The sequence below is a fragment of the Mesoplodon bidens genome (genome assembly GCF_964165515.1).
Source record: "Mesoplodon bidens genome assembly, chromosome: 6".
Taxonomy (NCBI): domain Eukaryota; kingdom Metazoa; phylum Chordata; class Mammalia; order Artiodactyla; family Ziphiidae; genus Mesoplodon; species Mesoplodon bidens.
In genome coordinates, this window is record NC_138162.1 from 95,561,399 (window position 1) to 95,701,451 (window position 140,053).

At 49.8% G+C, this 140,053-nt stretch overlaps 2 protein-coding genes across 7 annotated transcripts; both read left to right on the forward strand.

Annotated features, from left to right (window-relative positions):
- Positions 1-53,165: 53,165 nt before the first annotated feature.
- Positions 53,166-101,472, forward strand: FGD3 (FYVE, RhoGEF and PH domain containing 3). Of its 5 annotated transcripts, XM_081236657.1 has the most exons (19): positions 53,166-53,233; positions 54,334-54,446; positions 64,153-64,336; positions 65,435-65,954; positions 74,728-74,817; positions 75,526-75,662; positions 77,476-77,632; positions 78,838-78,976; positions 79,794-79,852; positions 82,838-82,984; positions 83,329-83,421; positions 84,631-84,710; positions 86,096-86,126; positions 87,036-87,143; positions 88,200-88,262; positions 97,407-97,529; positions 97,828-97,968; positions 99,949-100,095; positions 100,364-101,471. In XM_081236657.1, exons 4-19 carry the CDS (start codon positions 65,484-65,486, stop codon positions 100,604-100,606), a joined length of 2,229 nt encoding a protein of 742 aa, XP_081092783.1. In that variant the 5' UTR covers positions 53,166-53,233; positions 54,334-54,446; positions 64,153-64,336; positions 65,435-65,483; the 3' UTR covers positions 100,607-101,471. The 5 variants fall into 5 exon arrangements, with proteins under 5 accessions (XP_081092783.1, XP_081092785.1, XP_081092781.1 ...); XM_081236655.1 differs by lacking the exons at positions 53,166-53,233; positions 54,334-54,446 and adding an exon at positions 64,486-64,712 and having other exon boundaries at positions 64,316-64,336; positions 100,364-101,472; XM_081236656.1 differs by lacking the exons at positions 53,166-53,233; positions 54,334-54,446 and adding an exon at positions 64,486-64,712 and having other exon boundaries at positions 64,316-64,336; positions 78,841-78,976; positions 100,364-101,472.
- Positions 101,473-119,416: 17,944 nt separating this feature from the next.
- Positions 119,417-138,649, forward strand: SUSD3 (sushi domain containing 3). 2 transcript variants are annotated; one of them, XM_081237539.1, is made up of 6 exons: positions 119,441-119,506; positions 119,677-119,751; positions 131,285-131,473; positions 133,055-133,202; positions 134,084-134,236; positions 137,987-138,649. In XM_081237539.1, the coding sequence occupies exons 1-6, from the start codon at positions 119,470-119,472 to the stop codon at positions 138,180-138,182; spliced, it is 798 nt and encodes a 265-aa protein (XP_081093665.1). In that variant the 5' UTR covers positions 119,441-119,469; the 3' UTR covers positions 138,183-138,649. The 2 variants fall into 2 exon arrangements, with proteins under 2 accessions (XP_081093666.1, XP_081093665.1); XM_081237540.1 differs by lacking the exon at positions 119,677-119,751 and having other exon boundaries at positions 119,417-119,506.
- The last annotated feature ends 1,404 nt before the right edge of the window (positions 138,650-140,053 follow it).

Here is a 140,053-nt window from a genome sequence, read left to right on the forward strand (position 1 = left end):
GCTCCGGACGCGCAGGCTCAGCGGCCATGGCTCACAGGCCCATCCGCTCCGCGGCATGTGGGATCCTCCCGGACCGGGGCACGAACCCGTGTCCCCTGCATTGGCAGGCAGACTCTCAACCACTGCGCCACCAGGGAAGCCCTTGACACTATTTTTAATTGCATATACATTTAGGATTGTTATGTATTGATAAAATGACCCTTTTATCATTAGGTAATGTCCCTCTTTTTCCTGATAACTCTGTTTTCTCTGAAGTCTGTTTTATCTGGTATTAATATAGCTGCTCCAGTTTTTGTTTATATGATAAATCTTTTTCCACAATCTTACTTTTAGTCTTCCTAAATCACATATTTTAATATTTATCTTATTTATTTATTTTATTTTTATGGTTGTATCAGCTCTTAATTGTGGCAAGTGGGATCTTCGTTGAGCCATGTGGGATCTTTCACTGGGGCACGTGGGCTCTTCATTGTGGTGTGCGGGCTTCTCTCTAGTTGTGGCATGTGTGTTTTCTCTTCTCTAATTATGGCGTGTGGGCTCCAGAGCACGTGGGCTCTGTAGTTTGCAGCATGTGGGCTCTCTATTTGAGGAGCATGAGCTCAGTAGTTGTGGCACATGGGTTTAGTTGCCCTGCAAGATGTGGGATCTTAGTCCCCCGCCCAGGGATTGAACCCGCATCCCCTGCATGGGAAGGCAGATTCTTTACCACTGGACCACCAGGGAAGTCCCCCCTAAATCACATATTTTTGAAGGGAGTTTCTTGTAGACAGTATATAGTTGGGTCATTTTAAAAAAACATTCTGACAATGTGTCCTTTAATTGGTGTGTTTATACCATTTACATTTTATGTAATTATTGATATGTTTGTATTTAGGTTTAGTTTTATATTATTATATATACATGATATATTATTTGCTTTCTACTTATTATACCTGCTTTTATTTCATCTTTTCCCTCTTTCCTACTTTCTTTTGGGTAATTTGAGCACTCTTTTTTTTTTTTTTTTTTAAGGAAGATGTTGGGGGTAGGAGTTTATTAATTTAATTTATTTATTTTTGCTGTGTTGCATCTTCGTTTCTGTGCGAGGGCTTTCTCTAGTTGTGGCAAGCGGGAGCCACTCTTCATCGCGGTGCGCAGGCCTCTCACTATGGCGGCCTCTTGTTGCAGAGCACAAGCTCCAGACGTGCAGGCTCAGTAGTTGTGGCTCACGGGCCCAGCTGCTCCGTGGCATGTGGGATCTTCCCAGACCAAGGCTCGAACCCGTGTCCCCTGCATTAGCAGGCAGATTCTCAACCACTGCGCCACCAGGGAAGCCCTGAGCACTCTTTAGTGTTACATTTTAACACGAATTGTAATATGCACACTTAACTTCTCAGTCTATTTAGATTCAGAATTTTACCACTTCAAGAGGAGAATAGAAACTTTACCACCACATCAATCCCTTTTACCCTCCACTCTTTATATTATAGTTGTCCTATATTCTACATCTACATATTTTGAAAAATCCCATCAGACAATGTTTTTTTTCTATTATTAAACATGTTTTAAAGAATCCAATAGGAGAAGAATAGCCTATTATTTTCTCCCATTTCTGTTGCTCTTCCTTTAACCCTGATGTTCTCAGGTTCTTTCTGATATCGTATCCCTTCTGTCTGAAAACCTTTCTTTAGTAATCCTTTTAGAGCAGGTGTACTAGATATAAATTATCTTAGTTTTCCTTCATGGGAGAATGTCTTTATTTCATCTCCATTCCTGAAGGGTATTTTCTACTAGTAGTTATAGAATTCTTGGGTAAAAGTTCTTTTCTTTCAGCACTTTAAATATACTACACCAGTTCCATCTGGTCTCCATGATTTCTGATGAGAAATCCTATCATGTGCATCTTTGTTCCTTTGTAGGTAACATATTGTTTTTCTCTGACTGCTTTCAAGATTTTTTCTTTGGCTTTAATGTTTAGCAGATTGATTATGAGTCTAGGCATGGATTTCTTTGGGCTTATCCTTTGAGGTTTGTCAAATGTTTCAGGGGTCCTTGAGATGACCTCCAGTCCTAGAATCTCTCTAGCTGAGCTTCACTGGAAGGACTCAAGCACTCAGTATCTGCTTGTGCTTACCACTAAGACTTGTCACAGAAGTGCAGTGGGGACTGCCCCTGAGTTGCTCCCCTCACTGCCACGTCCTCATCCCAGCTCTGATGTATCCTGCCTTTATTTAAGATTTGGGTATTTTGCTCATCATGGATTTTTCTGCATTACCTCTGAGGAGAAGCTCCTCTTTGTCTCTTCTTAAATTCACAGAAAACTTCTCAGCAACCCAAAGGAAACTTTGCTGGCCAAGGCTGGACACATGCCCAGGCCTAAACTACCATTTCAGCAAGGCTAGACAATCAAACACAACGGAGGCTGGAGGAGATACATAGGTGGATCAGGGGATAAATTCCAGATAAATTCCTTTCTGAGAAGAGCAGGCACCTGAGATGGAGGCTTCTGTTCCAGCAGTCTTCAGATACCAGGTAGGATGTCCAGCATATTTTTAAAGAAATTGAATTTCAAGCAAGCCAAACATTACTAATAAAAATAGGATTATCTTTAATCTACAGCACTTAACATTCTTGTATTTTCCCCAGTTTTCCTGTGTTGCTAAATATATGAAAAATACTTCATGTCCTATGTATGAGGTGTACTGTACATGTTATACATATGCTATGTGTATAGACAATGTGTCCATATGTGTACTTCAATATTCATAGTCCAGATTTAGAGTTGGCACTGTTGAAATGCAGTTTTTTTTGTTTGTTTGTTTTTTGTTTTGCGGTATGCGGGCCCCTCACTGTTGTGGTCCTTCCCGCTGCGGAGCACAGGATCCGGACGTGCAGGCTCAGCGGCCATGGCTCACAGGCCCTGCCGCCCCGTGACATGTGGGATCTTCCCGGACCGGGACACGAACCCATGTCCCCTGCATCAGCAGGCGGGCTCTCAACCACTGCGCCACCAGGGAAGCCCTGAAATGCAGTTTTTTGTCAATAAATTTTTATTTAAGGAATTCACATGTTATGATTTCTTTCACTGTAAATTGCTGTAGTTCCTCCAATGGTTGAATCCTAATCTTCAAGATAGCCCTTTTAAAAAGAATTTTTGCTCAGCCCATAGTTGTCATGTCAGTCAATGCTTCTTTGATCTCCACTTGAATATGGACATACTGCAAAAATTCCCCACCTGCAATCTTTGAATTCAACTTCTTCAAGTAATTTTCTTTAGGGCCACGCTTAGGGTCAGAGTAGATGGATCTGCCTCATTCTGAATTTTAGACACCCTCTTACCATGCATAAATTCAAATTATATTCACTCCTAAGCTATCACACCAGAGTACAGATAGTTGGAGTATAACATTACCTAAGAATAAAAAAGTTTGACTGTTAGGTCTTTAATAGTTTAGTAGCTCTGTCTTGTAGTTCTTCCCCACAAATCTAACACATGGTTCTATGAGTAAAGGAACCACATAGTGACTCTAAGAAGTGTCCAGCTGAGGCAGGCGATAGATGGGCCTCAGTGTGAACAGCTGGAGTTTGTCCCCTATGGACAGATACTCCAAAATAGCGGGAGTGAGAGAGGAGCTGAGCCCTGCCCAGATAGAAGAAAGAGACCACATATTTCTCATTCTCAAGGCCAAGGAGACCTTCCCAACTGCACACGCACAGAAAGGCTCCTTGGAGGTCAAAAATGGAGTGATGTCAACCTACCCATAAGCCTCTTTGCTAGAATCCAATCTTGGCTAAGAGGTGCACATGCACACATGGGAGGACCCTGAGATAAACCAAATACGGACTCAGTACCAGGCAAAACAAGATGTTTGGCCAAAGGAAACGTGGAAGAAATAAATACCCCATGTAAGTGATTCAAACTACACAAGGGCGGGACCCTCTCTCTGAGTCTGTCTGTATGTCTATCCACACATACTCTTTTTCCTCCTAATAAACACTTTACTTGTTTCACTACTTTCTGTTTCTTTGTGGAAATTCATTTTCTGCAAAGCCGTATGGGCCAGGGCCTTGTCACTGGCCACTGTCTAGTGGCTAGGATTCAGCGCTCTCACTGCCTTGGCCTGACTTCAATCTCTGGCCAGGAACCAGAAATCCTGTTTCAAGCCACTGCAGGCTGAGGCCACCCGAGATCACAATGATGTAGGTCTACAGAAGAAGCTCCATCAGGATAGCCCAGAGATTCTTAACTCATGAATATCTGAGTTGATAAACTGAGGTTTAAAACAAAGTTTTCAACTAAAAAAAAAAAAATCAACTCATAAAATTTTTTAGTTTAATTTACAATAAACCTACATATTTTAATTTCTTAAATTTACTTTAGGTTTTGCTTTTCAAATGGGCCACATAAACGTGCTCCTTAGTGTCTTCTAATCACAAACAGATACAGAAAAGCCTGTAGACCTTTGTTTCCCATTGTTGACTAAAAAAGTATTCACAACCTAAAAGTTGAGAGTTATGTTTTACTCGGTGGAAAGTTTTAAGACTTCAAGCCCGGGAAGCATCATCTCATGTAACCCTGAGAGAACTGCTCCAAGGAGACGAGGAGGGAGCCAGGATATACAGGAATTTTGCAATAAAGGGCAGGTAGGGCTTCCCTGGTGGCGCAGTGGTTGAGAGTCTGCCTGCCGATGCAGGGGACACGGGTTCGTGTCCCGGTCTGGGAAGATCCCACGTGCCATGGAGCGGCTGGGCCCGTGAGCCATGGCTGCTGAGCCTGCGCTCCGCAACGGGAGAGGCCACAGCAGTGAGAGGCCCGTGTACTGCAAAAAAAAAAAAAAAAAAGGCAGGTAGTCTGACCATCAAAAGATTATTATTAATGAAAGAAAACCAGACTTCTCAAGTTAAGGAGTTTAGTGCTTTTCTATGTATGGGAAGATGCAAGAGTCTGGGCTCACTGAAACAGTTCCTTTGATATGCACTTCAGCTATCTGGGGCCAGTATCCTATGTTTTCATATGCTGAGTTTCCTCAGGGCTCACCACAGGGAGTGCCTGCAGTCTGATGGCTGCTAGATGGCAGGTGTTCTTTTCCTTCCTGAGTTCCCTCAGGGCTCACCGCTCACCATTGGCAGTGGCTGCAATCGCTGAGGACTGTGTCATTCTTTGTTTACTGATACAGCAGACAATATTCCATTTCTCACGTCATCAATAGACGCAAGTTGCTGTTTCCCTACATCTTTGCCAACATAGAGTATTGGTCTTTTTAAGTTTTGCCAATCTGATGTGAAAATAGTATTTTGTTGTTTTGATTTGCAATTCCCAGGCCATAAGAGGAATGCATCCTGAAACACTGAAAGGTTTAATTCTGAGAGAATCAGGTCACAATTGTGTGTAGAAATAGCTGACTGTCATAAATCTCTTCAGAAGGTACTATATTGGATTCATCCAATATATTGACCTCCATTAGCATAGATCAGTTTGACTTAAATAGAATTAGACAGCAGGGACCTGGTCTAATTACTTACCAACTGCATTTATCAACCAATGGCTAATAAGCACCTTTTACTTGCTGACCTTCCAAGCTGAGCCAACCACAGCCCAGAGCCATTCCCTCGAGTACGTCTGGAATGTCAGAGATGACTCAAAATGACTGTCTGCAGACCTGAGGGCTTGACGACTCCAGGTTGGTATGAGTTATTTCTTAGATTCAGGAACTATCTTGGCATGTTTTCCCCCCTCTCTCCCCACACTCACATGGTATAAACACGTGTCAGTCTTAAATGCTCTCCTAAACTGTTCCATGTGGCACTCATTCCCTCAGCTGCTCCTGGGTAAAAGGGACCAGTCACAAAATTTTGGGAGCAGCTACTTGGTGATTCTCCTTCTTGGAGACATTTGCATAGTAAAGGCCTGACAAACCTTGCAAAACCCAGTTCTCCCAAGCTTTTGCATATGTTGTGGGGTATGGGGCTTATTTATACTTGGCAGAAGGAATCGCTTTGAAAGACACTATTTTGATGTATTAATATTAGGAGTGTTTCAGATTTCTAATGCTGAGGACCTGACCAGGGAGAAAGGTTAGGTAATAAATGCTGCCAGGATCTCAGGCTTATTACTAAGGCTGACCTTGTCACTCAGCTGTAATTAACACTTCAGTTCTGGGCTGATGTCTAGCTAACGTCCTCTGCTCACAGGGCCCATCTCAGGAACTCATCTTGTGGTTAATACTATAACCCTAGAAATCACAAACAGTATTTCTTAGCTGCGTGACCTAGGGAAGTTGTTTAAGCTCTTTAATCCTCAGTTTCTCCAACTCAAATGGGTTGATAATGGAACCCATCTCAAAGAGCAGGGTTGGGCTTCCCTGGTGACCCAGTGGTTGAGAGTCGGCCTGCTGATGCAGGGGACGCGGGTTCGTGCCCCGGTCCGGGAAGATCCCACGTGCCGCGGAACGTCTGGGCCCGTGAGCCATGGCCGCTGAGCCTGCGCGTCCGGAGCCTGTGCTCCGCAACGGGAGAGGCCACAGCAGTGAGAGGCCCGCGTACTGCTAAAAAAAAAAAAAAAAAAAAAAGAGAGAGAGAGCAGGGTTGTGGGGTTCCAATGAGACAGTGCAGGTGAAGAGCTCAGTGCCCCTTCACCATGACCACTCCCATCCTTGGACCACACAACTTTGCTGCAAGAGTTGGAACTTCCCCACTTTGAAGAGAGGATGTTTGCCTTCTCCCTTCCACGAGGCATCACAGCTGAGTGACTGAGGCACAGAGGGGAAGCCAGCTGCCTTGGTACTCTGCGTCCTGGCTGTGTGACCTGGGTGCTATGCTTCGCCTTTCTGAGCCTCTACAACCCTGAGAACAGGTGCCTCCCTGGCTTTGGGGAAGGCGCCCAAGTTTTAGTTTTAAAGCACCAAGTACAGGGCAGATGCAGCTTGAGTGTTATCTAGGTGTGAGCCAGCTTTACCATTTGCCCTTACCTGTTGGGAAAAGCACTAAGCAGAGAGTACTTTGATTCACTGGAGAAGGAGGTGGCCACAGTCTGGCCTGACATCTTTTTGGTCTTTGGAAGTGACTGTGTGCTCCCTAGTCTCCTCAGCTGGGCTTTATGTGGCCTGCATTTCAGAGGGGCTGGACACAGAGGCATGTGGGCGCTCGCAGTAGCCTGGAGTCTGGGGGTGGGGAACAGGAGACCCTGTGCTGAGAACACTGACCAGGACATGGGCCTGGGTCCTGGGAAGTGGCTGGCTGTCCTTGTGCTGGCTCAGGGCCTTGAGCAGGGTTTGTCCCCAAGCATGAACACTGGGCCAGCAGTGTGGAGCAATGCTGGGGCCTGAAGACCCCATTTAGGCTCTGGTAAGGTATAAATGATCATCTTCACGTTACAGATGAGGAAAATGGGACGCTTGACCAAGACTCTGTGTTTGGAAAGTACAGGCAGTGCTGGGTTCGCTGGGCAGGTGCAGCCCCACAAGTGAGGTAACAAACCTAAGGCAGGTGTCCAGGACCCAGCTGGTGGACTTGGAAGCGTATGTGTGTTTCTCAGCAGGACACCCACATCAGAACCATTATCATGTCTGCCTTCACTTACAAAACACAAGGTTAAAGGTGAAGGTATTAAGATCACAGATGGTGACAGCAGAGAATTATCAACTTAAAAAAGTGCACAATGTGCAAAATGAGGACTACATCCCAGGAGACAGCATTTCAGATAGTTCCGAGAAACTGCTCCAAAGAGGTAGGGAGGAAGGTCAGTATGTATGTGATTTTGGTGAATGGAAATCATGGTGCATCAGGGGGGTGATGGGTGCCATGCCAGCCCAGCAAGGCAGCAAGGCTTCCCAGAGACAGGCTCCTGAGTCTTGACTGAGGAGTGATAATCAGCCAGAGGAAGGGTGGAACAACCACTCTGGGGTGGGAACAGAATGTGCAAAGACAGAAGACAGGTGAATGCAGTCTTGAACTGGTTGACAGGTGGGGGTCATTTTGAGGGCCACCTTGACCAGTACTGGCTGCCTTGATAGCTGTGTGAGGGATTGCAGTTCTCTCTTAGGCCTAGGCAGGGATCAATGCGCCATTTCTGCCTTGGACCCTGCAGTTTTCTATGCAGCTTGTGCCAGGATCAGCTAGCAATATCTGCCATGAGAACAGGAGCAAGCAGTGGTGACAAGAACTCTCTCTAAGTGTGATTCTGAGGAGCAGCTGCTCAGGGAACAGTGGGACGTGAGGCAGGAGATGGGTAGGTTATGGATCATGATGGGCTGGCAGAACCCATTGTTTCACAACCACCCGGTCGTATTATTACCTGCTCTGTTAGACGAGTACTGGGGGCCGAGACCCCATCCCCTCTCATTGCTTAGTCAGGGTGGATGCAATCTGTGTAGCCATCAGGCCTCTGTGCTTACTCAGGAGGTCCCTGCACCTGACTGAATGCTATGCTGTCACCGTCTGTGATCTTAATACTTTCACCTTTGACCTTGTGTTTTGTAAGTGGCGGCAGACATGACAATGGAGCACGTGTGGTGTCTCTAGTGGTCCTACCACCGACTGTTCTCCTGCTTCCTTGGGACAGGCTCTTCCTGGTGCCCAGGCCTTGCCCAGCCTCCCCTGTCACCTTCTGCCTGGCATGGCGACAGGTCCTGTTGGCCGGGAAGGCTGGGTATGGCCGTGGGTGGATTGGGGTCAGGTGTACATACCCTGGGGCTCGGGGGCAGGAGGATGGGTGGTGCTGCAGCAGTTCAGGCTCTGAGCGTGACTGAGGTTTAAAAACACCTTGGATGATGGCCATGGGGAATGGAGAGGCCCTGATTTCCTCAGAGGCCCCCCAAGCAGGCAGGAGGGCGGCCCGGGTACCCATGAAGGTCTGTACCCCTGCAGATACCTTGAGCCCAGGAGCGTTCACTCAGCTGGCTCTGAGCTCAGGACCCTCTCTTCCTCTTTCCAACCTTCCTTGGTCCAGCTTGCAGCGCCATCCGTCAGGAATGAGCTACAAAATACAGATTGTGTGAATTTGTATAACTTTGGTGAGTTAAATGCTCTTATATTTTCGTTTAAAACTGGCATTACATACTATAAAGATTAACAGTAAAAGTCATGCTAATAATTTAAATTTTGAGTTTTTCTTTATTATAAATGAAATTATATAGCAAATATGAGACATCATGATAAGTTAAGAGAGAGACCGTGGAAGAAAAGAAGTTTTGTACAGTCCTCTTCTCCTGCTTTTTAAACAATAGGCCCACATTTTCATTTTACACTGGGCCCTACAAATCATAGAGTGCATCCTATGCTTGCCCATGGTACCTAGCAAAGAGGAGGTTCCAGGGAATATTTGCTGAATTAAGTTGAACTTGGAATGAAAGTCTCATCTAGTCACACTTGAGCTAGCCCTGCCCTCGGCCCAGGGAACTGGATGCCTCCCTGACCTGGGCAGGATGCGACTGTCCTGGCCCAGGGTTCTACAAGCACTCATAAGGGGCGGGTTTAAGTGGGCTGCCTCTGGGAAGTCAGTGAGGTACCATTTGCAAGGATGCAGGAAGATGGCTTTTCTCTGGGACTGACTTGGCAGAAGTGAGAGTCCAGGTGGGTGGTGTCACCTCCAAAGCCACCTTGGCAAAGCCAGAAAGCCGGGACTGCAGGCCTAGATCTGGTGTGCCAGCGCGGAGTCAGTGCCCTACAGCTCTGTCAAGAGGGACCAAGCCCAAAAGAACTGCCTTTATTAGCCAGGGAGAACCTTAAAATAAAAAAACAACCAACGAATCAGTTTCTATAACAGTTAGAAGTCTTCAGGGGAAAAAGGAAATCTGTAGGAACATAAAACTGCCCTAAATGGAAAACTTTAGGCTTAAGTGAGAATCATTTGTTCCTGTAAAATATTTTCTACTACATTTTGTGCCGCCCCTGTCTCACCGCGTCATATTTACTTCAGGTTTTCTTTTGAGAACCAAGTCATTCTAAGGCTGCAGTCCCCATGCTCCACTCCCAGTCCACACCCCTCCATCCCCAGAATTTGCTCCATCCCCCACTATCATAAATTTGCTTTCCTGCAGCCCATGCTTTCTTAGTTTTTCAGTGTAAGGGCAAGTGTTCATTTCTAAATTCACACGAATGACTTCATACAGTATATAAAGCCTGGAACCCGCTTTGTTCATCCAACTGTGTGTTTATTAATTCATCCATGTTGATATGTGTAGATTTAGTTCATTCCTTTTTATTGTTGTACTGCATTCCATTGTATTAATATACCACAATGCATTAATTTCCTCTCCAAGTTATGGACATCTGATTTTTGACAATTAAAAAAGCAAGGCTTCAGTAAATATCCCTGCACCAGTGGCCCTGTTAGCAAGTGCCAGCTCTTCCTGCTATTTTACTTCTATTTACAAGAGATAATAATACCACAAACAGTTAAAAAAATTAAAATTAGTCAGAGGTTATTAAAAATATCTTTATGGGGCTTCCCTGGTGGCGCAGTGGTTGAGAGTCCGCCTGCCGATGCAGGGGACATGGGTTCGTGCCCCGGTCCGGGAAGATCCCACATGCTGTGGAGTGGCTGGGCCCGTGAGCCATGGTCGCTGAGCCTACGCGTCTGGAGCATGTGCTCCGCAACAGGAGAGGCCACAACAGTGAGAGGCCCGCGTACCGCAAAAAAAAAAACAAAAAAAACTTTATGTCAGTAAATTTGCAAACCTAGATGAAATAAATATCTAGAAAAATATGATAGCTAAGCTGACTCAATATGAAATATTCCTGAATAACCTTATAGCCACTAAGAAATAAAATCAGTAATTAAAAATCTTCCCACACAGAAAAAAATCCCAGTATGATTTTACCAGAAAGTGCTACCAGACTGGGAAGGAACCCATAATTCTAATATTTCACAAACTTTCCAACATATATACATATACAAAAGGAAGAAACACTCGCAATTCATTTCATGATGCTAACATAAGCTTAATGCTAAACTCTGACAAATCCCACATAATTTGCCTTATGTGGGAAAAGCAAATTACAGGCCAATATTCTCATGAGCAAAGTTGCAACATTTCTGAACAAGCATTAATAAGCCAAATCCAGCCATGCATAAGAAAGATAACACCTCATGATCGAGTTGAGTTCGTCTCCCCAGGTTTACAGAGCCATATCTGTGTGATAAGCGCTTTTCATTCCACACAGGTATATGCCAAGGCGTTCTGGTCTGATCTGTTTGTCATTTGTCTCTGTCTGTGATAATACATCATTACTATGTATAACACATCTTGGAATTTTATAGCCCATGTTCCCCTACTGTATTCATTTCCGGTGGCTGCTGTAACAAATTTCCACCAACTTGGTGAGATAAACAGAAATTTACACTCTCACAGTCTGGAGGCCTGAAGCCCGAGACCAAGGGGTCGGCAGAGCTGTGCTCCCTCCAGAAACTCTAGGGGAGTTTCCTTCCTGCCTCTTCCCACCTTTTGGTGGCTCCAGGAGTCCCATGGTTTGTGGCCGCAGCACTCCCAACTCTGCCTCCGGACTCACACAGCCTTCTCTCTATGTGTCTGTCTACACTTTCTCTTGAAAGGGAAACTGGTCATTGGATTTAGGGCCCATCCTAATCCAGGATGATCCCATCTTGAGATCCTTCACCTAGTTATATCTGCAAAGACCTTATTTCAAATAAGGTCACACTCACAGGGATGTGTCTTTGGACATACATTTCTGAGGGACATGATTCAACCCACTACACCCACTTGTTCACTTTTTCACCACTTGGTCTTCTTTTTCAACTTTGTCTTAGTTTGGGGGCTTTTAGTAGTTTAGATAACATTTTCAATAAATTCTCTAGTTCCAAGAAAAATCCTATATTAGTTTTCTATTGCTGCTGTAATAAATTTCTACACACTTAGTGGCTTAAAACAAGACAAACTTAAATCTCATACAGTTCTTTAGGTCAGAGGTCGGGTTTAGGTCTCATGGGGCTAAAATCAAGCTGTCAGCAGGGCTGCGCTCCCTTCAAAGACTCCAGGTGAGAATCTGTTTCTTTGTTCATTTGGGCTGTTGGCAGAATTCAGTTCCTCGAGGTGGTGGGACTGAGATTTCCATTTCTTTGCTGGCTGTCAGCTGAGGATCCCTCCTAGCTCCTAGAGGATGCTGCTTTCCTTGGCTGGTAACCCCTTCCCATATTAAGAGGCAGCAATGGTGCGTGGAGTCTCTCAAGTCTTTGCAGCTCACCTGCCTCCTCATCGGTTGTCACATCTCTCTGACCCTTTCATTTCAAGCTCTCATTGTAGATCATCATAGTACCCAGCTAAACCCCAAGCTAAATTTGATGTGAGAAGAGAAAAGTCTCCCAGAATTGCAGGAAATTAAGCCTGAGTTTGTACCTGTCAGGTGGGAGCAGCCCTGGCTTGTCAGCACCATCCTGTGAAAGACCCTCAGCAAAGTCATTAGGTCCCAAAGAGAAATCCTAAATGCAAAGCCATTTCTGCACCTGTGTCCTGCCTTAGTGCTGATGCGGACATCAGCTGAGCCACCTTTCATTGCTGAAGCCACCTTTGAAGTGTGGAAATAGAAGCAGCAAAGCTGTTTCCTGCTGTAGAAAGTGCCGTTTTTCACAACTGAGAGAGAACAGAATCTCGAAGGACTTGGTGGCCTCAGAACCCACAGAAACCGCCTCTGCTCTTGTCCCTACCGTCCTCACTCCTCCTTTCTGTCCCTCTGTCTCCCTCACCCTCAGCGTTCTGTGACCAGCATCATTAGACATCTGTATCTGCTGATGAATAGCCAAGCAGTGGGAAGGGAGTGGAGAGAACTGGATCTTTCCCTGCAGTATGAAGATGTCCCTGGGGGAGAGGACGGAGGATCACAGCTGGAGGGAGGAGGAGTTAATGCTACCCTTGGGCTCTGGGTGGGCGGGTCCTGCTCTGCAGCCACCCCTCCCCTCACAGAGATCCATTCCTGCGAGATGGGAATCTGAGCTTGCAGAGGCCACCCCTTGTGTTCATTCATTCATTCATTCGTTTGTTTCACACACACTATGGATCCCTGCTCTATGGCAGGCACCATCTAGTTCTTGGGATGAATTTATAAGACGTCTCTGTGGCCAGGGTGTACTTGCTATGCTGGAAGCAGGGTGATGGCCTCCTTCTCACAGCAGCTTTGCTAGAGCAAGATTACCACATGACCCCCACTCTGTAGATACAAAGCTGGAGGCTCAGAGCTCAGGCACGTGTCTGAGGCCGTGCAGTGGTCAGCGGCAGGACCCCGAGCGGAACACAGGTCATGCACTGTCACTTTCCCACGTGGCCCTCCAGCTCTCAAGGGCCTGTGCTCTAAAGCTGAACTCCTACCCTGTCTCTGGCAGGCAGGCCCCATGAAGTTTTTTAAAGCCCAGAGGCTGTTAGCACCTTCTCATTCAATAAACACACTGTCTGCCACGTGCCACGTTCTAGGGAAGCAATGTGATGGAGTTGGACTCTCATCCAGGCTTTATCACATGATAGCAACTGGATTCTTCTCTCTAAGATGACGCACGTCCTACTGGGACGGGCAGGGGGATTTTGTGCCAGTGGCTTATTGAGGGGGGGCTCTCTGGAGGAAGTAGTACAGGGTGGCATGAGAGAGGGAGTTGTGCCAGGTTAGGGTCTCTGCCAGGGCCAAGCCTCAGTCTGATTCACAGGGTGTGGTAGAATGAATGACATAACACAGATACCCCATCAGTCATTGGCCAAGGTCTAATGAGGGGTGAAGTGTAATGGGCAGTGCAGGCTGAGAGCAGCCAGTGCTCTCAGTAGTGGGAGGCTGGGGCTGAGGGCCACTGGCAGGTGAAGGGAATCTGGGTAGGGCCCCAAGTTAAAGGATCTCAGCTCCAAGTTCTAAGGACCTCCTGGTTTGTATTTTTCTAGCCAGAGAAGTGGCCACCGTTCAATGGTGTATAACAAGTCTAGTAATGTGTAACAAATTATCCCAAAATTTAGTAGTTAAAACAACAGTAAACATTTATCATCCCCCCAGTTTTTATGGGTCAAAAATTCAGAAGCAGCTTGGCAGGGTGGTTCTGGCTCAGTGTCTCTCGTGAGGTGCAGATGTTGGTCAGGGCTGCAGTCTCACTTGAAGGCCTGACTGGGCCTGGGGATCCACTTCCAAGGTGATTCACTCCCTCATGGCCAGCTGTTGGCTGGGGGCTTCAGCTCCTTTCCACTCAGGGCTCTCTTCAGTGTTGCTTGGGAGTCCTTATGACATGGCATTTGGCTCCCCCAGAGTGAATAATCCAGGAGAGAAAGGCAGAAGGTTTTCCTATGACCTAACTTTAGAGGACACATCACCTCACTTCCACCACGTTCCTTTGGTTAAAAGTGAATCCCTAAGCCCAGCCCACACTCAAGGGTAGGGGAGCTAGGCTCCACCTTTTGGAGAGGAGAGAGTCAAAGAACTGTGGATATATATTAAGCCACAACAAGTGGCATTTCTGAGCCAGTTTCCTCCCCAGAGGCCCTGACTCTGCCAAAGCTCCAGGACTGTAATTCTATTCGGTAAGAACTTGGTGAAGGGTTTTTTGAAAGTCCATCAACTGTTTTACCTCTTGCAACTTTTCCAACTTGGTAATAAGGTTGGATGTGTTTCAGCTATTGAGCAGTTCCCAAGACCATTTCTTTTGGGGTTTCAAATACGTAGGGTGACCTAAATCAGTGACATAATGGGAAGATTTAATTGTGAAGATTTAAACAGTGAATAATTGTTTCACCTGAGCAAAGTGACTCAGGGGTCCGCGGGGACGGGGCGGGGGGCAGTGCACAAAGTCACTTTGCTCATCTTTGGTTCACCCTGTGTGTTCATTCACTGTCTTTGAGTCACAAGGCTCTGCTGTCTTTTAACTCATTTCATGAGAGTTGGCCTGAGATGCCTTAACTATAAATGTTGAAGGGAGCTTTGATGCTAAAGGGTCTTGTCAAAACCATGTGTTAGATGTAATTTTAGGAGTAAAACTAGTTCATTGGGAGCTGCCTGCAGGGCCTCAACACCTCTGGCTTGGGGTTGGCAGAGGCTGAGGACTCTGCTCTTGACACTGTGGTGTGGGGTGCGCGTGACAGGATCAGCCCCAGTCGCCTATTGAACTTCCCAGGCCCAGCACTGAGCGGCTCAGTGTGTATCTGGTGAACATATGTGCCCCCTGGGATGGGAGCCTCTCCTCTTGGTAAAATGACAGTCTGTGAGTGAATCTAAGGAGATGAAGGGAAGTATTCATTGAGCACTTACGGTATACCAGATGCTTTAAGAGGCATTGCCCATCAACTCCTCCACAGTGATAGGGACAGGGTCCAGGAGGCATGTGGTCTCCACTTAAGGGGGAGGGCTTAGAGGGAGGGGCTGCTTGGGGGGTATGGACAGGTGGGACAGTGAATGAAGGGGTGGTATGGGGTGCTCACTGCAGCAGGCACTGGGCCTTCCAGGTGCCAATTCGTATGAGTCATCTGCCCAGGCCACAAAACAAGGGGAAGAGCCAGGGTGGGAACCCTGAGGGCCCCCACCCAGCTTGGGATTGGCTTATTACTTTTCTTCTGACCACAGTCACGAAACTGGGGGTGTCAGTTCTGCCTTCACAAAGGTGCATGTCTGCAGGGTCAGGCAGGGGGAGCAGGTCTCCATCCCTCCCTTGGTGTGAAGAAATACACCTACATCCCCAGGGTGCTGCCAATCTCACTGGATCCACGTGGCTTCTTCCCAAGTGCTCAAGGTTAGGGGGATGCCCATTTTACAGACAGGGAAACTGAGGCTTTCCTAAGGCCACTGAGCTCATTGATAAAAGGCTGGGGCTCAGGCTCAGGGGCCTTTTGACAGCTTTGACAGTGAGTGTTGTGGCAGCTCTGTGCACAGAGCTGGGATCCCCTGTGAGAGAGGCAGGCAGGGCCCACAGTCATGGCCGCACAGTCCCCTATCAACACTGACAGCACATGTCTCAGGACACCTCCCTGTGGGTCCAGAACCTGGACTCAGAATGCTTTTTAACACCGCACTCCAGACGGGAGCTCTTTGTGACGACTTCCCTTTCTCCCCTTTCCTTTTGTCCCTCTCTGTCTTGCCCCACCGTCCCTGCCCTCTCCTCTCTCCTCCTCTGCCATCTGGGTCAACCTCAGGAGATGGGCAAAGCCTCACACTGCTCAGCCCCTTTCCTGCTTCCCATCATGGTCAGGATGAATTTTATCCTTCCCTATGTTCAAGTTGGGAACTTTCGGTTGGTCCCCAGCTCTCACTCCAGGCCACTCCCGCCGCCTCTGTGCTGGCCCCCTTGACTCATGCTAACTTTTCCTCTGCTCTGCTGGTTATACCCTCATCCTTCAAGGCTCTCTGCAGTGCATCCCCACCCAGCAGCCAGAAGCCTTTCAACCTGTAAGTCATCTGTCCTCCCTACAGGAGCTTTCCACAGCTCTTAGAAGAGAACCCAGACTCTTCTAGGCTGACAAGGACTCCAGGACGGCCTCAGCCTCCTGCTCAGGTCACAACCATCTCTGTTCCTGCCTCGGGGCCTTTGTGCCTGCTGTCCCCTCAACCTTTCCCATCCTCTGCAGGTCAGAGCCTCCCTCCCTCCCACATCGCCATCACCTTCCCTTATTTTGCTTTCTTCATTGAGCTTTCAGTCTCCAAAACCGTTCTGATAGGAGAATTGCCACTCCAGCTTTCTTTTGACTTCCATTTGCATGGAATACCTTTTTCCATCCCCTCACTTTCAGTCTGTATGTGTCCCTAGGTCTGAAGTGGGTCTCTTGTAGACAGCATATATACGGGTCTTGTTTTTGTATTCATTCAGCCAGCCTATGTCTTTTGGTTGGAGCATTTAATCCATTTACATTTAAGGTAGTTCTCAATATGTATGTTCCTATTACCATTGTCTCAATTGTTTTGGGTTTGTTATTGTAGGTCTTTTCCTTCTCTTGTGTTTCCTGCCTAGAGAAGTTCCTTTAGCATTTGTGGTAAAGCTGGTTTGGTAGTGCTGAATTCTCTTAGCTTTTGCTTGTCTGTAAAGGTTTTAATTTCCCACCAAATCTGAATGAGATGCTTGCTGGGTAAAGCAATCTTGGTTGCAGGTTTTTCTCCTTCATCACTTTAAACATGTCCTGCCACTCCCTTCTGGCTTGCAGAGTTTCTGCTGAAAGATCAGCTGTTAACCTTATGGGGATTCCCTTGTGTGTTATTTGTTGTTTTTCCCTTGCTGCTTTTAATATCTTTTATTTGCATTTTTGATAGTTTGATTAATATGTGTCTTGGCGTGTTTCTCCCTGGATTTGTCCTGTATGGGACTCTCTGTGCTTCCTGGACTTGATTAACTATTTCCTTTCCCATATTAGGGAAGTTTCAGCTATAATCTCTTCAAATATTTTCTCAGTCCCTTTCTCTTTCTCTTCTTCTTCTGGAACCCCTATAATTCGAATGTTGGTGCATCTAATGTTGTCCCAGAGGTCTCTGAAACTGTCTTCAATTCTTTTCACTCTTTTTTCTTTATTCTGCTCTGCAGTAGTTATTTCCACTATTTTATCTTCCAGGTCACTTATCCGTTCTTCTGCCTCAGTTATTATGCTATTGATCCCTTCTAGAGAATTTTTAATTTCATTTATTGTGTTGTTCATCACTGTTTGTTTGCTCTTTAGTTCTTCTAGGTCCTTGTTAACTGTTTCTTGCATTTTCTCTATTCTATTTCCAAGATTTTGAATCATCTTTACTATCATTATTCTGAATTCTTTTTCAGGTAGACTGCCTATTTCCTCTTCATTTGTTAGGTCTGATGGGTTTTTACCTTGCTCCTTCATCTGCTGTGTGTTTTTCTGTCTTCTCATTTTGCTTAACTTACTGTGTTTGGGGTCTCTTTTTCGCAGGCTGCTGGTTCGTAGTTCCCATTGGTTTTGGTGTCTGTCCGCAGTGGCTAAGGTTGGTTCAGTGGATTGTGTAGGCTTCCTGGTGGAGGGGACTAGTGCCTATGTCCAGAACCGTTCTGGTTCATCTGTTTATTCTGTCTCCCTCACAAGAACGTAAGCCCCATGCTCGAGGACAGGAACCTCATCTGTCTGGTTCCTCATTCTTCTGTGGCCCCATTTCCTGGCACAGGCTGGCTGAGATGGGGGATGAGTGTGGGAGTAATGATTTCTGAAAGCCTCCCTGACCTCTTTTGCCAGCCCCCTTCCAGGGTGCTGTGATGACCTCTGACCTTGAAGCTGCATATGCTCATGATGGCCTCTGCTGACCCTGGAACATCATTCTAGAAGCAGGGCCTCTTGCTGTGTGGAGTTTTTGGTGGTGTGTACAGCCTGGAGCTCTGAGCTCACTGGTGCAGTGGCTAGCTTTACATATATCTGCCTGAATGCTTGCAGGGCCCATCACTACTAGGGTATGGGCTCTGGAAAGCAAAACAGCAAGTGACAAGAGACCCCACCCTGCCAAGGGCAGGGGCGCTGATAAGTGTATGACCTGCTCTCGGCCCAGCCCGCACATTTCAGTCCTCCCTGCATTGCACATCCCATGCACCATCCTCCTGGGGGCACCTCCTTTCTCCCCACACTCTCCCTCCTCTCCTGAGAGCTCAGCAAAGTCACACCCCTCACCCTGGCCTGGCACTGGTGATGGTGATGATGATGGTGATGGTGGTGGTGGTGATGGTGGAGGTAAGGGTTGATGGTAATGGTGGTGATGACAAGGGTAGGAGTCCCTCTCAGGACAGGCTTGTGCTCAGCACGCTCCTTTAGTCCCATAATGCCCTGTGCTGGCTGCTGATGTGATCTGTCCACAGGGGTGGGGAGATGAGAGAAGGTAGGACAGGGGAGGGCAGCCCAGGCAGGGGACAGGGCTCTGTGGGGGGGAATGGGGGAGGGTCTGGCAGGAGTTTCCTCCCAAGGCCCTTCTCACCCTCTCCTCCCCTTCTCCAACCTCCTGCCCTCTCCCCCCATGTAAGAGGGCTGAGGAGGAGGGGTGAGTCCCTGTGAAGTTGAGGGGGGCAGAGGCCCAGAGAAACTGAGAAGGGAGAGGAGAGGGGTCAGAGTAGGTCTGCAAAACCCAGCCCCCACCTAAGAACTCTAGAACCTGGCTGGGAGGTGGTGGAGGGGGTTGGATTTGGACCCCAGTGGGCCACCCATCTTGGACTCAGTGACCTGGCACAATCTGTGACTTGTCTGAGAGCCATTCAGCCTCTGGGGGTTGTGAGGGTCCCCAGGTGGGGACATGTGGGAGGTCACATCATCAATGACCCTGCCACCACTGAGGAGAGCATCCCTGGTGGATCACCTCTGGCTCTGGGGCTGGGAAGGCCTCTATGGTCAGGGAACCCTCACACATCCACACTGGCTGTCCAGGTGGACACAGTCAGAATCACTGGGTCTTCTAAGCTAGCGGGGAGCAGCAGTGGCCATACCTGATCATTGAATACTCAGCCTGCTGCTCAGGCCCTGGAATGCCAAAGAGTTTACATTTTGGAGGAGGTGGGAAACAAGTAGACAAGATAAGGCTAGCTTTGAAGAACTTGTGTGGAAATGAAACACAGCCCTGGATGGGAGGAATGGCTAGGGGAGACGAGCGGTCAGAAGGATCTCCCTGCTCAGTGGCAGGGAAAAGCTGGTTGGCTTTGGTACGATTAAGGGCAGTGGAAGTAGACAGTGACAAGGACAATTGGGTGTGACGGGGGCCCTGTGGAGGATCCAGCTCAGCTGCCCACATGGCGGGGTATAGGTTGTAAAGGAAGCAAATAAACAAGATTAGATCAGATGGTGATGAGTGCTGGGAATAAAAGAGGTGATGGGGTGGGGAGTTCTGGATGGGTGGAAACCAGAGTGGCCCAGGAGGCCTCTGTGAGGGGTTGCCTGTAAGTTGATACATGTGACATGCCTCCTTGCAGGGCATTTACACCCTGAGGTAGGAACACATGTGCCTCATCGGGGGGATTACAAGAGGAAAAATATCCCTGCAGCAGAATGGTTTGAGGGGAGCCCCAGGCGAAAAGGTAGGGGAGGTGTCTACGGCCAGCTCACTGGCGTTCTTCTGGGCCACAGTGAAGAGGGAGCATCTTATTCCAAGTGGCATGGGAGCCATGACAGGGTTTTGAGGAAGGGAGGGACCTGTTCTGGTTTTTAGAAACATCCCATTTAAGAAACTTAAGAAACAAAGCAAGCAGAAGGAAGAAAATAATAAAGGTTAGAGCAGAAATATAAGAAATAGAAAATAAAATAGAGAAAATAATTGAAACAAGAAGTTGGTTCTTTTAAATGACCAGCAAAATAGATGAACGCTTAGACTAAGAAAAGAAAGAAAGAAAAATCATATTACTAAAATCAGAAATGAAAGAGGGGATATTACTGCCAATCTTAGAGAAGTAAAAAAGATTATAAAGGCATACTATGAACAATTGTACACCAACACATTGGATAACCTGATAGAGATGAACCAATTCCTAGAAAGACACCAAACTGACTCAAGGAGAAATAGGAAATCTGAATAGACCCCTGACAAGTAGAGAGATTGAATCAGTAATCAAACCCATCCACATAGAAAAACCCTGGACCTAATGGTTTCACTGGTGACTTCTACCAAAAATTTAAAGAATTAACACTAATTCCTCACAAACCCTTCAAAAAATAGAACATAAGGGAACAATTCCCATTTCATTCTGTGAGGCCAGAATTACTCTGATACCAAAACCAGAAAAAACTATATTACAAGAAAACAGAACGACAGACCAACATCTCTTATGAGTATACCAGTCATCCTTCAGTATCCTCAGGGTATTAGTTCTAGGACACACTCCCTCCAGCCCCCCCCCACCCCCGTGGACACCAAAATCTGAGGATGCTTCAGTCCTGTACATAAAATGGTATAATATTTGTATATAACTTACACACATCCTTCTGTACACTTTAAATCATCTCTAGATTACTTATAATACCTTATACTGTGTAAAGGCTATGTAAATAGTTGCTGGTGCAGCAAATTCAAGTTTTTCTTTTTGGAATTTTCTGGAATTTTTTTCAAATATTTCCCATCCTCGTTTGTTTGAATCCACTGATTCAAATCCTAAGATATGGTGGGCCAACTATAGATTCAAAAAATCTTCAGTAAAAAACCTCATAAACAGAATCCAGTGGCACATTTAAATGATTATACACCATGACCAAGTTAGACCTATCATAGGAATGCAGGTTGGTTTAATATACAAAAATCAATCAATGTACAGTCAATCCTCATTATTCATGGATGCCATATTGCATATCCACTTGCTTGTTAAAATTTATTTGTAACTCAAAAATCAACACTTGCTGTGCTTTCGTGGTCATTCACAGAAATGTGCCGAGCAGCTGAAATCTGAGTGGCCAACACACATTTCCCAGCTGAGGTCAAACAAGGGGACACTTTCCCTTCTTGTTTCAGCTCTCATATTGTAAACTCCTTTTCGATGTCTATTTAATGCCACATTTTAAGCATTTTTGTGCTTTTTGTTGGTGATTTTACTGTTTAAAGTGACCCCCAGAATAGTGCTGAAGTGCTGACTGGTGTTTCTAAGTGCAAAAACACTACGATGTGTCTTGGGGAGAAAATATATGTGTTATATGAACTTCATTCGGTCATGAGTTATGTTCTGGTGACTGAGAATTCATGAACTAATCAACAGTATATATTAAATCAGGTGTCTTTAAACAAAAACACATATAAAAAAGACTAAGTATTGATTGATTGATGGAAAAGTGTCATATGAGACTAGTGGGATCCTAACCCTGTATTTCTCTTAGGAACAGCAGTTCCGTATTTGCTAATTCAGTGTTTGAGTTGACTTTGTAGAACATAACCAACTGTAAGTAAGCAGAATTTTATGTCTTAGTTTATTCAGGCTGGTATGCAAAATACCATAGACCGAGTGGCTTATAAAGAACAGATATTTGGAAATTTCTTATAGTTCTGGAGGCTGAGAAGTCCAAGATGAAGGCACCAGCAGATTTGGTGTCTGGTAAGGGCCTATTTCCTGCTTCAGAGACAGCTATCTTTCACTGTAACCTCACCTGGAGGAAGGGATGAGGAAGCTCTCTAGGGTATCTTTTATAAGAGCACTAATCCCAAGAGGACACAGCCCTCATGACCTAATCACCTTCCAAAGGTCTCACCTCCAAGTACCATCACACTGGTTTCAACATATGAATTTCAGTCTATGGCATTATAGTATATGGTATTGATAGAATAAAGGACAGAAACCACATGATCATCTCAATTGTTGCAGAAAAGCATTTGACAAAACCCGACACCTTTTTAGGATAAAAACCACTCAGTAAACTAGGAATAGAGGAAACTTCCTCAACCTCATAAAGGGATCTATGAACAGCCCACCAGGAACATTATACTTCATGGTGACAGACAGATTCTTTCCCCCTTCATCACAGTTAAGCAAGGATGTCCACTCTACTTCTATTCAGCATGAAACAGGAGAGTCTAGCCAGTCTTCCCATCTAAATGAGGCATTTAGATGGGAAAGGAAGAAGTGAAACCATCTCTATTTGCAGATGATGTGGTTTTGTATGTAGAAAATCCTGAGAAGTCTACAACAAATCTTTTATAACCAATAAACACCATGTTTTTTTGGTTTTGTTTTTTTTTTACTGGAATATAAATGCTTTACAATGTTGTGTTAGTTTCTACTGTACAATGAAGTGAATCAGCTATATGTATACTTATATCCCCTCCATCTTCAACCCCCCTCCCACCCAACCCCCCCATCCCACCCATCTAGGTTGTCACAGAGCACTGAGCTGAGCTCCCTGTGCTATACAGCAGGTTCCCACTAGCTATCTATTTTACATACGGTAGTATATTTATGTCAAACCTAATCTCCCAATTCGTCCCACCCTCCCCTTCCACCCCAGTGTCCACATGTCCGTTCTCTACATCTACATCTCTATTCCTGCCTTGCAAATATATTCATCTGTACCATTTTTCTAGATTCCACATATATGCATTAATATACAATATTTGTTTTCCTCTTTCTGGCTTACTTCACTCTGTATGACAGACTCTAGGTCCATCCACATCTCTACAAATGACCCAATTTTGTTCCTTTTTATGACTGAGTAATATTCCATTGTATATATGTACCACATCTTCTTTATCCATTCATCTGTCATTGGACATTTAGGTTGTTTCCAGAATTAGAACTAAAGATTTTCCAATTTGTATGGAAACACAAAAGACCATGAATAGCCAAAACAATCTTGAGAAAGAAAAACGGAGGTGGAGGAATCAGGCTCCATGACTTCAAACTATACTACAAAGCTACAGTAATCAAGACAGTATGGTACTGGCACAGAAATAGAAATATAGATCAGTGGAACAGGATAGAAAGCCCAGAGATAAACCCACACATATGGTCACCTAATTTATGACAAAGGAGGCAAGAACATACAATGGGGAAAGACAGCCTCTTCAATAAGTGGTGCTGCAAAAATTGAACAGCTATATGTAAAAGAATGAAATTAGAACACTCCCTAACACCATACATAAAAATAAATTCAAAATGGATTAGAGACCTAAATATAAGACCAGACACTATAAAACTCTTAGAGGAAAACATAGGAAAAACACTCTTTGACATAAACCACAGCAAGATCTTTTTTGACCCACCTCCTAGAGTAATGAAAATAAAACCAAAAATAAACGAATGGGACCTAATGAAACTTAAAAGCTTCTGCACAGCAAAGGAAACCATAAACAAGATGAAAAGACAACCCTCAGAATGGGAGAAAATATTTGCAAATGAAACAATGGATAAAGGATTAATCTACAAAATATACAAAGAGCTCATGCAGCTCAATATCAAAAAAACAAACAACCCAATTAAAAAATGGGCAGAAGACCTAAACAGACATTTCACCAAAGAAGACATACAGATGGCCAAGAGGCACATGAAAAGATGCTCAATGTCACTAATTATTAGAGAAATGCAAATTAAAACACCATGGTTTTTTAAATAAATTTATTTATTTTATTTATTTATATTTGGCTTCATTGGGTCTTCATTGCTACATGCAGGCTTTCTCTTGTTTCAGTGAGTGGGGGCTACTTTTCGTTGTGGTGTGCGGGCTTCTCATTATGGTGGCTGCTCTTGTTGCGGAGCACGGGTTCTAGGCACACAGGCTTCAGTAGTTGTGGCACGCGGGCTCTAGAGCACAGGCTCAGCAGTTGTGGCGCATGGGCTTAGTTGCTCCGCAGCATGTGGGATCTTCCTGGACCAGGGCTCGAACCCATGTCCCCTGCATTGGCAGGCAGATTCTTAACCACTGAGCAACCAGGGAAGCCCTCACCAAAGGTTTTTATATGTCCTTTTCAGATAACAAGCTTGGTAAGATCCAGTCTTCAGACTGTCCAATGCCCTTACTCTTCCAGACTTTCCAGATATTTCTACAACTTAGAATTTATAGGTGTTCTAAAGGGAAGTTGACTGGGGGTCCCTAGGCCTTTAAGCTTGGGGTTAGGACCTGCAGTGCTAAGGCCTTGGTTCTGTGATCCTACAGGGGATTGTGAGAGCATAGTCCCATTTGGGGCGAACAGTCCCAAACAGGTGGAGTTAAATGCTAGGTCTGGGCACTTCATTAAAACCTGTATTCAGAGAATTTTCACTTTTTGAAAAGGTAACATGACTCACACAGATATGAAGTGAGCACATGCCAAAGATCTGATCTGAGAATCACAAAAACACTCCAGCCCTCTAGCTCAGGCACTGCCCCACCCTCCACTCCCCTGAAATTTCCCAATGGAAGTGGTTCAGCAGCATATGTTTAGGCAGTAAGGGGAGCCCAAGTGAATGTACAGATAAGAGCAAATCCACCTGTCCACGGGGCAAAAATCCATTGCCTTCCACCTGCAAGGTTCATTTGTATTTCTATGGAAAAGGATCGTTTGAATTATTATTACTTATCTCCTACTTTCACAGTTTTCTACAGTCTTTCCACAGATTTTCCTCACACTTGGTCAAAAAGATGAAACAGCATAGATTCTGAAGAAAAATTGTTTGGGGGCAGGGGGGATACTCATTATCCCAGCCCTTTTTGGCCATCTTTGTGAGATTTTCAACATAAACGTGGTATTGAACTGTGGTTTTGCATTTGGATTTTCCCCCTATTCTATGTTAAATCTAAAAACTTTATACAGACTTTGCCATGATTTAGATTATTTATAATGTTGCATCACAATTATGTATACCCTGATCAGCTGGTGCTAAGACATTTTATTCAGATGTGTTCACTATTGAAGAGGTGCTGCAGGGGTAGAGCTTTGCTGCTGTTGATTTTCACTGAGAAATCTCAGGGGTGCAGGGTTGGGGGTGCCTGGGTTGGAGGGCAGGGATGTCCTGCCCTTGGCACACGTTGGCAGGCTAGACCAGTGGCTGGCTGCTGTAGTTACAAATGACCCTAGTTCATCTGTTTCACCAATCTTTCCTGCCTTGGCTATTGTTAAAAACAAACAAACAAACAAACAGCAACAACAAAAACATTTAAAATAGTTCAACAGGTATGAAATGGAGAGGAGGTGTGTATGAATTAGATGATTCTGGAGACCTCTTAAGAGTTCTGAGATCATTCATTCCACAAATTCTTTTTTCTAGACATATTCATGTTTATTTTGCTAAGCATTAATAAACATATCATAGTTTAGTATATACAATGAATGAGTCTGCGGGTGTACCTTGCATCTATCATTGTAGGATTTGGTTTTTGAGACAAGTACAAAGCACTTAAGAATAGATAACATCTGATTCCTCCAAAGGGTTGGGTTAAGGAATTGGATTAATATTGATTTTTTTTTTAAAGAAGATGTTGGGGGTAGGAGTTTATTGATTAATTTATTTATTTTTGCTGTGTTGGGTCTTCGTTTCTGTGCGAGGGCTTTCTCTAGTTGTGGTAAGCAGAGGCCACTCTTCATTGTGGTGCGCGGGCCTCTCACTATCGCGACCTCTCCCGTTGCGGAGAACAGGCTCCAGACGCGCGGGCTCAGTAGTTGTGGCTCACGGGCCTAGTTGCTCCGAGGCATGTGGGATCCTCCCAGACCAGGGCTCGAACCCGTGTCCCCTGCATTAGCAGGCAGATTCTCACCCACTGCGCCACCAGGGAAGCCCCAATATTGATTTTTTTTTTTTTTTTTTTTTTTTTTTTGCGGTACGCGGGCCTCTCACTATTGTGGTCTCTCCCGTTGCAGAGAACAGGCTCTGGACGCGCAGGCCCAGAGGCCATGGCTCACGGGCCCAGCCGCTCTGCGGCATGTGGGATCTTCCCAGACCGGGGCACGAACCCATGTCCCCTGCATCGGCAGGCAGACTCTCAACCACTGAGCCACCAGGGAAGCCCTGATTTTTTATATTAATAGACTTTACAAATTTTTGAGTGGCTGCTCTGAGCCCAGTGCTGTTCCGGACCTACTCTGCCCCAGAGAGCCTGTGGAAGCTTTGTAAACAGGCTCCAGGGTCACTCAGAAAAGCAGCCTAACCTCCTTGGGGGTGGGTTTTGTGCAGTTTCTGAGTTTCTGACAACTGAAAATTGGAGTGTTTTCACTTTGGGTTTACTCCTAGATGTATCTGAATGTGAGCTTAGTAATGGTCGGAGTGATGTGGGGCCACATATGTGCTCCAGGGTGCCTAGGCTGTGCTGTGGTCTATTTAAATTCAGTTCCAAGTTCAACGGGGTTGTGATGGTGGCCTGGGGAGATGTTGTGTTAGGTGCCGTCCAGACAGTCCCAAGGACACCAGCTCCAAGGATAGATGATATCATTGTGGCACCAATAAGAGGCGCTGTACTAAACCTTTGCCTGTGCTGCCTCTTTTAATCCTTCCAGTAACCAAAAGGAGTTGGTTCTTTTATTGTTCTTATGATATAGATGAGGAAATGGAGCTTCAGAGAGGGTAAGTAACTTGTCCAAGGACACACAGCCCCTAAGCGCTCCATCTTCCTGCCTCTCTAGATGAGATGTGGGCACAAAGAACAGTCGAGAGATAATCACTGCTGTTGGGCATCCACCCGGGTGCCCCAGGGCTCAGACAACAAGGAGTCTTATCCAACGTGTGGGTGGTGGGGGCAGGAGGGTGTCCTTGAGGACAGGCCTCTGAGCTGGGTGGGTGTGAAGGGTCGAGGAGACAAGGTGTGGCCCTCGACCTTACTTTAACTAGGACAGCTTTCCTCTTAAAGGCCAAACTAAATGCTCTGTTGCTAGAAAAAAAGAAAATGTGTTTCTGGTCCCAGAGAAGGCTGGAGCCATACTGAGGAGCCTTGAATGCCAGGACTTAAAGAAAAGTTGAAACACTACTACTGAGTTCCCAAGTACATTTCACCCATCTCCCCCTAATATAAACTCTTAATGACCATAGTACAATGATCAAAACAAGCAAATTTACCATAGTATGATATTATCAACTAAATGCCAGAACTTTTCTGAATTTTGTCAGACTGCTCACTGACATTTTTTCTTATTTTGGGATCCCACACTACATTCGTTATTTCTCCTGAGTCTCCCCCAGGTTGTCATGATACCTGGGGCCTTCCTTGCCTTTCTGATCTGGATTAAAGATTAAACCGATCTCTGTTTTTACAGAATGTCCCTCAATTTGAGCTTGTCCTCCATTTTCTCATGGTTGGAGTGAGATTATGCATTTTGGCAAAATATCACAGTCACGATGTTGTGTCCTTCTCAGTGCATCCTATTAGGCTGTGTTCACACAGCCAACCCCAGTCCTCTCCCTGGGATCTGACCTCTGAAGCCCGAGCCTCAGCTCCCAGCCCTCACCCACCCCGGGCGGTGAGCAGACAAGCCTCTTGGGCTGATGAGGTGAGATCCTCCGTGTGGGAATCTCTCCGCTTTGCCCTCTGCACCCCTGTTGCTGTGCCCTCCTCCGTGGCTCCGAAGCTTCCCCCCTCCACCACCCGCAGTCTCTGCCCGCGAAGGGGCTTCTGGTGTGTGGAAACCTTTCCTCCTTCACAGCTCCCTCCCACTGGTGCAGGTACCGTCCCTATCCTTTTGTCTCTGTTTATTCTTTTTTCTTTTGCCCTACCCAGGTACGTGGGGAGTTTCTTGCCTTTTGGGAAGTCTGAGGTCTTCTGTCAGCATTCAGTAGGTGTTCTGTAGGAGTTGTTCCACGTGTAGATGTATTTTTGATGTATTTATGGGGAGGAAGGTGATCTCCATGTCTTACTCCTCCGCCATCTTGAAAGTCCCTTAGTGCATCCTATTAGGGCATCTGTGACTCAGCATATCTCTGGCAGCATATCCCTGGTTACGTTAGCTTGATCACTTGGTTAAGTTGGTTAAATTTCTCTGCTGTAATGTTCCTCCCTTGCCTTCGTAGTTGATGAGTATATTGGGGGAGATGGGGCAAATCCTGTTTCTCTTCACATTTTCCCCATTGCCTTTTGCCTCCACTGGCACATGTTGTCTACAGCATTTGTTCCTAGTGTTTGCCTGATGGGGATTCTCATGTCCCTCTTCCCATCTCCATTTGTTGCTTGAAGTTCTAGAAGGAAGATCTGTCTCTTCTCCTGCATTTGTTTATCGACTTCCTCAGTTTTTAGTAACAGTACAGATCCATGGATATTTATTTTATTCTGGGGGTTAAAATCTGACACCATCATTAATTTTGTTCCTCGAATTATTCCAGCTTTGGCAAGTAGGAGCTCCTCCAGGTCAAGTCCTGAATTCTATTGACAAGCCCCATCTTGTTTGTTTGTTTGAGCTCAAGTGGTCTGCACTGGGCTGAGCTGCACTGGGCTGCAGGGTAAAAGGCTGGCAGCTGGAGGCCAGGTGGGATTGGCTGCCCTCAGGTTCAAGCCCCCAGCCCCCCTGCAGGTACAGATGGAATCTGAAGCTTGGGGACATCAGGGCAGGGTCTAAATGGGCTTCTTTGTCCACTGGTGCTCTTCTTGGCTAAGTGAAGGAAGTGTCCAAAGTCGAGATTTGGAATACACTGTTTTCTCCAAGCAAGAGTTGGTCCGGGTTTTAAACACCATTTTTTTTTTTTTTGCGATACGCGGGCCTCTCACTGTTGTGGCCTCTCCTGCTGCGGAGCACAGGCTCCGGATGCGCAGGCTCAGCGACCACGGCTCACGGGCCCGTGGGATCTTCCCGGACCGGGGCACTAACCCGTGTCCCCTGCATCGGCAGGCGGACTCTCAACCACTGTACCACCAGGGAAGCCCCCTAAACACCATATTCTTAGAGCATTAAACTTCAGTGGCTGAAGTTGCACTATGCCATCGTTTAAGTTCATGGTGAAAACATGTCAGCGGTGGTGGCAGAGGACCCCCAGCCCGGAGCAAACTCTGTGTGCTCTGTGTGTTTCAGCGGCACAGACAGTAATGAGAAGATCAGAGATCGGGGACGCATCACCCAAGAGCTCGGAGCTGAGGCCGGAGCTGGGAAGGGAGCAGGAGGGCCTGGGGCAGTGAAGCTCAGATCTGAACTTCAAAGCTCCTGTGAAGCTGTGCGCGTCGTTCCCACTGAGGCACTGTCTGGAGCAATGCAGAGTGTCCGTCTTTCCCCTGTTATGGATGAGGCCTTAGCAAACATAACAGGCTTCCCTCATCTGGGCTGTGGTGGCCACCACCATCCATCCATCCATCCTCAGGCCTCAGCACCGTGCTCCAGGGACCACTGTCACCAGATGGAATGGAAGGACATCAAGGGGAGGGGGTCCAGGCTACCAGGAGTGGGGGCACTCCTGAAGTCACCTGGGGAAGGGCTTCTTACTTAGAGACCCTGGTGTCCCCAGGCTGATGGGTTGAGCAGCTGGGCCTGGGCCTCCCTGGGAGAGAGGGGCTCACCAGGTCCTGCCCACCGGGGACTGGCCAGCCTTAAGTCATGTGGCCCAGGGCAGGAGTGGAGCCAGGCGCTGGCCTCCGGCAGCCGTGCTAGGAGACTGGCTTCACATCAGGGCTGTTAGGATCAGATGGCACAGGACGTGTCTGTCCTGCTGCTTCTAGGTTTTCTGTGTCAGTTTGGCTCACCGCTTCCTTCCGAGTCTAAAACAGGCCTGGCGCAGTTTGTCTCCTATTTTCTTAGTTACCATCCTTTAGAGAAATCTGGGTTTGTTGTGGTGGAACCGAGAGATTGAGGAGGGTGCTATGGCACGTGGGGTGGGAGCACACATGTGCGTGTGTGTGCATGTGTACATGTGTGTGGGTGTGCATGTGGCTCCTGCTCACCTGCTGTCAGGATAGGACCCAGGTGGGCCAGCCTTGGTGCCCCCGCCGAGGTTGGTGAGACCAGTAACTCAGGAAGGAGGGCTGAACTGTTGAGTCAGGAGGCACTTACCACTATCTCACCCAGAACTGCTTTTCCTGAGGCATTTTACATGCTTTGCCGTGTCTTCATCTGTGAATGGAATTAATGATGCCCACCTCCCTGGGGGCAAATGATGATATCCTCATGTGAGGGCCTGACGTGCACCAAGTATTCAAAACGACTTATTCATTACGTATTCAGTATGTAAATATTTAGGAAACAGTTCTTATTTAATTTATATTTGATATACAGTAATAGTTTATTCAGATTTCCTGTGTGTCTGGGTGGTTGATTCAGCGTGTCCAAGGGAGGCTGATTTCTGGGCTGTCGGCCCAGCAGGTCTGACACACACCCGGTGCTGAAGGTGTGCCTTGTGCTAGCTCACCCCACTAGCACAGGAGTTTGGAATGCACTGATGCCACCACCTGTCCTTTCTCTTCCAGGATCAGACCCATGGGGTGGGGGCTGGCAGGAGTGGGTACGAGACTGAGTCTGCTGAGTGATAGGAAGCTTTGATTTGTGCTTCTATGAAATGTCAAAAGCTTACAGGCAAACACTGCAAAGAAAAGAAAGCATGTCAAGGGAAGATGCTTTCTGGGGACAAAGCATTTCTGCCCTTTATTCTCCTGGTTAGCAGAGGAGAAACATTCCATTGATGGGACAGCTGCTGATATTTTTAACCCAGCAGATAAATGCTTGGAATTATGGTATTTCTGCCATTTTTTCTACATGCCACAGGAAAATCACACTGCTCAAACCTTACATAAAGACACCTTTTTTTGCTGAAGTTTTTTTTAACAAAAAAGTCAACCATGTGTCCAGGCCCCTTGGGAATGAGTTATCGGAGGACACCTGGACGGGCTTGCATGAGGTCGGCCCTTCTTGGTGGGGTGGGGGTTTCCTCCCAGGGAAAGTCTTGGGGTTGAACCCCAGAAATGTTGCAGGTTTGGCTCCCTTTGATATTTTAGATTGCAAAGAAGCCCTTCTCTGAGAGACATCTGGGTGCTAGCTTTGGGTGAAAAGACCTGGATTTGGATGATTAAATGAAGCCAACTGTGGAAAGCACCTCAAACATAATTCCTGTTCAGGAAACAGAGGAAATTCCCTTCTTTCCTGGTTTTTGTTTATTACGTAGTTTTCATCACAACAGCATGAGAAAAAAGAACATTTTTGTACAATCCACTGTTGCTTCTCCCCTCCTCATTTGCAAAAGTCGGTTTTACAAAGCGGTAATTCAGTTTCTACGACTCCGCCTTTTATCCTATATTGCTACACAACCCTCCTAATTATTTTAATGGCCACACAATTGTGCATCAGCACTTCAGGAGCAAATGAGCATTTAATGAGACAATGGCATTTTTCCTAGTTCACAAGCCTGTGTTTTTATTTGTGGATATTCCAGGCACAGTAAAGGCCACATTGGGACATTTGGAGTGGTCTCCACGGGATGAGACAAGAAGAGCAGTGTTACCTCCTGTCCCTGGCACTGCATGAGTGTCACTCACATGTGAGCACACGTGTGTGTGCATGTCCCTCACTGACAGAGACAGTGGCCCCAGGAGGCTGGCATTCTGGGTCATAGGCATCGTGGAACTGGAGCGAAGAATGCCTGCCATGCTGCCTGTCCTTTTCCAACACGAGAACTGAGAACACACCAGAAACGTGGGACTGCAGGGAGGCCCAACCTGACAGACTTGGACTGTGGGCGTGTGATGAACCATGAGATCCAGAGGGCTTTAGGTCTACGTAGTCTGGACAGCAAGTGTTATCCTGGCTTCAGAGTAATTTCTCCATCCATGTGAGCATGTAAATGGGTCATTGTTCGTGGTGTTATGAAAGCAATTAATGCTGGGTGCGTTCTGTGGTTCAGGGCTAGAGGAGAGAGAGGTGCCCAGCAGAAAAGGAGAAATCACTTGATTGCTAGTTTCCACCCATTTCCACCCTGTGTCGGGCTGAAGGGGCAGAGAGGGTGGAGAAGCAGCAGGAGAGATGCTCTCCATCACTGTCCACCAACTCAGCCCAGGGGGAGCAGCACTGGCTGGGGCAGAAAGAATCACATGGCTATAGGAGAGTATTTACAAATAGGGGTAAGTTTGCAATATACTGTGGGGTGAGGGAACCACTTTCTAAAACGAGATATTGTAGATTCTGGTTGGAAAATAAAAAAACACATATAAACACTGGCATGCTGGCATTAACTGGGTAATTGCTGTGAGCTGGGCCCTGCACTGAAGTGTGTATGCATCAGCACCCCATGGAATCTTCTGGCAACATGGGAGTGCGCCCCACTAGCAAGATCTCCAGTTTACAGATGAGAAGATGGGGTCACTGGTCAGACAAGGGGTGAGCAGAGACTTGAACCTGGGTTTCATCTGCACTCAGGGCATCTTTTTCCTTTAGAAGGTTTTCTCTTCATTGCACTTATTGATAATTTCGTAAGTAACATATTAGCACATTCTCTTTGCAAGGTGTTGTAATGCTACTGCACGTGTATACGTATAGATAAACTCACAGGGTGAGAAGTGAGGACTTTGGGGTTTCAGACCTTCTGTGTCCTGCCAGGTCCCTCGCCAAGGGAACCTCAGTGGGCATTTGAAGGCCTTCGGACATTGAATTACGAAGATGTTTAGTGAGATCGCGGGCATGGGGGGTGAAGGACACTCAGACCTGGTGGGAAGCTGAGGCACAGCTGCTCAAGGCTTCAGGGTACCAGACCAGGCACGATGGCTGGCCTGGGCCAGGCTGCCTGCTTCACGCCCATGCTCTATGTCTGCTCAGTGCTCGCTGGTCTGTGATTTCGGCACTTACAACAGTGTGTGACGTGGCCATTCAGTCCAGGCTTGTCACTTACAGAGGGAATGACCTCAGGGGGGCACTTATCTCCTTGGCTTCCTTGGCAGAAAACTCCGTGATAACCGTACTCACCTTACAGGTTTGCGACAGGAAATAAACAAGTCTGTGTCACATTCACAGACAGGGCTCAGGGGAGCTGACATGCCCTAAGGATCAAAGTTTCAGTTAGCATCCCCCAAACTGAGGGGTGCAGACAAGTGTGAGGGTAAAATGTGAGTGTGGAGGTAAGCCTGAGTGTGAGGGACACACACAGACACACACACACACACACACACACACCCATAGTCTCCAAAGAACTCTTTAGGCAGATGCGTATTCCCTGTATGCTTACCTAGGCATGTATTAAGTGTCCACACACTACAAAAGGGGGTTCATTGTGGTGATGAAACATTTTAAATGCCCTGTTGCCTCAGAACTTTCTAAAAAGTCTGCAAGAGGGAGGGTGGTGGCAGACGTGTTCAGAACAAGAAGCAAGGCCCCTCCCAGCCTGCCGGGGCCCCCTCCTTAGCCCATGACTGTTTGGACTCCCTGGCCCTACAGGTCCCACTAGCCTGTCGCCCAGCCTCCCCCCACCCTTCCTTGTTGCCATGGTGACAGTCGGCATCCCAGGCTGCGGGCTGCGGGCTGCACTCCCCTCACCCCTCCTGCTGGCTCTGGAGGAGCAGGCGGGCTTTGTCAGGGCTCAGCGTCTCCCTGCAGCTGCAAGACGGAGAAGAAAAGAGGCTGCCGTGGGTGCCACTGAGGCCCCTTGAGGGCCGGAGCCGGCAGGCAGGGCCACTCCAGACCACCAGCCCCGAGTTTGTGGGGTCCCTGCCAGCCTCACCCTGGACGGACTGCCCACAGCACAGAGTGCCCAGAGAGAGGAGGCCAGCCCCACCCCAGTGTGGGAACCTGGGGCGGTGTCCTGCTCCTTGGTGATCCGCCTGGGGTCCCCTCCTGCAAGCTGTCCCAGGCAGGAGTGGCTGATGGCACTGCACAGGCCTGTGGAGAACCCCTGGCTCTGCTTGTTTCCGGGTTTCTTGGTTTTCCTCTTCAAGGGAAGGTGGTGAGTAGACGGGTGTCTGAAAAGGGGAGACTTTTTCTCGTTTCTGGTGGTGAAGTCCTAGGTGGGTCACTTCTCTGGGTTCCTTGGGTGCTGCTTATTCTCCAGGGTTGTAGGGCTGGGGGATGGAACACTGCTGCTGCGTGACTTGAGGAGGGGGTCCTCCTGCATCTCAGCACACTGGGTCTAGGCTGACGACCTGGGCTGGCTTTGCTGAGGGGTCCCTGGCTCTTGAATGGAATTGTCCAGAATATTTTTTAAACAAATGCAGGATGTTGGATTCTGTAATGGGACCTGGTCTAATTCTGGATTTCCCTCACCCTCACCTCAGTCTTCTCCTTTTTAAATGGATGGGAAAGGAATAGAGTGTGTGCTTTAGAAATACCACTTCCTGAAGTTGCCATGATAACAGGGACCCCATTTCAGATGTCAGGATTGTCTTTTAAAAAAAAATAGATTTTATTTTTTTTAGAGTAGTTTTATGTTCACAGCAAAATTGAGGGGAAGGTACAGAGATTTCTCATATACTCCCCTGCCCCTGCTCCCTGCCTCCCCCGTTATCATCATCCCCCACCAGAGTGGTGTATTTGTTACAACTGATGAACCTACACTGACACATCATAATCACCCAGAGTCCACAGTTTACATTAGTGTTCACTCATGGTGTGTACATTCTATGGGTTTGGACAAATGTATCATAGCAGGTATCCACCTTTATAATATTGTACAGAGTAGTTTCACTGCTCTAAAAATCCTTTGTACTCCACTTATTCATCCCTCCTGCCTTAACCCCCGGCAAGTCCTGAACTCCAGTAGTTTTTCTGAAATGTCACACAGTTCGAATCATACAGTATGTAGCCTCTTCAGATTGGCTTCTGTCACCTAGTAATATGCATTTTAGGTTCCAGGGTTGTCTTCTTTTTATTTCTTTTACTTACTTACTTTCTTTTACATTAGGAAAACCAGCCCTTCAGATAAATGTGGGCAAGGGGACTTTTTCTTTAAAGAGGCTGTAAGGTGCTCATTCCCAGGTCCTTGGTGACCCCAGGCTGTCCCTGGCTCTTTGGTGATGTGTTTCCTGTTCTATATCTGTGAATCAGGACAGTGAGAACATCCTAGCTGTTGCTGTGGATTTCTAGGGTGACTGGGTTCAATCAGCTTGCTTGAATCAGCTCGAAGTGAAAAGAATGATTATGTGTGTTGTGTCTGTGCACACATGTACACAGACTCAATTCAAATGACAGCACACCCCAGCTCCAGATAGGTTGTTTACGAGAGGTTATATTGTGCAGGAAAGTTAAACATGTCTCGGCAGGCGTGGCTTTTCCTTCCAGGCCCCTACGTCTAGCCAGTTGGTCAGCTGACGGCCAGCTGGTTTTGGACGCAGGGTCTGCTCTGTGTAGGTGAGGGTCCCAGCCTAGCCGGGTTGGGCTGGATCCGGACAGAGACGTCATCAAGCAGAGCTTGGGCTGGGCCTCAGGTTCCTCATCTGCACTTCAGGGGGTCTTGACAGCTCGTCCTCAGGCCCTTAGTGGCTCACTCGGTGACCTCAGCTGGGGCTGTGGGGGGCCTGGCCCTGCTCTAGGCACAGGGAACAGACCAGCTCACACAGGTCTGGGGGGCTCAGAGCAGGACACGTCTGCCTGCCAAGCGAGTTGGTGGGGGGGCACACAACCAGGTGATGGTGGCCCCTCCCACCGGGTGACCTTAGGCCAGTGCTTCAGTTCCCCCAGCTGTCCACTGGGGCTCGCTGTGTGTAAAAGGAGCTGAGGGGTACAATCTGCTGCAGGTGGAGTCTGTCTGACTGACGTACCTGCCAGGGCTGAGGGGACACCCAACCCAAGCTCCTGGGCTCCAGTTCTGCTTCAGTCCAGTAGCTTCGGGACAGCTTTGGGGGTATCCACCTTCTCCAGGACACCCAGAGGAGGGGTTCCCCAGAACCAGGTTTGTAGTGCGACCATAGCTCAGTACTCCCAGCCCACCCAGGGCCGCCAGATGTCTGCGTGGGCCAACTGTGTCCAGTGAGCGGCGAGGCACCAGTGTTTGCAGCAATCTTCCCGGGAAGAACCGAGAAGCCATCCCTTCTGAGCCAGCAGCCTCCCCGTGTGCACTGCTGTGCCCTCGCCCTCTGTGTGCTGCCAAGGGGTGTGGTCCCCCCTGCCCTCCCTCTACTCTCCCTGAGAGGCTCTCAGCCGTCCTCTGTCCCAGAGCCACAGGCAAGATCCCTGTTAGGGTTTGACTAACTGACCAGCCAGCCACTACCCAACCACTAACCAGCTAGCGGACCTCCCTCCTTCTCATTTCTTTCCCTTTTCCTCCCTTCTTTCCCTCCCTCTTTCCCTCTCTCTCCCCCTTTTCCTCCCTCTCTCTCTTCCTCCCTTTCTCCCTTCCTTCCTTCCCATCTTGTTCCAGAAAGGATTTGGTTTAGCCTAAAATATTCAGGATGAACAGAAGCAGGTGAATACAGTGTAAGAGCTGGTTGTATTTGCAGACAGAACTTGTGTGTGTTGGTGGGAGCGCGTGAAGCCCCATGACCGAGTTCTGTGGGAGTTCTGGACTTGAGCCTACCCATCGGAGAGCCCAAGTATTGGAAGAAGGCAGGGGAGAGAGAAGCCTCTGTACCTGTGAGTTCAGTGTTGGCCAGTTTAGTCCGAGCCTCCTCCCCACTTCCAGGTCAGGCCCTTGTGAGCTATCAGGGCTTGTGAACATTCTTCAGTCTAAAGAATGGAACCCAGAAACAGACCCAAGGAGCCCACTCAGAGGGGGTCTGAGGAGTAGGAGCCCCTAAATGACCATCCTCCTGGCTGTCCCTCCCAGCATTCTGTCCCCTGTCCCCTGCAGGAACAAGGGAGAGGGGACACCATGGGGGTGGACAACTCGCTCCCCCTTGGCCTGGCTGGGAGATAAAGGCTAAGTCGAGCGTGTTTAGAGGGAATTCCAACTGGCTTTCTAGAGATCCACCTGGGGCTTTTAAAATGAAAAGTTACTAGTGATATATGCTTGAATGGATAAGTGAGGAAGGCCTGTGCTCTCCTAGTGCATAATTTTGCATCTCAGAATATTTCACGTGGACTAAGCTGGATGAGGCTAGAATTTTTTGCTGAATGCATCTTACACTGAACTTATAGCATCCTAAAAGAAACTGCTGTCCCATGCAGATGTGGGGTTATATCTGTCGACTCCCATGTTCTTAACATCGTGTCTAAAGGATCCCTCATAGCTGGTGCTCAGGCTGCAAATTGGATAAAACCGCTGACCTCTGAGATGTAAGCTTCCTGGTCAACAGGCTGTGACTTTTCAGCAGCCTGTGCTGCTTCTCCAAAATGGGTCCAGGAGAGTGTGGCTGTTGCTTTTTGTCCTAGATGATTGGTCAGGGAACCCTGGTGTAGGTGGGAGCCTGGCCTGTGTCCACCTGTGCATGTGCATCGTTTGCAGGGAGTGTCTGCAGGAAACCATTGAAATGGTCACCTTGCTAAGGTCAGGAGCTGCTGCAGAGAACGTCCTTCCTCCCTTCCCCATTCCCCACATGTATGGGCAGTCTAAGATCTTCCATGGCAAAGGGGGCATCTCTTCTCTATTCTCTCCATGATTCCTTTGTCTTAAACCAAGTTCCAAAAAATTTTGTCTGCAAAATAAACTATGCTGCCTAAGAAATAGTCAATTGCAGGGGTGGGCAGACGCTTCCAGCCTGCTATTTCTTCCTGACACTATCTCTCAGCTTTAGACCTCTGTTAAGGGACACTCAGGTCCTCTCCCCTTCCCCTCCCTTTCCCTCTCCCCATTCTTCCCTCCCTTCCCTCCTTTCTCACTAGGACAGTGGTGCTGTGAGTAGATTCCAGTTCTCTCTAGTTACCTTCTCCAGTGTCTCCAGCACAGCAGTGCCCTGAAACAAAGCCCTCTAAATAAGCAGAGCTGTTGATTTCTGAATTGTCTTTGGTTAATCAGGAGCGGAGACTAAGGAGCTGAACAAGAAAGGAAGGGTCCAAGTGACTGTGCAAATGCCACCTGGCTAACTCTAATGTGGGTGGATCTTGAGCATGCAGGGGAGACCCCACACCTCTCTGGGCTCGGCCATGCTCTGGTTGAGGCTGTGCAGTTGCCAGAACAATATTGGAATCACCCTGTATCCAGACACCTGGACCTGAAGAGTGGGGCAAGGCCACTCTTATTGACTTACTCCTTCCTATAGCTCTCTATTTACACAGTGATATTTTTTTCTTACAGGATTAAAAAAAAAATAAAATGTACCCTAGACACAGCACTTTCCTTTCAGTGTAGATCATCAGAGCTCTTTGTTAAAGATAAGAGGTTGCTTCCACTTCAGGCTTGAATGTCATTGCAGCCCACACCAGGGCCTCTCTGTAATTATCCTGTCCTGTCTGGAAAGCTCTTAAATGCCACTTCATCCAAGGGTTTGAGGCTGAGATTGCTTCTCCAGTGCAATGCCAAAGGCTCCTCTTGGCTGAGATGACTAAGCTTAGTCTCAAATATTTTTAGAGCAGTTCTTATTTTTTTTTAAATAAGAAAGTAAAGCGAATGATGATTAATCAGCTCCTCACTGCCCACCCCGTAGCCCTGTGTTGGTGTGAAGGGGCTCTCGCACTGTCACCTGCCCACGATGTGGCCTCACAGACTCCAGGTGCTGACCTGTTCACCCTCCTAGCTGCCTGACTGCTGGTGAAGATGGGTGACATTCAGGGCAGTGCCCAATTTAGGAAATATTTTAGGTCTTTGAACAAAACACACTTTCAGTTTAGAGCAACCTAGAAAACTTTTTGCAAAAACGTGTTTTCAGAAAGCAGAATTACACTCAGAGTTCCTTCTTTTGGGGTTTCTTGACCACATTTTTCCTAAGAGAGATTTAGGACAGCTAAGTAGAAATTAAAATTTCCATACGTAAACAGACGTGGAGACAGCTGGCTCTGACTATGTGATAGCTGGAGGTTTGGAATATCAAAAGAGCAATGGAGAAGGCTTTATTCTCTTATTTTTAAATAGGTTGGCTTTTCTCCCAATTGCAAATACAATAAACGTTCTTCATAGAAATTTAGATATTACCGAGAAGCATTGAGAGGAGAATGAAAATTCCCAGAAGCTCACCACCCAAAGATGGCAAGGTTTTTGTGGGTCTGGAAAGATTTCCCTTTTCCTTTCCTGGGTCTGGTCTATTGATAAGTAGAATATTCATTAGTATTTGTCTTGGGGCCTGAAAGCTAAGTTGCCCCCCCATCCAAAGCCTGGTGGATTCTCATCGCTGCCTCCCGCCCGGCGAGTTGAGCATTTCTGTGGTTCTCGCCTGCCTTGTGGAAAGGAGAATGACAGTGCTGGACACTTTGTCCTATCCTTGGAGTCTGACAGGTGCCCCCAGTTCTTGCTGCATGTGTGCCCCATGTGACCAGTGAGTGGAAGGGGTACGGGCACAGGGCTCACCTGTGCAAGTGTTTGTCTTTCTCTGTCCAAATGGTTTCACGTAGCATAATACCCTCAAAGTCCAACCATGTTATTGAAAATGGCAAGATTTCATCTTTTTTTATGACTGAGTAACATTCCATTGTGTGTGTGTGTGTGTGTGTGTGTATGAAACATCTTCTTTATCCATTCATCTATCAATGGACAGTTAGGTTGCTTCCATATCTTGGCTGTTGTAGATAACACTGCAATAAACATAGGGGTGTTCAAATTAGTGTTTTTGTTTTCCTCAGAAAAATACCCAGAAGTAGAATTGCTGTATCATATGATAGTTCTATATTTAATTTTTTGAGAAACCTTCATACTGTTTTCCACAGTGGCTGCACCGATTTACATTCTCACCAGCAGAGCATGAGGTTTCCCTTTTCTCCACATCCTCGCCAACACTTGTTATTTTTTGTCTTTTTGATAACAGCCATTCTGACAGATGTGAGGTAATATCTCTTTGTGGTTTTGACTTGCATTTCCCTGATGATTAGTAATGTTGAGCATCTTTTCATGTGTCTGTTGACCATCTGTATGTCTTCTTTGGAAAAAATGTCTATTCGGGTCTTGTGCCCATTTTTTTTTTTAACATCTTTATTAGAGCATAATTGCTTTACCGTGTTGTGTTAGTTTCTGCTGCACAACAAAGTGAATCAGCTGTATCCATACGTATATCCCCATATCCCCACCCTCTTGTGTCTCCCTCCCACCCTCCCTATCCCACCCCTCTAGGTGGTCACAAAGCACCGAGCTGATCTCCCTGTGCCATGCAGCTGCTTCCCACTAGCTATGTATTTTACATTTGGTAGTGTGTATATATCAATGCTACTCTCTTACTTCGTCCCAGCTTACCCTTCCCCCTCACCGTGTCCTCAAGTCCATTCTCTACATCTGTGTCTTTATTCCTGTCCTGCCCCTAGGTTCATCAGAACCATTTTTTTTTTTAGATTCCATATATATGTGTTAGCTTATGGTATTTGTTGTCAGAATGGCCATCATCAAAAAATCTACAAACAATAAATGCTGGAGAGGGTGTGGAGAAAAGGGAACCCTCTTGCACTGTTGCTGGGGATGTAAATTGGTACAGCCACTATGGAGAACAGTATGGAGGTTCCTTAAAAAACTAAAAATAGAACTACCATATGACCCAGCAATCCCATTACTGAGCATATACCCTGAGAAAACCATAATTCAAAAAGCGTCATGTATCACAATGTTCATTGTAGCACTATTTACAATAGCCAGGACATGGAAGCAACCTCAGTGTCTGCCCATTTTTTAATTGGGTCAATGTTGAGTTGTATGAGTTTTTTGTATATTTTGGATATTAACCCCTTATCAGATATATTGTTTGCAAATATCTTCTCCCATTCAGTAGGAGGCCTTTTCATTCTATTGATAGTTTCCTTCACTGTGCAAAAGTTTTTAATTTGATGCAGCTCCTTTTACTTGTTTTTGCTTTTGTTTCTCTTGCTTGAGGAGATATATCCAATAAATATTGCTAAGACTGATGTCAAAGAGGGTACTGTCTATGTTTTCTTCTAGGAATTTTATGGTTTCAGGTCTTACATTTAAGTCTTTAAACCATTTTGAGTTTATTTTAGTATATGGTGTGACATAGTTCAGTTTGATTCTTTTGCATGTTCTGTCCAGTTTTCCCAACATCATTAATTGAAGAGGCTATCTTTTCCCCATTGTGTATTCTTACCTCCTTTGTCATAGATTAATTGATCATTTAATTGTGGGTTCATTTCTGGGCTCTCTATTCTGTTTCATTGATCTATATGTTTGTTTTTGTGCCTGTACCACACTGTTTTGATTACTGTAGCTTGGTAGTGTAGTCTGAAGTCAGGGAGCTTGATAACTCCAGCTCTCTTCTTCTTTCTCAAGGTTGTTTTGGCTATTCGGGGTCTTTTGTGTTTCCATACAAACTTTAGAATTATTTGTTCTCATTCTGTGAAAAATGCCATTGGTATTTCGATAGGGATTGCAGTGAAAGTGTAGATTGCCTTGGGTAGAATGGTTATTTTAACAATATTAATTCTTCCAATCCATGAGCACAGTATATCTTTCTATTTGTCTGTGTTGTATTCAATTTCTTTCATCAATGTCTAGAGTTTTTTGAGTACAGGTCTTTGACCTCCTTGTTTAGATTTATTCTAAGGTATTTTTATTCTTTTTAATGCAATTGTAAATGGGATTATTTTCTTAATTTCTTTTCTGATAGTTCATTGTGAGTGTATAGAAATGCAACAGATTTCCGTATATTAATTTTGTATCCAGCAAATTTACTGAATTCATTTATTAGTTCCCATAGCTTTTTTTTTTTTTTTTGCGGTATGCGGGCCTCTTACTGTTGTGGCCTCTCCCGTTGCGGAGCACAGGCTCCGGACGCGCAGGCTCAGCGGCCACGGCTCACGGGCCCAGCCGCTCCGCGGCATATGGGATCCTCCCAGACCAGGGCACGAACCCGTATCCCCTGCATCGGCAGGCGGACTCTCAACCACTGCGCCACCAGGGAGGCCCCCCATAGCTTTTTGGTTGCATCTTTAGGATTTTTTATAGAGTAAGTCCCCAACATGCAAACAAGTTCCATTCCAAGAATGCGTTCATAAGTCCAATTTGTTCGTAAGTCCAACAAAGTTAGCCTAAGTAACCAACTGACACAATCGGCTATATAGTACTGTACTTTGATAGGTTTATAATACTTTTCACACAAATAATACATAAAAAGCAAACACAAAAAACAAAGAAAACATTTTTTAATCATACAGTAACTGAAAAGTACAGTACAACAGCTGGCATACAGGGGCTGGCATCGAGTAAACAGGCAAGAAGAGTTACTGACTGGAGGAGGGAGAGGAGGTGGGAGATAGTAGAGCTGAAGGATCATCAGCAATAGGAGACAAAGAGCAAGCTGCAATTTCACTCACACCTGACGTTAATGGAATGCATGTCCTCTTCTTTGAAAGTTCGCATCTTGAAGGTTCATATGTAGGGGACTTACTGTATATATCATGTCATCTGCAAACAGTGACATTTTTATGTCTTCCTTTCCAATTTGGATTCCTTTTGTTTCTTTTTCTTGTCTGATTGCTGTGGCTAGGACTTCCAATACTATGTTGAATAAAAGTGGTGAGAGTGGGCATCCTTGTCTTGTTCCTGATCTTAGAGTAACTGGTTTCAGCTTTTCACCAGTGAGTATGATGTAGATTCTTGGAATTTTCTTTGTAGACAATCATGTCATCTGTAAATATGGATGTTTTTATTCCTTCCATCCTGTTCTGTATGCATTTTAGTTCCTTGCCTTGCCTTACTGCAGTGGCTAGAGAATCCACTACTCTGATGAATAAGAATAGTGAAAGCAGACATCCTTGCCTTGTTCTCATTCTTAAGGGAGGTTATGGGCTGTATTGTGTCCTGCAAATTTTATATGAAATCCTAATCCTCAGCACCTCAGAAAGTGACTATATTAGGAGATTGAGCCCTTAAAGAGGTAATTAAATTAAAATGAGGTCTTGCAGGTAGACCTTAATCCAATATGACTGGTGTCTTTATAAGAAGAGGAGATTAGGACATAGACACACACAGACAGAGGGAAGACCATGTAAGGACACAGAGAGAAGACTGTCATCTCCAAGCCATGGAGAAAATCTTCAGGAGAAACCAGCCCTGCTGACACATGAATCTTAGACTTCAGCCTCCAGAACTATGAGATAATAAATTTTTGTTGTTGTTTCTATGGTATTTTGTTATGGCACTTCAAGCAAACTAATACCCACCCTCTCACCACAGAGCCCCAGAAAATACCACACTTCAACTTCATAGATGAGTTCTGCCTGTTCTTGAACTTCATCTAAATTAGTCTTTTGCGCTTGGCTTCTTTTGAGATGCATCCGTATCACTGGTATATCAGTAATTCATTCCTTTTAATTCCATATTATGGTTATGCCACACTTCGCTTATTCATTCTCCAGTTGGTGGCCATTTGGGTTTTTTCCAGTTATGATTTATTATGAATAGAGCTGCTATAGACATCTGTGACCAGGTCTTTGTGTGGACAGATGTTTTCTTTTCTCTTGGGTACACTCCCTAGGAGTGGAATTGTTGGGTCATAGGGCAAGTGTATGTTTAACTTCATAGGAAAATGCCAAGCAGTTTTCCAAAGCAGTTGTACAATTTTATGCTTCCACCAGCACTGTGTGAGTTTTGTTTGCTCAGCACTCCTGTCAACATTTAGTATTGTCAGTCTTTTTCATTGTGGCCATTCTGGTGGGGCATGGTGATATCTCATTGTGAATTTAATTTGCATTTCCCTGATGACAGGTGATGCTGAGCACCTTCCCACATGCTTTTTGCCCATTTAGATAACTTTTCTTAGTCAAGTGCTTCGTTTAGTCTTTTCCTCAAAAAAATTTTTTTTGTTAGATCATTTGTCTTTTTTCTTATTGATTTGTAGAGATTCTTTATATATTCTGGACACAAGTCCTTTGTCAGATAGCTATATTACAAATATTTGCTTTCAGTCTGTAGCATGCGTTTTCATTTTCTTAATGGGCTCATGTTTTTGATGAGCACAGGTTTTTCATGTTGATGAAGTTCAGTTCATCAAGTTTTTCTTACATGGCTAGTGCCTTTTACAGCCTAAGAAATCTTTGCTTACCTTGAATGCATGAATGTTTTCACCTATTTATTTTTAGAACCTTTTTAGTTTTATTGTTCACAGTTAAGACTGCGATTCATTTCCAGTTATTTTTATGTGTGTGGTGTGAGTGGAGGGTCAAGGTTCATTTTCCCATGTAGATAACCACTTATTCCAGCTTGTTGAGAGGGTTTTCCTTTCCCATTGACAAGTGTTGGCACTTTCACTGAAAATCAGCTTGATCATGTGAATGTGAGTTCACTTCTGGACTCTATCCTGTTCCATTGATCTATTTCTCTATCCCTATGCTAATATCACATGGTCTTGATTTTTTAATTTAATTTAATCTTATTATTATAGTAATAATTTTACTTAATAAATTAAATCATTTTATATTTTATAGTAAGACCTGTGCTGTGGTAATCTATTGAACTAGTTCTCTATTGTTGGACATCCAGAACACCTCCAATTTTCCCCTATTACAAATATGACTGTACTGCATGTCCTTGCTCATCTGTGTGAACATGAAGGATTGAAACCTGGAGGGGGCAGAGCTGTGTGGGAGGGGGGGACCTGTGTATTGTCATCCTTGTTTTGGTCGAGGCTCCAGACTGCCTCCCACAGGGTGGTGGGGGGTGGGGGAGTGGTGCACCTCAGGCACTACTCTGACCCTTTCCAAGCCAACCTCCAGTGTTTGGTGCCTGTGGAGTGCTATCTCATGTCTTGGCTCTGTGCTTTGTCATGGAGACAGTCATGAGAGGAAGTAGAATTTTTTTGTTTGTTTTAATTATCTTAGTCTTACAAAATGATTACAATAAAATTAGGTAATATGGTTATATGGCTAAAAAAAAAAAAGCTACAAGAGAAATCTCACTCCCACCCCTATCTTCATTCACCCCTTTCCTCTTGTTCTCTATAGATAACCATTTTAAACTGTTTTTAAACATTTTCAAACTTACAGAAAAATTGTAAGAATTGATTCACCAAGTGTCAATATTTTCCCATATTTGCTGTCTCTCTCTGTATATATAGGCAGATTTTGTTTTGTCAGAACCATTTGAAAAAAAAAAACTTTCAGAGCTCACGGATGGAACGTTTTGTGGCTAGGTACTTCCCATTGTGTCACTCGGGCTCTGGTCATCTCATTTTAGTGACTAGCTGCATCATCCTTTGAGTTGGCTTTGCCAGATCCCCCCATTGTGTAAATATCCCTCTGCAGTTAGCAGGTGGCCATGTGATTTATCAGCAAGTCCCCCCTAGGTGGGTCTTTGTTGTTTCCAGACTTGCTCTTACCAACCCTGATGCAGGGAAACACCAGGCACACTGTTGTTGTGTACCTGGGCAGGTGTGCCTGCAGAACTGATTTCCGGAGAGTTGAATTCAGGGCATATGTGCCCTTTCATCCTCCCATCCGCCATGTGGAAGGAGCCTCTTCCCACAGCCTCACCTCCCCCCTCCCCCAGTCATTGCCAATCTGACGGGGAGAAAATGTATCTCAGTGTGGCTGTAATCTGTAGTTCTCTCATTATGTGTGAGGTGTTTATGAACCACTCACATTTCCTTTTCTATGATTATCTGTTCCTGCCCTTTGCCCAGAGTTACTGGCTTCTGGATCATTCCACAGTTCCACTCACCACCCCCCATGCCCAACACCCTTACTTGGACTAAATGATGGAGAGTGACTCATCTGATGGCAGATCAGCCATCTGAATCTTAAAAAAAAAAAAAAAAAAAAAAAAAAACTGAACCATTTTGGAATGAAACCAAATTTAGGTTGTGTCAGATTAACTCATCTAACTCCACATGTATAAATCTGATAAACAGCAAACAAATTACTTTACATTTGGTAGCTGTTTTTATCATCCTTTTGTCCCTCATGCTGCCTCACTGATTGACACATGAGCCAGGAAGTTATTTAGAATGTGAAATGCTGTAAGAGACAAGATTTTAAGAGAAAACCTAACTTGCTCATGGCCTCGCAACAGGACTGTTCCATCTCATTAAAATATTCAGTACTGAATTTATAATCCCTTTATTATGGAGTAATTTTAGATATACAGACAAGCTGCAAAGATAATACAAGTTCCTATACCCTTCACCCAGCTTGCCCCAGCGTGAGCATCTACAAAACTAGGTTCCATTTGTCAAGAAATTGGCATTGGTAGAATACCATAAACTGCAGTCTGTAGTCAGATTTCACAGCATCCAATCTGGGGTACCATATTATATTTAGTGTATTGGATTTAAAAAAATTTTTTTAAGCTTTTATTTTTTAAGAGTAGTTTTACTTTCACAGCAATGTTAAGAAGGAAAAGGGATATTCCCATATACCCCTTGCCCCTACACATACATAGCCTTCTCATTAACAACCCCCGCACCTCCCCCAGAGTGGTACATTTGTTGCAATTGACTAACCTACATTGACAGATCATAATCATGCAAAGTCCATAGTTTACATTAGGTTTCACCAATATTAAAATATTGGATTTTAATGTTATACATGCCCAGAGTTCTACTAAAAGATAGAGGGCCTCCCTGGTGGCGCAGTGGTTGAGAGTCCGCCTGCCGATGCAGGGGATACGGGTTCGTGCCCCGGTCTGGGAGGATCCCATATGCCGCGGAGCGGCTGGGCCCGTGAGCCATGGCCGCTGGGCCTGCGCATCCGGAGCCTGTGCTCCGCAACGGGAGAGGCCACAACAGTGAGAGGCCCGCGTACCACAAAAAAAAAAAAAAAAAAAGATAGAAGAGAGAATTAGGTTCTCTCTGTATAAGTTTTTATGCAAGGAAATAGAACACCTTGTCTTAATGTTTCTAATGTCTTGTCACAGCATATTGAATAAATGTTGGTTTTACCATTTTTCATCTTTCTATATTTATAGCAACAGTGAGGGATTTTCAATGATCTGAAAAACATTTCTAAAGGTCCTGGAACAATGGTAGTTTTCTCCTTTGGTCAGGACCACTTTGAAGGCCATTTTCTTGGTTCCACACTGCTGTGCAGTGGGGACTGCCTGCTGCCTGGCCGGTGAGGAGGGATTTGTCGATGCCTGCTCTGGGTCATTGTGTTGGCACAGGATACCCCATCAGGGACACTGAAGCGGTGTTGGCCTGTGGTTTTGGCCTGATCCCCAAGGACACAGAGAGGACCGTGGGGCAGGGAGTGCATGCAGCGGCCAGCAGCAGTGCTGAGGGGCTCTGATGGGAGACCAGTGGGCTGACAGCTCTTGGAGGATCCAGAAGAGTGGCTTCTCCCTGTGTCTCCCAAGTTGCCCAGTACTGAAGCAGCGATTGCCCAACACCCTTGGTCCAGAGTGTCCACCTGATGGTTCACAAGAGTGTCCTGGGAGAGGTCGCTGGCACCTACAGTACTGAAGGACAGAAAGAGCTAGGTCATCTCAGATCAGCACAGGCAAGAAGACAGGACTACCCCCAGCCCTGCCACTTCCTGGTGACAAGGAAACTGGAGGCTCTGTTCTCTGCTCTGCTTAGAGCCAGAGGATTTGATGGGATCTCTGAGCATCCACTCAGAATGTACACAGGTGGGTTAGGCACCCCCTTTTCTAACAGGGGCTTTTCCATTGCTGGCGGCTACGAGTAAACTCTGAATTTGTCCCCATGGGAAAGAGTCTTAAACATCAGAGTCTCATACGGGGCTTAGATATGATCGCAAAGCTCAATGACACATACAGTATAGGTGAGAGGTGACTTTTGTCCAGAGCTAGTGCTTTCGCTGTCCCCTGGCCTCTGTGTCTGCAGGGAAACCTCAGTGAGGCCTGGCCACACATTTGATTCTGCACGTTCTGGGGCCATCAGATGTCCACAGCCAGGGACACCCTTGCATGACCAGAGGATGTACCCTGGTGGTTAATCTTATTCTGAGCAGCATTTGGGGTGGGCCTGTGGGTGCCAAGTTACCCCACAAATGCAGCCCAGGCATGTGCTTACTAAATACCAGCTGGGAAAGAAGCGTCCTACCAGCAGACCAGAACCATGAAGGGAGACTGGTGGAGATACTCAAGGAAGGCTGTGACCCTGCTTCTGGGGCTGGGTTGATGGTGGTTGTTGGGAGATGCAGAGTGGGACAGAGAGCAGAGAGGAACGGGGATGAGCTGGAACCCGCTAGCACTCCTGTTTGGGTCTCTCTCATCAAATCACAATGATTTTCAGAAAGGGAGGCACCTCTTCACTTTCATCTCCCAGATCATGGGCAAATTTCCCTTGTGACCAGCCCTAACTCAGGTCCCCAGGGAGAATGGGCTCTGGGGGACAAAGGTCCAGCTTAGCTCATCGACAGTCTGGGGTCCAGGCCTCTCCATCTCGTGGCTCCTGGCCTGACTTCCATGCATTTGCCTGGCAGATGGGGAAGAGGGAGCTGGAAGATTGCGTGGGCATTTTTTGAGAGGCCAGGCCTGAAGGGGGCATGTCGCTCCCATTGTCCAGTGCTGACAACATGGCCCACCATCAGCAGGGGAGGTTGGGAGTGATAAGATGTGGTCACTTCACTCTCCAGAAGAACTTGGAGGCGGTACTCTCCTGTACTCCTCCTCACACTCAAGGAAGTGCAAATAAGAAACAACCAGATGTGGCCATTTCATGTTCAATATTTTATACTATAAAAATACTCATTTTGGAGCTTCCCTGGTGGCTCAGTGGTTGAGAGTCCGCCTGCTGATGCAGGGGACGTGGGTTCGTGCCCCGGTCCGGGAAGATCCCACATGCCACGGAGCGGCTGGGCCCGTGAGCCATGGCCGCTGAGCCTGCACGTCCGGAGCCTGTGCTCCGCAACGGGAGAGGCCACAACAGTGAGAGGGCCGTGTACCCCCCCCCACACACACACACAAAAAAAAACTCATTTTGGATGACCTCTGTTCCTCAAGCTGGGACACAGCACTCTCGGAGTGAATGGAGCACCAGGGAGTTCAGGGTTGGGCAGGAAATTAACGTACAGATGTACAGAGAGACAAACAAATTTATAGAGAGACTCCATAAACCCTGGACTTAACCCCCAAGGCCTCTTTCTTCACGCTTTCCACTGTTCTTCGTGCAGACCTGTTTGTGGAAGGGCACAACAGTAAAGTCAGGTAAGAATCACGGGATTGGAGATACACGAAACGTAGCTAACATTCAATTCGCGAATCACTCGGTTTATTGCACGCAATTGACACACAACAGAGCTTAGTCAAAGTAGGGAGAAAATAGAAAAGGGGGTAATGAACCATTCCAGGGACAAGTCCCAGAAGGAGGCACCAGCAGCAGTCTCTGGTCCAGCAACGGGTGTCTTGACAAGTGTGAGTGGAAAGTCGCTTCTGCTCCAACAGAGCCTCCGGCAGGTCCATCTGGAACAGCTCTCAGCAGCGTGGAGCCGGGTCCTCCAGCAAAGAGGCTTTAAGTCATTTGGCTCAGTGGTCTCAACTTTTAAGGAGTCAGTAAGGTGTAATGGTTACACCCCAGGGGGTTTTGTCTCTGTTAGTCACCCCTTCTGTTCCCGAAATCTTTCCAAGGATGTTGCCATACAAGTTCCTTCTCTATATTACACTCTCAGTGTATTACACGCACAGTCCTGTATTGGACATTTCAAAACAACTAGTATGGAAGTTCACATTCACCACTGTGACTCATCTTGAATTACTTAATGTAGCTTAAATCTTATGCATTTCACACAAGATGAGTAGGAATCATAACACAAAAGAAATCATATCACAAGACCTTCCTGGCTTCCGCGCCAGCCTGTCCCTTATTCCAAGAGACTGCCCCATACTCTCCGCTGTGAGGGCTGAGAGCTAGGCAGCAGCCCCACCTCGGGATGTGGGCTCTGCCCGATTCAATGTCCCCAAGACCAGTTTCTTATGGCTGGCCTGGGGCTCTCTCTCTTTGGATCACCTCCTGAGTGAAATGAGTGAACATTCCCCCTGGTAGAAAGGTCTCTGCTCACCCGTTCTCTCCAGCCTTTGGTTCCACACAAGTCCCTTTTGGTGACTGCTTTCAGGGTTCTTCTGCCTTCCTCAGATGGGCCGCCCCTAGGTCCTTGCCAGCTGTCCTGGTAGGTGGGGCTGGGGGTTTCTGGGGCAGAGCAGGGGCCGTGGGGGGAGCCCTCCTGATCAGTGTTGCCCCGTGTGCAGTGAGCTGCTTTGGGGGAGGAGTGAGCATCCCCTTTGGAGGATGGATGGGCAGAGGGATGACGGTTTGGGGCACTTGGCCTCCCCCTGAAGAGCCTCTGATTCGTGAAGCTATTCAGGGCCATCAAGAGTGAATGACAGGGCTTCCCTGGTGGCACAGTGGTTGAGAGTCCGCCTGCCGATGCAAGGGACATGGGTTCGTGCCCCGGTCCGGGAAGATCCCACATGCCACGGAGCGGCTGGGCCCATGAGCCATGGCTGCTGAGCCTGGGCGTCCGGAGCCTGTGCTCCGCAACGGGAGAGGCCACAACAGTGAGAGGCCCTCATACCGCAAAAAAAAAAAAAAAAAAAAAGAAGAGTGAATGACAGAATCTTCACCATTGTTACCAGGGAAACCTTCAGGGTTGAGGAAACAATTTGGACCATTGGATCACTAATGAAATAATTGGATAGAGAAATAGGAATGTGTACCATTAATACCCTGTAGTCACCTCTTCACTTTGGGCTGATGTTCCCTGACCTTAAGGTGACGCCCATTTCCTGATGACCATATTATATCATTGCATAACAGATCTATCTATTATTGCATAACGAAATGTCCAAAACTTTAGTGGCTTAAAAAGACAGTAAACGCTTACCAACTCAGTTTTGGTGGGTCAGCAATTTGGGCACAGTTTATCTCTGGCTTGGGGTCTCTTGTGAGTCTGCAGTCTTACCCAGAGACTTGACTCTGGGTAATTCACTCCCTCATGGCAAGTTGGTGCTGGCTGTTGGCTGGGGGCCCAGCTCCTCCACACATGGGGCTCTCCTCAGAGATGCTTGAGCACTATCATGACATGGCAGCTGGCTCCCCCAGAGCAACTGACCCAGGAGAGAAAGGCAGAAGCTGCAATGTGATGGGTGACCTGGCCTCAGAAGTCACCCTCGATATTTCTGCAGTGTCCTATTGGCTGCATTACTGGGTCAACCCTATTCAAAGGGGGCATGGCTGCAGAAGAGTGGGATCACCAGGAACCATCTTGGGAGCTGACTGCCACAAGCACGCTTCTTGTTGGATGGTGTCACCTCCCAGTGGAGACCCCCATCTCAGGATGAGAGGGCACTTCACCCCAGTTCTGCTGTTTGGCCATGCCCCGCCACCACATGACCTTTTGGTCATTATACCTGGTCTGCTGCTGTGCTGCCAGGGTTCATCTCTGCTTCCTTAGGTCAGTTCTGTACAGCAGATGTCTGGGCTTGGGTCTCCATGTCCTGATGGAGTCCCCCTGCCACTCTCTTGTCTGAGGGATGTCAACAAGGGGAAGGGCCGTGCTGGAGGATGGTGGCAGGCACTGTCCTTCCCAGCCTGGGCTGGAAGCATTCCAATGGTCAATCTGCCACAGGCCAGGCTCTCGTTCCTCACAAAAACTCCAACCACGCATCCTGTATTATCTCCATTTTATGAGAAGAATTGGAGCTCCGAGGGGCTCAGTGATGTGTGGAGGTCACACAACCTATGAGCCAGGATGTGAAACCAGGTGCACCTGAAACACAGCCCACCCTGTCTTCTGTCACCTGCTGGCCAGGCTAGTCTGAGTCCTCAGCAATGGCTGGGGGCCAGATGGAACTCATCCTCACCTTGGTCTTCAGATTCCTGGAGGGAGATGCACCTGTGTATCCTAGAGCTGGGCCTGGGTCCAGGGTGGCCATACTGCTAGAGTCTGGCACATGGTGGCTTTCACTGAAATTAGTCATGGAGGTGAGTGAGAGCTCATCAGTGTTCTAGTTGTACAATTCTTCAAATCTTTGGTTGAAAGGAAGAATATCTGGAGGTGAAAGTGGGTAGCATGTCTCAGCCTACCCCCTCCCAAACAACTGATAAATATTTAGTAGAACTGAGGGCGGAAGCAAGTCCCTTCTCCAGCTGGTGTGGGCATCACTTAGGAACTCGTGGAGAAACATGGCTGTGTGCTCTGCCAAGGGAAGTCAGGGTGGGCTGGAGAAATTATCTCATTAACTGGCCCTTTCGATGATTTCATTCCTTACACTCACATGATCCCTGTGTGTTAGGTACTGCCTCTGAGGGGGGCTCTATGGTGACACCCCTGCAGCAACAAGGAAACCAAGGCCCAGAGAAATTGCTTTGTTCTTTAAAAATCATGTAAGCCTGGATGAAGCATCCATCATTTAAATTAGGTCAGAATTCGTTGTCTAGGCCTTGTAGGAATCCTGTATCTTTATATAGTTACTTTCACCCTAGAAGTGATGGGGCCCTCCCTGTGGGTGCTGGGGGCGCTGGATTGGGCTGGAGCATCCGTTGTGGGACGGGTCTCCTTGGGAAGTGGCGGAAGACTGGCTTCACCCCTGGGAGCATCTTGAAATAATCTGTTTTCACTGGGACCTCTCAATTTTCCAACCGTCTGTGGTCGTTTTCACCGTTCCCAACAAAGGAGACCTGAAGAAGCCTCTGGGAACCCATTGGGCCCTTTCTTTGATCTAGGGGCCACTGCCTGTATGGTCTGGGGCCAGCCCCACCGCTCAGGCACTGAACCCACTGACGACCCCTCTCTGAGGGTCTGAGCGACAGGCGCCTGGAGGTCTGCTTAGAAAAACCCACAGAGGCAGAGGCAGAATGGCTGAAGCTTCCACGCCCAGAACAGCTCAGGGACACCCAAGCAGCCTGTTAAACTTTAAACCAACACAGGCCAGGATGGCCTGGGCCTTGGACAGCGTTCCAGCCGGTTTGGGCTGTATTTTTGCAAATAAGGCAGGGGGAGAACCAGTGAGCTTGGATGTGTGATAGTGCGGAAATGCAAATGCACTGTCGTTTAGTGACCCATATTGCGAAAACCAGCAAAAGGAAGTTGTGCTTTGCTGCTGCCTGAAGTCAGTCCTGGAGAGAAGTGTGTGTGCCGCAGAAGACAGGTGAGTGGTGCTGGCTTCGGGGTCTTCGCCAGCCCTGAGAGCCTGTGCTCGTCCTGTAAGGGGCACTTTCGGGGTCAGGGGAAGTTCAGAGCAGGAGCCATCTGGGGTCGGATGTTTTCAAGGCAGGAAGCTGCCGTGGTGGCGCTGAGTGGTGTCTTGTGTCCCTCTGTCTTCCTGTGGGGCCTCTGGCATGATTTGTAACAAGTCAGGTTATTGTGGGCATCATCGAAGAGCAAAGAAGCACACCTGCCAGGACAGTGTAGGGTGTCATCTGGGGTGGCTTAGACTCTAGCAAAGATGAACCTGAGGCCAGGGTCCCTGAGTAGGCTGGGCCTACGGAGGAGGGATGAATGGTCCCAAACACAGTCCCTAGGGGGCTAGGCCTTTCCACACGGTGGGGCTCCAGAAGATTCCTCTGCAATCTGCATTTTAGGTACAGACAGACAGGGCCTGTCCATGATAGTGCTACTAGGAAGGAAGGCCAAGCCCATCAGGGCCTCCTCAGAATCCCACACTGTGCCCAGACAGTGCAGGGTGGTGGGCAGACCACCTGAGAGAGGCTCGCAGACTGGGGGAGCCTCATGGGCAGCCATGGGGTACCAGAGGCAGCCGTGTTTGTGCCCGTTGTACAGAGCAGACGTGTTCTAGGGCACGACTGCACCCAGAGCACTTGGCTCGCAGGACCCTCTGGGGTTTGTAGCGTGGGAGTCCCTGTGATTGCTGACCATCAGCCCATTTACAGCTTCTTGTGGTCGGTGAGGTGCTGTGGAGTCCCCTTGGGAGGTGGAAGGTTGGGCCTGGGGTTCTCTGAGACCCCACTGGAGAGGGGAAACTGAGCATGGGGCAGCAGGTGGCTGGTGCCCTGCCGATGTTCGTGGCCAAATGGGACGTTTGGCTTGCAGCCCCTCCCCCAGCTTGTGACTTTGGGCAGATGCTTCGACCACTTAGCTTTCCTGTATGTGAACTGGGGTCTGAGTGGTGCCGGGCTCCGGAGGTGACCACAGCCCCCTGGAGGCTGGGTGTGCTTGAGGCAGCTCTGCTATTATTCGGATTAGCCCTCAGACAAAGCCCAGGGTGACCTCGCTCCTCCGTTCTTTCAGGAGAGGAAACTGAAGGCCACAGAGAAACTGAGGCCCACCGCTTGCCCTAGACCATGGACCGCAAGATGCCAAGCCGGGCAAACTCAAACCTTTGGAGCCTGACAGCTTGACTGGCAAGTGGCCCTGGGGCTGGGTGGGGCCGGGTGCGGAGGGGGAGGAAGTGGTTTGTCTCCAGCTGGTTGGTTGCAGGAGGCCAGAGGCCCTGGTTCCGCTCCTCGGGCTGATGTCTGTCTCCGCACAAAAACCAGCACCTCCAAATAGACAGTGCCTCGCAAAGCTGGACGAGACTGTGTGCTCTCCACACACAGAAGCCTCGACTGTGGTAGGTCTGTTGGGGTTAAAGCTGAGATGTGGTAGTGAGGCCCCAGAGGAAGGGTGAGGCTTTGCTGCCCGGAGCCCCTTGAGAACCTAGGGTGGTGGGTGTCCCTGGACCCAGAACAGTGACCATGGAAGAGTCGCTGATCCAGTGCCAGGAGCACCTACCTTGCTGCATCATTGCCACCTTCTCCAGGTGGGCTCTGACGACCCCACTGACAGATGAGGGAACAGGTTCATGGAAAAGTGGGTGAACACAGGGGTAAAAGTGTAACCTTGGGGCAGTATTAACCATTGCCGAGATGTGAAATCCAAAGCTGGGTGGGGTGTCGCTCACTTGCATGACCCCCTGGCTACCCACAGCTAGGAGATGCATCCCGGCTCCAACCACCAGCTCCCATCCCCTCCCTTTCTGGGCTCACCCACCTAGGCACACTGTCAGCTCTTCAGATGGCCTGGCTCACTCTTGTTTGCTTTGTGCCCTTCCCTCTGTCTGATGCTGTTCTCTCTGTCTGGGACACTGGTCTCTCTGCCTCAGATGCTGTTCTCTCTGTCTGAGATAACGTGCCCTCTGCCTGGGATATTGTTTCCTCTGTCTGAGACTCTACTCCCTCTGTCTGGGATGCTGTTTCCCTTGTTGGGACACCGTTTCCTCTCTCTGAGATGCTGTTCCCTCTGTCTGCAATGCTGTTCCCTCTGTCTGAGGCTCTGTTCCCTCTGCCTGAGAGGCTGTTTCCTCTGCCTGGGATGCTGTTTCCTCTGTCTGTAATGCTGTTCCGTCTGTCTGGGATACTGTCCCCTCTGTCTGAGCCCCCATGAGTGATGACTGGTTACCTAGGTCCCCAGTGAAGTGGATGGTGGCTGATCTTACACATCAGCTCTGGGGGTTTTAGTGGGGGCCCACTTGGAGCCCTTCGGTGCCCAGGACACAGAGCTCTTGCTGGTGCAGGTGTGTGGCTTTAGAAAGGTGAATCCATTGTCTGGGTGTCCCTTTCGCTGTAATTACCTAACAGGGTCACTGTGAAGTTAGATGAGACGACGTGGGGCTGTCGAGTGATGGACTGTAGGAGGTGGGATCTGATCTTCTGGAATTTTTTGTTTCTTTGTTTGTTTGTTTGCGGTACGCGGGCCTCTCACTGTTGTGGCCTCTCCCGTTGCGGAGCACAGGCTCCGGACGCGCAGGCTCAGCAGCCATGGCTCACGGGCCCACCCGCTCCACGGCGTGTGGGATCCTCCCGGACCGGGGCACGAACCCGTGTCCCCTGCATCGGCAGGCGGACTCTCAACCACTGCACCACCAGGGAAGCCCCCGACCTTCTGTAATATTGATTTGCATTTTATATTTTCAAAATTTGGACTCAGCCAGAGGACATTTTTGTATGGTTATGTAAAAGTACATATTAGAAGGGAAATAAGACCGCTTGAGATGCTGATTCAAATTCATCTATTCACCGAACATGCTTACTGAGTCCTGCTGTTTGCCAGGTGCGGGACCACGTGAAGGAGGTGAGATTCCCACCTGTGTGGGCTGCAGCCAGTGGGGAGTGGAGGTTGGAGGTGTGGGTGAGCCTGGAGGGGTAGGGGGGATGGACGAGGGGCGGCCTCATCTGGAGAAGGCCTGTCACAGAGCAAGGAGTGAGTTCAGGGAGCTGCGCCAGGCTGTTCCTCTAGAGGGAGCATCTTGCAAAGGCCCCTGAGGTGGCTCAGTGCGGAGGGAGCAGCAGTTACATCTGTGTTCAAGGATTTCAGTGTCAGTCGGAAGCTGTTGGAAAGTTCTTATCTGTTTTGTTTCATTACTTTTTTAAATAAAAATTTCAAACATAATCAGAAGTAGAGAGAAGTATGTAGTGAGCCCAGGGTGCCCAGTGGAGGAGGTCAGAATGGAACAAGGAACCCCCCCCTTGCCCCACCCCAAGTGTGCGCCTGGAGGTCTCGGGTACTGCAGAGATCAACTTTTTTCCCCCAAAACTTTATTACAAAACATTTCACACATACAGCAAAGCTCCAAGAATTTTACAATGTCCCCTCCTGAGATTCTACTTGCTTTAGCACACATCTACCTGCCTATGCAAGGAAGGATGTATTTTTTATTTCAAAGATTGTGATTTTATTTTTAGAGTTGCTTTTCATGTATGGTAATGCACAGTGTCTGTAGTGTTTATATTTATACTCCTTCTAGATGAAAGTAAAATAAAAACAGAAACAAAATAGGAAACAGAAATAAGTATAGAAAATTCAAAAATAGGAAATAAAGAAAAATATGAAGTAAATATATAAGTAAAAAGATTAAGTAGAAACAGTGCAGGGACTTCCCTGGTAGTCCAGGGGTTAAGACTCCACACTGCCAATGCAGGCGGCATGGGTTGGATCCCTGGTCAGGGAACTAAGATTCCACATGCTACGCAGTGTAGCCAAAAAAAAAAAAAAAAAGGAAAGAAAGAAACAGCGCAGTGGTCTGTTTCCCAGGCACAGCCCCCCTGCGCACAGTGCAGCCCTGCATGTAACCCTTCTTGTCATAGCTCCTTACACTGCACCCCGTGCGTTCCCTGAGTTTCTGTCAATCCAGCTCTGGGCACACGTCATCACTACTGGGCTCGCCGTGTGATTTCAGCAACTCCTAGTGTAGCTGAGCAGGCCCTGTGACAGGGGACCTGGGAGCTTCAGGCGATGCTAATGGCTGAAGGCCATCACCCTGGTGCGGTGTCCTGCCCATGTTTGTCATTTAGGGCCACTAACGTACGACGTGGCCAGTTGAGGGTAGAGTGTTGTGCAGTGCCTCAAGCTTTAAGAACCTTTGCAGGACTGTTGTTGGATCCAATTTGACAGACAAGGAAACTGAGGTTTGGGGAAGTTGAGCTTACCTCTGGTTATCGGGTCAATAAGTGGTAGAAACTGATCACTCTGGATGCAGGGCCTCAGGCCCAATGTGCTGCTGACTCCCTGGATCCACGCAGGAGGGCCAAGGATGCACCATGCGATCCATGGGGGCTGTCATGCCCCCATAGGCCCAAGAAGACGGCCTGGGGTCAGAGCAGGGAGGAGTCCAGGCAGGGCCTCTACATAGCTGGAGTTGGCTGACCCTCCCTGGTGGGCAGGGGGCTCTAGCCCTCCCACCTCCCTCCCAGTGAGGCACCTGTGGTCTTAGGACTGTAATCAACCGGGAAATCATTCTGCATTTTCCCCACAATCATTTATTGAGCCTCTAATAATGATCCCCATGTTCTGTGCTGCGCCATGAGCTGTCTCTGAGCCTCACCTCGTCAGGTGGGGGGCCAAAAGACGGTCTGGAGGCCGAGGCCAGAGCCAGAGCCACACAGAGCGTGGGCCACAGTCCAACCATCCAACCACCCCCCAGGTCTGTTCGAGGCCCTGCCCTGGGGCCCACGTTTCCTGAGGAGTAGGGTGGGCAGTGCAGGGTGACGATGCATCAACAGCGGGGTGAGAGGTTTACAGGCAGCTCTTGCTCGGGGCCAGGCCTCTCCACAACTGCACGTCACCGTGGGCCTTGAGGCTTCCGGGTGGGTGAGTGGAGAAAAAGCCTGGGTTTGAGGCGCAGGGTGACAGGAATGCAGGGCAGGGAGTAAGTTTTCTGTGCTTCTGAGTCACTGTCACTTTGACCCTAATTTACACAACTTCCTATGCAAACCTTTCTGAAATGCATTCCTTTTTTTTAAAGTTTTTTTATTTTTTACTGTGGTAAAATACACATAACATAAAATCTACCATTTGAACCACTTTTAGGTGTACAGCCCAGTGGCATTAAGTACATTCACGTGGTTATGCACCATCGCCACTATGCACCTCCAGAACTTTTCTATCATTCCAAAATGAAAATCTATTCCATCCAATACTAACTCCCCATTCCCCAGTCTCAGCTCCACCATTCTTTCTGCCTCTATGATTTGCCCCCTCCAGGTACCTCATACAAGCAGAATCTTAATATTTATCCTTTTGTGTCTGGGTTGTTTCACTCAGCACGTCCTCGAGGTTCATTCATGTTGAAGTAGGCTTCCACCTTTTGGCCACTGTGAAAAATGCTGCTCTGAACCTTTGTTCACATGTGAACAGGGGGCAAACATCTGTTCGAGTCTCTGCTCCCAATTCTTCTGGGAGAAATCCGTTCTTGAGGACATAAGGGATTCATGTAGGAATTTGGTGTTGAAACAAATGCAGCTTCTCTAAGAAAAGCTGCAGTACACCTAGGAGCGTTAGGACCCCCACCTACCTCACACCCCCGCTGTCCAGCCTGCAGGCCCCTGCCCACTCACCAGTATCCCAGTACTAGAACAGGCAGGTAGCTTTTGCTCCTTTTTTGTTTTTCCATAATATCTAAGTTTTCTTTAGAAAAAAATGACCCATCACTCATGCGGTTTAAAAAAATAACAGTAACTTTTTAAAGTGGCGGTGTGAACTGTTTGGGGAACATCTGATCAGGGCGTCCCAGCAAGCTGGGATGGTGCTGTGCTGATCCGTCTCCTTTCCTCCCCACTCTGCTGGCCCCATCCCGCCCCGAGGTCCCATTGACCCCAGCGAATTTTGAAGCATGTGGCACCTCACAGTACCTGTGTCCATCTCTGTGGTCTCAGCACACAGGATGGAGAACGCAGACTGTACCTGCTGCAGCCAGAGCACTTCCCGGGCTGAGGCCCCAAGGCAAGTATTGCGCTTCTGGATCCTGACACTGGAGTGCAGGCACCCCTGGGTCACGGGGTAGCTTTGCTGACATGTCATTGATTGTTACATCTGGCATGGCCAGCGCAGCCAGACCTTTGTCACTGCTAATACAGCCTTGTGGGTTTCTGCAGCCTTGTCTCCCAGCCTGCAACCTGAATGCAGGTGTGTGCCGCACAGCAGTTTCTGGTATTTCCCTATGGTGCTTTCAGTATTGTTTGGATTACCTCCTTCACGTAACCAATCACCTGGACATGGTATAGGGTAAAGAGAAACCCCACCAAGGATTGTCATCTCTCATGAATCTGGGGCTCGTGGGGTGCATTCCCATGGCTCTCACTCAGGGTTTCTCTGGGACTGTCGCCAGTGAGGGCTAGAACTGTTTCAAAGTCTTCTTCTCAGGCTCACACATCTGATGGCTGCTGCCAGCTGTCAGCTGAGGCCCCATGTGCCTGGGCCACTAAGCCATGTCAGTGACAAGACAGCCGAGGTCTCTGCCCACTTGGGGCCTCCAGGGTACCAGGTGACAGGCAGGAAGTGAGATGGGCATAATGGTGGTTTTAGTGGGGGTTCCTACACTGTTTCCAAGGTGGGGGTTCCTACACTGTTTCCAAGGTGGGGACAGTGGCAGGTGGAGCAGACTTGTGGCCCATCTGTAAGACTATCCCTGCCCATCTCAGGCAGCTACCCAGTGGTTCAGAGACTCCAGGGCAGGCACCACACCATTCATGCTACCCCATCCAACTGGCTGCTGCGGATGGAGCCACTTAACGGTCCACAATGCACTGGATAGTGGAGCACATTTAGTTTCTCTGTACTTCTCCAGTCCCCACACCTCCCCCAATCCCAGGTTTGGGGCCTTCGATGCTGGGTGGTGGCAGCCTCGGGTGTCAGGGGCCCTGGGTCCTGAGCTCGGCAGCAGGCTCAACTCACCTAGGGTGGGCTCTCTCAGTTCAGGGCTTCTAAAGGGAAAGCTGAGTGGCTGGGAAGACAAAAATGACAAATGCTCCTTGGCTCCTCCATGATTACACGTCCCTGGCCTTGGGCATGTCAGAATGAGCCCGGAGCCCAGTCCAGGGGGTTCAGAGCAGCATGTCTGGGGGACCCAGCTCCTGGGTGCTGATTACCCCAGGCCAGCATGGCCAGGGTCAGCCTTGGCGTCCTTGTCTGAAACATGGAATGTCACCCACCTTGGTGACTGTGACTGAGCAAGGGTATAAAAGCACTCAGCACATCTCCTGGCACAGGGGATGTGTGGGTGTGTATATATAATTGGATATATGTTTATATGTATCTGTGTATGTGTGCATGTGCATATGTGTATACATGTGTGGAGGCATGTGTGTGTTTATATGTGCGTATGTTGGGCACCCTTGAACATGTGTTCCCTCTCCCCCAACCCTACCCTAGCCCCCGGCTCCTCTGAGCAGTGTGGAGGGGAGGCTGCAACTGGACTGGCCTGCCCTGCACTCACTTTGGCCTTGGACAGGCAGCAGGGAGGCCAGTCCTGAGGTAAGCGAGGCTGTGGGCTGTATCCTGTGGCTTCCCAAATCAGACCAGAGGGTCGTCTGATCTTTAGGAAGGTTGCTCTGCAACCAGGACCTCCCTCCACCACATACTCTGCTCCTGGAGGATGTCTTTATGCTGAGCCCTGGGCTGCCCAGTCTGGCGGAGCATGGTTCAGCTGCCCTTGCACTAAAACCCCTGGAAGATAAGATGGTCATGGCTAAAGGGCCTCCAGAAGAAAGGCACACTTCCTCCCTTTGAAGGGCATCCAGGCAGGCCAGCCTCCCCAGGCTCTGGGCCTGCCACACCCCTCACCACCCTCCTCTACGTGATTCATTGTCCCTTCTGTAACAAGGAAAATGACACGTGGTGAGTGTCAGCAACTCCCCAAGTTTCCACAGCTCGGAGGTATCACCTTCCACAGGGTATAATCAACATACAGTTAACTGCATATGTTTAAAATGTACAATTTGACGTTTCAACATACACATATACACCTGTGAAAGTGTCGCCACTGCCAAGATGACGAGCACAGCTGTCACCCCTTGAAGACTTCTCTGTGTTCTGTTGTAACCCCCACACCACACCTACCCCTCCTTCCAGGCAACATCCCTGTCTGCTTTCTGGCACCACATGTTAGTGTACCTTTCCTAGAATTCTATGTAACTGAGAAAAAAGTAGGTGCCTTTTCTTTTGTCTGTCTTCTTTCACTTGGCATGATGATTTCTAGATTCATCCATGTAGTTCAGAAGTATTCTCTTTTCCCCTCAGTGGTTGAAAGATTTGTGTAGAATTGGTATCAATTTTGGTCATTATTTTTCTCAACGATTTTTCAAGCTCACTCCTTTTTTGAGACTCCACATATATATTCTGGTTACACAGATATTATGCTGCTTAAAGTTTTTCCGCATCTCACAATTCATTCTCGCTCTTTGGTTTGAGATAGCTTCTGTTGTCTCTCTAAACTCACTAATTTTTCTTCTACAATATCTAATCTGCCATCAATCCCTTCCAGTGGGTCTTGATCACACACTTTGTGGTTTTCATCTCTAGAAGTTGGATTTGCATCTTTTTTTTTTTTTTTTTTTACACGGTACACGGGCCGCTCACTGTTGTGGCCTGTCCCGTTGCGGAGCACAGGCTCCGGACGCGCAGGCTCAGCGGCCATGGCTCACGGGCCCAGCTGCTCCGCAGCAGGTGGGATCTTCCCGGACTGGGGCACGAACCAGTGTCCCCTGCATCGGCAGGCGGACACTCAACCATTGTGCCACCAGGGAAGCCTGCATCTTTTTTTTATTCCTCATGTTTCTACTGACCTTAAGTATAATGCGGGTAACCGCTGCTGCCTTAATGACCTTGTCTTGTCTGGTAATTCTAACATCTGTATCATATGTGGGTCAGTTTCAACTCATTGCCTTTTTCTCCTCACCATGGGCCGTGTATTCCTGCCCTCCGTGTCTGGTAATTTTTGGTTGGATGCCAGACGCTATAAGTCTCACCTTACTGGATGCTGAATATGTCTGTGCTCTTATAATTGTCCTTAGGCATTGTTTAGGGAGGCCGTTAAGTTGTTTGCAAACAGATGGACTTTCCTGTTAAAATTCATCAGTATTTGTTAGGTGGGGACCTGAGCTAATTATGCCCCACACTGAGGCAAGACCCTTCCAAGTTCTCTAACTCCCTGTGGATCTTGGGGTTTCCAGTCTAGCCGGTGGAAACAGGCATATGCCCTGCCCTGTGTGAGCACCAGGTGATGTTCCCTCTGACCCTCTCAAGTAGATCTTTCTCCAGCATTGCAGTTTCCTCACACATGCACTGAGCCATCTCCGAGGGCCCTTGTCAGCTCTCTGCGCTCTCTCTGTGCAGCTCTCTCTCTAGTGCTCTATCCTGTGACCTCCAGCTGCCTTCGTGTTCCTGGACTCCCAGCTCTGTCTCCTTACTCAGGGGTCTACCTGAGATCCCCTTCTCTGGGCAGGAAGCTGGGGTGAGAGAGGGATCACTGCACTTGTACCCGCCTCTCAGGAGCACCGCGCTTTGCTGCCTGGTGTAAGGTGTCTCTCAACTGTTGTTTCGTATGTTTTATCCATGACTTGGTTGTTTCCAGTGAAAGAGTATCTCCAGTTTCTGTTATTCCATCTTGGCCAGAAGCAGGAATCCCTGAGGTGTGATTGCAGCAGGCTCCACCTGGCACCAGATGGCTGCACTGGACACACCAAAGCTGAGTGCGAGGCCTGCATTCCATCTGGCATATTTTGAACTGTTGTGTCAGGTCTGATTTCCAGAAACTGGAGTTTATCACCTGTGCTATGAGAAAAATGTAGCAAAGCATGCATTTTCTGTTTAGAATTCTGTTTAGCATTCTTTAAGAATGTGGCAGTAGCCAATACTAAATGTGCACCCGGCACTGGTTTTGGTGTCACTTAAAGAAAGGTTCAGGGCTTCCCTGGTGGCGCAGGGGTTGAGAGTCTGCCTGCCGATGCAGGGGACACAGGTTCGTGTCCCGGTCCGGGAGGATCCCACATGCCGCGGAGCGGCTGGGCCCGTGAGCCACGGCTGCTGAGCCTGCGCGTCTGGAGCCTGTGCTCCACAACGGGAGAGGCCGCAACAGTGAGAGGCCGGCGTACTGCAAAAAAAAAAAAAAAAAAAAAAAAGGTCCACTCAGAAGAAATCTGACTGCACTGGAAGGCAAGAGCGCAGGAGACTATCACAGGGGCTGGAGTTGGTGCTTGACTCCTGGGGCCTCGGCAACCCTCAAGGCCACGCACGCACAGAGGTGGCTCATGCTTCTCTTCTGAGCACACTCTGACAGGAGGCCCTTCTGCTGCATGGGTGGCCAGGGGTCAGGCTTCAGGACACCTTTTTGGTTGTGTGTGTTGCGGGGAGGGGAAACTGCATCTCCACCGATGGTTCTTTATTTTGTTTAGCAAGGGAGGAAGGGAATGTGTGAAGAAGCCACTGGCAGCAGAGCTGAGTGAGTGCCTGTGTCTGGAAGGGCGCGTGGAGATGCCAGCCAGCTCTCCTCAGACACAGTGGGCACTGCACACTCAACGGGACCCTTTCTCCCTGAGTCACTGCATGACTGGGGACAAGCTCAATTCTGGCCCCAGTTTTAAGCCAGGGCCTAGAAGCTGCTGCACGGGGGCCAGGGACTCAGTCATGCTCCATCCATCCGCAGACCTCTATGACCTGCCCAGGGGTCTCCTGCACTGGGTGGTGGCATGAAGATGCCCTTCCATGTTCTCCCTTGAGCACTGGGTCTCTCAACCACGCTGCTCCAAGTGCCAGTGGAGAAGGTGGTTTTCATTCTCCTTTCACGTTTTTTTTTAGAACCTCCTGAACGGCTCCACTTCAAAATTGCTGGGCAAGAAAAAGATTTTCAGCGAATCCCCCCAGCCCCCCAACCCTGTGCAAGGCCTGGGCTGGCCAACTCAAACGACCCGGAACGCAGCCAGCAGGGAGTCTGGCACCCAGCCTTCCACCTCAGCGTCCTTGCGGAGTCTGACCGCCTCAGGTAACCCACCTATTGCCCAGGAATAAGTGACTGCCACTCCTGGTTCCTGTCCTCCTCTGCAGCTCCACTGGGGGTTCAAGTGGAAATTTGGGGGGAATGTCAATCTCCTCCCAGTCTAGTCTCACCTTTGACCCTCTCTGTGCACCTAGACTGACACTTGAAGGTGCCTTTCCTCCACGAAGGTTTCCAGAAGAGGCACCATGTGAGGGCATGAAGTAGCTCCAGTGCTTAGCAGGAAGAGGAATTGGGGACCAAGATCCAGCCTCCTCAGCCTCCAGGTCTCTGGAAAATGACAGGTCACATGTCAGACAGAATATCGACAGTGATATTGAGGGCGGGTCTCGATGGGGATCCTGCCTCACCTCAGAGCTACATGGTAGGATAGAGTGCCACGGATGCCAAAGCACAGTACAGACCAGATTCACTGTGCTCATGACGGTTATTGCTATTCTTTTACACATATATTCTGAATTCATTGAGGGGCAGGTAGCTTCACGCTACAGAATTCATTCCTCCCTCTCCTTTTTTCTCTTTCACTCTCTCTTTTTTCTTTCTTTCTTTCCTTCCTTCCTTCCTTCTTTTTCTCTTTCTTTCTTTCTCTCTCTCTTTCTTTCTCACTCTCTCCCTCCCTCCTTCCCTCTCTCTCTGCCTTCTTTTTTTTTTTTTTTTTTTTTTTTTTTTGCGGTATGTGGGCCTCTCATTGTTGTGGCCTCTCCCGTTGCGAAGCACAGGCTCCGGACGCGCAGGCTCAGCAGCCATGGCTCACGGGCCGAGCCGCTCCGCGGCATGTGGGATCTTCCCAGACCGGGGCACGAACCCGTGTCCCCTGCATCGGCAGGCGGACTCTCAACCACTGCGCCACCAGGGAAGCCCCCCTTCTTTTTTTTTAATGAAGAAATTTATTTTTAGAATAAAATGCTTTCCATTTGCCATTGCCCCATAGCCTGCCTAGTCAGGACCCAGCTGAGGCTGACCAGGGTGTTCACTTCACACTCAGTCCCAGCACCCCTCCTCCATGTTGATTATCTCCAGAGAGCCCCACCTGGGGGCTGGTCCATGGCCCAGCTGGCATTGACTACGCTCATTTCTCCTTGACAGGAAGCCCCCGGCCAGCCCCTCACAGAGCTCAGAGAACTCATCTTTGAGGATGGAGCCAGGAGGGGGGTCCTCAATGCCCCCAGCCTCCATTGCCACCCGGGGGGAGCCAGATGCTGGGCCTAGCAGCTCCTCCCTGGAGCATCCAAGCACAGACCCAGGGAAGCTCCGAGCACTCCCTGTTGGGCCTGGAGCCCACTGTGGTGACCCTGGCTCCGGGATCCCCGGCAGCCAGGCCTCTGCGGGGGACATGGGCTCTGTGGGCGAGCCCAGCAGCGGCACTAAGATCCCTAACCGGGACAGCGGGATAGACAGCCCCTCCTGCAGCGTGGTCGGAGAGCACTTCTCCTGCGAGGACGGCAGCGAGGCGGGCCCAGGCCCCACCATCAAAGGGCTGCACCTGGAGACAGCCCCAGGTGGCAAGGCCCCACGGGAGGAGGCCGATAGCGACATGGGCGAGGGCAGCAGTGAGGAGCCAGACCCCGAGAATAGCCCCTTGAGGGCTGACGCGGATCCAGCCAAGGTAGGCCACCTTCCCGTCCCAAGGTGTCAGGGGCTGCAGAGCTCTCCTCCGAGGGTATTTGAGGTTTACAGTGCCATCACCCGGACCTGGTGCCAGTAGCAGGGTGTACACTCAGACACCATGCTCAGAGAAGCCCCTGTGCTATGGGTTGGTGGGCGGGCTCTGGGGAAGGACCACGCAGGCAGGGCTCTCCCTGACACATCAGACAATGATCTCACTCCCAAGCCTTAGTTCCATGGCCCCACAGCGGCACAGGGACCCCACCCCAGGGTGGCTGTGGCGGTCCAACTTAGCGGACACAGTGCTGTCGCCACTCTTTGCCAGTGCTTGCCGCCTGCCTTGCAGAGCCCCCACGAGGAAGACAGCACGCTTGTCACCTTATTTTATGAATGGGGAAACCCCAGGGTTTCCCATGGGGTGTGGCACTGGAGGAAGGGAGCCCAGGCATGCGAGGGGAGCCCCGTGCAGATGGCCCCGGGAAGCAGGTGTGCCCACCCATGGGGGCTCGGCCTTGCAAGGAAGCTCATCTGTGTCCCTTTAGCGTTTTGGGCTCTGGGCTCTACACTGGGACTTGTGGGGACATGGAAGTAAAGCCGACAGCCCCGGCTTAGAGAGACCGCCTGTGCGTGGGAGGAGAACAGCGTCGGTAAGCTGCAAGTGACTGGGTCCCAAGACAAGCACAAGTGGCACTTGGCCAGGGTCAGACCTGCTGGCTCCTGGTAGAGATGGTATGGACTAACATGGCCGCATCAAGAGGCAGGCTTAGTGGGCAAAGGGCAGCCATAGGCCTGCACTGTTGGAAGCCAAATTCTCAGCGAGTGCGCTGGGGGCATGTTTTAATTTAAGTTTTATTATTATTCAGGAATGGTGAAGCCAACAAACCAGGAGATGACTACCATTTAAAGACAGTTTATTACTCATGGTTCCCGAGAGGAGGGGGCACACCACACCATGGGGAACCAGAGGGGAAAGCACCAGGGCAGGGCAGGAGGCAGAGGGAGTGGAAATTGTGAGCAAGAGTCTTTTTTTAATCACATAATGATTTTATTCTTTTAATTGAAGTATAGTTGATGTACAAATACTATATAAGTTACAGTAGAGTCTTTATTGTGGTTTCTGAGGAGAGGGATGGGTGAGACAGGGTAAGCAGGCTTAAGATTGGCCAGTTTGAAGAATTTCAGTGGGTTCTGTGCACAGGGGCTGTCCCTGGATAGCTCGCCCCTGGACCTGTGTAATTAGGGCAGGGGAATAGGGGAAAAGCAAGTATAAAGAAGGTGGTTGGGTGTGGGCTCTGGATGGGTTGGTTTGCACTTGAAAGACATTCTTGCCGAAGAATCCTTTACATCTCTAGGAATCAGCGAACCCTGGGAGGGACAGTCCCTCCAGAGTCAGCAAGGCCCCAAGGTTTTGGTATCAGGATAATGCTGGTCTCAGGGAATGAGTTAGGAAGTGTTCCTTATTCGTTAATTTTTTGGAAAAATTTGAGAACAATTGGTATTAATTTCCCAGTGAAGCTATCTGTTTCTGGGCTTTTGTTTGTTGGGAAGTTTTTTATTGCTTATTTAACCTCCTTACTTGTTACTGATCTGTGCAAATTTTCTATGTCTTCATGACTCAGGCTTGGCAGGTTGTGTGTTTCTAGGAATTTATCTATTTCTTTTAGCTTATCCAATTGTTGGCATTTAATTGTTCAGAGCCGTCTCTTCTGATCCCTTGTATTCAACTGTGGTATCAGTTGTAATATTTCCTCTTTCATATTATTTATTTGAGTACTCTCTCATTTTTTTGGTAAGTCTAGCTAAAGGTTTGTTAATTTTGTTTATCTTTTCAAAAAACAACTCTTAGTTTTGTTGGGTTTTTCCCATTGTTTTTCTACTTTCTGTTTCATTTATCTCTGTTCTAATCTCTATTACTTGCTTCCTCCTGACTGCTTTGGGTTTAGTGTGTTCTTTTTCTAATCTTGAGGTGTAAAGTTAGGTTGTTGATTTGAGATCTTTCTTCCTTTTACATGTATGCACTTACAGCTATAAACGTCCCTCTTAGCACTGCTTTTGCCACATTCCATAAGTTTTGATATATTGTGTTTTCATTTTCATTTGTCTCAAGCTATTTTCTAATGTCCTTTGTGACTTCTTTGACTCCTGTTTAAGTGCATATTGTCTAATTTCTACATATCTGTGGATTTTCCAGTTTTCCCTGTGCTGTTGATTTCTAGTTTCATTCTGTTGTGATTGGAAAAGATATTTTATATGATTTCAATCTTCTTGAATTTGTTAATACTTGTTTTGTGGCCTAACACGTGGTTTGACCTGGAGAACGTTCTGTGTGCACTTGAGAAGAATGTATGTTCTGCCGTTGTTATACGGAGTGTTCTGCATATGTTTGTTAGGTTCATTTATTCTACAGTATTATTCAAATCCCCTGCTTCCTCATTGATATTTTGCACGTCCTATCCAGTATTGAAAGTAGAGTACTGACATCTCCTATTATTCTTCTGTTGCTATCTGTTTCTTGCTTCAATTCTGCCAAAGTTTGCTTCATATATTTAGGAACTCTGAGGTTTGATGAATAAATATTTATAATTGTTATATCTTCTTGGTGAATTGGTCCTTTTAACATTATATAATGTCTTTCTTTGTATTGTGTAATGGTTTTTTTATTTAAAGTCCATTTGTCTGATGTAAATATGGCCACTCGTGATCTCTTTTGTTTACCATTTCCATGAAATATCTTTTTCCATCTTTCACTTTCAGCCTATGTATGTCCTTAAATCTAAAGTGGGTTTCTTGTGGGTAGCATATAATTGGATTTTTTTTAACCTGTTCAATCAATCCATATCTTTTGATTGGGGAGTTTAATTCATTTACATTTAAAGTAATTACTGGTAGGGAAGGACTTACTATTGCCTTTTTCATTGTTTTCTGTATGTTTTGTAGTTTTTTTTGTCCCTCTCTTACTGCTTTCCTTTTTTAAGTTTAATTGACTTTTTTGTAATAATATGCTTTGATTCCCTTCTCATTGCCTCTTGTGTATATTCTATATATTTTTTCTATTGCAATTACATAAAATAGTTAAAGTTATAGTATTTTATTTTTTTAAAGATCTTCCATCTGCTTTTTATTTTTTTATTGGAGTATAAAACATTGTAAAGCACTCCATTTTATTGGAGTGCTTTACAATGTTACGTTGGTTTCTGTTGTACAACAAAGTAAATTAGCTATATGTATACATATATCCCCTCCCTCTTGGACCTCTCTCCCAACCTGCCATCCCACGCATCTAGGTCATCACAGAGCATTGAGCTGAGCTCCCTGTGCTATACCACATGTTCCCACTAGCTATCTATTTTACACATGGTAGTGTATTTATGTCAAACCTAATCTCCCAATTCATCCCACCCTCACCTTCCCCTCCCCCATGTCCACACGTCCATTCTCTACGTCTGCGTCTCTATTCCTGCCCTGCAAATAGGTTCATCTGTACCATTTTCCTAGATTCCACGTATATGCGGTAATATTTGATATTAGTTTTTCTCTTTCTGACTTACTTCACTATGTATGACAGTCCCTAGGTCCATCCATGTCTCTACAAATGACCCAATTTTGCTCCTTTTAATGGCTGAGTAATATTCCATTGCATATATGTACCACATCTTCTATATCCATTCATCTGTCGATGGACATTTCGGTTGTTTCCATGTCCTGGCTATTGTAAATAGTGCTGCAATGAACGTTGGGGAGCATGTATCTTTTTGAATTATGGTTTTCTCTGGGTACGTGCCCAGTAGTGGGATTGCTGGATCATATGGTAGTTCTATTTTTGGTTTTTTAAGGAATCTCCATACTGTTCTCCATACTGGATGCATCAATTTACATTCTCACCAACAGTGCAAGAGGGTTCCCTTTTCTCCACACCCTCTCCAGCATTTATTGTCTGTAGTTTTTCTTCTTCTTCTTCTTCTTCTTTTTGACTGCTTTGGATCTTCGTTGCTGTGCACAGGCTTTCTCTAGTTGCGGCGAGTGGGGTCTACTCTTTATTGAGGTGTGCGGGCTTCTCATTGTGGTGGCTTCTCTTGTTGTGGAGCATGGGCTCTAAGTGCGCAGGCTTCAGTAGTTGTGGCTCACGGGCTCTAGAGTGCAGGTTCAGTAGTTGTGGTGCACGGGCTTAGTTGCTCTGTGGCACATGGGATCTTCCCGGACCAGGGCTCGAACCCATGTCCCCTGCATTGGCAGGTGGATTCTTAACCACTGCGCTACCAGGGAAGTCCTACTGTTTGTAGATTTTTTGATGTTAGCCATTCTGACCAGTGTGAGGTGATACCTCATTGTAGTTTTGACTTGCATTTTTCTAATAATTAGTGATGTTGAGCATCCTTTCATGTGTTTGTTGGCCATCTGTATATCTTCTTTGGAGAAATGTCTATTTAGGTCTTCCACCCATTTTTGGACTGGGTTGTTGTTGTTGTTGTTGTTTTGATATTGAGCTGCGTGAACTGCTCGTTTATTTTGGAGATTAATCCTTTGTCAGTTGCTTCATTTGTAAATATTTTCTCCCATTCTGAGGGTTGTCCTTTCGTCTTGTTTATGGTTTCCTTTGCTGTGCAAAAGGTTTAAGTTTCATTAGGTCCCATTTGTTTATTTTTGTTTTTATTCTCATTACTCTAGGACGTGGGTCATAAAAGGTCTTGCTGCAATTTATGTCAAAGAGTGTTCTTCTTATGTTTTCCTCCAAGAGTTTTATAGTGTCTGGCCTTACATTTAGGTCTTTAATCCATTTTGAGTTTATTTTTGTGTATGGTGTTAGGGGGTGTTCTAATTTCATTCTTTTACATGTAGCTGTCCAGTTTTCCAAGCATCACTTATTGAAGAGGCTATCTTTGCTCCATTGTATATTCTGGCCCCCTTCGTCATAGATTAGGTGACCATAGGTGCGTGGGTTTATCTCTGGGCTTTTGACCCTGTTCCATTGATGTATATTTCTGGTTTTGTGCTAGTACCATCTGCTTTGATTACTGTAGCTTTGTAGTATAGTCTGAAGTCAGGGAGCCTGATTCCTCCAGCTCCAATTTTGTTTCTCAAGATTGCTTTTGCTATTTGAGGTCTTTTGTGTTTCCAAACAAACTGTAAAATTTTTGTTCTAGTTCTGTGAAAAATGTCCTTGGTAATTTGATAGGGATTGCATTGAATCTGTAGATTGCTTTGGGTAGTATAGTCATTTTCACAGTGTGGATTCTTCCAATCTGAGAACATGGTATATCTCTCCATGTTTTTGTGTCATCTTTGATTTCTTTCACCAGTATCTTATTGTTTTCTACATACAGGTCTTTTGCCTCCTTAGGTAGGTTTTTTCCTAGGTATTTTATTCTTTTTGTTGCAATGGTAAATGGGATTGTTTCCTTAGTTTCTCTTTCAGAACTTTCATTGTTAGTGTATAGGAATGCAAGCGATTTCTGTGCATTAATTTTGTATACTGCAACTTTATCAAATTCATTGATTAGGTCTAGTAATTTTCTAGTGGCATCTTTAAGATTTTCTGTGTATAGTATCATATCATCTGCAAACAGTGACAGTTTTACTTCTTCTTTACCAATTTGGATTCCTTTTATTTCTTTTGCTCCTCTGATTGCTGTGGCTGGGACTTCCAAAACTATGTTTAATAATATTGGCGAGGGTGGGCACCCTTGTCTTGTTCCTGATTTTAGAGGAAATGCTTTCAGTTTCTCATATTAAGAATAACGTTTGGGCTTCCCTGGTGGCACAGTGGTTGAGAGTCCGCCTGCCGATGCAGGGGACGCGGGTTCGTGCCCCGGTCCGGGAAGATCCCACATGCCGCAGAGCGGCTAGGCCCGTGAGCCATGGCCGCTGAGACTGTGTGTCCGGAGCCTGTGCTCTGCAACGGGAGCGGCCACAACAGTGAGAGGCCCGCATACCACAAAAATAATAATAATAATATATAAATAAATAAATAAAATTAAAAACAAAGAATAATGTTTGCTGTGCATTTGTCATATATGTCCTTTATTATGTTGAGGTAGGTCCCCTCTATGCCCACTTTCTGTAGAGTTTTTATCATAAATCAGTGTTGAATTTTGTTGAAAGCTTTTTCTGCATCTATTGAGGTGATCATATGGTTTTTATTCTTCAATTTGTTAATATGTGTATCACATTAATTGATTTGTGTATCTTGAAGAATCCTTGCATCCCTGGGATAAAGCCCACTTGATCATGGTGTATGACCTTTTAAATGTGTTGTTAGATTCGGTTTGCTAGTATTTAGTTGAGGATTTTTGCATGTATGCTCGTCAGTGATATTGGACTGTAATTTTCTTTTTTTGTGATATGTTTGTCTGGTTTTGGTATCATCTTCTTCATTTTTGAAAGATGGCTTTGCTGGATACGTATTCTTGGTTGACAGTTTTATTTTTTCTTTCAGCACTTTAAATATATCACCCCACTCCTCCCACCCCCTTTTTTTTTTATTATAATGTGTCCCAGTGTGGTTCTTTAGATTTATCCTATTTGGAGTTCTGTGAGCTTCTTGAATTCGTATGTCCATTTCTTTCCTCATATTTGGCACATTTTCAGCCACCAATTCTTCAAGTACGCTGTACTTGACTCCCAAAATGCATATATTGGTCCCTTGGGTAGTATCCCATAAGTTTCTTAGGCTCTCTTTGCTTTCTTCATTGTTTTTTCTTTTTGTTTCTCTGATTTATGATTTCAAATGACCTAGCTTGAACTTTTCAGTCTAGTTATTGCAATTTTCAGTTCTAGAGTTTCTGTTTGGCTCTTTTTTTTTTAATAGTTTTTATCTTTTTATTGATATTCTCATTCTGTTCATGCATCACTTTCCTGATTTCACTTAGTTGTCTGTGTTCTTTTTTAGTTCATTAAGCATCTATATGACAGGTATTTAATACTTTTTACAGGCAGCTCATAGAGCTATGTTTCTTTAGGTTTGGTTTCTGGAATTTTATTTTGTTCCTTTAATCACACTATGCTTCCCTGTTTCTTTGTGATTTTTTGCTGGAATTTGGGCATCTGAAAGACAACCGTCTCTCCAGTCTTTGCACGCTGGCTTTGTGCAGGGAAAACCTTAGCCAATCAGGCTGGAATTTCTAAGACCTATTAAACTTTTTCTGATCTCTTGCTCCCCTGGCATCTGCCTGCAGAACATCAGCTCTAACATGCTGCTTGCCTCTGTTTTCAAACTCTGGCGCTGGTCATGGCAGCATTCCAAATCAGGCAAGACAGAAACCAGTCCCTCAGGCAGCTTCCAGATGAGCCAAAACTTTGGATGCACAGTTCATTCCTTTGTTTCCATCCTGAGGGAGGAGCCCTAGTTGCAGGGGTTGGGGTTCCTCCCAGTTGTGCTGTGTTATGCTGCATGGGGGAGGAACACAAAAGTGTGTTCCAAACATGCCAATTTTCATTCTCTATTTGATAGAATCTCTTCTTAGTTTTACAATGCCTTGGGAGCTGTAGCTTCTCAGCTGGTCTCCAGAGTTTTCACAGAGGTATTCTTGTTAGTATATTGTTAACTCATGTGTGGGGGAAGGAGGGCCTATAACTTTCTTTTTTTTTTTTTAATATATTTTCTTGAAGTATAGTTTATTTACAATGCTGTGTTAATTTCTACTGCACAGCAAAGTGATTCAGTTATATATATACATATATATATTTTTTAATATTCTTTTCCATTATGGTTTATCACAAGATATTGAATATAGTTCCCTGTGCTATACACTAGGACCTTGTTGTTTATCCATTCTATATATAGTAGTTTGCATTTATTAATCCCAAACTCCCAATTCATCCCTTCCCCCCCTTTGGCAGCCACAGGTCTGTTCTCTATGTCTGTGAGTCTGTTTCTGTTTCATAGATAAGTTCATTTGTGTCATATTCTAGATTCCACATATGAGTGATATCATATGGTCTTTCTCTGTCTGGCTTACTTCACTTAGTGTGATAATCTCTAGCCCATGTTGCTACAAATGGCATTATTTCATTCTTTTTAATGGCTGAGTAATATTCCATTGTATATATGTACCGCATCTTCTTTATCTATTAATCTTTGATGGACATTTAGGTTGTTTCCATGTCTTGGCTATTGTAAATAGTGCTGCAATGAACATTGGGGTGCATGTATCTTTTTGAATTATAGTTTTGTTTGAACATATGCCCAGGAGTGGGATTGCAAAATCATATAGCAACTCTATTTTTCGTTTTTTGAGGAACCTCCATAGTGCCTGCACCAATTTACATTCCCAGTGTAGAAGGTTTCCCTTTTCTCCACACCCTCTCTAGCATTTCTTATTTGTAGACTTTCTAATGATGGCCATTCTGACCAGTATGAGGTGGTACCTCATTATAGTTTTGATTTGTATTTCTCTAATAGTTAGCAATGTGGAACATCTTTTCATGTGCCTGTTGGGAGGGCCTGTAGCTTTCTAATCTGCCACCTTGCTGATGTCACTCCACAATATATTTTGAAGTGGCTATTGCAGCTCCTCTGTAGTTAAAGCCCCTGGAAGATAGAGTTCTCTCTGGGCTGCAGAAGGTTTGGGGGGGTTGGTAGAAACTATTATGTCTTCCCCAGAAACCTCCCTGGAAATTCCATCTGCGAGAACTGAGCCCCACATCCCAGTCCCAGTAGCCTCCTCTGGTCTTTTGGGGCCCCTGGTCATCCCTGGCATACAGCGGGTAGCCTTTGTCATATGCTGCCTCCCCAAGACTCATCTTCCCCAGGTGAGCTATGGCTCTTCTCTTCACAGTGCTCTGAGCCCCAGAAGCTGCTCCACATTGCCCAGGAGCTGCTGTACACTGAGGAGACCTACGTGAAGCGTCTGCACCTGCTAGACCAGGTAGCCCTCCTGGCTTGGGCCTGCCTTTGTCCACTTCCAGAGTTTCAGTGGGCAGTTTCAGAGGCAAACTTTCTATCTTAGCATTGGCTAGGGCTTGCAGTTGGAGTATGACTGACATGAATACTAAAACTTGGACAAATTTAAGTCTCCTCCAGAAAGTCTTAGTTTTTGCTTTCAGAACTTGTGGCTCTGGGGCAACGGTCTCATCCAGTCACCTTGGGCTTTTTTTTCTTCTTGGCAGTCAAATTATCTGAGCGTGTAATGGCCTCTGGACATCTTTCTGCATAAATAGTTGGGACAGTGGGTGGCACTCTCCCTGTCCACCTGGCAACGTGGGGTTTGTGAGCACAGGAAGTAAAACTCCAACAGAAACTGGGTTTTGACAGGTGCTTCTTCTGTTTGTAGCTCACAAAGCAAAGAAAGGAAATCAGGACCATCCATTTCCCTTGAAAGGCAGATGGAAGAAAGATGGCCTGTCCCCATCTAGAGGCGACTGTCCCTGCCTCACCCCCAATTCTTAGCCCTAAGTAAGCTTGCTTTAAGACCATAAGGTTCTTTGAGCCAGTTTGATGAAGTGGAAGGTTCACTAAGAAAACATAAGGCAATGGCAGCCTCTCTTGAGCTCCCATACCTGCAGCAGAAGCATGATTGTAACCATCTGCAGTGACCCACACTCAGTGACCACTGCATGGGCTTCTCCGTGCCCAGGTTTTCTGCACCCGACTGGTGGAAGCAGGGATCCCTTCGGAAGTCACCACAGGCATCTTCTCTAACATCTCCTCCATCTATTGCTTCCATGGGCAGTTCCTCCTGCCTGAGCTGCAGACACGGATCATGAATGAGTGGTAAGTGCCCCTCATGGTGCCCGGGAAGTGTGGGGCTGGCATCTCCCAGGGAGTTTGGCTCCAGTGCCCCTAGTGGTTGAGGGTCCTGGTGACACTATTGCAGTGGTTTTGTTGAATACTCTTTGCCAAGCAGCCTCTAAATCTGGGGTTTGTATGCCCAAAAGTCAGGAGGCACCTGGGGAGCCTGTCTCATAGTGCCCTGGGCTCTCTTTCTGTAGGGTCCTGGGCCAACCCTGACCCCAAGCCCACTCAGTGTCTTAGCTTCTTCATCTGCAAATTAAAGGGACTTTAATACCTGCTCAGGGCTCTGTAGAATTTAAATGAGGTTTGCCATCTGCAAACACCAGGGAGTAGACAGTGCTTATTGGTTTATTTTCCCTCCTAGTGTATATTGCACCTCTGCTTTAAAAAATGAGATGTTTTTCTTCCTCAGCAGTGTCCCCAGAGGGCTGTCCATCTGGCTCTCTGCCGCTTCCATTCATTTGTAGCAGAGGGACTGCCCAGCTGTAAGAAATGATAATAAAACATTACAGGCATGGCCCCCAGCTCGCCATTCTCCACATTATGTGCGTCCCCCTCTGTTCTGGGTGCTGCTGCAGCTTTGCTTTGGGGTCTCTGCTGTCTCCCCTCTTCACTGGCCTGGCTTGAGCCAGTGTGTGGTTCTCCTGTGGTAAGAGGAGAAGAGGCCGTTCTCCAAGCTGCAGCCAGGCCAGGGAGAACACAGAGGCCAGGGGGCTTGACTGGGGGTTGTCCCTGCACCTGCTAGGCTTAGCGAGGGTCCAGGGCAATCTGTAAATATTTAGAAAGACATGCTCCACCTGCAGAGCAGGTTATACTGTGGCCAAGGCCATGAGGTTAAAGCTCAGGGCTAGATTGGCTTTCTGGCTGATGCAGTGCACACCTGCTAGATATGAGTTTTCTCCTCAAGGCCCTGGAGAGACTGTCAGCACACAGACACTCCTTGTATAATAATGGTGTGAGAGTCTAGCAGCTTGCCCATCCGTCTTCACAGGCGGTGGGCCTTTGAGTGCACAGTCCTAGTAATGCTGCAGAGGACGGCTTTATGCATATGCCTTTTTTTCTTCTTTTTGATTATTTCTTTAGGGTAAATCCCCCACAGTTCTAAGGTCAAAGGTTATTAATATATTTTCTGCTCCTTGAAATTTATTTCCAAATCCCTGTCCAAACCATTCATTATTACACAGTGCTGCTTTCCCATGACATTGCCAGTTAGATTGCCCCATTGTTCCTAATCTTTGCTCATACAGAAGAAGTATAATGGGGTTTTCTTGATTCTTTTTTTTTTTTTTTTTCGGCACGCGGGCCTCTCACTGTTGTGGCCTCTCCCGTTGCGGAGCACAGGCTCCGGACGTGCAGGCTCAGCTGCCATGGCTCTCGGGCCCAGCCGCTCCGCGGCATGTGGGATCTTCCCGGACCGGGGCACGAACCCGTGTCCCCTGCATCGGCAGGCGGACTCTCAACCACTGCGCCACCAGGGAAGCCCATCTTGATTCTTTTTGATAACTCATCATTAAAGTGATTCCATTATTACTAACAACTCCTGGTTTTGAGCAATCGTTCTATGACTGCACGGTTGAAGTACTTTACATGATCCTCTAGGTAACACACTATTTTCCATCCCATGTGATACAGGGGAGGAAAGTAAGGCTTGGGGAAGGTGACCAGTTTGCCCACCATCACACAGAGCTGGGAGTCAGGCCATTGTCCCATAGGTCCCTGGTGAAGTCCCTGTCTCACCCTGGCCCTTCACTGGAGCTGTCTGTCTGACGATCTCACTCACTCCCCCACAAAGGGACACAAACCCCCGGCTTGGAGACATCCTGCAGAAGCTGGCCCCATTCCTCAAGATGTATGGTGAATATGTCAAGAACTTTGACCGGGCCGTGGAGCTGGTGAGCACCTGGACCCAGCGCTCACTGGTATTTAAGGACATTGTCCAAGGCATCCAGGTAGGGCAGTCCCACCTCTGCTTCATGGGCACAGTGTTGGGTTTGTGTTTCAACATGGAGAAAATCAGTAAAATTGTGGGATGTGTCCAGATGCTCTATTGATGCTTTGATCCTTAAAATAACTTCCAGAGACAAATCATCATTCTCATTTCATAGGTGAGGAAATCGTGGCTCAAAAAGTTTGTGCGATCTGTGTCATCACAAACTATTATTCAATAGGACCTGGATCCAAATATGCTGGTCTCCCTCCACAGCATCCCTCAATGGCTAGTGGAAGCACTTAGGAAAATGTTGCATTGACCTTTTCTTTCTCTTTTTCTGCAAACAGCCTGTTCACACCTCTGGTTGCTGTTGTCTACTGCCATGTTGGTCTTTTTCTTACTGATTCATGAGGTTTTTATATGTTAAGAATGTCAGCCGTTAACTGTCAAATGTGTTGCAAGTTATTTTTTTCCATTGATGTTTTATTTTTTAACTTTATGTATGATTTTGTTTTCCATACAAAATTTTGGGGTTTTAATTAGCCACATTCACCAATTTTAAATAAAGTAATTCTTTAAAAAATATTTTAGGTATGTGCCACATGCACATACATGCATACATGCACACACGTAATACATAGGCACATGTGCATATGTGTACATACACATGTGTTCACACATGCATACGTGCACCTACATTCCTCACTGTACCCTGAAGGGTTAATGGGCACAGAGTCCCTCTGTGCGGAGGGTTTGGAGGCCAGGCTCGGATTTGGGGTGGCCCCTTGATAACTTTCTGTGTTTTCCCCAGATCCCACTGTAATCAGGTCACCATGATTTCTCAGCCTAGGGTCCTAGATCCCCCTGCATCTCTCAGCATCCCTGTCCCTCCCCAGAGAGGATAGCTCTGATACTACCAGAGTGTTTCCTTCTCTCATTTTGCCTGCACTCCTTGCACGCTCACCCCCTCACTTATGTCTGGGCCCTCCCAGCTGTCCCCACAGAACAGTCTCCAGTGAGGATGTGTATAAAAAGGCCAGCGCTGGGTCTAGAGCAGGCCTGCCTGGGGTCCAGCTCCTTACTCCATTGTTCAACCTCTCCAAGCCTCAGTTTCCTCTGGTGTAAGATGAGGTCTGTAAGTTGGGTATAGCACTCCAGGCAGCCTCCTGGGGGATCCACATGTGTGTCCATGGGTGTCCCACACTGCCTCTATCTCCCCCACAGAAGCAGGAGATGTGCGGAAACCTGACGCTGCAGCACCATATGCTGGAGCCCGTGCAGAGGGTCCCCCGCTATGAGCTGCTGCTCAAGGACTATCTGAAGAGGCTCCCAGAGGATGCCCCAGACTGGAAGGACGCAGAGAGTGAGCCAAGCCAGCCACAGGCTGAGGGGCTCCTGGGCAGTGGGACCTGGGGCCCCTGCTGAAAACCCACATTGAGAGAGACAGAGGGTCAGAGACAGAAAGAGAGAGACAAAGAGATAGAGACAGGGGGCTTCCCTGGTGACGCAGTGGTTGAGAGTCCGCCTGCCGATGCAGGGGACACGGGTTCGTGCCCCGGTCCGGGAAGATCCCACATGCCGCGGAGCGGCTGGGCCTGTGAGCCATGGCCGCTGAGCCTGCGCGTCTGGAGCCTGTTGCTCCGCAGCGGGAGAGGCCACAACAGTGAGAGGCCCACATACCGCAAAAAAAAAAAAAAAAAAAAAAGATAGAGACAGAGAGACAGATAGAGACAGGGAGATGGAGAGAGCTCCAAGTGACCCCTAAACAAGGAGGTGACCGAGAGTCTGAGTGTAAGGGAAAACCGCCCCTGCCTCCACTGCAGTGCGACAGGTGGATGATGGTTCTGTGGAGGGGGCTGCTAAGTGTTGGCAGAGCTTAGGCCTCATGGAGGACCTTATGGGGCTGGCAAGGCTGCTCCTGGTGCATGGGCAGCAGCTGGCAGGCAGCATGGGGCAAGGTCTGCACAGGGGAGTGGCATGCCAGCCCCGGCAGACCCCCAGCAAATGGGATGCGTCTGCAGGGTCGCACCCCCACACCCAGGGCCAGGTCTCATGAGCAGCCTGGTACAGCCGTGGGAAAGGGCAGGAGCAGGGCAGACCCTGACACGAAGCCTCGTGGGGCGACTACCTGGGTGGAGCCACCGGGCGCCCTGCAGCTTGACTCTGTCTTCTTCCTGCAGGGTCCTTGGAGCTCATCTCCACGGCTGCCAACCACTCCAACGCTGCCATTCGGAAAATGGTGAGTGTGGGCGACCCTGGAAGATGCCCGAGGGACCAGTAGTTTGGGGTAGGGAGGGCACAGGGTGGGCCAGGTACTGTCAGCATGCATACTCACCCACCTGTCCCCCAGGAAGACAGAGGCTCCACTGAGAGCCAGACAGGCCTGTCCCTTACTAGCTTGGTGATTGCTGGTAAGTTATATAGCGCTCCATGCCTCAGTTTCCCCATCTGTAAAATGAGGTCACTGACAGGGGCTTCCCTGGTGGCGCAGTGGTTGAGAGTCCGCCTGCCGATGCAGGGGACACGGGTTCGTGCCCCGGTCCGGGAAGATCCCACATGCCGCGGAGCGGCTGGGCCCGTGAGCCATGGCCGCTGAGCCTGCGTGTCCGGAGCCTGTGCTCCGCAATGGGAGAGGCCACAGCAGTGGGAGGCCCGCGTACCGCAAAAAAAAAAAAAAAAAAAAAAAAATGTGGTCACTGACAGGATCTGTCTCATTGGGCTGTTGTGGGGATTAAATCACTCTACATAAAGTGCTCAGAACAGGACCTGGCATAATTTAGTGTTAGCTCTTGGTGTTAGCATCATTCATTTGTTCGTTCATTCACTCACTGAAGCTGTGTCAGCTGGGGCTGCTCTAACAAAGTATTGTAGACTGGACAGCTTAAACAGCAGACATTTACCCTCACCATTCCGGAGGCTGGAAGTCCAAGACCAAGGTGCTGGAGGATTTGGTTCCTGGCTTGTAGACAGCCACCTTCTCGCTGTGTCCTCACATGGCAAAAAGAGAGAGCAAGCTCTCTGGTGTATCTCTTAATAGGGCTCTAATCTCATCATGCCCCCACCCCTCCCCCACCCCATGACCATGACCTCATCTAAACTTAATCACCTAACAAAGGCCCCACCTCCAAATACAGCCTGAAGGTGAAGGAGATGGTGTCCTCTTGTTGATCTAACGCCCCCGAGTAATAGGCTCTGCTGATGGAGAGGCCTCCTAGCCCATACCAATGCCTTTTGACCCAGTGGGCCCTGTCTTCAGAGGTCCTTGTGTGGCCTGCACACTGCCTGGACATGGTGTAAGAATTTCTAAATCCTTGCCCAGAATTAGAGATCAGGTCATTTCACAGGAGAATCCAAATTCCTGGCTTTACTGGAAAACTCTGAAAACCCCAGGCCCACACTCCAACCTGGGACGAGGCGAGGTGCCTCCTAAGTGGGCCGGCTCTCCAGGCCGCCACAGTCCCTACTCAGCCCTGGTTGCCTCAGTCCTGAGACCTATTTACTTTCACATGGACACTGTCGTTTTCTGAGAGGAAAAAGAAAGTGAAATATTTCTTTGACCCCACATCTCTCAAAAAGGAGAAATGAGGGACAGGCCGCCTGTTTTGGGGCAGCTCTTGCTATGTGTGGTCCACGTCCTGTGTCCGCATTACCTGCCTGTCCCCGGGATTGGGTCTGGAGCCCCCAGACCAGATGCATCTGAGGTCAGGCCCACAGTGGGGCACCCATGGCAACCTAAACAGGTGACATTTCACTCTAGATCCTTTTTATCTCATTTCCCCTTTTTTTCCTCCCCAAGACTAAATCTAATGGAGGAGAAAGAGCTGCTTCATGGAACTCCGTGGTCATGAGCTCACACAGAGCCCATGGAGGAGCCCCCATGGGCCTACATCTCTGAGGGGCTTGGGGTGGACTCCTGTCCCACAGTAGCATATCCACCGTGTGGCAGTTCTCGCTCCAAGTCTGGTGAGGCCTCTGTGACCGGCAGGGGGCTCTGGTCAGGTGTGGGGGAAGGCTTATCAATGTGTGTTCATGGGACCGTCTTCATGCTTCCACCTGTCCATCCCTAATCCCCTCAACCTGGACCACCACCCCAGCCTCCCCACCTCCAGTCTCCCTGGTGTCTGATCTGTACTTCTCTACTCAGAGCTTTCTATGGGTTGCTTATTTTGTCACTCCCTGTCCAGAAGCCTCCTGGTCTGTCACTGCCTCACAGGTACACACATAAGCTCTCCTACATGCCCACTGCACGCCCAGCCCCCAGTACACACAAGGCCCTTTGGCCCTGCCTTGCCTGCTCTTCTTCACTCTCCATGCTGGCTCCTCCTCCTGCTCCCATGCCCACACCTACCGCCTGCTTCCATACCAGAGGCAGAAGAGCTACCAAACCAGCCTGCTTCCAGGGAGTGCAGGCCAAGATGGGTCAGGTCCAAGGGCAGTGGCCGCTGTAGCATGGTGGATCCATGTTCCTTGTTGCTGGGTTAAGGTTCCGGTAGGCTCAGCTCTGCCTTTTGCTGAGTTCACTCCTTCATTCCTGGCTCAAGCCCCTGGTCAGGGCCTATGGCCTCTCGGCCCAGAGCTGGAGCAATGAGCTGCCTACCCTCTCCCCTCACACCACAAGGGTGCTGGTTGGCCATATGACCACACAACCAGCCTCGAGAACAGAGGGTGATGACCTGTGGATAGGCAGAGGTCTGGTCTCATCGCCATCTGAGGGTGGAGCAGGAAACCAGGTAAGGCTACCACAAGAGGGGATGACTGTCCAGGGCAAAAGCTGCAGCTGCCCAACGTATCTCCTCTGACCCAGTGCCCTTCACTGTGGAGGCTAAGAGAGCCAGTCCCAGTTCTCTAGCTGAAACATCTCCAGCAACTCACTTGATTTCTCTGTGCCTCAGTTTCTCTGTCTACAGATTGAGGAGAGTAATGGCATCTGCCTCTTAAGGCCCGTGCTAGAATTAAATTAATTAATACCTACATTGTGTTTAGAACAGGGTGTGGCACATAGCAATGGTGCTAACTGTTGTTATTATTTATTACTCTCTGCAAGGTGAACCTCTGTTCTTCAAGGTCCGTGTTTTCCCTCCCACCGTTGTCAGCAGGATCGTGGTCCCATCTGGGTTCTGGACCACACTTGCAGGGCAGGGTTCCATACACCTCTGGGTCCCCAGCCCTGGCAGGCCTCCAATCCTGAGGTTGTGCAGCTGCCTGAGCCCCGTGTCTCTCTCAGGAGAAAATGCACAAGCTCTTGGAGGTGTACGAAAGACTGGGTGGGGAGGAGGACATCGTCAACCCTGCGAACGAGCTGATCAAGGAGGGCCACATCCAGAAGCTATCAGCCAAGAATGGCACGACCCAGGACCGCCACCTCTTCCTGGTGAGCCCCCATCCGGTCACACCCAGCCCTGCCCAGTCCTGCCCAGCCCAGCTGCAGAACCACACCCCTGCCAAGCCACACGCAGCCCAGGGGCAGAGCCTGGGTCTACCCAGCCACTCAGCCACACCCTCACCCAACCCAGGCCCAACCAGCTGCAGAGCCCCGCCCCACCTCTAAGCCACTCCCCCAGTCCAACCCCCAGCGTGCCCTCACCACGCCCACATTCAGCCCAGCCCCGCCTAGCCCTGCCCACTCCTGCCAGAGCCACACCCCACCTCCTCCCTGGGGTGCTCCTCTGTGGAGTCAACCGCCCCTCACCCCATACCCGCCCGTCACTATCGCAGTTCAACAGCATGATCCTTTACTGTGTGCCCAAACTGCGGCTCATGGGCCAGAAGTTCAGCGTCCGGGAGAAGATGGACATTTCTGGCCTCCAGGTGGGTGAGCCCCTCCCACCGACCTGTTCCCCTGAGAAAGCACAGAGCAGGTGTGGGGACACAGCTCTTTAGCCACCAAAGCACTCACTGCTGTGCAACTGGTTGCCTGCCTTCATGCTTCTCTGAGCCTTGCTTCTATCCTGACCCAGGCATGGGGGAACATCTCTGAGGGCGCTCTGGCCTAGCATCCTGGGCTGAATGGGCAGGACCCCCTGTCCCTCAACTTGGCCTACCGGCCAGTGCGCTGCTGGCTTCACGTTGACAGGATGAAGGACAATGTCAGGACCTGGGCCATGTCCTGTCCCCTGTGAAGTCAGCCCTAAGGGCCCCATTTACAGACTCTAAGGGAAACTTGGGGTGAATGCAGATGGGGTGCCCATCCTGCCTGTTCCCTGGTCCTTGGTCCCATGCTCTCTCCACTCCTGCACCAATCTGGAGCCCAGATGAGGTTCTGCAGGCACTTGTACCCAAGGTCCACATGACCTGTTGTCCCTGCTGTCCCTATGCCTTGAGTCCATCGATGTCTCGTGCTGTGGGGCTGCTGGAGCTGGAGTCAGTCCCCCTCTCCTGTGGGAGAGTGCTTTGAATTAACGGGCACTCCAAAAATACTGGCTAAATCAAAGTATTTCTTTATTCTAAAAGGTGAAGGGTTGCATCAGCGATACAAAAAAATCCCTTCTGACAGCGGCCAGCCTGTGGGCCACATCCAGCCAAGGGCTGTGGGAGTGGGATGTCGAGGGGATGAGGGAAGGCTCCCTGTTGCAGACACCTGCAGATAGAAGGTACCTGCCCATGGGGCCTCCGAAACCCCGGCAGAGTAGTGGAGATCCTCCTGGCTCTTCTCCTAAGATCCCCATCCCTGTGTCGGGAGTGCCTGTGGGTACCTTTGTGGGGAAAGGCACTGGGGCTGACTTCCTGGGAAGCCCTGAGAGCAGGCAGATTTGGCCGGCACAGTCCCAAGAACAGTGGATGAGTGGTCCTAGCCCTGCCTGAGCAGGTCGGTGGTCCACCCTCCACCATGGACTGACTCATGGAGTGGCCCGCAGCAACCATGACACTAAGCCGAGCACTTCCCTTCAGACTCACTGGGTCACCTCTGCCCCCACTTCTCAGGGAAAGACCTCCAAGTCTGAGAGTGTGAGTCCACAGTTCAGGACCAGCTAAAAGTGACCTACTGTTTTTGTTTTGTCCTTTGTTGTATGCCTTCAGGTGCAGGATGTCGTCAAGTCAAATGCAGCCCACACATTCATCATAACTGGAAAGAAAAGGTCCCTGGAGCTACAAACTCGGTAGGTTTCAGCTGCCTTGGTGTCTGCCGCTGTGTGAATGTGTTTGACCTGAAATTTTAGCAGATAAGCTTTCGATGTGTTTTTCTTCATTTTACTCGCTTATTTGTGGTTTAAAATGTAACAGTACTAAGGGGAAGTCAATGAAAATTAAGCCTCTGCCCACCCCCTGTTCCCCACCCCCAGCAGACGTTCTTAACCATCTCTGAAGTATCCTTCTGGAATTTCTGTCCCTGTACATATGTATCTATTTTTTATTTTTTATTTTATTTATTTATTTATCTAAATAAATTTATTTATTTATTTTTGGCTGCGTTGGGTCTTTGTTGCTGCGCGCAGGCTTTATCTAGTTGCAGCGAACAAGGGCTACTCTTCGTTGTGGTGTGCAGGCTTCTCATTGTGGTGGCTTCTCTTGTTGCAGAGCACAGGCTCTAGGGCGCATAGGCTTCAGTAGTTGTGGCACGCGGGCTCAGTAGTTGTGGTTCACGGGCTCTAGAATGCAGGCTCAGTAGTTGTGGCGCACGGGCTTAGTTGCTCCATGGCATGTGGGAATCTTCCCGGACCAGGGCTCGAACCCTTGTCTCCTGCATTGGCAGGTGGATTGTTAGCCACTGTGCCACCAGGGAAGCCCTGTATCTATTTTTTAAATCACAGATGACCATTTTCTATCTAGTCTGTTCTGCATCTTGCTTTTTTCATTTAATTTATCAGAAATCATCCCATATATGAGCACCATTTTCTAAAGCAGCATAATTTTCCAATATGATCATTGGCTGGTTCCCATTGATGGGCACCTAGGTCCTCTGGGGTTTTGCTGTTGCACATGGTGCTGCAAGGAGTGTCCATGAACCAAGTTTTGTACATATGTGTCGTTACGTCCATCGGGTAGATTCCTGAAGTAAAATTGCTGGCCAAAGGGTAGCATGTCCACTTTAAATTTTGGTGGCTATCATCACACTACCCTGTAAGATGGTGCGTGACTTGTGGCAGGGCTTGGGAGAGCCCATCTCTCACTTCCGCCAATGACGTGAGATCTTTGCAATGACCCATTGTGGCCCAGGGAAGTGTTGGTTTACGTCCACTGCAGAGGGCTCTGCATACCAAGCTTACCACATCTAGCCACATCTGACTTCATCTGGCCACACCTGACCCCACCTGCACCCACAAGGCCACACTTAACTCCACCTGGCCACACTTGACCTCGCCTGACTGCACCTGGTGATACTGGCCACAGTGATCCAGAGCCTTTGGGGCCACTCTCCCAAGCCTTGAGGTGCACTTCCAGGCAGTGAGCAGCACAGGCATGTACTGCAGGGCCGAGAGGAATCAGGTGGTTTAGAGTCAGTATCCAAGTCTAAATGAATAAAATACTCTTTTGGCTTTTATAGGACAGAAGAGGAAAAGAAAGAATGGATTCAGGTGAAGCTCCTAAAGTTTTAAAGTAACCAAATGACCAAATTCTTGAGCGGTATGGGCATTTCATGTTGGAGCAAGGGATGGGGTGGCCCCGTGTCCCCCCCAGGTATTACCCACCCATCTATCCACCTTGAAGTGATGGGGTGACCAAGTTTATCAGCACCTTCAGACTCCACAAACCTTTGAATCCATTCTCTTATTTGGGGCTCCCCAGTAAACAAATAAACATAAAGGCCTGGAGGTGGGCATGCAGGGAGGTGCCCTCACCCTGGGGAGGATCTCCACTGTCTGGCAGCTCCAAGGTGGGTCCACGTTGTCCTTCTCTCCATGGCTGGCAGGAGCAGTGGGTCTTGCAGGACGAGCAGCTTGACTTCCAGGACGGAGCCTGTGCTTCCAAAGACAGGCCAGGCAGTGTCCTGGGGCAGCCAGAGCAGACTCAGCTCAGAACCAGCCATGGTCGGGACACAGGTCAGGAGGGCCACGTCAGAGCGGAGGCCAAGGCAGTGACCAGGGTTGGCAGACCACCACCAGGCCAAACGCTAACCATTAGTGATTTGTGGCTCCCAAAATTCGTAAGACAGAAATCTGAGTGAGAAGAGAAAAAGGAAATTCAAACGGATATTAGATGGGAATGCTGTTGCAGGAAATGGAAACATGGCCTCGAATGCATATAAAATGTTCCGAGAGCATCTGCCCTTGGCTTGGAGTACTGCATGTGGGGTGGCGTTGGGACCCAAGGAGATTGGAATGGGGACCTGGTCAGTCACTGATCACATCCCTGAGCCTTGTTTCCTCATCTCAGAGGACATGTGAGGCTGTTGGTCAGGGGAAAACGCAATGACCACAGGACCCTTGTCCTCACCCTCCTGGAATGCTCTCTGAGGGCCCTTGTTCTTTGTGGGTTTGTTTCAGGTCATTGAGGCCACCATTGAGAAGCACAAGCAGAACAGCCAGACTTTCAAGGCCTTCAGTGGCTCCTTCAGCCAGGATGAGGATTCCTCCCTCACTCCAGACCCGCCTGTGAGTGCCAGTGTCCCTGGGGCAACCCAGGCCCTTTGCACAAGGACTGGCGTCTGGGAGGGAAGCTGGTCCCCATGCTCTCCTCATGCCCACCTTTATTGAGCATCCATGTGGGGACCCCTGTGCCTTGTAGCTGGGGTGGTCAGTGCTTGGACAGGCGGGAGAGAAGGACAGGCCTGGATAAAGCTGCAATATGAGGCATTGTCCTATCACATGCACCTAGGGGCTGTGATCTGCTCAGCAGGAGTAGCTTGCTCTCCATGGGAAGCTGTCCCCAGGCCTGGGGGGAGCCAGGAAGCAGGATCCCCACCCAGGGCCAGATGGGTCCGCCCTAGGCCTTGGCCATCCCCTCTGTCTGGGTACAACCAAACATGACTTCACAGTGAGGGTCCCTCACTCCATGCCTCAGAGACATCCCTGAAGCTAAGGGATACCCAGCCCAGCCTGGCTGAGCAGCCCTGAGTCCCAGACACCAGGGCTGGTTGGCCCTCCCTGTAGTCTCACTGGTCTGTGGCCCACAGGCCACCTCATTATCCACTTAATATTTGCATCAAATCTCCATTTTGTCTGCTTTCTGGACTATTTTAGAAGAAAACTTTGTGATGTCCCCAGGCAGGGAAAGTACTGTCCCCTGCCTTGAAAAGAGGTGACCTGGAAACAGAACCCCCCACCCCATCCCATACCTGCCGTTAAAGTTGGTGCAGAGACAGAGCCTGACCATAGCAGTCAGGGCACCGAGCTCTCCATAGATGCCTGAGGAAAGCTAGAGGCCAGGGCCACCTCACATGGTGTGATGCAGCTGGTTAGGCCTGGTGGGCCTCAAGGAGGTTCATACCTGCCCACCGCCCTCCACCCCAGCTGGGAAATGATAACTCTTCTGAGATGCCTTCAGGCCAGGGAGGATAGATTCCCAAAGTCGTAGCAAACACTAGGCCCCGACAGTCTTCCTCCTGACCCTGGGACCAGCCAGAAGGAATGGTGCCATTCCAACACTGCATTGGATGTCAGCATGTGGCCACAGAACCTCTGCTCATCAGCTGTCTTTGTCCCCTCCAGATGGTGAGCGCCAACTCAGAGGTGCCTGCAGTGGTAGCCACTGGTGGAGGGGGTGCTGCAGGGGTGAGTGACGCCCCCGGCTTTGACAGGGGTGGGAGGTGGAAGTTGGGGTCAGTCCAGGGTGACCTAAGGGTGAGGGTTTAGCCTCCCCCTTCCATGTGACCTGGGTCCTCACAGTGATGGCCTCTGGGGCCTGTTGGTGGAGGGCTGGGGCAAGCCCGCTGGGACCCAGATGTCCATTTCCTTGGGTGGGTGAAGGTTACACAGCTGAGTTCTTCTGAAGACTTGTGCTCTTTACCACAGGTAAAGTATGCCTGGATGAAATGTGGATCAAGGCGGTACCTGGCCCTCAGGAGGCTCAGTCAATGTGGGCGGAGAAGGCGTGGTCCAGGGTCAGATAGCCTGTGTCCATGTCCCCACCCTGACAGGGCCAGGCCACGGGACTATGCCCGAGTCCCCCCTGCTCTGTCAGTTTGGGAGATTAGTAACAGGGTAAATGTGTGCGCCTTGCATGCAGTGAGTATCCAGTACAGGGAAGCATCATTATTAACCACTGGGCCTAATAGTCGTGAAGTCTGATGACAATTATAAGCCTAGACTACCAAGGAGGTGCTGTACCCTGCATCCTGAGAGGGGATTCTCCTGGGCATCTTCGCTTTGCCCTACCCCTCAGTTTTCCGGGCTCAGAAGGAATGAGTGGAGGCCTGAGCCCCAGCCTGACCCCTAACAGGGGGTTTGCTCCTAAAGGGGAACTTCTTCCATGGGTAGGTCGGTACTGCCCCCACATTCTCTCCACTGGGCTTGCCTCTCCTTCCCTCCCCGCCACTTCTCTTTCTCACATCCCTCATCTGGGCCAGCACTCCCTTGGTGGCAGGTGCTCCCCAGTTGGACAGCAAAGTCTGCCTGAATTTAGCACCAACTTGCAGAGCTCCTTCTTTTCTGGCTACAAGGGCCACCCTGCTGGTCATCACAGCCATTCTGGGTTGGCACTTGTTAGGATCAACCCATTTCAGGAACAGGAAACGGGCTTGATAGGTGAGGAGACCTGGCCTTTGGCTCGAAGGCCTTGTGGTGGGACTTGGCTTTCCTGGGACAGCAGCAGAGGGAGGGCCGGATGTCTAGCTCATCATGGGGAGTAAATGTCCCTGTCTTGACTTAGATTTTTAGTAAGAAAACTAGTCCCGGGCTTCCCTGGTGGCGCAGTGGTTGAGAGTCCGCCTGCCGATGCAGGGGACACGGGTTCGTGCCCCCGGTCGGGGAAGATCCCACATGCCGCGGAGTGGCTGGGCCCGTGAGCCATGGCTGCTGAGCCTGCGCGTCCGGAGCCTGTGCTCCGCAAGGGGAGAGGCCACAACAGTGAGAGGCCCGAGTACCGCAAAAAAAAAAAAAAAAAAAAAAAAAACTAGTCCCCTCCTCCCACACAATCCATGCTGCTGGGTAGCATTGAGCCCCTGCTGAGGCCCCACAACAGATGTGCCCAGATGCCCCAGTCCCCTGCTCTGTTACAAGAGCAGAAGCTTTGCCAGGTCACCACACGACCCCTGACCCGACGTGTCTCTGACTGCCAGGCTCTGGGAAAACCTTGAGGAGTTTTTGGGCTCCCATGGAGGGATGGAGCATTTCTAGGGCATGATGGGCTTCAGGGACCAAGTGAGAGGAGGGAACCCCCTTATTTGAGTGCTACTGCTGCTACAGGGTGGCACTGCGAGAACCAAAGGGAGCCTGTGCTAATCTGTTTGAACTCAGAGTCAGGAAATCTGAAAGCAGCACCATCAGCAGGGGAGAGATGGTCTCGTCACAGTCCCTCATACTCCCTGAGGGGCTTCCAGCATTGTGGCTCTGTCTGGCCTTGCCTTCCTTCCAGCCCACCCTCCCCCACCATGCCCTGGCCTCCCTCACTTGGCCACGTCCCAGGGCCTTTGCACCTGCTATATCCCCTCTGTGCAGAATGCCTCAATTATGCCTACTGTGCCCCAAGGCCTCATCCGTGAAGCCCTCGCAGCTGACCCCAGAGTCACTGACAAGTGCTTCTCACATGAAGCAACCCACCATCAGCTTTCTGAATCACCAAACTGTGCGTGTGAGGCTGGCAGTGTGCTATTGGGCTCCTTTCTGGAACACATAGGAATGTCATGAAAAGCAGCTTGCACACTCAAGCGTCATCTGTGTAACTAACTGCCCAGAGAAAAATGACAGATGGGGCCTCTTCAGCTTTCCAATCAGCTCCAGGGTCCCTTGGCCAGGGTCTCTGACAACCTCCATGATGGCCCTTTGCAGGAAGCACTGCTTCTCCCTGTCTCTGCAGGGGAGCTGAGCTGGACCCCCTGCAGGGCCCTCTGCTATCCGACCCTTGGCCTGGGGCATGCCGGAAGGCATCAAGGGCCGTGAGCAACCCCCATTCTTTGTAGGGTGAGTCCACAGGCAGGCCTCAGTCCGTGGATGCAGGGAAAAGTGGAAGTGGCTGCGGGCTGTGTGGTCAGGGAGACAGGGCTGAGGAAGATCCAGTGCCAAGGCAGAGAGGAGCAGGAGGTGAGGCTGGCACACATGACAGGCAGTGCCCATCAGAGAATGTTCTAGCTGGAAGGGACCTGAAGGTCACATGTTTAATGTTTTAACACGTGGAGTGGGTCCTGACATGAGGCTTTGGGCAACTCCTCCCCCTCTACCCTCACCTTCCCTTGGGTGGGGAGAAGAGAGAGAGAAGCTGTGTCAGGTGTCTGTTGGCCACTCGGGTGCCCCTTCGATTGGTTGCCCCACTCCTTTGACAGGTGAAAAGGTAACTGAGAGCCCCTGAGGCTCAGGGCCTCAGCCCAGTCCAGGGGTCTGCCCAGGCCAGGCTGCAGACTTGCTGGGCATCTATGATGACGCTCAGCCAGTGGATATGCAGGCCACCCCACCTTCTTCTACCCAGGGGCTCAGCCTTCCAAGGGCTCTGCAGCATCTTTGACTTGCCAGATGCTCAGGATCACAATTCAAGTTCAGGTCTCCTTGTCCCAGTCCCTTTATCCACCCCAAGCCAGGCCCAGGCCCTACAACAGACAAACGCTTGTCAGCAACAGACTTGCAGCTCCGGCCCCGGCACCCATGGCCCGGCCATGGTTTTTCTCATCTGTGTTTCTGATGAGCACAGGTTTTGGTGGACCCGGGAGGGCAGCTCAGTGAAGCTCCTGCCACAGAGGGCGAGTCCGAGATGTGCTCAGTGGATATTTGTGGAAAGTACCTCAAAGTGGGTTTTAATTCTTGCACTAGAAAGAGTGATCTTTGCTATAACATGCCAGATGTTAAGCTTTTGGAGAGGAAATGTAATCTCACTCTTGGTGTGCTCATTTGATTTCCTGGTGGTGTCCTCAGACGCACAGTTCCCACAAGGCCCTCTTTCCTAAGAAAAGCTATACCCAAACCAGGAAGTTTTGCAAGGGAGTCTTGCAGAATCCAAGGACTTCCCCGTTCAGCAAAAGTTGCGTCTCTCTTCAGGAAGCACAGAAATGTCAGAGTCCAAAAGGCCTCCCAGGGCTCCAGAGCCACCATGGCAACATATGGACCCTTCCACGATGTCGTGAAAGGCCCCATCCCTGCCACCCGTCGTTCAGCGTGCACAGACTTAGTGCCGCCCTCCCATCCCAAGCCCAGGACAGGGCTGCCCGTGAAGGGAAGAGGGCCTGGGCTGCACCCACCACAGGGCCAGGCCTAAGACCCAGGCCTATGTCCACACCCTTTAGGACCGATGATAACTGTGTGGCTCCATCTTCTGAGGCTGGTTGTCAGGGCCACTGTTTGGGCCCCGATTCTTACCTGAATTTTCCTCCTGATTCCCTGCTTTGTAAGTGAATCTGCTGAAGAGAAAACGCTGAGTGAAACAGGCCCTCAGCACAGACCTCCCAGGCCCACGCTTGTGCATTTGGAGCGCTTTGGGTGAAGTCACTTGGCTGTTACTAGGGAAGCCACGGTTCCACACCTCCCTGGTTAGACTTGGCCCAAGCCTTTCCAATGTCTCCACGTCCAAAGAGAAAATCTGAGCCCCTCCCTTTGGTTGACTTATTCTATATCCTCATCCAAAAAGGAAGTATGGTTGGCCAGGAAGACCTGTCCTCAACGATGCAGGTGGGCTCACCTCAGCCACCTGGTCACCAGCCCTCGGTGCTGGGAACTGCCTGGGGGAGCCGCATCAAGCGTGGGCCATGGTGGCTTACAGTCTTCAGCACCGAGGAAGCTGGTACCCAGCCAAGAAAGCTGGTACTCAGACCCTGTCTGATCACCGGACTGCAGCCTAAGAAAAGGAAGCCAGGATGGGTCGCTCTTCCAAGCCCCAGCCCCAAGATGCCCGGCTCTAGGAACTGCCCTCTGGTCCCTCTGGCCAGGACGGGGTCCCTGCTGACCTTCAGCAGATGAGCTCTTGGCCACATACCCCTGGCCCGCTACAGCCTCTCCTCCATCTCATGGGCAGCCCTGCCCCTCAGGGATGCCCCAGTAGCCCCCATGGCCTCCCTGTGTTTTCAGCAGTTGTGCAGCGCTGTTCGCAGCATCTGGAGAGCCCAGGTTCTGCAGCACATGTAAGTGCTTGAAGGCAAGACAGCGGATCCAGCCACCCTGCCGCTGACCACTCCCACCTCGAGTGCCCTTGGTGTCCTCACCTGGAAAACAGGCATGGCAGGGTCACCACGAAGGTTGGTAGAGGGCTGAGGCTCCTGGGCCACAGCAGACCCAGGGACGGCCCCTCCTCTCTCTTCTCATGTCTGAGCCCCAGCAGTCCTGAGAGACGGTCTCAAGGGAAGGAGCCCTGAGTGGGGCAGACTGATGTGCCTCAGGGCTAGAGTGTGGCTGGCAGCCAAGGCCGGGCGACAGGGGTGGCCTCCAGTAAGGCATGTGGCTGTGGGGAGTGTCAGTATTGCTTGTCCGGTCTGTGCCACCCATTTTCCACCCACAGGGCTCTGTGGTCCTGAGCTGCATGGAATAAACTGAGAGGGGGCCCAAGGTTTTCTTACACCCAGTGTCCATGGGGTCTGGGGTCATGAGATGGAGGAGGAGGGTGATGGGGTCTTGGGCAGAGCAAGTGTCCCTATCACCCTCAGAGGCACCAGCTGGTCCCAGGGCTCCTCGTACCAGGGGGCCAGCACTGGCCTCACAGTGGTGGGGCCCACAGTGGGGTCTATGAGCAGAGGCAGCGGAACTTGGAAGCATAGGCCAGAATTAGTGTGCTCAGGCTACTTAACAAAGTGCCACAGACACTTATTCTCTAACAGTTCTGAAGGCTGGAAGTTCAGGATCAAGGGGTTGGTAGGTCTGGTTTCTCCTGAGGCCTGTCGACTTAAAGAAAAACACACAACTTAGAGCTGAGTTTAGGTTTTATTCAGGATCTTACTGAGGACTATAGCCTGGGAGACAGCCCTGAGGAACTGCTTGTAAGAGTGAGGGGAGGAGCCAGTATATGTACGAATTTTTTGGCTAGGAAATACATGTAGTCAAGCATACATTTTGGTAAAAGATTCCTGCTGTATCACAAAGAACAGATACCTTAAGTTAGTACTTTTTTTTTTTTTTTTTGGCGGTACGCGGGCCTCACTGTTGTGGCCTCTCCCGTTGTGGAGCACAGGCTCCGGACGCGCAGGCTCAGTGGCCATGGCTCACGGGCCCAGCCGCTCCGCGGCATGTGGGATCTTCCTGGACCAGGGCACGAACCCATGTCCCCTGCATCGGCAGGCGGACTCTCAACCGCTGCGCCACCAGGGAAGCCCTTAAGTTAATACTTTTAAGTGTTTTTCTCTGCATGGGAAGATGCAAGAATCTGGGGTCACTGAAATTCTTTCTGAGATGTACCTCTATCTCGGGGCCTGTTTCTCCAACACACAGAATGCCTCATCTTGATTTTTCATCCTGAAGTCCCTCCAGGGTGCACTGTCGTGGGTGACGGCAGTGGGTGCATCTTAACCCTTATATAACTGGATGAGGAGCGGCACTCTTTGTTCTTTTTTTGTTCACAAGCATCTCTCCTTGGCATGTGGACAACCATCTTCTCCCTGTGTCCTCACATAGTCCTGCCTCTGTGTGTGTCCCTGTCCTAATCTCCTCTTCTTATAAGGACACCAGTTATATTGGACTAAGGCCCACCCTAGTGACCTCATTTTACCTTAATCACCTCTTTAAAGGCCCTCTCTCCAGTCACATTCCGAGGTGCTGGGGGTTAGAACTGCGAACTATGACTTTTGGGGGATACAATTCAGCCCGTAACAGCCTCCATTGCCCAAGCCCCTCCCTTCTGTCCCCCTCACCCCCAACCAGTGCATCTCTTTCTCCTTAAATGTGCAGAGTTTATATGAAACATATTTTTAGCTTATTTTGTTCACATTTTTATTAGGGAAGCTTTGGACACACACAAGTAGAAATAACAGACAGCGAGACCCCCACACCAGCCTGGAGCAACTTCAACTTTGTGCTGTTCATGTTTTATCTGTCTTTCCACCCCTATCCTCACCCCACCCCCACATACTCTTCTTTCTTCTGGAATTTGTTAAAACAAATCTCAGACCTCATTTTATTCTGCTCAGAAACACTCATGTTAAACTTATTTTAAGTGTTTCTCTTTTAAACTGAAAAAGTGTCTCTGGGCCTCAGTTTCCCCATCTGTGCAGGGGAGAGGTTGAGACAAACACCTCCAGTAGCCATTCTAGCTCTGACATCCTGGGGAATTTGATACATATCTGTGGCATTTCTTAAAATCTTTAAGTTTGTGGTGAATTGACTGTGTTTTCTGCTGGGACCCCAGCGCCCCCTACCCACACAGAGAGGAAATGCTAAGGGGCTGGGGCTGTTCAAAGCTAGAAAGCTGTTTCATCAAACGATGGGGCATTTCCTGAGAACCATGGTAACATGTAAAGGCAATCAGCAAAACCAGTCAGGATTCTCGTGATGTGACGGGGTTCAGGGCCAGGGGCGGTTCCTCACCCCACTTTACCGATGAGGAAACCAAGCTTGGAGAGGAGAAGTGACTTGTGCAGGGTCTCATGGCTGATGAGGGGCAGGGCAAGGGCCTGGGAGCTGTCCCCCAACTTGCACCACTCCTAATCATATGGGGAAACCTAATCAGACAGCGCTACTGGCCCCCCACCCCAGCCTCACCCTGCATGGTCGGTGCCCACTCCCACCTTCACTCCCTCCTGCCTCCTGCTCACCTCCCAAGCCCTGCATCTGGTGGGGCTGGGGTCCTAGACACGACTGATGTCACTATGGCCAGGGGTAGGCAGCCAGAGCGGACCACATAGGTTCCCTCACCCAGCTCTCAAACCACTGTCCACAGTGCAGAGGGAACACAATCCTCAGTGGAAATGTGAGGCAGGAGGTGGGGGGGTTAGGGGGGCTGGTCAGTGAGTGGCTGGTTTGCTTTTCTACGTGTCTACTGGTTTTCTTCCTCTTTCACAAGCTGTTCTCGGTGAACACTTGAGAAAATCCAGATAAGAGAGTCAGATAAGAGTAACTCTACCCCAAACAGCCAATGAGATCATCAGGGTGTGCTTCCTTCCCGTCTTTTTTTCATGCACGTACTCTTTTTGGTATAAACATTATATGCTACTGTACATTATTTTGCAACTTGCTTGTTTCCCTTAGCAATGTAACTTGACACCTTTAAACAGTCTTCCAACATGTCGCCCTGACATCTACCTCCCACGTATGATTTGTATACCTGTCCCTTAATTTTAGACTGCATCAGACTTTTTTAAATTGGTAAATATGTTTAACTAAAAAAGGAATAAATACTTTTTTTAAAAAAAAAGTAAAGTGATAGAAAGTGATAGAATAAAATGAAAACCTCTCTCCCACTGCTGCCTGCCACTCTCCAATTCCTCTTTGCTCCAAGGAGTTTGATGTGGTTCTTGTAAAACTTTTTGAGAAACCTTACACAAAACAGCTTGTTTAAATGTAAAAGAAAACAAACAAACAAACAAACAAGAAGTAAAAGCATTTTTAAAAAAACTATCATGGTTTTAATCTCAAAACCAAAGGATAAGCAATGAACATAAGTATCCCAAGCAATGCAGGGACATTGGTCTGGTTTTGGCATAACGGTTGTTGCTGTTTCTGGAGAGGGACTTTCCTGTGGGGAATGGCCAGTTAACAGGCCCAGAAGAAGAGGATTTGTGCTTCCTGTGTCGAGGCAGAGCTTCCCAGAATTCTGGGGGTTTTGCCAGAGTCCAGTTGGTTTTCAGATAGGGTCATCGGACTCCTCAGGGGGGCCTATCAAAGGCCCATTCTTCTTTTTTTTTTTTTTTTGGTGTATTAGTTTCTGCTTTACAACAAAGTGAATCAATTATATATATACATCTGTTCCCATATCCCTTCCCTCTTGCGTCTCCCTCCCTCCCACCCTCCCTATCCCACCCCTCCAGGCGGTCACAAAGCACCGAGCTGATCTCCCTGTGCTATGCGGCTGCTTCCCACTAGCTAGCTATTTGACGTTTGGTAGTGTATATATGTCCATGCCTCTCTCTCGCTTTGTCACAGCTTACCCTTCCCCCTCCCCATATCCTCAAGTCCATTCTCAAGTAGGTCTGTGTCTTTATTGTGTTCTTGAGTCTAGTCTTAAAGATCTTCTAACCTCTTTGAACACACACCATGTTTCATGACTTCCGGTTGTCTTGCAGAAAGGACTCATCACTGCCCTCTTTTGTGGGGAATTCAGGCAGCGTCGGAGGAGATAGAGAGGGGAGTCCAGCCCCTGACCCTGCTCCCACCCCAGGAGAGTGCTCTTGCCCGTGTTGGGTGGGCAACTGCACACCCCTGAGTGCCTGGCATGGAGCAGGCACCATGCTCTGGGGTCCAATAAAGGACAGAGCGTGGAAGCAAGGGCCACCTGGCTGGATGCTGGGTGCAGACACCCCAGTCCTTGGTGTCTGGGCTCCTGTGCAGAGCAGCCACCGCTTCCCCCAGTGTGGGTTCCAGTTGTTATCTTTGCAGACACGCAAAGTCACTGACCTCCGTGGTGGGACAAGTCATTCCAAGCATAGAGTTCCTGTTCCCCTTGGAATCTCACCCCGTGTAACAGCAGGGCAGCTGCTGGGGAGTGAGGCTGGGCAGGGGGCCATGGCCAGTGTGGCTCCTGCTTAATTCCCTTCTGCACGTCCGGCCTTCTTGCCCTGCATGTGCATTGCCTGTGTATCGCACAGCTGCCACTCCACGTGCGCTGGGAAGCTGACTGCAGCCGTTTGCCTCCCACAGCTTGAGCCCAAGAGGGGGTCCTCTAAGACCAGACGTGACAAGGAGAAGCAGGGCTGCAGCAGCTGCGGCGAGACCTTCAACTCCATCATCAAAAGGAAGCACCACTGCAAGTTGTGTGGGGCGGTGAGTCCAAGTGGGAGGAGGCCAGCTGCTGGGGCCTCCATGTGCTCAGTTCCTCCTCCAAATCTTCTTTCCATGCACACAGACCCTTGGATCCTGGAACTTCTGAGCAAGAAGGCAGGCTCTGGGGGCCCAGCAGGGGCCAGACTTGGGGTGTCTGCCCTGTGGACAAGGCTCCCGACTCCCATGGCTCACAGACAAGCCCTTCCCCTCCACATGCCGTTACACCTCTCCTTCCAGCCTCCTTCTGGATAGTCTTCTGGCCCTGGGCATTGGGGTCACAGGTGCCCTTGTCTTGCAGGTCATCTGTGGGAAGTGCTCCGAATTCAAGGCCGAGAACGGCAGGCAGAGCCGTGTCTGCCGAGAGTGTTTCCTGACCCAGCTGGTGGCCCCCTCAAGCCCCAGCCTCGAGGAGCCCTTGGAGCCCAAGCAGAGCACAGAGGTGGGTGGGCTGGGGCTGGTGAGCCTTCCAGACACAAGACCCCAGAAGCCTTGACAGACTGTGCTCCTAGAGCTGTCGCCTTTCCTGGGACCAGGACTGGTAGGGCTCAGTTGGGTCCATAGGCCACTGAGTGCAGCTAGCAGCTGAATGCCAAATATCACGTGTGTGCGTGTTGGGCTCTTAGGATCCAGTCATGGCTGAGAGCTTGGGAACCATTTGCACTCAGGAGTTAGATGGTGCATTAGTCAGCTCAGGCTGTATAACAAATACCACAGGATGGACAGCTTAAACAACAGAAACTTATTTCTTCATATTCCTGGAGGATGGAATTCTGAGATCAAGGTGTCAGCAAGCTGGTTTCTCCTGAGGCCTCTCCTTGGCTTGTAGATGGACATATTCTCCCTGTGTCTTCACACGGTCTTCTCTTTGTGGGTGTCTGTGCCCTAATCTCCACTTCTTTTTTTTTTTTTTTTTTTTTTTGCGGTACTCGGGCCTCTCACTGTTGTGGCCTCTCCCTTTGCGGAGCACATGCTCCAGACGCACAGGCTCAGCGGCCATGGCTCATGGGCCCAGCCGCTACGCGGCATGTGGGATCTTCCCAGACCGGGGCACGAACCCATGTCCCCTGCACTGGCAGGCGGACCCTCAACCACTGCGCCACCAGGGAAGCCCCCTAATCTCCACTTCTTATGAGGACACTAGTCATGTTGGATTGGAGCCCATATATATGACCTCATTTGAACTTAATTACCTCCTTGGAGGCCCCATCACCAAACACAGTCACATGGGGGGTTAGGGCTTCAACATATGGGTTTGAGGGCAAACAATTCAGCCCACAGCAGATGGGAACAAGTGTCATCTTCACTCATGGTCACTCTGATTGAAGGCCTGGAGGCCCTGCCAAAAGGAGATGCTGCTCCTGCCTTGCCCAAGCCATCGGGGGGCTAGGGGGCAGTCAGGACACCAGCAACCTTCTCACCTCCTGTCCTCCTGAGCATGGCTGCTGCCTTCCAGGCCCTCCTTCAAGGGCAATGTGCCTATTTGTTGAGGTAACAGGAAAGCTGGCAAAGTGAGAATGTGGTTTCCAAAAAAGTGCATTTTTCCATTCTCTCCACGTAACATAGAGCATAATTCATTCTCAAGGCCAACTGCACATCGGGGTCTTCTGGGAAGCTATTTATAATGTCAGTTTCCCTTCCCAAAGGTTCCAGGGAGGGTCATCCAGGTGGGCCAGGACTCTGATTGGAGCCCCAATTAGGGTCTCTGTATGTTAGAGGTCAAGTGCATCAGTATATTAGAACTGAGTGTAGGATTATCTCGATAGAGGAGAGAGGAGCCCCTTGCTCAGCCCCCTTGGCCCCCTCATCCATGCACTTTAAATGCTGTGTTTGGGAGACCCAGGTCTCAGGTCCGAGCAGGGACCAGTTTTGCCAGGTGTGTCTGAGGGGCTTCCTGGTGACCTAGGGGTTGTGTCCATGACTGCTCTAAACACATCAGAAGAAAGGGAAGGGTGTGTGTGTGGTGTGTGTGTGGTGTGTGTGTGTGTGATGTGTATGTGAGTGAGTGTGTATGTTTGTGTGTACTGTGTGTGTGGTGTGTGTGAGGTGTGTGTGGGTGTTGGGGGGGTGGTATGGGTGTATATGTGTGTGTGAATGTGTGTGGTGTGTGTGATGTTATGTGTGAGAGGTGTGTGTGTGTACAGGGAAATCATCAACAGCCGCCACGTTCTGGTTCCCTGCTGTTCCATTTTTTCCTACCTTATCTTTATTTCTGTCCCGACCCTTCTTGTGGTCTCACTGCCTAGAAGGTCCAGCCCAATCCCAAGTGGCCTTGCAGTGGCCCTGGGGAAGCTCAGGCTGGCCCAGGCCTTGTCCAGTCTGTCTCCCCCTCCTCTCTCCCCCCAGAGCTTCAGCCTTGGTCCTTCCTGGAGAGTGGCTCTTACCAGGGAGACTCCACCTGACTTGTCCTCTGTGTCCCTAGAAGCCAGCCACTGTGGACCCCCCACCCAGCCTGCTCTGTGGCCCCCTGCTGGCGTCGGATGACGGCACAGCCTGGAGCAAGGTGTGGGCTGCCATCTCTGATTCGGACTCCCTGCAGATGGTGTTGCACCTTCGAGAAGGCAGCCAGGTGTGTCCTCTGTCCGCTGGGCCACACTGGGGCGGGGAGGGTCCACCCTGCTCCGGCAGCCCACAGCCTCAAGCCTGTGGCGCCCAGATAGGCCTGGGCCATGCAGCCTGGGGCCAACCCCATGTGGTGGGTGGCTCATGTGACCCTAGGGCCTCAGTTTCCCCGGCTGTCCAGAATCACCCTTCTGCTGCCCACTTGTGGGAGATGGTATTTAGTGATGCCAAGACTCCAGAGGCCGGGGTGCTGAGGCTCCTCTCCTTTTCTGCAGGATGGCCAGCTGCTGCATGCCATCCCCCTCTCTGGCTGCAGGGTGAGTGTGCCAGACCCCGCAGAGAGGCTGGATGTTGGACACATGTGGCAGCTGCAGCAGGCCCAGCAGTCTTTGTACCTGAGTGCCCCGTCCGCCGAGCTGCAGCAGCAGTGGTTGGAGGCCCTGAGCTCAGCAGCCCACGGGCACCTGGCCCAGGCCAGCCCAGGGGCCCAGCAGCCCCAGGCCCCAGCTGCCCCATGAGCTGAGTCTCTGCCACGTCTCCTAGCTGTACAGCCACCGTGGCAGGGGCTGTACTCATCTGAGAGGTGGCATCAGGCCACATGCAGGCATGAAGGGAGCCTGGACTGCTGAGGGACCAACAGGCCACATAGCACTTGGCCCTGGAGGGTTCCTCCATGTCAGAGAGGAGAAAAATGAGGCCCAAACAGGGGCAGCCAATTGCCCAGGGTCACCCAGCACGTCCCTCAAAGACCCGGGCCTCTGCCCGCAGGCCCAGCAGTGTGGCCCAGAGTGGGACGTGGGGTGACTGTCAAGAAAACTCCATCTGAGTGGGCAGTGAGGGGTCATCTGCGCCAGAAGACAGAAGGAGCTCATGGGTGGTGCCCAGGGACACCTGGTGGATGTCTGCAGTCATGCCACCCCTCCTGATGGTTGCCCACCCATCTATACCATCTACATCCATGTGAGCTGAACCATACTGGCCCCCTGGACTCCACCTCTCTCCTCTTTCCTCTCCCGGGGACTGGGCACACCCTGTGCCACCTCGTAGCTCGCCACCCCATTTGGAGATGCCCAAGGGAGTGAGTGGTGGGTTCCTGAATAACCGTGCTGCGAAACTACAGGGGGACCACACAGGCGTCGTGTGGGGGCCTGAGATTTGTGCCTGCCTTCCCTGGTCGGTGGTGAACAGTGCTTATCTACATAAATAAATGCTGGCAGCCAACAGGTGGACACAGCCTTGGGGCAGGGTCTCCCCAGGTGGTTGGATGGAGAATGAGGGTAACAGATGGGCACAGCCGGTAATGAGGCCCTGGACCCCAATCCAGGCCTGCAGGGTACAAGTAACACCCCTGTGGTTGCCCCAGATGCAGCAGCGGGACCTCAGACAAGGTGCCATGCCTGGAGACCTGCTCTGTGTCCCTGCTAGTGAGGTAGACAGGGCCATATGCCCCTGTAGCAAGTGGAGCCAGACTTAGATATGGGATCGTGGGAATGCTGGCTACTCACAAAGATGTCAGGAAGGTCTATTTGCACCAGAGCCCCGAGGGCCTTGAAGGAGAGCAGAGGGACTTAGGGACTGATGACTGAGGGGTGTCCAGTCCCTTGGGACCCCCATCCCTCTAACATCCGCAAGGCACCCTGCAGGGATGCCTGTCACTGCCCAGCCATGGGCAGACCCGCAGGGCACATACCTGTGGTCCGAGAGGGCCACTGTGGGAGCCAGAAATGGATGACTGGTCATTGGTGAGGCAGGGGTGGGGCCCAGGCAAGGAGTGACAGGGCACAGGTGAGGTGCTCAGGGCACAGGTGAGTTGGGACCCAGGTGAAGTGGGCAGGGCCCAGGTGAGGTGGTCAGCGTCCAGGTGAGGTAGGACAGGACACGGGTAAAGTAGAGACCCAGGTGAGGCGGGCAGGGCACAGGTGAGCTTAGGCATGAGTCAGCGCCGTCCCCCACATACCCACCCTGCTATGCCTGGATGCTGCTGCAGCTGTATACCTGCTGCATACCTGGGCCTCAATCCTGCATCTGTGAGAGCTCACCACCCTGCAGTGGGTGTTCTGAAGCTGCTTGATACCAGCAACTTGCCCACTGGGAAGGGGAGGCCAGGCCCTTCCAACTGTGCTCTTACTCAAGGAAATACAGCAAAGTCCCTGCCCATGGAGCCAAAGCAGGGACAGCAGGTGTCAGAGGCATTGAAGGGACCTGGAGCCCAGCCGGCCTCTTCCCGCTGGTCCTGCCCTTTCTCCCTCGGAGCTCTGCTTTCTCTGCCTCATGCACTGACTGAGTGGGCCTAGTGGGGCTCCTTCTCAGGGTCAACTCTGTAATACTCCAGTCTCACCTCAACCCCAGGATGTTCCCACTTGACAGTTGAGGAAACAGTCACAGAAAGGATGCCCCCAAGAGTCCCACCGTTCCAGACCAAGTGGGCAGCTGGAATTGACCTGCTGGACATGGTGCCACTCTGCTGGGGTCTGAGGGGGCAAGACTGGGCCCCCCATCCAGGGTCCTCACCCACGGCCCCCACTGTGGGTTCCTGCCCAGGGTCCCCGGGGCCGGTTCCCAGTGAGCTCTCTGTGCCCCAGGGCAGACCTGAGCCCTATCCTCTCCCACCCAACAGCCTGGGGAGCCCGGCACGCAAGCTTCCACAGTAATTTCAGGAGGGTCCTGTCCTCAGTCAGCACATCAGAAGGCTGGCAAGGTGGGCATTCTGTCCCTAGCAGCTCGGGGTACACCAGGACATTATATTCCATCACGGTCCATATGTCCTGGGGCCAGCTACAAGGGTGAAAGCAGGAGGCGTCCCAGCAGGGCCCGGAAAAATGTCCTCGCTGTCCATTTTGGACAGTGCTGGGCCCTGAGAACGCAGAGGAAAGGAAATCCCTCTGTTTGGAGTCTATTCCCATTGAGACATTGAGAAGATGTGCAGCCACAGGAGAGGAACAGAAGCAGGGAAGGGGAGTGGGCATGGCAGGGGGTGTGGCAGGAGGTCCCTAGGAGCCCTACCCCCAGCCAGGACACCCTGGGGGAGGGGTTGCAGGAAGGGTGCCTAAGTTGAGTGCAGGGCCACCAAGGCCTGGAGGAGCCAGTGACACACAGCGAGGAGCAGAGGGAGCATGGGGGAGACAAGGCCTGGTCGTGGGGTCTCCACGGGGTCTCATTTGGTGATGCTCCAGGAGGCACGGGGCAGGCTTGGGGGTCTTAACAGATCCAGTTGGCTGCAATGGGGGCAACCAGAGCAGAGCTGGAGACAGGGCCTGGTGTCATCAGCAAGTCTCAACACAGACCCTCATGACAGGCATGCTGGAGGCCAGCAGTCATGGGGATATAGGGGAGCCTCTGCCAGCTGTCCCCACGCAGGCATGGACCTGTGTGGCCAGAGCTTCCAGCTTTTCAGGAGATGAAAGAAACTGAGATGTTCTTGTGAAATATCCTGATAAATGTTAGTAACTATTGTGGAGTCTGAAGTCATGGGGTGGGTGGCCGGTGCATGGCCCCAGAAGGCAGGTCTGTCCCCAGGGACCCTTCTGGCTGGGGCATCTGGCCTGGCCCTCTGGATGCCCCAGTAAGGACTGTGAGAAGCAGGCTGCCTGTCTGGAGTCTCCACACCATGTGTGTGGGTGATCCTCGGGCCTGGGTTTCTTCCTACCTGCACACTGCCCACCTCTGTCCCCCTTCATCTTGCTCCCATAGCCTGGGGCCTGGGCACTCTGCACTGCCCACCCACAGAGGGTGGAGGCTGGACGCACACTGGCTTTCAGCCTCTCCACTCTCCTTCCTTTGCTGTCCCTCCTCCTCCCCCTCCCCAAGTCCAGCCCCCAACCCTGCAGGACAGGAGGCCATCCCCTGGACAGAGGGAGAAGGGAGGCCAGTGGGCTGAGCAGGAGGTGGGCCCTGGGGCCCCTGGGGTCCTAAAGAACACCAGACGGGGCAGGAAAAGGGTCTGAAGTACCCAGCTGTCACAGGAGACAAAGGCCTGGGCTGAGGGTCTTCTGTGCCCCCAAGGGTTGCTGCCTCTTCAGCCTGGGGAGCACACATTTCCCACTAGGCCCAGGGGGGATGCTGGCCGTGTCCCTCACAGTCCTGGGAAGAGGAAGGGGCCAGCATACACAGGGGCCTGCTGCAGCCAGGCACCCAGCCCAGCCACTCGCTGAAAATAATGACAACTCAGGGTGTCTTAGTAGCAGTGAAACTAAGCCCCAGGGAGGGAAATACACTTGCCCAAGGTCACACAATGAGTTAGGGACCCAGCCAGGAGTCACTCATTCACTCTTTGTCCATTTCTTCATGCAGCAGGCACTGCTGGCATACCTCCTGTGTGCTGGGCACTGGTGTGCCGGCCACTTGGATTTCTGGGACTCAGGGGTTGGACTCAGGCCCTGTAGCCTCTGGCCCTGGTCACACTTCCAGCCTCATTTTCTCCTGTCTGGCGCCCCCGCACTGCTTCTTTCCCACCCCAGGTCACCAGACCCCAGCCACTGGACCTTCAGAACACACCAGTCTCCTTCCCATCTCAGGGACTTTGCACATGCTGTTCTGTCTGCCTGGGGTTTCTTCCTGCAGGACTTTGCAAAAGTCTACTTGGTGAACCTCAACAAAGAGCCCTTGCCCCAGGCTTTCTACTTTTTGTTGGGGTATTTGCTCTCTTGTTTAACCTCTGTCTCCTCATCTAGAACAGAAGTTCTGAGAGCAGAATGAAGCACCTACAATAGTGCCTGGCACAGAGTATGTGCTCAGTTAATATTTGCCAACAGCTTGGGTGAAAGCTCAGAGACTTTGTTCTTGCCATGCAGCCCCAGAGCACTTTGGGTCTGGAATCCTCTTTTAACAGATGGGGAAATCGAGGCTCAGAGGGAGACAGAGGCTGCCTGAGATCATAAAGGCCCAGTGCTCTCCTGCCTCCTCTGAGGTCCCCAGGTCTCCAGGACATAGAGCCAGTTCCTCCTCAGAGGTCTGGTCCCATTGCAGAAACCAGCACACAAGACCCAAAGGGGCTGCCATGCCCCAGGAAATCAGCAGAGGGACATTTGGACCCAGGTGGGTCCACCGCACACCTGTGCCCATCCCTCACACCACCCTCCAAGGGGACAGCGGACCACTGTGCACATGGAAGTGATAGGATCAGCCCCTGAAGTCCCTGCTTACCCTAAGCCTCAGGGCCCAGGCCTTGGGGGGCTCTAGCCCTCATCCCCCAGATGCTCAAAGGGCCTCCCCACCTCCTGCGGTCTGACAGGGTCCTGGAATCCAAGCCCCTGTGAGCAGCTAGTCCAGGTGCTTGGCATCTAGGAAGGAGGGTGGGCTCACCTCCCCAAGAGCCACTGTAATGTGTCTGCAGATGAGCTCTCTCTGAATGACCCTTCTGGGAGGCCCAGCTGGCAACAGAGGGTGGCTGCACTATGGACCCCCCACCACCCATTCCTTTCAGTCACCTCCCCCTCCTTGTGGGGTCCCCAAGGGGCTCTTGGTGGTCCCAGAGGGCTCCAGGTGGTCACAAGGTGTTCCAGGTGGTCCTGAGGGCCTCCAGGTGTCCTAGGAGTCTCCAGGTGGTCCTGAGGGGTTCCAGGTGTTTCCGAGGGCCCCAGGGATCCTTAAGGGTCTCCAGTTTGTCTCAGGGGGCCCCGGATGGTCCCCAGGGGCTCCAGATGGTCCTTGTGAGGCTTCAGGTGTCCCCGGGGGGCTCCAGGTATTCCTAAGTCCTCCAGGTGATCCGAGGAGCTCCAGATGGTCCCAAGGCAACCAGCTGTGACAAGAGGCCAGGTTGCTCCCTGGTCACATACCCTCCCACACCCACCACTGCCCCCCATTTACAAGAGAGAAAACTTGAGAGGGCCAGAGAAGTAGGTAGGGCTAGGGCAGGCCATGGGGGAGCAGCCAGGTTCCCACCCTACATTCTGCACATTCCGTCCTAGAAAGCTGGCCTCCCCCGCCCTCCTGGCCACAAGGCCCACCAGGCCTGGTCTTGCTGACCCAACAAATTTCTGGGCTTGGTGCCCTGCTCACAGGTGCAAAGCTCTGATGGAGGCCCTTGCAGCCCCAGGAAGCCATTGTCCCATGGCACCCGCACCATCTCGCAGCCTGCAGATTTCTTTCCCTCAAAGCCCAGGTGTGCTCAAGCTGCTGTCTGCTGGGCCTCAGCAGCACCCCCTGATGGGAGCATACCAGGGATCCCTGAGGATGGTGGCACACCCACATTACTTTCTCAGCCTTGTCTTACCTTCCTGATGGCCCCTCTGTGCTGTCCCCAAACTGGACTTGGTCCTCTCTGACCAGCAGGATGGCAAATACCAGGTAGTGCCTAGGGAATTTCCTGCCAAGGAGAAGAGCTGGTGGCTCGGGTGGGCCATCTGGCCCCAAGATCCTAGAAAGTGAAGGTTACAGGGGAAGGATTCCAGCTAGCCCTCCTGTGGCACAGGCTCACTGACCAGCTCTCCCGCTCCCTCTGCTGGGGTTGGTCCAAGATGGCCACGTGACCTAAGATAGTGCCCCCCCCTTGAGGGTGGAGGGGGGCCATCCTGGAACGGGATGGAAGGGCCTCCCGGGGAGCCCAAACCAGGATGGGAGAACAGAGGCAGGAAGAAACCCATCTCTGACTTCACCTGAAGCAGCCATGAGAGAATACAGTTCATTTGGAGTCTGATTTCTTCTATGGCCCTGCCCCACCCCGCAGACCCCATCTGCAGGGACCAGCCTGCACCCTCCAACAAGTCCTGCCTTGACCCTATCTCCCCAGCAGAATCCAGGCTGGCAGTATCCCTGAGAGGGACAAAAATCTTCCATTTCCTGCCAGGGTCAGGCCTGCCCCGGGAGCCTGGTCTTAAGCACTCCAGTTCTGCCCGCTGAAAATGCACATACCACCATCCCTCCCATGAATCTCCATCTTGGAGAGGGAGCTCCACTTCCTTGTGCCCTATCAGAACTCAGAAAGCACATTATAGCCCCCCAGAACAACATCTGCCCCCAAGGGGCACTGGAGAACTGACAAAAAAGCAGCCCATCCACTTCAAGGAAAAATATTGGGGTCATTCCCAAAGCACCCCACTTCCCAGAAGTAGGGAGTGGCCATGCCCTGTGTGTGGTCCTAAACCCAGAGCCCTACAGCATTCTCTCCCCTGTGCTCCCAAAACCTCAGAGGAAAGGGCCATTATCTTCACTCACAGAGGGGGACATTGTAGCTCAGCACCAGGAGTTATGCCTTAAATGGTTTGCCAGTAGCTCACGGGGTGGGGGCGGGCATGTCTTAGGTGGGTCCCCATTGGCTCACAGCAGGGGGCCTGTGTCTTGGGTAGTTTTCTCCCAGTAGCAGATCCTGCTACACGGATTGAATGCAAGGAGTTTATTTGGGAGGCAACCCAGGAAGAATAGTAGGGGAATGGAGACTAAGGCAGAGAAGGGAAGAAAGCCCACACAAGTTGGCTTCCTGGGTTGAATGGTATCCCCCACCCTAAATCTATGTCCACCTGGACCCTCAGACTGTGATTTTATTTGCAAATAAGTTCTTTGCAGCTGTAGTTAGTTAAGATGAGAATAGAGTGGGCTCTAAGTCCTATGACTGGTGTCCTTATAAGAAGAGGAGGGGACACACAGGGGAGGCCTTGTGATGATGGAGGCAGAGATGGGCATGCTGCAGCTATGAACCAAGGAACACCAAAGTTCACCCAGAGTGGCCAGCAGCTGGAAGAGGCATGGAAGGATCCTTTCCTAGAGCTTCCAGAGGGTGCATGGCCCTAACCACATCTTGATTTCAGACCCCTGGCCTCCAAAACGTTGAAAGGATACATTTCTGTTGGTTTAACCCACTAAATTTGGAAATTTGTACAACAGGTCTAGAAAACTAACACAGATTTTGTACCAGGAAGGGGGATGCTTCTAGAACAGATACCTTAAAATGTGGCTGTGGAATCGGGTAATGTACACATGCTGGAAGAGTTTTGAGGCACATGATAGAAAATGCCTACATTTCCTTGAAGAGATTGTTGGTAGAAATACGGACAATAAAGGCAATTCTGGTGAGAGAGAGGTCAAAATGAAGTGAGGACTCCTGGGCATATAGCTGGAGAAAACCATAATTTGAAAAGATACATGCACCTCAATGTTCATTGCAGCACTATTTACAATAGCCAAGACATGGAAGCAACGTAAATGTCCATTGACAGATGAATGGATAAAGAAAACGTGATACACACACACACACACATACACACACACACACACAATAGAATATTAGTCAGCCATAAAAAAGAACGAAATAATGCCATTTGCAGCAACATGAATGGACCTAGAGATTGTCATACTCAGTGAAATAAGTCAGACAGAGACAAATACCATATGTTAACACTTATATGTGGAATCTAAATAAAATGATACAAATGAACCTATATACAAAACAGAAATAGACCCACAGACATAGAAAACAAATTTATGGTTACCAAAGGGGAAAGTGGGAGAGAGGGATAAATGAGGAGTTTGGGGTTAACATATACACACTACTATATATAAAATAGATAAACAAAAAGGACCTACTGTATAGCACAGGGAATTATACTCAATATTTTGTAGTACCCTATAAGGGAAAATAATCTGAAAAAAATAGATATATACGTATGTATAATTGAATCACTTGGTTGTATACCTGAAATTAATGCAACATTATAAATCAACTATACTTCAATAAAAAAAAAAGAACCTCCAAAAAAGAAAAGAAAGAAGTGAGGAGAATGTAGAGAAAGTTTCTATTGTCTCAGAGAATACATGTATGGCCATGAACATAATGTTGGTATTAAGTATGAACGTGAAAGGTGCTTCTAGTGAGGTCTCAGATGGAAATGAAGAGCCAATTATTGGAAACCGGAGGAAAGGCCATAAAGCAGCAGAAACTTGGCTGAATTGTATTCTAGCGTTGAGTGGAAAGTAGAAATGGTAAGGAATGAACTTGGATATTTAGCTGAGGAAATTTCTAAGCAAAATATGAATGATATGACCTGGTTTCTCCTCGCTGCTTGTAGTAAAATCTGAGAGGAAAGATATAAATTGCAGAAGGAACTGTTAAGCAAAAGGAACCAGCACTTGATGATTTGGGAAGTCCTCAGCCTGTTAAAATTAGGAAATTCACTGTTCAGAAAGTGTGGTCTAAAGACAGCACCAAAGATGTTGTGGCAGAACCTACTGTTGAAGAGGTTAAATCTGTGACTTGCGGGTATACTCCACCATCTTAGAGGAACGCAGGAAGAGAGATGGGGCTATTCAGGAAAGATCTGTGGAGCCTCTTACCTGATGGTGTAGCTCCCTGTGAATTATGCAGAAGACCAACAAGGTTTTTGAGACTGTTACATTAGTGGAAACTCTGCCAGTCTAGATTGAGAGGCCCAGAGATGAAATGAAGTGGAGAAAGAATGGCTTGGAGGGCAGAGCCATGAATGTAGAGGCAGAGACCAGAGAAGGTGGGATGCAGCTGCTGCCAAAGCCCCAGAGAGCAGGGCCACCTTCATGCACCCAAAGGACAGAGCATCAAGCCACAGAGGGTTATTTGCAGGCCTTGAAATCTACTGGAATGTGCACGCTGGGCTTCAGACTTGCTTTGGACCAGTGACTCCTTCGTTTCTTCCTTTTTCTCCCTTTAGGAATGGGTTAAGACTTTGGGAGATGTTGGGATGGGGTGGATGTATTTTGAAAGTGGGACCAAAGTGACTTTTGAGGGGGTCAAAGGGTAGATTAGGATGGGTTAAATAGTGTCCCCCACCAAAATTCATGTCGACTTGGAACGTCAGAATGTGACCAAGACAGAAGGTCTTTGCAGATGTAATTAGTTAAGATGAGGTCCTACTGCATTAGGGTGGTCCCTAAATCCAATCACTGGTGTCCTTATAAGAAGAGGGAAAGACTTATTCAATATTTCTCTATTATTTTGGAGGTATAATATTTCCAGATTATTTTTTCAAGACAGAAGCAGGAAAATTGCAAAATTATTTAATGATTTATTTAACTGATTTATTGGTGTATAATTAATGCACAATAAACTACATATATTTAAAGTGTGTAACATAAAAAAAGAAAAAAAGAAGAGGGAAAGGAGACACAGAAATGTGATGGTGGAGGCAGAATTGCAGTGGTGCAGCTAAAAGCCAAGGAAGGCCAAGGATTCATTTGCTGTTTTAAGCTTCCTGATTTGTGGTACTTTGTTGTAGTGGCCCCAGGACACTGATACACAGAGTGTGGTATTAAGCAACTTAGGTCTGGAGGCCACTGAGGCTTGGCTGTAGGGGAAGCCTGTGTGTCCCTCACCCTGTCCCAGCAGAGACCCCAGGATGACGCCGGGGTTTTTAGACCTGCCATGATGTGGTGAGGTGAAACACTTGCCACGCGAAATCGTAAGGCGTCTCAGTGCAATGGTGTTAGGGAGGACTTGAGTAGGCTTTGGGCTCATGTAAGGCAATTTTGAAGAGGTTCAAAGAAGCAGAGCTGGACTGGATGCTGTTAGGAAGTGGGGCTTGTTCTATGTTTGAGTATCATAAGTTTTATTAGGAAGTATAAGGAATAAAGGGAAGCAAAAGCTGGAGTTGGTAACAAAGCAGCAGCCACTTGTATCACCAGGATAGGTACAGTTGATTGTTTCTTTGTCTCAGAGTGACCTTGTCTGACATTGATGTTCTGTGACCATTTATGTTCAACAGGAGAGCCCCAGGGCCCGGCTTTCTCACTGTATAGAACCAGCACCTCAGAGCTAACCTGCCTGAGGGGCCAGGGGGCTGGGAGCACACTGCACCATGCAGGGCCACACAGGGAAACACCAGGTTTGCTCAGGACGCAGAGGGAGAGGGGGACATGTGGTGAGAGCCTTTACTGTGCTTTCCATGGGAAGGAACGAGTGAGCAGCGTGAGCAGGCTTAGGATTGGCCAGTTGGAATCACTTTAGTGGACCAGGGCACAGAGGCTAGCTGTCCGGTACCTGGTCCTGGGGTGACTAGGGCGGGTGGACACTGGTCTGGAGTGTGAGGTGGTTGTGGCGTTGGCTCTGGATGTGTTGGTTTGCATATGAAAGATGTGCTCATGGCAACTGCTTTACTCTCTCTAGGACTTGGAGGCCGTCCCTCCAGGGTCAGCCTGGCCTGTGTCAAAGCATCAGAACACAGAAAATAAAAGACGTGACTAACACAAGACCCCAGAGGGATACTCAGGCAGCGGGGAGTTGGGCCTAGGGCCCTGAGTGAGCTTAGCAGAGGAGACATGGTGGACACAGGCAGCATCTGTCACAGATGACCTGCCCACAGTCACCACAGCAGTGCCAGGGTTTGAGCTTAAGGTCACTGATGCCAAATTCCACAATCTGATCCACAGCTCAATTTGGTGAGTGGAGAGAAAGGAATAGCAGGAGTTTGCCCAAGGTGTCACCAACATTTTCTACCTGGACCATCTCTCGTTCTCAGATTCCTCCAACAGTTAGTGACACCTGCCCTGTGCTCAGCCTGTGCTGGGCTCTGGGGCCAAGGAGATGAACCAGGTGTGGTTCCTGCACTCCAAGTACAATCTGTCTATTGGGTGGGAGAGAAGGAGTCGCAAGCCTATGGTCTGCCTCAAGCCAGCCTGGGTAGGCAAGGAGTCCTTCCTGGAAGCAGTGGCACCTGAGTGTATTGTGGAAGCACGAGGAGAGCCACAGGGCTGGGTAGACTGCAAGGAAAGCCAGCTTAACTGAGGGCTTTATTCCTGGGCCCTGGGGACCCAAGAGATCACAGCGGTCAGCAGCATGGGGCACAGAGCCAGGCAGGAGCAGGTATTTGATGACTGGATGGAATAAGATAAGGGAGTCAAGGAAGAGCTGGGCAGGGACCTTTAAACCTAATCACCCTTTGAGTCTAGTTTTAAGAGGTGGTGGCCATCAGCAAGGGAAGGCAGGACCTCTGCGCTCACAGTCCTCTGAAGGCTGAAGGGGCATGTTCCCCACTGAGGATCACAGTTCAGTTGACAGACTGTCTGCTGCACAGGGGCCCCAGTGAGCACAGAGACACAAAGAGATCCAACCCGTGCACTACCCTCAGCGTCTTGGCCTTCACCAGATGGGCTAGCCTTGGCCTCCCCTGGCCCTCCTTGAGCTTCTCAAAGGAGCTGAGAACAAGGTGGTCTCCAGGAGAACCGGGACCATGGGGGTACAGAGGACAGGGGAGAAGATACAGCAATATCCAAGATCTACATGAGCTTGGACCCACCTGGGCTGAGCTGGGTCTCGATGGGAAGGAAAACTCCTGGGCACCATAATCAGGACTCCACACGTGGGTACGTGAGAGATGACCTCGTCTCTGGTTATAGGCTCTGCCCGCCTGCCCTCAGATAGCATCGTTACAGCCCAAGGCCAGACGAATAGAGTGTACATTCCTCTGAACAGTTCAGAAAATATGGACAAGCACCAAAAACACAGACATTGGGGCTTCCCTGGTGGCGCAGTGGTTGAGAGTCTGCCTGCCGATGCAGGGGACACGGGTTCGAGTCCTGGTCTGGGAGGATCCCACGTGCCGCGGAGCGGCTAGCCCCGTGAGCCACAATTACTAAGCCTGCGCGCCTGGAGCCTGTGCTCCACCACGGGAGAGGCCACGATAGTGAGAGGCCCACGCACCGCGATGAGGAGTGGCCCCCACTTGCCGCAGCTGGGGAGAGCCCTCGCACAGAAATGAAGACCCAGCACAGCCATAAATAAATAAATAAATAAATAAATAATTTTTTAAAAGGCAAAATTCCTTTAAAAAAAAAAACACAGACATTACTTATATTCCCCTGTCAGCACTTAACACCATGCACCAGTGTCCTCCAGTCCTCCTGTGTTTGCATCCGCTTGTGCATGTTTTATCAGAACTCAGTAAGGTCACACCTGCATTTGGGGTCTGAATCTGATCTAAGTTCTCTAATTTGGAATGGCCTGCTGGTGTGCAGGTGCACATCAGACACCCAAGAAGAGTCTGGCCTAGTGCTTGTGGCCCTCAAATTTGCTGAGGGTCCTCCCTATGAAAGGTGAGGTCTGTCTCCACTCGTTGAACCTGAGCTCCATGGCTGCTTGATGAATAGAATACAATAGAAGTGACATTCCAGGCCAAGGCCTGGATAAACAGGCAGTTTCCACTCCCTGTCTTAAGGAATGCTTGCTCCTAGAAGACAGCACCATGCCATGAGGAAGCTCAAGCAGCCCTGTGGAGAGGTGCCAATGCCCTGGGATGCCTTTCCAGTGGAGTCTCACCATGGATCAGAGCCAAGGTGCTGAGCCCTGCCTGGACTGCAGATTCATGAGCAGAAATGACTGTTGCTGTTGTAAACAGTATCTGTGGTTATGCAGCCACAGGTTCCTGGAACCCTGGCTCATTGAGTGCCTCTGCCTGGCACAGCGATTGGTCCAGGGATGAACCCGTGGTCCAGTGCATCTCTGGGATGAGGTGTTGGGATGCTGAAAAAGTTGCTCGCCTGCTCTGGGATCCTGAGCTTCAAGGACTTCCCTCCGAACTCTGAAGCTGCCAGCAGCCATCTCCTCTGGGTTGACCCTGGGTTTCTATCCCTTGCAGCTGACTAAAGCAGCTACTTAGCAAATGTGTGACTCACAGGCCTGAGCCTCAGTTTCTCACCTGTAAAACGGGGACAGCAAAGCGCTCCTGATGATTACTGGAAAAGCACAGCTGTCAGCACAGGGAGTGAGGTGGTGAGAGCAGGTATACAGCCTGCAGGACTCAGAGCAGCCCCTTCCTGCTCTCTGCTGTCCTGACCCCCCTACTAGCCCTGATTATGGGGCTCACATGCTGGACACACTTGGACTTGCACTGTACATCTATCTCATCCTTCCTTTGGCCCTGGTGTGAGGAGTGCTAACACGTTCATCTCGGGAAAACTGAGAGGCAGAGAGAGCCAGAATGTCAAGCCCCAGAGGCTGGGCCTTGGGGATGAGCTGTGTTGCTAGGGACAGACCCTTTCCCCAGGCCTCAGACTCCCCATCTGTGAAATGGGAGCCCTCCAAGCACCTGTCCCAGGCCAGGTCTCTCCAATCTGTCCATGCGGATGGCCTTGGCCAGGCTTCCAGGGTGAGAGACCACCCCCTAGGAGGCCCAGGGAATGCCTTCCCACAAGGCATGTGCTAGGCCGCAAGCCTGGGCCTCTGAGGTGCCCTTGAGCCATAGCCTCAGCAGGTGTGGCTTGGGAGGAGGTGGGGAGGAGACAGGAGCCCAGAGAGGGGGCAGGGCTTACCCAAAGTCCACCAGCAGGCTGCAGAAGTAGCTAAAAGTAGCTAAAATGCCCTGAGCCTGAGGGGCTGATGAGGGCCAAGAGGCTACAGGGTCTGTGTTAGGCAGGGGGAGGCAGGCTCTCATACTTCTGTGACTGGGGACTCAGGCTCCCTCCAAGCTGGCTGGGCAGGTGCATGGCATCAAAGACGCTTAACTGGCTCATAACCACTAAGCCTCTGGATTGCCCTGGACCCACCTATATAGTTCTTACCCCAGGCTTACCTAGGAAAACTTCTGGCTGTGAAAACATACCCCTGCCCCCACCCGTCAGGGGCGGGGGCACAGCCAAACCCTCTCATATGAGTAAGCCCTCAGACCACAGTCATGAGGCATCATCGTAGCTGGCAAATGGCCTTAGATGGGACAGTTCCACTTCTCTGAGCCTCAGCTTCCCCATCTGCTAATGAGGGGCCAGTCCATACCTTTTCTGACAGGTAGAATTCAGAACTGTCCTGTGAATGTGTGTTATCATTTACATGTATCCCACCCTTAAAATCCTTATGAGTTTCCTGTTTTCTGATGAGAGAATAGATTCATGCTTATTGTAAACAATTCAGACAACTCAGAGAAGAGTCAAGAGGCAGGAAAAAATGACCCATAGTCTGGCTGCCCAGAGGTGGAGGAGGAGCCCTGGAAGCAGCCCATCAGCCTTTGTCCCTCCTGTGTCCCCTGTGTCCTGGCTGCTGAGCAGGCCTGGCCCTATCTGTTCTGTGAATCCATCACCTGCTTTTGCCCCCCTAGGAAAGCGTATAGCCCATAGGCCTGCCTCCTCCCAGCTTCCTTGCTACATGTCTCCAAGCCATCACTGTGAACCTGTGGGTGGTGGCTTGATGTCACCTGGGGTGATTCACCTGTCTCCCTCCTGAAAGCCAAGGAAAGCTTCACTTGTACAGACCTAGGGCCAGGGAGGACGGTCCAGTGGTCAGAGCCTGGGTCCTGGTGGGGAGTGGGTTTCCAGCCAGGGGTTCCTACTGAAGAGGACCAGCTCTTGCCTTCCTATGGAGCAGCCAGAGGACTAGTGTGTGTGGAGGATGCCAAACAGCCTGGCAGAAAATATTTTTGGGAAAATTCCCTCCCCAAATACCCAGCTCATTGGAGCTACAAGTTTAGATTACTTTTTAAAATAATTGCTCTTAATTTAAAAACATACTTTTTTTAAAAAAGAGGCAAAGCCCATGAGACCACCCTGCTTCCCTGACTCTTATTTTGGGATGGAATTTTCTGGACTTGGTCCTTTATGAGAGGTTTTTAGGATAAAAATCTTATTTTTATATTGAGTGGTGGAAAAAATGAAGAACATTTAAAGAAAAACAAAAAGCATTTTACATTTCTAAAGTGATTACCCAATTTGAGGGAAACACACCAATGACCAACGCCCCCCCCGCCCCCCCCCACCACCATGGCCTGTGGACGCTGTGTCAGTGCAATCAAGTTGAGGAAGGCTCTCTGGGACAGGCTAAGCCTTGAGGGAAGAGGAGACCCCCGAGCCAGATCTTCATCCTCCCCTCAGAGTCTCTGGTAGCATGTGTGTAAGCCCATTTTATGGAGCAGAACACCAAGACCCAGAGCTTCCAGACCCCTCCCCCTTCACGAACCTCCCTGGTTCCTTCCTGCCAGTTCATTTATTCAACAAATGTTTGTTTGGGCATACTGTGTGCTCCCAGATACCAACGCAGATGGGGAAGAGGTAATGGGGTAGGGGCTGGACCCCCAGATGCAGAGAGGCCAAGGCTTGGGTCACTTCCTCAAGTGTCTCTGCTGGGTTCTTCTTGTCTCTTCGCCATTGCCTCCACCAGGGAGCCATATGTCCTGTCTGCTTCACAGGCCTGAGGTCATGCAGCATGGAACGGCTTTGTCCAGGAAGGGCATTAGGGAGGGCTCCCTTGAGTAGGGGGCCAAGGCCTGAGGGCCAGGAGACACTAACCTGGCATAGCACAGGCACTGCTCCCAGTCTGGGCCAGGACTTGGAGAGCTGGGGGGCAGATAGGGATGGCAGCAAGTCCAAACACTGGCAGGGCCTGTGTAACCCAGCTTTCAGGATATGCCCCATCCTTGACCATGTCACAGTCTCCCTCACCTTGGGAGGGTGGCAGGATCTTTTCTATCCCTCAGATGAGAATACTAACACTCAGGCACAGGATGCCTGTCAGAACTGCGATCCCTGACATGGATGGGGGGCGAGGTGGTGGCCCAAGTGGTCTGAGTCTGTGGTAGACTAGTGCCTTCGCCTCCCCAGCCTCAGTTTCCCTCCCTACCCATGGTAGGTGTTGCTGGTACTCTCCAGGAGCACGCCGTTCCAAGAAGCCCCAGAAAAGGTAGATGGGTTGGTCCAGATCAAGGTTCATACTGACTGAGGTTCCACCTCCAGAACCAAACCCAGTGCCTCCCACTGCTTCTGAAGATGTCTTTGACGCAAGTGGGTGTTCTGAGGTATAACGAGATGTAGAGTTTCCTGTAGCATGTGACAGAAGTCTCAGGCCACCACCAGTTCCCTAACGGTACAAACGGAGGCTAGCGCCACATGCTTGAATACCCAGAACATGTAACCATGCCACAGATGGCCAAGAAAACATGTTGTCTCATTCTTGTTATGTTATAGGCTCTTAAGGGCTGAAATGTGTCCTCCCCAAAATTCAAGTGATTAAGTCCTAACCCCCAGTACCTCAGAACATGACCTTATTTTGAAATTGGGTCTTTATAGAGGCAATCAAGTTAAAGTAAGGTCATTAGGGTGGCCCTATTCCAATAGGGCTGGCATTCCTATAAAAAGGGGAAATTTGGACACAGCGACAGATGTGCACAAAGGGACAAAACAGCTGTATGAACATTGAAATAATGCTGCCACAAGCCAAGAAACTATCAGAAGCTGGGGAGAGGCGTGGAGAAGACCCTTTCTAGTGCCTTCAGGGGGAGCATAGCCCTGCTAGCACCTTGATCTCAGATTTCTGACCTCCAGAACCCTGAGATTACACATTTTTGTAGTCCTAAAGTACCCAGTCTGTGGTACCTTGTTACAGCAGCCCCAGGACGCATACACATACCAGGCCTGGGCCAGTGTGTGGTGCTGTAGGCAGCCCGCAGGCAGCTTCCACCAGCTCTATCCTGTAGTTTCAAGGGCCACACCAGACCTCCCCTCCCAGCCCTGCTCATGCACCTACAGGCAGCTGTCCCGGGTACAGTGGTGTGCACAAAAGACCAGAGCCAATGAGAAGGTCACAAGACCCCAGAGGTGGGCACGGGGCCATGTGGTAGGGAATTCTGGGGTCCCATGTCCCTGAGTGTGGTCTGAAGGGGGCAGATCACAGTAGGCCCTGTGGACTCACCTGGTTTCCTGATGTGGCAGATGGGACATACATGCTTGGTTCACATCAAGGGAAATGAAGAGAGTCATTATGTATGACCCACAAGTCTGAAGTGGAAATTAGATATTATGGGGTGAAACAACTCTGACCCAGGAAAGGGCAGGGCCCTTATGTATCGCACTGAACATCAGCTTCTACCAGGCTACGAAAGCAAAGGTGGGGAGGGGCTGGCCTGCTGGAACCCTGCTCTATTGTCCCACAAGACACCCACCTCTTTGCTGCCACCTGCCAGATACTCCAGAGCCAGGCCTGTCCAGCTGGGCCACCTCACAGACTTGCAGGGGTGACCACACTGGACTTCTGGCTATACCTCAAACTTCCAAACAATTAAGATCTCAAGGCCTTGCATCAGTTGTTCTCTCTGTCACTAACTGCCTAATGGTGGATCCCTGGATTTATCTTGGTATTCACTCCTAGTCTGATGTTTGATCCCTGGGTCTATCTTGGTTTGCACTCCTAGTCTAATAGTGGATCCTTGTGCCTAGGTTGGTGTCCACTATTTAGTCCATTGTTGGATCCCTGGATCTATCTTGGTCTCCACTACCTAGTGTAATGGAGGGTCCCAGTGTCTATCTTGGTCTCCATTCCTAGTCGAATGATCCATTCCTGGATCTATCTTAGCCTGCACTCCTAATCTAATGGTGGATCCCTGTGTCTATATTGGTCTCTACTACTTAGTAATGGAGGAGCCCTGGGTCTACCTATGCTAATGGTGCACCCCTGGATCTATCATGGTCTCCACTACCTAGTCTAATGGAGGATCCCTGTATCTATCTTGGTCTGTACTCAAATGTTGGATCCATGTGTCTCTCTTGTTCTCCACTACCTATTCTAAGGATGGATCCCTGGATTTATCTTGGTCTGCACTCCTAGTCTAATGATGGAGCCATATGTCTATCTTGGTCACCACTACCTAGTCTAATGGTGGATAAACTCAGTGATCCACCATTAATCTAGAAGTGCAGCCCAAGACAGACCCAGGGAGTCTCCATTATACTAGGTAGTGGAGATCAAGATAGATCCAGGGATCCACCACTGGAATAGATAGTGTAGACCAAGATAGACATAAGGATCCATCATTAGACTAGGATTGCAAACAAAGATAGACCCAGGAATCCTCCACTTACGTTCCCTCAGCTCTACCGGGCTGGTCACCTGATCAGGAGCTGCCCTGAGATGCCCTGGCCGGGGAGGGGTGAGGGGCGTCTATTGAGTCTGTTGTCTTAGAGCTCTCTCAGCGGTTGCCTGGGCTGGGCGGGGTCCTAGGGAGAGGAAGGGGCGGGCCGCAGCTCTGAGCCTAGCCAGGGGCCCCTTCAGAGGGAGCTGGGTAGGAGGAGCAAGGAGAGGGCAGGCCCCCCGGTGTATGAGCCCAGGGCCAGACCCCGGAGGTCTGAATCCTGACCCCACGACTCACTGAGGACCTACAATATCGACACCCACCACAGAGGGTCTGACCCACAGTGACGCAGATGGGGTTCACATGTGCTACTCACCGAGAACACCTGGTCTGTGGGGGGCCCTGGTGGTCGGAGGCGCAGGGGCAGAGGTCAACACCTCCGCAAAGCCCTGAAGCGAGACTTCCCGCTCTGCTGGCTTCGCCCCCTTGGGGATTTGGGTTCCTGCGGGGTCGGCCCCGCCCTCAACCCTGGATGGGCGTGACCGGGCGGCCCCGCCCCCGCTGGCCCCTGCGCGGCAGTCTGGCCGAACGCCGCGGAGCGCGCAGGGATGCGCGAGGAGGCCACGACCCTCAGCCGCAGGGCGAGGCCCGGGGGACGCATGGGGGACGCTACGCCCGCCCTGGGGAACTGGACAGGTGAGGGCCGAGGTCGTAGACCTCGAGCGGGGCTCTGCGCCCATTTCTCAGACGGGGAAGCTGAGGCGCGGGTTGCACAGCCCTGCGCGGGGGCGGTGGGTGCGGCACTGCCGCGGTGAGGCGCAAAGTCGGAGGACAAACCTCCCCGACGCTCTCCGTCCGCCCAGCAGGCGCCCCAGCGGAGCCGAAGCCCGCGGCAAGCGGCCAGAAACCAGGCGGCGGCGTCCAGGTGCCCGCCAACCCAGGTGCGCGCCTTTTCCCAATGGGGGCCGCCTTAGTGCGGGGGATGTCGGTGTGACGGACGCGGGGAAATCGAAACTGGCCTCACCTAAGGGAGGTGTTCTGGATCCTCAGCTAGCTCCCCAGCCCCACTTCACAGGCGGGGAAACCGAACCTGGGAGAGGGGAGTGACTGCTCAAGGTCCCGCTGCAGCCGAGCCTGCGGGTGAGGCTCCGGGGTCTCCGGAAGGAGGGGTGGGCTGGCTGGATGTTATCTTCAATGTTTGATTTCGAGATTGTTTTGTAGGGGGTTCACCTTCCTGCCTTGCTCGGATAGGGGGATTGCAGCTGAAGCCCCGGATTCGAATGTCGGCCTTGCTCCATGAATGCGTCTAAAATCTAACCCTTTTAGAAACAAAGATAAAGCCGGACCTTGAGCCGCAGATGTTCCTGGAGGCTCACTTTAGGGCACACTGCCCGCTCCCCCTTAAACCTGAGGGTGTTTGCACATCTGTGCCCCAGGCCAGGCGCTGAATTGCACAAGGGGAAGCTGGGCCTGAAAGAGCAGGCTGGCACAGGTCTCACACACCCACACACACACACCCGGGATGCAGCCAGTCATGCTTAAAACAGTGACACCTGCCACCTTGGGGGGAATGCTGGCTTCCTCTCAGATGGGGAAACAGGCCCAGGGAAGTAAGTCACAAAGCAGAGGCATGTGGCTTGGTGGTGTGGAAGCTAAGACCTGATACTGCCCCTGGTGTGGTGGGGTCGGTTTATTTTCTTTGACTCCCTCGGGCAGCCTGATGCCCAGTCCTGAATTTGGTGTTTTGCCCGGTGTGTGAAGAGGACAATGTGTGTGCAAGTTGTGCAGCACTGCCTGGGGAGGTGAGTGTCCACTGTGAGGCGGAGGGACTTGCCCAAGGTCAGCCAAGGACAGGGAAGGGGAGGCCCTGACTACATACAAAAGGCTGTTTGCAGAGGACTCTCCTGGGGGAAGGAGCGTCTCAGAATCCAGTTCCTGCCCTCTGGCCTGCCAGGCCTGGCCCCAGCCCTGCTTCTGACCGGCTGCTGCTCAGCCTCCTCCCAGATGTGAGCCCTGTGGGTCCCAGCCTGTGAGTCCTTCCCAGGAATTTAGGGTTGGACCCCCACACACACACAACGACCTGCGGTGCGTCTCTTTATCTCTGTGCCTCAGTTTCTCCATGTGCTAAGCGGTGGGCCCTGTATACCTGCCCCAGGCTTATGGACAGGCCAGGGGGAGCCAGGGAGGGCCCAGTGCACCCACCCTTGCATGGTTCTGCTCCAAGGTAATGCTGCTGTCCTGACTCATCCACTACTCTGCCCCATGGCCCCAGTCTCTTGGGCTCTGAAATGTGCACCCACCTCTCCTTGTGGGGCAGTGAAGTGATGGGTGTGGGGGTCTTTAGAGACAGTTTGGCACTGTGTAAAACACAGCAATGGGATGGGTGTTTTTCCTGCAATCTGTACAATGGGCATATTATTCTGCTTTTCCTGGAGGAGGTGTGAGAGTCCGGTCAGACACAGAGTCCTAAGATTCTCCCCTCATCTCCCATGCACGATGACCGGGGAGAGGCAGGTGGGGGAAGGCCGTCTCAGAGCAAGGCCTTAAATCTTTATGGCCTTGCTCTGAATGGCTGACTGGGAGGCCATCCTCCCACTGCCCTTAGGCCCCTGGCCTGTCCCTGGCCCTGTTCCCAGGGCAGCTCCAGCACTCCCTGATGGAGGAGATTGCCCAGGAACACGGCCCTGCCAGAGGAAGACCAGTGGCCAGAGGTGACCCTCCCCCATGCCCCTGAAAGGGGGCAGCAGGAGGACTGCTGGGTGGGTGAGGACATGCTCTGGGGACATCCTCTTCGCTTCACTCCTGCCGCCCAGCCACTGGGCCAGCCCTGGGCCCATTTCATGGAAGAGACCAAAGCCCAGAGGGAGTAGGTGGGAATCTAAATGTGGCTTATGTGCCCCTAAGGCCCAGCTCTGGCCTCCCACCATGGTACAGGCAGAGCTGCTGGATGAACAAGGCTCCCTGGAGCCTCGATGTTCTCCCCTGAGAGATTTGGGGGGATGGGGAAGTGCGCTCTTCCTGGTTTGGAATTTACCTGGTTATGTTCTGGAGGAGAATATATATTCCGGGTGTGTGAGCTGACCTGCTGTCAGGGAAGTGCCTGGGAGACCCAGGTCTGGACCATAGCCAAGGGCCAGGCTTGCAGTAGCTCTGAACCCTGCACCTGCCTCAGGACACACGACCAGGGCATGGGCCTCCTGCATGTGGCTGTCCCCACTGCTGGGGTCTTGGGGGGTCCCACTCTCCATAGATTACCTCTGTACACATGACTCTTTAATTTCTCTTTGAGAAATTCCTCCTGAGGGTTCCTCTTTCCACGTGGGAAAACTGAGACTCAGAACTCAGACTCAGAAGCAACCTTCCAGTCCCGCAGGGACCCAGGCCCATAGTGGGCTGGTCCAGTGGCCTGCTTCCCCCCATCTCCCACTGTACCTATTGTCCACAGTCACAGCCAGCATAAAAGGTAACTTATTTACCTGGTCTCAGCGGGTGAGGTCAGGGTTTGGGGGCCATGTCGGCTCCAGAAAGGAAGATGGGAGGGATGGTCCTGTGGTCCAAGGTTCCAGATAAAAGATTAACAAGCAAGGATTGTTCTCACCCCCACTGGCCAGGCAGGCTGGGGGAGGCATGGGCTGGGAGGACAGGCTGTCTAGGTCAGGCCATGCACCCCGTGTGTTAGGGGGTGGGAGAGAGCATTGCCTGGGGCTGGGGAGTGAGCTGGGAGTGTCGGGCGAACACCTGATGGGCAGGTCTGCCTCTCTACTGTCCAGTGAGCCTATAGGGTTTGCTTTTGGTTTGTATCTTGCTTGCATCAAATCCATTCCCTTTGTTTTTTCTGTTGTTTTTCCTCTCCTCTGAGATTTATTTGTACATAGTAAAAAAGATAGTGTCATGCAGGGTGCAGAGAAAAAAAATGCAGCAAAGGTTGAGGAGTGCAGGGGTCCAGCCAAAGGAAGGCTGGGGAAGTGTAGCATCCAGTGTCTGAGGGGGGCCGCAAGTGGACGGGGCCAGGAAACAGGGCTGGAAGGAAAGGATAGCTGGGGGTGGTCCCCTTCCGGGACCAGTCCTAGGAAGGATATACAGGGGTAACTGGGTGTCTGTGAGGGTTTTCAGCAGGGGATGGAGGAGGTGGGATTCGCCTCTTAGACACCAAGTGTGCGGAGGGACTGTTGGGGCCCAGCTGGGGGGTCCAGGGGTCTCCAGGCTGTGGAGGGTGCAGTGAGGAGTGTGAGCAGAGGCTGGGTTTGCAGTGGTTAGGGGATGTGGTCTCTGGAGCCAGCTGGTGGTTTCATGGAATATCCTTAGAAGATGGGTAGACTGAAGCCCTTGTAGTCCCTTGATGCTGTGCCACCTTCCTGCCCCATCTGGGCTACGTGTCACAAGTCCTGTAGAAAGGTCTGGTGGGGGCCCTGCCAGTGTACACCTGGGGCCTTCAAAAGTCTGTGGGCCTCAGTTTCCTCATCTGGAAAATGGGCCCAGCCCAAAGTGTTTGCTGGCCTTCCAGGCCTAGAGAAGGGATGCAGGCCATCCTGATGGAGTCTGGCAGGTAGCGGGTAGGGGTGGCAGGTGCAGGTATCCTGGGTGCTGTGGACTTGGGGTGGGGGGTAGGATGAGGTATTGAGCCTCCTCCTAGGGGACATTCCTGAGCTCCCAGGCACAGGTTTAAGGTCTCCACCAGGTGGTCCCACTCCTGTCACCCCGTGGGGGCAGGTCACCCTATTTTGCAGGTTGGGAAGGTGAGTCTGAGCAAGGCAAGGACCAGGTCCAGGACCTGAGGCTAGAGGTGGTGGAGCAGAATCAGACCTGGTGGAGAGGGGCTGGGTGGGGTTTGGGTTCCTAGCAGACCAGGCCCACTTGGCTTCTCTGCCTTCTCCTCTGAGCCTGGTTGGGCTCTTGGATTACTGGGGGTTGAGCTCCTTGCCTCCCAGGTAGGGGAAGGTCACTGCAAGGAGGGGGCCATGGGCAAGGCTCATCCTCCCTCTACCCTTCCTTACCAGAGTTATTTCCTCTGACCTTTCATTTTCATTTTTAAAAGAAGAACCGTTCAAACAATACACTTATGCTAGGAGCAGGGGCTCCCTGCCTCTGATGGGCGTGAGACCCCTGTATTGGCTGGCTGGAAATGCAGAGTACAAGGCCTGGGGAGAGCGGCCATGACTGCATTTAAAGCCCTCCATTCCGAGTCTCTCAGAGGCCCCTCCTGTCCCCAGCCATGCAGCGTGCATAGTTATGGGGCAGCGGCATTTTCGTTGGGCCTGTGCTTCAAATGTTCTTGTACCTTTCCCTTAAGTCTTCAGTTTGATGCACACCGTGCAGGCATCTGCAGGTCAGGCTTGTTTCCTTTCTGTGGCTTCACCTCTCACCCTCCCACCTTGATGAGGCTCCAGGAGACAGGGCAGGCTCTGGGCCCCTTGGGGTGAGGGGTTAGTTCTGTCTTTTAAGATATGTGACCCCCCTTGGGTGGTGAAATAGCCTGCAGTGCTGTGTCATGATGGGCACCCTTAACCATAGCGGAACCCAGCAGCAGCACAGGATGTGGCTGTTGACAGGCGAGCCCTTTCCCTACGACAGTGGTGGTTTCCTCGCTGGGGCTGGAGCTGCACGTCATCTCAGTCAGCCCCTGTCCTGCCCTCTGCAGCGTTTACAGGTGGGTCAGAGGACCAGACTGGTGACCTGGTCACCCAACTGGTTAAGTGTGGTTTACACCCAGACACGTTTGGCTGCAGAACCATCCTGCTGCCTCTGTTTCTGGAGCTTTTTCTCCTGTCTGTGACTCTCCATGCCAGGGCCATTAGGTAATGCAGGGTCTGGGCTGTGCTGTGGTTAGGGAGCCGGACAGCCACCCCCCATGGCTTGGCAGGCCAGCTGGGGCATATCAGGCAGTCAGCAGTGATGCTTGAGGCATTCTCCCCACATTTAAAATTTTTTCAAACATACCACAGAGTTGAAAGAATTTATAACCACACACCCCCAGCTCTATCCTACCCATAATCTTCAGTAGGCCTGCTTCATCATACCTTTTGCCATCTCTTTGTCCCTCCCTCAAGGCATCTTACTTTTTTGATAAAGTGCTAGTTGCATCTTTAAAAGATGAATACAAGTTTATCCCTTCCTCCTTTCATTCGCCAGGCGCTGGTGCAGGTGCTGGGCAGACAAGTGTCCACAAAGCTCTCACCCTTGCTGATGCCCCTACAGGGGCCTCCCTTCTCTGAGGGCCATATGGGGCTCGGGAGAAAGAAGATGCTTAGCCATGGAAGAATGGAGAAGTAGCAGCTCTAAATTGGGGACTGGGAAGTGTTGGTTGCCTGGTGACCCTGGGGAAGGGGCCACGTGGCTGGCCCGTGGCTGCCCTGCTGTGTCTACCCAGTTCCAAAACCCCAGTCCGCTTCCCTGGCTGGAAGAACAGCACGTGTCCAAGTCCATGGATCCTGAAAAAGAAAAGAGGTTCTTCCTGGGGGAGTGTTGATCACAGCTTTCAACTGTTAGTTTGTTCATTCATTCATTCATGCATTCATTCATTCCTGCTTTGGCACCTGTGGAGACAAAGCGTGGTGATTAATTAAGGGCCTATACTCTGGAATCAAAGTTGGCATCGCTCTGTACTACTGAGTACTGGGGGACCCAAGGCCAGTGAGGGTAATCGGGGAATGTCCGATTGGAGGCTCAGGGTGGGTGCTGTGTCCTCCTTGTCCTGTCTCCCTGGGGCTCCCAGCTCAGGCTCCCCACCCCTTCCTGCCTGCAAGCACCTGCCTGTCCTCTGCTACATGGCAGGACAGCCTCTCAGGTCCTCCCTGCTGTGCCCTCTGCCCCAAGGGTTATGCAACCCTTCCCCCACACCCTCACCAACCTGGTGGGCTGGTCTTTGTGACCTTGACCAAGCTAAGAAGCCAAAAGTAATAACTTAGGTTTCAAATCTGCATTTCCTTAATTGAAATAAATATGTCCCCTGAATTTTTTAACAGCTTTATTGAGGTATAATTCATGTGCCATACAATTCACACATTTAAATTGTACATTTAAAGTGTACAATTTGATGGCTTTTAGTATATTCACAGATATGTGCAACCATCACCACACTCAATTTTAGGACATTTTCATCACCCCAAAAGGAAGCCCTGCATCTCTTAGACCCTTAAAGGTCACCTCCCGACTCCCCCTCTCCCTGGCCCCAGACAACCACTGATCTGCTTTCTGTCTCTATGGCTTTGCCTACTGTAGACATTTCATATGAATGGAATCATACAATATGTGGTTTTTTGGTAACTGGCTTCATTCACTGAGCATAGTGTTTTGAAGGTTCATCCATGTAGCATGTCAGTTCTTCGCTTCTTTTTATTTCCCGAAATATTCCATTGTATGGGTGGACCATATCTTATTTATCCATTTATCAGTTGATGGACATTTAGGTGGGTTCTGCTTTTTGGCTATTATGAATACTGCTGCTGTGAACATTTGTATACAAGTTTTCATGTAGATGTGTTTTCTTTCCCTTGGGTATATTGCTAAGAGGGGCATTGCTGCATCATTTGGAAACACTCTGCGAAACTGTTGGAGAAACTGCAAAGCGGCTGCCCCATTTACATTCCCAGCTGCAGCGTGTGAGGGCTCCAGTTTCTCCACATTCTTGGTACACCAGTTATCATCTGTTTTTTTTTTTTTTTAATGTGTCTTTTTCATGGTGGATGTGAACAAGTACCTCCCTGTGGATTTAATTTGCATTTTCCTGAAGCTAATGACGTTGAGCATCTTTTCATGTGCTTATTGGTGGCCATTGGTATACCTTTAGAGAAATGTCTGTTCATATCTTTTGCCCATTTATAAATTGGGTTGTCTTTTTATAATTCAGTATAATAATTTATACATTCTAAATACAGTCCCTTATCAGATAGATGATTTGTAGATATTTCCTCCCACTCTGTAGGTTGTCTTTTCACTTTCTTGATAGTATCCTTTGAAGCACAAATTTTTTCATTTTAATGGAGTCCAGTTTATCTATTTCTTTTTTTTTTTTTATTTTTTATTTATTTATTTATCTTTGCTGTGTTGGGTCTTCGTTTCTGTGTGAGGGCTTTCTGTAGTTGCGGTGAGCAGGGGCCACTCTTCATCGCAGTGCGCTGGCCTCTCACTATCGCGGCCTCTCTTGTTGCGGAGCACAGGCTCCAGACGCGCAGGCTCAGTAGTTGTGGCTCACGGACCCAGTTGCTCCGCGGCATGTGGGATCTTCCCAGACCAGGGCTCGAACCCGTGTCCCCTGCATTGGCAGGCAGATTCTCAACCACTGCACCACCAGGGAAGCCCTATCTATTTCTTTTGTTGTTTGTCTTTTGGTATCTTTGAGAAACCATTGCCTCTATAGATTTACCTCTATGTTTTCTTCTAAGAGTTTTTTTTATAGTTTTCTCCGTTATATTGAGGTCTTTGACTCATTTTAAGTTAATTTTTGTATATGATGTAAGGAGAGCTCCAACTTTCTTCTTTTGCATGTAAGTATTGTTTTCCTGGCACCAATTGTTGAAAAACTATTCTCTTCCCATTCAGTTGTCTTGGCACCCTTGTTGAAAATCAATTGATTGTAAATATGAGTTTATTTCTGGAGTCTAAAGCCTTGCATTGGACTATATGTCTCTCTTTATGCCAGTGCCGCTCTGTTGTCATCACTGTAGCTTTGTGGTAGGATTTGAAATAAGGAAGTACGAGTCCTCCGACTTTGTTCTTCTTTCTCAAGATTGTTGTTTGGGCTATTCTAGGTCTTTTTTGCATTTCCTTATGAACTGTAGGATCAGCTTGTAAATTTCTTCAAAGGTAGCAGCTAGGATCTGATAGGGGTCATGTTGAATCTGTAGGTGAGCAGAGTAGCGTTGCCATCTTAAACCATGTTAAGTCTTCTGACCCATGAGTATGTGATGTGTTTTCATTCATTTAGGTCTTCTTTAATTTCTCTCAACAATGCTTTGTAGTTTTCAGAGTTTAAGTTTTGTACTTCTTTTGTTAAATTTACTCCTAAGTAATTTATTCTTTTTGATGCTCTTGTAAATGGAATTGTCTTATTAATTGCATTTTTAGTTTGCTCATTGCCACTGTACTGAAATACAGTGGAGTTTTGTGTGTTGACCTTGTATCCTGCAAACTCGCTGCACTCATTTATTAGTTCCTGTAGATTTTTAGCAGATTCCTAGGGATTTTCTCGATACAGGATCATGTCATTTAATAGAGAAGTTTTGCTGCTTCCTTTCTGATGTGGATGCTGTTTAATTTTCTTAATTAATTGCTCTGCCCCCTGGTTTAGGGCTATTTCCATATTTTTCTTTTCTAACTTAACCATTTTTTGTGTTGTGATTTTTGTCATGTCTTATGTAAGTGCTGTTTATATAGGAAAGATGCTCTGTTACATGTATGTTGCAAATACCCACACTCCCTTGTTCTCTGTTAATTAGGAATCTTAAGCTCTGCGTCAGTCCTGTCTGTGGGTGCCCTCTCTATCTGTGGGTGTTGAGCAGGTCAGCCACCACTCCAGGCTTGGTTGCTCATGTTAAAATGACGATAATAACAAGTTCTTCCCTGCTGTCCTCTGCAGATGATTGAGTGCTGCGTGAGGTCAGGAATTGGGGTCCTTCTTGACCAGATGTTTCTATCGGGCCTGCATTGCCGTTGTTAGTGTGACACTCATGATGGACATCTGCAGACAGGGAAGCCTGAATCCTCCCAGATGTGCCGTTTACATGGCAGCCGTGGCCCAGCACACTTCCACCCCTACCACCCTCAGCGTGTCATCCAGCCTTGCTGTGCTTCAGTTTCCCCATCTGTAAGATGGAGATGGATGGTCTTCCTCATATGGCTGAAATACAGTGAAGTATCCATTAGGTGCCCAGTGTTGTTTGTGCTGTTCGAATGTCAGCCCCCCCTCCCTGCTAGGTACACAAACCACAAGGACCCCCCCAGGCTCACACTCCTCCCCCCAGCATTTCAGCCTGGTGAGGCACCCCCCAGGCTCTTGGTAGGGCAGAGCTAGGGGGAGCTTGGCCAATCTCAGCCAAACGCTGTCCCTCAGTGTCACTGCCCACAGCGAGGGTCAAGAAGCCTTAGCCTCCAAGGGCAGAATGCAAGACTGAGGCTGAAGCCTGGCTCTGCCACTGCCCTGTTAACACCCTCACCCTACGTGGGGTAGGGCCAATGGGGCCATGCAAGGGGTGGCTTGACCTCACTGAGCCTCAGTTTCCCCTCTGGACAGGGCTGGTTGGGCACAGACATGTGAAGCACTATCACGGGGTGTGTGAGTGCATGTGTGTGGCCCTCCTGAGTGACAGCTGCTGCCCTTGGGCCGTTCCGGGTGTCCTCTGTCCCCACAGCCTATGTGAAATGGGGTACCATGCATTCCACAGTGGATCCCCCCTCATGGGTGCTTCCAGGTGGATATGAATTTTGGAGGACTCTCCAGCCCACTACAGATATTCTGGGTATATATTTTGAAAACAGAGCCCACAGAGTTTGCTGGTGAATTGGTTGTGGATTGAGAAAAAGAGTCCGGGTAGGTTCCAAGTTTGGGGGCTGGAGCAAGTAAAGGATGGAGGGCATAGTGGCTAACATCAAAGTTAGAATGGGGCAGGCCGAGTGGTGAGCACGTTGGCCAGTGCAGGAGCTTGGCTGGATGTGGCAGGCCGAGCGGGCTTTCGGACGTCTGTGCCTGGTGCCCAGGGGACAGTCCTAGCTGGAGGTATCCCGTGGAGGACAGGGGAAGGGTTGTCCTGGGTTGGTGTGGAATAATGTCCTCAGCCTGTGGAATAATGTCCTAGTGCCAGCCTCTGTCCGAATCCCCACCACTGCTCCCACCTAGGCCTCGGATGTGTGGAGGGGGTTGGACACAGACGCTGCCTCTGGTCCGTCTCCCTTTTAGTCTGAGACTAACTGCTTTATACACTAGTAGTATACAGTGCTCAAAATCAGAAAGTTCCAGAAAAGCAGAAGGAAGAGCCTCTTGCGTTCAGGCACCAGAAGGTGTGCTCCAGAACCTCGGTAGCAGCTTCATTCCGTATTCTTGAACACCGGAAACAACTCACACACCCATCAGCAGGAACAGGGAAGCAAACAAGGGCGTCCATACAACAGGACTCTGCTTCACCGTTAAATATGGACAGCTGCCAACACACGCAGCACAGCACCTCTCCTGTCATTGTGCTAAGCAAGGGAAGCCAGACACAAGGGACACGTGATGTATCTGTCACACGTGTGTGTTGAGAAGGTAGGCCCAGAGCCTCCTTGTGTGGTTCCACATCTCTACCCTACAACAAAGGAGCTGTGTGACTTCAGGAAATGATTAAACCACCCTGTACCTCAGTTTGCTTTCCTGTCAAGTGGGGAGGTATTTTGTGGATTGATGAGTTAATGCACGTAAAGCGTTTGGAACAGCGTCTAGCACAGTAAATTCTATGTGCCAGCTGTTGGCATTGTTACAATTTTATAAAAATGCTTGTGATTGCCACTTTATCCAGAGTGCCTCTCTGTGTCCTTGTATAAGGATATCATTGTAACACTTTAGGATAGCATTGCTGGCATTCATTTCAGATGTACTTTGATTAACTGTACTGATCCCCACAGCTGGAGATGTGGGTGTAGACAAACATCCTGCTATAGAAATCCTGGCAGCAGATACATAACTACTTCTTTGGCTAAATTCTCAGATGTATACACAACATAAAGCTCTTAATACACTTTACCAGACTCTGTCCAGAAAGGTTTGGATCTGTGCCCCCACCAGCAAGTCTGAGTGGAGTGGATCCCAGGCCCTTGCTAACTTCACACATGGTTTCTTTTTTTTTTTTTGCCAAGTGGAGGAGTGAAAGATTAGCTCTCATTTGAGTTAGTGTTTCTTCAGTTACTATGAGGGCACGCATTTTCTCATGTCTGTTGGCTACTTGTATCTCGTGATTTGCTTGTTCACACACCAGTCCATTCTGCTTTACTTGGATGTTCAGCTTTTACTGACGTGTAAGATCTCTTTATAAATCAAGGGTGTTGAACCTTTGCCCTATGTTTTCCAAATACCTTTTCCTAAGTTTTTCATCTGAGTTTGTTTGTTTTTCAGTTATTAGGGAGTAACAAAAGTTTTTGTTTTTTACGTTTAATGAAATCACATCCGTTGATCTCTCTCCTTTTTTTCCCCCTTGATTCTGCCTTTTGAGCTACACTTGGGTAATAATTGTCCTTTTGCTTTTATTGTCTTTAAATGTGTGTTTCTTTTATCAACACCATGGTCTTCAGAGCATCTAGATTTCACTTAATTGTAGGGATTAGCTCCACTTTTGTTCCCAAGCCACTAGTCACACGGACGCCACTTCCAATTGTCTGGGTGGCTGTGTGACCTTCTCCAGAGCATCGTGTGGTCATTGGGTCAATGATGCCTGTCCCAGGTGAGGGCTCCTGCCAAGCCCCTGCCCTCCAGGGTGAGGTCCTCACTGTCTCTCCTCTCTTCTCTCCTAGGCATGTGTGTGCAAGTGCAGCCACCCCTGCAGGGCACCTTCCAAGTACTTCGTGGGGACGGTACTTCTGTGGGGACTGTCATCGTGTTCCACTGCCCCTCGGGCCACCAGATGGTGGGGTCTGGCCTCCTCACCTGTGTCTGGAAGGGGAGCATTGCTGAGTGGTCTTCAGAGACCCCCATGTGCAAGAGTGAGGCCCATTCATTCCCTGTGAGCTGCACCCAGCTCAGCAGCGACCCCTGGTGGGGGGTTGCTGATTTTGTCACATGGATGGTGTGGGTGTCCACAGAGAAAGTTCCCTGGGCCTCTGAGTAGGGTCCTGTTCCCAGTGCTGGTGGTCCCTTGGGGCTCCATGTCAGCAGTGTAGACTCAAGTCCTAGCAGCTGCTCCAAATTCTAGCTCTGCCACTGACTTGGCCGGTCATCTCCAAGAGGTTACTTGTGCTGTCTGAGCTAGTACTTCATCTGTTAAGCAGAAAACTACGTTCTTTCATACACACATGCAGCAAACATTAATAGGATGTTTTGTGTGCCAAGAATTCTAGAACTGGGGAATAGGATTGCTTGGCCATGGGGCCCCAGTCTGGGGGAGGAGATGGTTTTCTAGTTGTATTTGTTATACAGGGTGTTAAAGGATAATACCTAGCACAGCATTTTCCAAAGTGAAGATACATATATTGTGTTAATGTGTACTGTGCATTGAAAAGGGCTGTATAGTCAGTATAATTTGGAAAAGCCTGGGTTAATAGGCTGCAGGACTTCTCAGAGCCTTTAAAATACTCATGTGGTGGTTGAATCTCTGAGGAGAGTGTCTGTTAGGATTAGACTCCAAGTGATAGAAAACCCAAGATAATGGGGGTTACCAAAATAATGGGGGCTATGAGAGCTTTTTCTTGGCCATGGCCCTCAGGATGGGCAGTCCTAGGCTTGTATGGCACCCCATGGTGGGGACCCAAGTCCTTTCCATGTTATGGCTCTGTTAGGCATGATCTCAACTGCATGATCCAGGCAGTTGTTACAGGATTAGTTGCAGGGCAAGGAAGGCTCTTAGAAGTTGTCCCACACCCCTCCACCCTGTTCACCACTGGCCAGAATATGGTCATGTGGCCACATGTAGCTGCAAGGGAAGCTGTGAGATGTAGTCTTCAGTCTGGATGGCCAGTGTCCAGCTAGGGCTGGGGGACTAGGGACTGGGGAGCGTGATCAGTGTCCACTACAGGGGAGAGTATGCAGTGTTGTTCAAATTAGAATCCTGGGCCTTGATTCCCAAGAACATCATTTAGAACCTGATAGAAGTAGTTCTTGGTACATAGCTAGTTCTTGGTCACACAGCTGATAATGTGCCAAAGGCCCTTTGACCCCAAACACTGGCATTTTTCTTGCTTTTGCACCTTCCTGGAAAGTGACCCAAGAAAGCACCTAGGCCCCCGTAGGGTTTTACCTACTTGAGGCATTGTGAAAATAGACTGTGTGTTGTCTGCTGTCCTCTGGTCTCAGGGGCCCAGTCTGCTGTGGGTGGGAGCCAAGGGGACTATCATCACTGAACTCCTTGTCAGAGCTTCCCCCAGTGCACCACCAAAAACTCCTACACACCCTCCAAAACCCTGCTCAAACACCCCCTTCCTGGGGGGCAATCTTGCCTGATAGCCCCACTCCCTACAACAATTTGCACAGACCTTCACCTCAGCTGCCAGCACCTCCCGGCCTCCCCCATGGAACAGGGCTCCCTGAGGGCAGGCTGGGCCCAAGAGCTGGACTTGTCTCACTCGCAGCTGTGCCTCCCTATGAAACCTTCGGCTTCAAGGTGGCCGTGATCTCCTCCATCGTCAGCTGTGCCATCATCATGCTCATGTCCATGGCCTTCCTCATCTGCTGCCTCATGAAGTGTGTGAAGAGGAGTGAGCAGCGGCGATCCAACAGGTACAGTGACCTGGCACTGCCGCGGGGCACCTGCAAGTCACTCCGAGACTCCTGGGCATGTCAGGGAGCAGGGCTGCTGGGATCTTGGCATCTTGCTGTTCACAGAGCATTGAAGCCGTGGAGGGCACGTGGCTCACTCACTTGGTCTTCCACAAGACAGGTGACAGGTACACAGGGGATTGTCTCATTCTGCAGACTGCACACACACAGTATATGCTCTGCTCTGTGTGGACGTGACGGGCTGACTACACGACGGTTAACTAGGGCCTGCAGGTGGAGTCTGGCCCACTTCTACTTTTCTTCACGGAAACCTATCCTTTTTTTCTTTTTGCTATTTTTAAAATTGCGGTAAAATATTTACAATATAAAAGTTACCGTTTTGGGCTTCCCTGGTGGCGCAGTGGTTGAGAGTCCGCCTGCCGATGCAGGGGACATGGGTTCGTGCCCCGGTCTGGGAAGATCCCACATGCCGCGGAGCGGCTGGGCCCATGAGCCATGGCCGCTGAGCCTGCGCGTCCGGAGCCTCACAAGGGGAGAGGCCACAACAGTGAGAGGCCCGCGTACTGCAAAAAAAAAAAAAAAAAAAAAAAAGTTACCATTTTAATCATCTTTAAGTGCACAATTCAGGATCATTAGTTACATTCACAGTGTTGTGCCGCCATCAGCTTGATTCATCTCAAGAACTTTCCACTGCCTGTCTTTGTAAGTATAGTTTTCCTGACGTTTACTCATCATCCATGACTGCTTTCTCCCTACAGCCGCAGAGCTGAGTAATTGCTCAGGAACTGTATGGCCCTAAAATACTATCGGCCTTGCAGAGGCTTGCAGGCAGTGTCCTGGACACACAGGCACCTGAATGTCCTTCCCCCATCTCTCTCCAGGGAGGCCCAGCTGTGGTTCCAGCTGAGAGGCGAGGACTTAGAGACAGTACAGGCCGCCTGCCTCGGCCTCAAGGGCCTCAGCAACAAACGCAGCATCAGTGGCGAGTCCAGGATCCAGCCCATCCAGGCTCACGACAACCACAGCTTCACCACGTGGGCATGGGCAGAGCAAAGGGGCGGTGGGGCAGTGGTGAGGGCAGGGGGGTCCCAGCATGCTGCGAGCCCAGGCTCGCTAGGGCCTCAATTCCCATCCCTAACACAGGGGCTGATGGTCCTTCTAGTACCCGTGCCTGACCCTGCACCCTAGTGCCTAAAGCTGCCCTCCACGCCGTGTCTATCTTGGCACCCCTTGCCTAGAGAAGGAAGCTTCTGGACACGAGTATTACCCTTCACCAGGACCCACGGTGCCCTGTCCACTTGCTCTCTCCTCCCGTCTCCCTCCCTGCTCCTCGGTCTCTCTGTTTCTATCTCTTCTTGTCTCTCTTTAAAAACACACACACACACACACTTTTTATGAACCAATACAAGGACATTTCTTACATACTTTTTTTTGACTCAAGGAGTCTAATCTTGGCTGAACACGGACTGCAGATAGAACATCTCCCAGGGTTGTTACTAGCTTTGAGTGAGCACCCTCTGACCCCAGGATCACAGGGCTGCCCGGTTTCTGGGCTCCTTAAATGGGGCAGGATATTTGGCTTTGGCAGCATTGCCTTTTGCGGACTCTAGGCCAGTGGTCTCCTACAGACACCGTGTTCTGGACTGTCTTGACATTCCCTCATGACTGCACTCAGGCAGCGTTTCTCATGTGGGTGCCCCATGGGCGGTGCTGGTGTGAATCACAGGTATGGGTCAGGCTGTCCCCCTGCAGGCACGAGGACTGGGCGCTTTTGGCTGAGTTGAGTCCGTTGTCAAGTGATGAAGAAGGGACTCTGCTAAGGGTCACTCTGCTGCCCCCATGACGTCTGACCTGTGGCCTTAGCATCCAGGGATGTTCCAGCCAGAATCGGTTTTGGCCCTGGGGGTTACAGAATAATGATTTTAATTCTGTTGCGATTCTGTTATTCCCTCTATGAGGAATGAAAATGAGTTCTGTTTTTTCCTTCCTTTCCTTCTCATTTTGTTTTGCTGTTTTTGTGTCACTCTGAATTCATAGGTATTCTTTTCTCAAACTTTATTATGGGGAAATTTCACAAATACACAGAAGCAGAGAGAATAGTGTAACGGGTCTCTTGTCCCCGTCTGCTAACCTCAGGGGTCACCGTTCCCCTGCATCATCTGGACCCATGCTTCCTATGGGCTCCAGTCCTTTCTTGGTTGGAGCCCTGTTGTGCTGCGTCCTGATCATGACCTTTATTCTCCAAGTGCCTCCTCTCTGCACAGATGTTCTGGCCCATTTAGTGCTTTCTCTGCCCCGCCCTGGCATCGCAGAGGCAGTCTGCTCATTTCCTCAGCCTGTCCCCACAGGAACCTCCCAGGGAACCAAGTGCTTGCCCCCGGCCTGACGCCTCGCTGTGTGACAACTGCTCATGCCTCGTTTTCCTCCCTTGGACAGTGAGGATTATGGCAGGGCTCACTTCCTGGCCCTGTTGAGGTGATATAAGTCAATGGTCTTGACCGGGCCCAGAGTACAGATTCAGTGAGTGCCAGCCATTGTTAATTCTGCTCTAGGTCCTGGTGTGCACGTGAGGAAACTGAGGCGCTGGAGGTGGTGGCCTGTGCAGGCGTGGCGAGGGTCTGTCTGGTCCCATGTCCACACTCAACGCACCGGGCCTAGCTGACTCCTGGAGTGGCGAGGCCTGTGGGAAGGAATTGGTTTCCTACCTCCTTCCCTTGAGCTTTTGACACACATTAGGCCTACGTTATGATGGCCATGGCAGAAATGCCACCTTGCGCCCTTTCCACCTGACTTGACATGTCACTGTGTTGCCCTGGTGGTCTGAGGCCCCTGGAGCTATGCTCCAGATACTTCAACTGCTGTGCTCAGGTTTGGGTAAATGCTTGTGCTTAGAGCTGTTTTTCTTTTTTTTTTTTTTTTTTTTTTTTTTCTTTTTGCGGTATGCGGGCCTCTCACTGTTGTGGCCTCTCCCGTTGCGGAGCACAGGCTCCGGATGCGCAGGCCCAGCGGCCATGGCTCACGGGCCCAGCCGCTCCGCGGCATATGGGATCCTCCCAGACCGGGGCACGAACCCGTATCCCCTGCATCGGCAGGCGGACTCTCAACCACTGCGCCACCAGGGAGGCCCTGTTTTTCTTTTTTGAGATGACATTTTGGGGCAATCCTAGGAACAGACTGTTTAGGCCAAGTCGTCCGAATATTTTTATTACCAAATTCTTTCTCCAGGAACCTGGCACTAGTTGAGCCATTTTTACACCTACACTGTCACTGAGTGTTAATGATTTGTTTTCCGTCACTTACTTAGCAGGGGTGAGTTACGTAGGTGGCTTTCATCAGCATTTCTTTAACATTGAGAAAGAGTGTTCTCTCCATACCTTTGCTTAGCAGTTGCATTGCTGGTTTTAGTCACTTTCACTTTGCTCTGCTGAATCTCCTGCTGATGTTTCTTCTCATAAATAGTGGAAGCTCTGTGTACATTATGGAAGAGACCCTTACCTGTCAGTTGGCTGCAAGCACTTTCCTTTTTGTTTCAGTTATGTTGGCGTTGTCTTGCTAGTGCACATCCTTTTCATATAGTCATGTTTCCTTGGCAGGTTTTGGATTTTCTCCATTGCCCCCTGCCCTGTGGCACCCTCTCCCCATTATAGACCTGTGACACACTGTCTCAGTTGGGAAACCCCAGTGGAATAGGGGAAGGAATTGCTGCCTCTCAGGATGTACCATCCTAGGCAAGGCCCAGATACCCCAGTTCTCCCACTGATTGGTGGTGAAATCATCTTTAGTAAGGTGAGGTTTGCCCCTTGACCTTACTTTTATTTCATAAACACTTCCCAGCACTCACATTATGCCAGGCACTGTTCTTAGCTTCTCCAAATATTACCTGTTCTAACCATAGGAGTGGGCACTATTTTTATCCCATTTTAAGAAACTTGTCTAGAATCACATAACTACTAAGCATGAAGCTAGGTTTGAACTCAGGCTCTGTGGCTCCAAAGTCCATGGACTTGCTCACTAAGTTGACTTTCCTCTCCACTAATTAATTGATTCATTCACACATTCATTGAACCAACAGATAGTTTAATTCCTACTACTGCCTAGAGCTTTTCTGAGAACTAGGTGTGGGTGGCAACATAGATCTGGGAAGGCTTCCTGGAAGAAGTGATGCCTGAGGTGAACAGATTAGGAGAGCCTGTACTGGAAGGGAAGGAGACAGATAGCATCTTAAGGGGAGGAAGCAGCCAGGCAGCCTCAGGAAGCAAAGTCCAGTGTAAGCGGGAGATGGGAGCAGGGCCAGGGTTTGCTCAGCCTAGAGAATGGGTGGGCTTGTGGCTTGGAGGCTAGAGGAGGCCACTAGAGAACTGAAGATATGGTCCCAGACTCAGAGGAGAGCCTGACAAGTGTGAGGGTGTCCTCCAGAATGTTCCTGGGGCCCCAGTGTCCCTTCTCTGCCTAGGGCATCCTGGTGCACATAGTTTACACACACTCTGAATAAGCTCCCTTCCTCTACAAAGCCCCAGGAAGCCCCTTCCCACCCTTGGAAGGTGGGTGTGATGCTCCTTGAGTCATCCCCCTTGTATGAGTGAGGGGCCTGAGGCCCAGGAAGGGGCACCGATGGAGGGGCCTCCCTGGGTGCAAGGCAAGAGGAAACGGGGGCCCTCACCTAGGGGCAGCAGTCTATCCCAGGCCTGCTGAAGATCAGGGCCTGGGTACCCAGCATGGTGGCAGAGTTGGGGTTACATGGGGCCCCCGCTCTGCCCCCAGGCTCACACCTCCTCTTCCTGCAGAGACCTTGGCGAGGGGACCAGAGAGCTGGCCAGCATGGCCCGAGGCATTGACAAGGACCCCTGGACCCCCAGTGGCCCCACCAGCTCACCACGTGCCCAGGTGATGGTGCATACAGTGAACCCAGGGCAGATGCTGCCTGCCTCCAGGCCAACTGTGGGAATGCTCAGACAGCCTGCAGCCTATGTCCCAGGGTGACTAAGGTGGAGACCAGAGCCCACAATGGGAGGGCCAGGCTGACCCCACCAGCCGGCTACTGCATCTCAACATGTGTCCAGCTCAAGACTGGTCAGTGAAATCAGCTTCCGGGTTTAGGGATCCCTCGGGGCACTGAGCTGGGGACCCTATTTGGGGGGTGTCTGTCCCAGGGGAGCCCAGCTGTAGTGGTTTGTATAGATCGGCTTCCTTGAAACCACCGCCGAGGTTCACAGAACCAGCTGCAGCCTCCCTCTAGTCAGGCTCCTTTGAAGAGACTGGGGGACATTTTAAGCACTTCTAGTTTTGCATAGCCGAGTGGGAAGGTGGCAGCAGGTTTCTCAACAATTACAGCTGGCTGCTTTGTATCTATAAGCAGGGACCCAGCTGGGGTGCTGCATCTATTATCTGTAAAGTTATGGTAAGGGGTATGAAATAAACAGTACTTTGAAAAACAGCAAAGGTAAAAATCACTGTCTCAATTTTCAATCCCTGCATAACAAAAACCTCCAGTGTAGTAGCATAAAACTATAGTTCCTTCTTATGACAGCTCGGGGTTCCAGGTTTGCCGGGCTCTACTGGGCAGTGCTCACTGGGGCTTCTCCCATGTGGTTGTGGGCAGCTGGTGGCACGCACTGGGTCATGTCAAAGGCTGGCTGGGTTGCTGCCAGGTGTCAGCCGAGACCTCATGGGGTGGTGGCCGCCTCAAGTGGCCTGGGCCTCCTCACATCATGGCATTCCACAGGGAGAGTCCCGCGTGCAAATCTTACCTGTCAGGGCCTCAGAAGTCACCCTGGGTCACTACTGCTGCATTCCATTGAACGAGGGGAGGCAACTGGACTGCACTTCTCTCCTGGGCCAGTTGAAATCTGACTTCCAGCCTCCTGAGATTGGGGATGTGATCTCTGGCCATTGAGGAACCTCACTGATGTTTGCCCTCTGAACTCTCCTGCTTCCTGGAGGCCCTGCAGCCACGTTGTGGCCATGAGGAGTGGAGCCTGACAAAGAAGAGCTGGTGGTCCTCAGGAGCCTGTGCTACCCTGAAGCCACGTTTGTCATGGTTTCCATCACTAACAAATACATCTTGATACAGGCCACATAGTGCAGTCCATCTGTCCTCTGATTCACTTGGCAAGCCCCCATCAGGGGGCACTTGGGTGGTTTCACATTTTCACCTGCCACATTGGTGCCAACAGCCTTTCTGTTCTGGGATACGTTTCCCTCAGGTGGGTTCCAGAGTGGAACTGTGAGGCCAGAGGGAGTGTGTGGTGCTCCGGTCGGTGGTGGGGAGGTCACGTGTGGGGACACTGGGTGGGTAAGCTCAGACCCAGCCCTCAACCAGACAATGCAGCATTCACGCTGTGGGGTCCCTGGTAGACTCAGGCCCTCTCCAGCTTTTCTGGGAGTGGCAAGCAGTGGCCCTCAACTATATGCCTCCAAGGGGCCTGTGGGCTCAACTCCATGGGGCCAGGCAGGGATGGAAGGTTCACCCCGATCCTGCAGGGTGTGATCTCGATGCGTGTGGATGCTGTCAGAAACCGCTAGGCTCCTTATGGGGCTTCAGCAACACTGGGCAAGACTCTGAGTTCCTGTCATAAGTGCTGACTCCACCAGGCCCTCTCCATGCCCTTATCAGAATGAGGTGATGGGAGGCTTGCCATGAGGGTTTGGGGGTGCCTTCAACAGGAGGTGGGTGTTTTGTCCCAGGTACCTAACCTTGGGCTACTGGAGCAGAGGACAGGAGGATTGGGGTGAAGTGGTACAAAGGGGATGGCCCCATCCTGCTCCAGCTCCCAATAGCTGAGAGTTACAGGGATAGGTATCCAGATGGCCACAAGGTGCTACAGGGGCAGGAGGGAAGGGACATGGTGCCT

What these genes read in the sequence shown, in the direction of transcription:
- FGD3 (XM_081236655.1), top strand. Translation starts at nt 64,681, where the DNA reads ATGGGGATCCTGCCTCACCTCAGAGCTACATG. An exon ending in AGACTGGAAGGACGCAGAGA is followed by an intron (nt 78,977 to 79,793) that starts GTGAGCCAAGCC and finishes TTCTTCCTGCAG; the next exon opens with GGTCCTTGGAGCTCATCTCC. An exon ending in ACTGCAAGTTGTGTGGGGCG is followed by an intron (nt 97,530 to 97,827) that starts GTGAGTCCAAGT and finishes CTTGTCTTGCAG; the next exon opens with GTCATCTGTGGGAAGTGCTC.
- SUSD3 (XM_081237539.1), top strand. Translation starts at nt 119,470, where the DNA reads ATGGGGGACGCTACGCCCGCCCTGGGGAACTGGACAG. An exon ending in CGCCCTGGGGAACTGGACAG is followed by an intron (nt 119,507 to 119,676) that starts GTGAGGGCCGAG and finishes TCCGCCCAGCAG; the next exon opens with GCGCCCCAGCGGAGCCGAAG. An exon ending in AGAGACCCCCATGTGCAAGA is followed by an intron (nt 131,474 to 133,054) that starts GTGAGGCCCATT and finishes TCTCACTCGCAG; the next exon opens with CTGTGCCTCCCTATGAAACC.